The sequence below is a fragment of the Sardina pilchardus genome, chromosome 8 (genome assembly GCF_963854185.1).
Source record: "Sardina pilchardus chromosome 8, fSarPil1.1, whole genome shotgun sequence".
Taxonomy (NCBI): Eukaryota; Metazoa; Chordata; class Actinopteri; order Clupeiformes; family Clupeidae; genus Sardina; species Sardina pilchardus.
In genome coordinates, this window is record NC_085001.1 from 18,123,407 (window position 1) to 18,260,934 (window position 137,528).

The 137,528-nt window shown below is 42.2% G+C and overlaps 8 protein-coding genes across 12 annotated transcripts in view; 4 read left to right on the top strand and 4 right to left on the bottom strand.

The window, feature by feature from the left end:
* LOC134089694 (collagen alpha-1(V) chain-like) overlaps positions 1 to 1,725 on the top strand; it is a 6,033-nt gene extending 4,308 nt beyond the window's left edge. The window contains exons 10-13 of the mRNA XM_062544137.1: positions 65 to 171; positions 535 to 612; positions 816 to 998; positions 1,392 to 1,725. Coding sequence (XP_062400121.1) covers positions 65 to 171; positions 535 to 612; positions 816 to 998; positions 1,392 to 1,547 — 524 coding nt within the window. The 3' untranslated portion in view covers positions 1,548 to 1,725. The remainder of the gene's footprint in view (positions 1 to 64; positions 172 to 534; positions 613 to 815; positions 999 to 1,391) is intronic.
* Positions 1,726 to 4,231: 2,506 nt separating this feature from the next.
* Positions 4,232 to 14,754, top strand: man1b1b (mannosidase, alpha, class 1B, member 1b). Its single transcript, XM_062543042.1, has 14 exons — positions 4,232 to 4,584; positions 5,342 to 5,499; positions 5,802 to 5,910; positions 6,041 to 6,159; positions 6,356 to 6,495; positions 6,792 to 6,904; positions 8,478 to 8,657; positions 8,866 to 9,014; positions 9,254 to 9,442; positions 9,943 to 10,133; positions 11,051 to 11,171; positions 11,545 to 11,739; positions 12,002 to 12,133; positions 12,303 to 14,754. The coding sequence occupies exons 2-14, from the start codon at positions 5,398 to 5,400 to the stop codon at positions 12,519 to 12,521; spliced, it is 1,959 nt and encodes a 652-aa protein (XP_062399026.1). The 5' UTR covers positions 4,232 to 4,584; positions 5,342 to 5,397; the 3' UTR covers positions 12,522 to 14,754.
* Positions 14,755 to 16,322: 1,568 nt separating this feature from the next.
* On the bottom strand, positions 16,323 to 21,503 carry dpp7 (dipeptidyl-peptidase 7). Its single transcript, XM_062543045.1, has 13 exons — positions 21,205 to 21,503; positions 20,775 to 20,895; positions 20,544 to 20,680; positions 19,824 to 19,987; positions 19,268 to 19,403; positions 19,056 to 19,137; positions 18,410 to 18,576; positions 18,235 to 18,295; positions 17,905 to 18,023; positions 17,461 to 17,617; positions 16,889 to 16,953; positions 16,684 to 16,754; positions 16,323 to 16,549 (listed from the first exon to the last, which is right to left on the bottom strand). The coding sequence occupies exons 1-13, from the start codon at positions 21,265 to 21,267 to the stop codon at positions 16,435 to 16,437; spliced, it is 1,458 nt and encodes a 485-aa protein (XP_062399029.1). The 5' UTR covers positions 21,268 to 21,503; the 3' UTR covers positions 16,323 to 16,434.
* Positions 21,504 to 21,941: 438 nt separating this feature from the next.
* LOC134089579 (mitotic spindle assembly checkpoint protein MAD1-like) lies at positions 21,942 to 32,412 on the top strand. 2 transcript variants are annotated; one of them, XM_062544030.1, is made up of 13 exons: positions 21,942 to 22,086; positions 23,791 to 23,970; positions 24,723 to 24,793; positions 25,144 to 25,201; positions 25,339 to 25,492; positions 25,735 to 25,802; positions 26,056 to 26,227; positions 27,198 to 27,315; positions 28,397 to 28,535; positions 29,023 to 29,090; positions 29,728 to 29,822; positions 29,916 to 30,025; positions 30,648 to 31,467. In XM_062544030.1, exons 1-13 carry the CDS (start codon positions 21,994 to 21,996, stop codon positions 30,978 to 30,980), a joined length of 1,659 nt encoding a protein of 552 aa, XP_062400014.1. In that variant the 5' UTR covers positions 21,942 to 21,993; the 3' UTR covers positions 30,981 to 31,467. The 2 variants fall into 2 exon arrangements, with proteins under 2 accessions (XP_062400014.1, XP_062400015.1); XM_062544031.1 differs by lacking the exons at positions 27,198 to 27,315; positions 28,397 to 28,535; positions 29,023 to 29,090; ... (1 more) ...; positions 29,916 to 30,025; positions 30,648 to 31,467 and adding exons at positions 31,490 to 31,602; positions 31,766 to 32,412.
* Positions 32,413 to 33,531: 1,119 nt separating this feature from the next.
* Positions 33,532 to 51,212, bottom strand: slc39a14 (solute carrier family 39 member 14). Of its 2 annotated transcripts, none has more exons than XM_062543046.1 (10): positions 51,057 to 51,212; positions 48,117 to 48,248; positions 47,407 to 47,712; positions 46,476 to 46,653; positions 42,103 to 42,272; positions 41,249 to 41,371; positions 39,770 to 39,955; positions 38,672 to 38,903; positions 37,943 to 38,127; positions 33,532 to 37,560 (listed from the first exon to the last, which is right to left on the bottom strand). In XM_062543046.1, exons 3-10 carry the CDS (start codon positions 47,692 to 47,694, stop codon positions 37,408 to 37,410), a joined length of 1,515 nt encoding a protein of 504 aa, XP_062399030.1. In that variant the 5' UTR covers positions 47,695 to 47,712; positions 48,117 to 48,248; positions 51,057 to 51,212; the 3' UTR covers positions 33,532 to 37,407. The 2 variants fall into 2 exon arrangements, with proteins under 2 accessions (XP_062399030.1, XP_062399031.1); XM_062543047.1 differs by lacking the exon at positions 42,103 to 42,272 and adding an exon at positions 44,210 to 44,379.
* Positions 51,213 to 52,039: 827 nt separating this feature from the next.
* Positions 52,040 to 75,022, bottom strand: piwil2 (piwi-like RNA-mediated gene silencing 2). 3 transcript variants are annotated; one of them, XM_062543049.1, is made up of 24 exons: positions 74,964 to 75,022; positions 74,362 to 74,468; positions 73,164 to 73,634; positions 72,954 to 73,053; positions 72,606 to 72,726; positions 70,672 to 70,890; positions 69,826 to 69,936; positions 68,762 to 68,879; positions 68,467 to 68,591; positions 68,031 to 68,111; positions 67,831 to 67,944; positions 66,605 to 66,793; positions 66,351 to 66,435; positions 65,754 to 65,843; positions 65,431 to 65,571; positions 64,993 to 65,106; positions 63,027 to 63,215; positions 62,790 to 62,891; positions 61,936 to 62,052; positions 61,713 to 61,801; positions 61,505 to 61,610; positions 61,067 to 61,320; positions 52,838 to 52,945; positions 52,040 to 52,595 (listed from the first exon to the last, which is right to left on the bottom strand). In XM_062543049.1, the coding sequence occupies exons 3-24, from the start codon at positions 73,599 to 73,601 to the stop codon at positions 52,439 to 52,441; spliced, it is 3,168 nt and encodes a 1,055-aa protein (XP_062399033.1). In that variant the 5' UTR covers positions 73,602 to 73,634; positions 74,362 to 74,468; positions 74,964 to 75,022; the 3' UTR covers positions 52,040 to 52,438. The 3 variants fall into 3 exon arrangements, with proteins under 3 accessions (XP_062399033.1, XP_062399032.1, XP_062399034.1); XM_062543048.1 differs by lacking the exon at positions 74,964 to 75,022 and having other exon boundaries at positions 74,362 to 74,708; XM_062543050.1 differs by lacking the exons at positions 74,362 to 74,468; positions 74,964 to 75,022 and adding an exon at positions 73,891 to 73,954.
* A 3,054-nt stretch (positions 75,023 to 78,076) lies between these two features.
* On the top strand, positions 78,077 to 90,338 carry htr7c (5-hydroxytryptamine (serotonin) receptor 7c). Its single transcript, XM_062543051.1, has 2 exons — positions 78,077 to 78,730; positions 89,559 to 90,338. The coding sequence occupies exons 1-2, from the start codon at positions 78,264 to 78,266 to the stop codon at positions 90,331 to 90,333; spliced, it is 1,242 nt and encodes a 413-aa protein (XP_062399035.1). The 5' UTR covers positions 78,077 to 78,263; the 3' UTR covers positions 90,334 to 90,338.
* Positions 90,339 to 108,118: 17,780 nt separating this feature from the next.
* atad1a (ATPase family AAA domain containing 1a) lies at positions 108,119 to 115,873 on the bottom strand. The gene is made up of 10 exons (XM_062543052.1): positions 115,793 to 115,873; positions 115,116 to 115,351; positions 114,753 to 114,851; positions 114,536 to 114,656; positions 114,150 to 114,350; positions 113,880 to 113,986; positions 112,389 to 112,478; positions 111,542 to 111,592; positions 109,189 to 109,361; positions 108,119 to 108,986 (listed from the first exon to the last, which is right to left on the bottom strand). Exons 2-10 carry the CDS (start codon positions 115,284 to 115,286, stop codon positions 108,863 to 108,865), a joined length of 1,137 nt encoding a protein of 378 aa, XP_062399036.1. The 5' UTR covers positions 115,287 to 115,351; positions 115,793 to 115,873; the 3' UTR covers positions 108,119 to 108,862.
* Between the last annotated feature and the right edge of the window lie 21,655 nt (positions 115,874 to 137,528).

The following is a 137,528-nucleotide window of genomic DNA, read 5'->3' on the forward strand; positions in this document are numbered from 1 at the left end:
TGTTTGGTGAGTTGGGCCTGTTGTAGTATGGTGAGTCAGACCATTGTCTGTTTTGTTGTTTCAGGGATGTATTACATTGACCCAAATCAGGGGAGCCCTGCTGATGCCCTTCTGGTCTACTGTGACCTCACTTCAGGTGGAAAAACATGCCTGTCTCCATGGAAATCTCAGGTACCATCTGTGATCCCCTGATGTCACCTCAGGCAGTTTTGTATGCAATGAGGATGTAATGCACATTGATAATCCAGCTTTTGTCCTCTTCATCTACATTACAATCTATGTGTATCAAACAAAAGTGAACCAATTGTGATGATCACTTACAGTAATTATCCAATAATTTTGTTGAAATTACATCTCTTACTGTATGTGATTTTCTTATAAGTTATAAATAGCGTTTTGTTTTGCATCCCCATGCTGCTGCATCATACAGTATCTATGGTCACAAGTGTTACAGTATTATTCTGATGACATGCTGGTAATTGTTTTATTGCAATCAGTGTAAAACCTGAGTGAGCATGCCTCTTTCCCCTGCAGTTACCTCTGAGATCCTGGCTAAAGGATTCCGACGCAGACTCTTTTCAGTGGCTCAGTAATAAAGAGGGTGGCTTTCAGGTAGGCCATAAAAAAACACCACACTACTCAGTCCTCAGACAAAGATTACTGATCACAGCACTGCAGTAATGCATTTTATGTCTTCAAGTGCTGGAACTTTGTGGACCAAGAGGGTTATTTTGGCCATGTCTACCTTCCCTGTTTGATTATTCTGAGCTCTTCTCTGATATCTGTAACCCAATCGTCTCTTTGCCCTGTGGTAGTTTGAGTACACAGAGAGCAGTGTGGTGCAGATGAGGTTCCTGAGACTCAACAGCAACCTGGCCACTCAGAACATAACCTTCACCTGCCAACCCGGCAGCAGGCAAGGAACAACAGAGAGGGAGATTAAGTTCCTCGCAGACACGAGGAGGCAAAGTTATATGGGCACGTTACGTGATTGTATGGTATGTTTGTTGAAACTTACTTATCTTTCCCACCATGTTTTTTTTTTAAAAAAAAAGGAAAAAAATGAGCCATGCACATTTTTGTTACAAAAGTAAAATTCACCTGAACTTGAGAAAGTAACGTTAAAGAATCAATGTTTTTTTTTTTTTTTTTTTTTTTTAAGTAGTCTGATAATTTGTTAGTGCCATTTTGATGTATTTGCTGTATTTGATGTGACATGTCTGGGTTCTCTTTCATTTCTGACCTCTGCATAAAAACACAGTAGACAAAGCATCAATATGCAGAGAAGAGACAGGGACAATCTATCATCCTTCAGAAATGTGTAATTACTCTAGATCTAGAGGCACACTGACTGCAGCTTTAATTTCACATTTCCCTCATTCTTCTGGCAGCCCGCTGCGGCGTTCGACCTTGGGTCCCGGGAGTCTGTGTTCCAGTTTGAGACCAACGACCTGGATCTTCTACCAATCAGAGACGTGGCTTTGTTTGGCAACAGTGACCTCACTGAAGAGTTTAGCTTCACTGTTGGGCCTGTTTGCTTCAGTTAGGACCAATTGCATATGCTCAGCCTGGAGGACAGTTGATCTTAGGAGTGCCTTTCATTTGGCACTCCAGCAAAGGAGAGCTGGATTTGGGGGAAAGCCTGAAAATGAAAGGGCAACGACCAGGACAAGGATGCTTTGTACTGTACTCTGTGTTGCCAGGGACCAGGAAATCTAGTGTATCAGCAGGAAATGTGCAGTTGAGCATCATAAACTCTTTGTCCAAATTTTCACATGGCAGTTTTATCACGTTATTTTTGTTTACAAAGGCTTTAGAAACTTGATACTGGTGCTTATTTATATATGTTGGTTATATGTATGATTCTTTTGCCTAGATTGTGTAAAGATTATTTGTACTTTCAAGTGCTGGATTTACTTTTTTTTACATCAGGTATGTTCATGACCAGAAGACTGTGGACAAATCTGTGTCAGATCTCTCTAACAATGTGCTCTAAATTAGAGACACTGCTTACTTTGATAAACAATATGAAACCTCACCACCAACTTCCAACATTTACCAGTTCTTTTGAATTAGTTTGATTTCTCAACAATCATTGTGCACAAACCTTTGACTTGTCAGTGCTCAAGGTGCCACTTACTTCGATATGGGACTGCACATCTCATTGATATTGCCAGGATGCATAATTTACTGTAACAGACCGGTCATTTGTATTTTTCAGGTGTCTGTCTGTGCACATGGCATTGTTAATCATATCATGCACACCTTGTCATCACTTAGGGAAACATATCTTCCTGTCATAATGACATAATCTAAAAGTTGATGTATCAATTTTCCACGACCTACCTACCTAACTTGTGTTATGTGTCTTACTATGACATTTGACCAGACTGATCCTTAATGCTTATGGATCAGACCCAGATTTTGGAAGGACAGAGTATAGAGCCCCTGAAGTTTTGCATGAAGTATACATTGACGTGGTTGCCTTAGCTGGCTGAGACAATACTGTTTCTTCTGTATTTGTTTTGTTCTGTTCATTTTCGTAGATGTATATTGGTTATATTTTTTTAACCTTACTGTAATTTATGGTGTGGTCATTTTGGTCATTGAAATAGATATCATACCATTCCCTAAACTCAATAAATACCAGATTCATCTTTTTGCAATTTTTTGTACAGTAATATTAAAAAAAAGAAAGCAGCTGATGAATAATTTTCACCATCAAGATGTTTACAGGGTGTTACATGTCCAGGCGTTTGGTTAATTATCTTCTCTCTGTTAGCATGCTTAGCACTTTCAAGGTTAAAGAACACTTTAAGACTTGTCAAGAGGTGTCAGTTGTGGGGAGTGGTGCCTTCTGATAACACATTCTCCTTCTCTTTGCATTACATTTTGTGCTTTAATAAGAAACATCTGCAATATTACCTTAAAATGTTCAAAATGATTGGTATGCTTTGTCAAGAGTAAACAAAATGGTGCCAGAACAACAACAACAACAACAACAAAAGCTGTGGTCTCAATTATTCATTTGGATCACACAGAGTGCAGAGTGCTTGTTCCATAGATACAATCAGATCACCACATTTTTGTTTAATAAGAAATGTACTAAATAACAAGAGACCTTTTCAAACTATCATGCACTTACATGCCATTTATTGCCTCTTTGTCAGGATGATGTTTAAAAGCTGCACAATTGTATGTACATATTTCAAATAAACAAACTACTCAATTCTTTAAGTTACAGGCCACTCTATTCATCTCAGTTTTTTTCCACTGTCAAGATGATACTCCTGACCTTACACCTGTTCCTCCTGAACTGTGTGTGTGTGTGTGTGTGTGTGTGTGTGTGTGTGTGTGTGTGTGTGTGTGAGTGCGCGCGCGCGCGCGCGCGCGTGTGTGTGTGTGTGTGTGTGTGTGTGTGTGTGAGTATGTGTGAGAGAGATAATATGTCCCACATAACCCACTGAGTTTACAGAGTGAGCCTGCTCTCCTTGTGAAAATTGGACTTGTTTGTGACTTGTTTGTGACTGGTTTGTTTGGGTGTGCGCTTTATAAATACATGACTTGACAAACAGGCAGTATGTTACACATACACATACACATACCGTTTTGAAAAAAAAGTTGAACACATGGGACATAATCTCACATATGTGGAGAAACAGCATCTACACTATAGGGGGGACCTTCTCAATCAGCCTTCACCTCTCACCTGTCTCTTCCTGAGGCACATCACACCTTCCATTGTTACAACATCTAAGGACATCACTGCATCACAGAGAGCAGCGAGGGAAGCCAGTGGGAAAACGGAAAGAGAGCAGGAAGCCAGAATATGGCATTTAGTAAGTGGTGTCTGGAGTCATAGACACAGTCCAACTGGTTTTATTGGATGATGAGTGATTCTGTGTTGAAAGTTGGAAAAGATTAATATTAAGCAATATTAGCCTATACTTTAATTCCATGCTGATTCTACGTTAACTCCATGAAAACTTCATCATGAGCAAGAAATTAATCTTTTTTTTTGTTTTTCAATTGTCTGACAGCCGTTGATAGGTGAGATACATGAGCTTACATCGTGGTCTGGGGTCTGTCACTCATGACGAATGACCACAAACATTTTCTAAATGTGAGACAGATTGTGAACAGCATTACCTTAATGTGAACAGAGGGGGCGTTGTCTTGAGGCAAGACTGACATTACATGGTACAGAGATGACACAACCTGTAGTGTAGCCTACCATAATGTTAACTTAGCTCAAGTGTCAGAATCTTACAGGGCAATCTTACGGAACATATCAGTGTTTTTCACCCCTAAAGTGTCTTATCTTCATGTTGCAATGACATGCAGAATGGAATTATTTCGAGTTGACGCTAAAGGGATTTGGTCGATTTTCACAAAATATTGTTTTAACGTTAATTTTAGCTAACGAAGTTGTCAGGGAGTTACCGTTAGCTCACGCCAAAAACATTTAGGGATGCATAGGGTTTTTTGTTAACCCACTGTATTCTGCACAAGTCTGACGGGCAGTTGTGGAATTCATTGTGATATAATACGTGTAAGGGTAGGACTCGTACAGCATCGGAAAAGGTAAGGTCATCTGTTGAAATTGCTAGCTGCAGCAAGCTAAGGAATGGAAGGCTATGTTTTTAATGGAGTTTGATTTCAAAGCTAGCTAGCTAGCAGCTAACAAGCTAGGATAACAATTGCTAAGTTGTCAGTGAATTTACAACAGAATTACCAAATTATCTTAGAAATTACTCCACTACTCAAACACCTTTTATGCGTGTCATTGTATGTTATCGTTGGTAGCGTGAAGTTTAAAGTGACGTGTCTATATGAGACAAGTTGGGCTAGCCAGGATGTGATGGCTAACTTGGAAGTTATGGCGTAAGTTTTTGGAAGCTGACAGTCTTCGTAGGCTTGGGTGTAACTTACAGCTCCCGTTTCCTTCAGCTCACATACATTTGGTGTAGCCAGTTTAGTAACTGTTTATTTAGGACTAACTCAATTAACGTTACTTTATGCATGGTTATGTTGACAGTCTTAACAGCAAGTTAGCCACGATAATGTTATCGCTACCTTTGGCATGTCAGCCCATCACAGACCAGATTAACCAGTTTCTCTGTTTAAGTGAGAGTGGACATAGTCATTGTGACATGGCCATGGCCACTCTTTTTGTGCTTGACTGTTGACTTGACATAAGTCGTTAAAAAAAACGAAAAAAAAAAAAAACCTGTAACATTTACGTGGATGACGGCTGATGTCAGACTGTTCTGATAGGTACCACCCTCTGTGGTGGGTGGTTCTCTTCTGAAATATGTTGGTTTTCTCATCTCATTTCCAGCCCGCATGACGTGCTTGGGACCGTGTGTATGATATTTTCTTGGAAAGGGTGGAGAGATGCTCTCGCCATCGAGAAAGGAATTGGTATCCTTAAACCTTCTCGAGCAGGGAAGAGGCTATACCAATGGAAAGCAGTGGCGGCGACAGTCGTGCTGGAGAGTGAGTAACTGCCTTCCTTCCTCACCTGTACATTTACAATGACGGGGGATGAAAACATGCAAAACCTTATCAGATGCTTACTGTCACATTCATTGTTTGTAATCCCTAACTTGAACATCAGTGAAGGTTACTCATCCATAGACTAAAAATTGTTAAAGAAACAAAATAAGGTTTGTCAGGGCATGTTATTTTTCCTTTGTTTGTGTGGGTGTGGGCGGTAGATATTTGTTGCCTCTGTCTGTCAGTGTGTGAGACTTACAGGACATATTCTCATGTGTGACAAACTGATGTGTTCAACCCAGAAATGGAAGCAGCTATCACGTTTACAGCGCAGCTTGATCCTCTTCATAACAGTGTTGCTGTTGATTTGTGGCATTGCCACATACCCGTCCCTAACAGAGCACTGGAAAGGTGCGTATGTGAAGAATTATCATAAAGTCGCTAAGACATAAAGTCAACACATGACAACTCCTGTATTTGCTAAGTTCACGCTCGTCGTGTTGCATAATGTGATTTCCCCTGCATCTCGTCCTGTTGTCAGGGTTCTCAGACAGAGCTTTGAGGGAGGAAGAAGAGCCGAAGAAGGACAGTGACCTGAAGCCTTTTGCCCAGGAGCTTCCGAAACCGCCCGGGCTCATTCTGCCAGAGCCACCGTCTGAGGTCAGTTTGACACGGCTTATGAATGTTGCAGGAGATGGCGGGAGCCTACATTTCAGCCTGGCCTTCTTCTTCTCAGACTACGGGGGCGGAGACGCGTCTCAGTGTTACTAATGTCGGCTCTCCGTCTGCCGCTCTCCCGCCTCACATACCCCCCCTCCCCCCTCCCCCCTCTCTCTGTCACCTGTTTGACTTTCAGAGGAAGGCGTCCCACAAGCGGGGCCCGCCGCTGCTCCAGAACCGCCAGCAGAAGAAGGGGAATGCGTCGTCGGTCCTGCTGGCAGAAGGCAAACCCGAGCCAAAGAACCCAGAGAAGGAGGATGGGAAACCAGTTGTAAGGTGAGACTGTCTGCTCCCGTGAAAATGTATGCGTACTCTTGAGTGCTGTTCCATTCGGGTTCAAGAAACACTGCCTTAGGGGACATGCAGTGTTTCATAAAGTGGAGGCCAGATCTAATGAACTGAAAAAGAAAAAAAAAAAAATCCCTCAGTTCGAAGGATACTTAGTTTCTCAGTAGATTCACAGCAAGTTATTGATTCCTTAGTTCAACATATGAGATGCTTATGAAGAATTCTGATGCTCAGTTCTAATAAAGGTTAAGAGTATAACACGTCGTTTTCATCTCGTCTGGCAGTTGGCGCGGAGCCATGATTGAAGCGGACCAAGCGACCGATCCTGCTGCTAGGGAGAACAAGGACAAGGCTGAGGCTGAGGCTGAAGTGGAGAACACATCCCTCTTGGAACCAGGTCAGTCTTGCTTACAGCTCACACCTTAATGAAAAAGGACATGTTTTGAGAAAAAAAAAAGCAAGTTTCAGGATTAATAAACGGGAAAACACTAAGGGATGGTGACAGGTAGCTGCTCCCAGTAGAGCTTCTACTTCAAGGTTTCGCTGACCAGAACAGTGTCTCATTGGGGCGAAGGAGTCCTAGACTCTCATTGGTTAAGTTTAATTGCACTATGGATCTTTTCACTACCTTGAGGCAGTGTCTCCTGAGACATGCCTCTTCCTGTATCACTGCTTGCAACTGTGCTCTACCATAAAAGATTCAGAGGTATGAAGGCTAAGGTGGCTGTAAAAAGCACTAGTTTGATGAAGAATGTTGATTGTCTTATTGCTAGTCTACTGCTTATGCAGTATTTAACTCCTAGCCGGATCTCACTTTGGGCTTTTTTTTGTGTTACAATGTGTAGTTTGTGTGATGATGGAGATATTAAGCCAAAGGGTTGATTCCTAGATTACAGATAGACTTAAATTAAAGTGTAACTGCACCCTTATATATGTTTTTTGAGCTGTTGATTGATTACTCACAAGTGGTGACCTACACTATTACCAGGGTTAATATTGACAAAAATCGTGTTTCCTGAGAAAAGTAACATTTCGTATGATTTTGTATTGGAGATATAGCTCTCCGCGCCCTCTACAGGTTGAAACATGCCATGGCATTTTGGTCCAAAATGCTATTGAAATGCTGACGTAGTCCTGCACTTTTCTGCCGAGACTACGTCACTGGGTCGTTACAAATTACTGTAGGAATAAAACGCCCCAACACCTGCTGCCCTGATTAGCCTACCTGTGATAAGCCATATCTGCAGCACTCATTCCCAGATTGACACGAAATCACCATGGTTGATTAGCTGCAGCAGTACTGCACTACCTTCCAAATTTCAGAACGTCCTGCCCATTTTGAAAGCCTTTTTCAGAAATGTGAAGTGCGTGGGGTTATGGGGTGAAGTTACACTTTAAATCTACACCCTAGTTCCTTTCACGCCTTTCAGTTTGCATGGAGTCTTTACATGAAAATATATTGTTTGTGATGGATTTATTTTGTGTACTTTTCTTCGATCTTTCCCGGAATATTTTCAGATATTTTCAATGTTTTCAGACAGGTTTTATTAACAGCATAATGAGAGGATTCTGTGTCTTATGACAGAATTCACATATTGTGATGGACCTTGCCCAGTGCAGGGTTCAACTCACACAATACCCGCAGCCTGTGTTTGTCAGGAGATGTCTAGAAGTCAAGTTTACCACAGTTCCAATAGGAGCACAAACAATCCCCATTGTTTCCCATCTCCCTTTTATTTCTACACTGGGCTTTAGTCATAGGCTACAAATTCATTGCACTGTGAACAGTCGGTGAACGGTGACAACCTCAGGGTTTTACCATCAAATTAAATTGTTTTGTTAAAATGTCAAGCTTTACTTTAGTTCAGCCGCTTGTCCTGTGGGTTTGTGGTGTAACTGTGTTATTAATAGAGCTGAATGTGTCCTGCATTTCCACTGGCCCCTCACTGGCTACTCTGTCTGTGTTTCAGAGTCAGTCCGACTGGAGGCAGTGAGGGAGGCCTTTAGGCATGCCTGGAAGGGATACAAAGAGTTTGCCTGGGGCCATGACGAGCTGAAGCCACTCTCCAAGACATACGGAGAGTGGTTTGGCCTTGGCTTGACCCTGATCGACTCACTGGACACTATGTGGATCTTGGACCTAAAAGAAGGTAACAAAACAGCGTGTCCCAAAATTGTTACTTGAATTGCCAGTTAGATTGGCAGGGTAGGATGCCAGTTATCTCAGGCAGGATGTCGATTTTCTTACTCCTGTTTACTGAATGGCTGCGCAAGAAAGGAAATGACGGTTGTTTTTGGTGAGGAAAGTGAAAGTTATTTTTGGCATGAAAGCCTTTTTTTGTCTGCTTCTTCTCGTAGAATTTGAAGAAGCTAAGAAGTGGATTGCTTCGGAGCTTTCCTTCAACAAGAATGTGGACGTTAATCTGTTTGAGAGCACCATCCGCATCCTGGGAGGCCTGCTCAGCACGCACCATCTGACGGGCGACGCGCTGTTCCTTGAAAAAGCTGTGAGTCAGGAGGCAGCCAAGTGCCATCACTGTTCCCTCCACTCCCGTGTCTGTGTCACATGTTGTTAAGAGTGAGACAGGGATTTAGATGGGTCTGCAGCAAACTTTTAGGGCAAGGAACAAGGGTAGGAAAGTTTGTCTTCCTGTGGGAAAAATATACAGATGTAAAGACATAAAAAAAAAAAAAAAATGAAGACGTGTATTATAGAGACCTTGTTTCTGCCATAACCCCTTTACAGATTGACATTGGAACCAGGTTGATGCCAGCATTCAACACACCTTCCAAAATTCCATATTCGGATGTGAACATCGGGGCAGGAACAGCCCACCCTCCCCGCTGGACATCTGATAGCACGGTTGCCGAGGTGACCAGCATCCAGCTGGAGTTCAGGGAATTGAGTCACGTCACCCAGGATCCGCGATACCAGGTAGAGTGTGTAATGGATGTTATTCCTAAACTCGTCTCAGCCTTTTGTCTTCAGTGCCTGCCAGGCAAATGTTGATTTATTGGACAAGGTTACAGTTGAGTGAAAGTCCCATAATGCAATTTGCCATTTGTTGACTAAAGCATCGAATTATTGAAATACTGTAGGAGTGTTAAATGTCAAACAAAAGAAGTGTATCTAATTCTTGAGCAGTTAAAACTATTATTATGAAGAAATGTGATATAACTCCCATGTTGCTGGTTTGTATGCTATGTAAATGTTCCCTCACTCTACAGCTCAAGCTGATGTGTGGTGAGTGCTCTGGTTCATAATGGCAGCCATGCATCACCCAGGTGGTTTTTACACATTGGTGGTAGATTAGTAAGGTTCCTCCATCACTGTGAAGTGCTTTGGGCACCTTGAAAAGCACTGTGTAAATGATACCTGTTGTTGTTTTTGATGCTATTGTTGATGCTGTTGTTGTTGTTGTGTTGCACTGCCAGATGGCTGTGAACGAGGTCATGAAGCGGGTGCACAAGCTGGAGGGCAAGCAGGACGGCCTGGTGCCCATGTTCATCAACACCAACAACGGGCAGTTCACGCACCTGGGTGTGTTCACGCTGGGCGCCCGCGCCGACAGCTACTACGAGTACCTGCTCAAGCAGTGGATCCAGGGCGGCAAGAAGGAGACCGAGTAAGTCCAAACAAAGCCGCTCGCCATTTCATCCAGCACGGCGTTTAGTCTCCCCACCACCCGCCCCCCCCGTCAGCTTACAGCGCGTCTCTTAGCTCGAGGTGACGGCGCCTCGTTTTTGCGAAGCGTCTCCTCGCCTGTGCTCTTGCGAATGCGGCCTCCCCGCCACGCGCTGAGTGATCTGTCTGAAAGCATCGGGCAGAGTGGCAGCCATGGTTACATGGTCGCACACGTCTGCCTGGGTGAGATGCATTGGCTGGGTATATTAGGGCGAGCTGTAGAGGCTCAGACTGGGGTGTGAAATGAATGGCACACAGCAGCGCGCTGGTGAGGGCTCTAATTGTTATTGAGCGTCTGAAATCCTATCACTGTGTTTGATGTCCTTCTGCTTGCTCTCCCTGCAATTTAGTCTCATCAGATTGGATACGGTCTGCAGACTATTTGTCAGGCTTTCATCTTGCCGCAGCTGCCATCATCCTGTCTGCTATTTTCTTTGGCATTTTTCACCATTTGTCCACTTTGTTGCCGCCCGCTTCTCTGTGGCTTTTAACTATGTCTAGCCGTCAGCATGCTGCATTGCTTCATCTCCTTAGACATTAAAAATAGGAATGCCTCTGAAAGGACTGCTGCAGACAGTTGCGTTGCATTCTGGCAGTCATGCTAGGCTTTACAGTACGTTTTCATTTTGAGCAAGTAGGCCTACTTAGATTATTTCCTACGTTTCTTGTATTCTTGTTCATTCATTTTAATATATGCTTATTTTTCATTCTGTTGCCCTACACTTGTAAGGGTAAGTGAAAGGCATACTGCTTTTCGTGTGCCATAATTGCCTGTGCTTGTGCTAATTTAAAAGCACTTTGAATGACCATTGTGTATGATACTGTGCTATACAAATAAATTTGACTTTGTCCCTGTAGGCTGCTGGAGGACTACCTGCAGGCGATGGAGGGGGTGAAGAAGCACCTGCTGGGCCACTCCTCTCCCTCTGGCCTCGCCTTCGTCGGGGAACTCTCCCACGGCCACTTCAGCTCCAAAATGGTTGGTCAGGAGTCCTGCGAAGCTCTCCTTTGACATTCAGAATTTTCACAGCCAGGGATGTTTGTTGCCAATGTTAAATATCATCATTGATTTTTCCGGCTTTTCATTGATTTTTCTGACTCTCTCTCTCTCTCTCTCTCTCTTGTTTGGGGAAAAATTATGCATGAGTGAGGGAGGTAATTGTCTCCATAAATGTCTCTGGATAGCTTGTATTTAATTGATGGTAGAAAGTTAACTGATTGCTGTTCTCTGTTTTCCATCTCTCTCTCTCTCTCTCTCTCTCTCTCTCCATCTCTCTTTGTCTCTCTCTCTCTCTCTCTCCATCTCTCTTTGTCTCCATCTCTCTTTCTCTCTCTCTCTCTCCCTCCATCAGGACCATCTTGTGTGCTTTCTGCCGGGCACACTGGCTCTGGGCCACCACCACGGCCTGCCGGCGGAGCACCTGGAGCTGGCCAAGCAGCTGATGGAGGGCTGCTACCAGATGTACGTCCAGATGGAGACGGGCCTCAGCCCCGAGATCGTCCACTTCAACACTCACCAAGGCAGCACGTCGGACATCGACGTGAAGGTAGAGACTTTCATTTCGTTCATAGCTACATTTGTCGTCCACAACTTTATTTTTCATTCGGTCTAAATACGTTTACAGTATAGTGAGGGTTCTCTAAATAATAAGTTTACAATATAGTGAGGGTTTTCATACTTTTGTTTTTGGGAAACATACTTTTCTTTGACAGTGCTAGAGAAGTGTCAAGTCAGTCTCATGTAGAGTGCAGCATGAGGGTAATGTGTTGCCCTGCTGTAAGGTTGTTCTGTGTGTGCTTCTTCATTAGCTTGCAGACAGACATAACCTCTTGCGGCCTGAGACGGTGGAGAGCCTCTTCTACCTGTACAGGTTCACCAAGGACAGGAAGTACCAGAGATGGGGATGGGAAATCCTCCAGAACTTCAACAAGTACACAAGAGTGAGTTCAACATCGAATTGACTTCACAACTTGAGAAACTTTTCTTTGTGTTCTTGCACCAGACATGTTGAATGTTCAGTTCTAACAGCAAGTGTTTAGGCATTTGTTTAAAAAAACTAGTGACAAATGGCGTTTTAATCAGAAGATTTTCTTTGGCTGTCCCATCAAGGTTCCCACAGGTGGCTACACTTCCATAAACAACGTCCGCGATCCCGAGTACCCAAGTCCGCGGGACAAGATGGAGAGCTTCTTCCTGGGAGAGACGCTCAAGTACCTCTACCTGCTGTTCTCCGACAACCCTGACCTCATCAGCCTGGACAAATACGTCTTCAACACCGAGGCTCACCCACTGCCCATCTGGCCTCAGGAGGCGGGCGAGGCCGTGTGACGCGCGGTGGGGAGGGGTCCTTTAAACTCTCACACACCTCAATCTCAGGGCTCAGACTGCTCCTCTGTTTTGCTTCAGTTTCCTTTTGATACCCTTGTTGTGAAACTGTAGTCTCTGACAAGGTATATTGCCCCCCCCCCCCCCCCCCCCCTCTCTCTCTCTGGGATTAATTCCTCATGTAATAGATGGAGTTTAAAAAAAAAAAAAAAAAGAATACTGAGGAAACGATTGTACTTCAACTGGTTCTAAGTGCTACGTTCACCTGTGGATGCTTGCGTGTTGTGTCACGCTGTGGTCTGTGATTTCTCCTGTTTTTATTGGGCCTGACTGAGAAGCGGTAGCTAAAAGCAACAGATTGCAATTCCTCCTCTTCCCCGTAGAGGTGATCCAAGTGCATCAGGCTAGTGGCAGAGTAGAAGAGTCATGAAGTTCCTTGAGGTGTCGGCCAGATAGAAAGCTGACTCAATCACTATACCTTACAGCTTTTCATCTTCAATACATGGGCTCAGACTTAAAACATAGTAAGCCAAATGTATTCTTTCTTCTTTTTTTTACTGTGAATCTGTCATGTTTTCTACAAAGTCTATATGCACCAGTTAAGCATCAATCATGAGGGATTTGCTGCTATCTTATTTGTGTGAACCTAAATGTGCTCTCTGTTGTTGTCTGTCCGTGTATTTGTTTTTGTCTGTTTATCCATCTAATGGTGTAGCGACCATTTGTGATATTTTGTTTTAGAACACAATATTGATTTTTACATTCCGCAATGCAGTTGATTTGATTGTGACAGACCTATTTATTTCTGTTATGAATTAGTAGTGAATTGAGTAATGTATTTCACCCTCACTGCCATTCCTGTGATTACTTAAACTCAATACAGGTGCCGTTGTGATATGTTTATGTATATCGAATCATAGCTATTATTTCCCCCACAATTACTACTTTTTAGTGACCATATCAACCTAAGAGTTCTATTTCCTTTATGATTGTCTTCTCTGTACAGCGTGCAGGGAGTATCATTTGCTTTCTTTCTGTATTGTGTGATTTAAATGTGGTGTAGTTTTTAAAAAGGGGGGGCCAAAGCGTGTTGCTTTACTGGAATTTAGAATTTCAGCATTGAGGTTCTTACGAGATGAGGACTGGAGAAATAATGTCAGTCACCAAAACCATTCACAGCACATTCTTGAGTTTCTTTTTCAAGGTGGTGAGATTTTCATTTAATAGGGTTGTTTGTTTTTGAATGTTTAATCTTATATGTTAACTATTTGATGGATTTTAAAGATATAAAAATGGGAATCAGGTTTACATACGTATACAACATTATGTGGCTCTTAAGCTGTCCCCGGAGTATGATTTATGATGTTTAATTTATTTCAGCTGGAGCTGTACAAGGCTAAGATACTCAACCATATCCACATCCCCCATGACTGATATAAGAACCTGTTACACTTGTGCCTTTCACACAATTCTAAGCAGCATTGGATGATGATCCATATGGGAACCATTGTTAAAAGTTGTGTGTATATTTTGACTGTGTTAAAAAAAAATGTTGTGACTGCTTGTAGAGTTTATCAAAACAGACAGATTTATGAATTGTTTGGTATAAATATTCAGGGTGGGACACAAAACCTTACGAGTCCAGACAGGCATTGTGAACTGAAGGAGATATCCAGTTTGGAACAACCACAAGTACGGATAGAAGTATTTTTCTAATCCACTGATTGCCACTGATATGATATAATAGATTTGACGCAAACATATGTCAAAACGTCTCCCTTGGGTATACTTTTGAATGTTGGAATCACTGTGCTTTTTTTACTGTTTGATACATCGAGACAAACAATTTAAAACATACATATTTAAGGGCTTCTTGTCTGCCTTCTCTCTGGCTACATTCAAGATGAATTTGTGTACGAGTCTAACGAGTATACTTTTCATCAGTCAGAAACCAGATGTGCCCGGACCTTGTTTGTTTTCAAATGATTGCCAGATAATTCATTTGTTGAAAGAGGACCTAAAGGAAGAAACATTTCTCTCTCTGAGCTGTAATGTCTGCCAGAGAAATAGTTTCCCTCATATCGTAAATAATGTAATTTGGTAACTTTATAATGAGGTTTGTGCCTCTGGGAAAAAGAGTTTGGTGTCTTGTATTTTTATGCCATGAGCTTTGTATGATGAAGTTGTGTACATATCTAATGTTTAATGTCAAGAAGTTAATAAAAATGAACCCTTACACTGGTGTTGTTTCTTAAAATTGGGATCTGCGTTTACAGTAATTTCCAGACTATTAACCAGGGTTTCTACATTGATTTTACACAAATGTCTTCATTTGAGGTAAATATACAGGGGAAAGCTATACATGAGAATGCTTCCTTTTCTTTGTTCCTCTGTGTGCTGTTACTACATGGGCTTGGTTTCTTAATTGAAATAAAACACTGTCCTGTACACAATGCATCTAATGCAGTCATCTGGGTTGCTCTCTTAGTTTTCTGTTAGTCAAATCTGGCCTACAGTATCTGCACACAATACTTTGCTTTAAGGCCTTTTGTGTCAAGAAGAGTAGCAACCCTAAGCTTTTCCTCCTTTTTACCAATTATAATAACTTCAGATTTTTCTTTGTTAATCAGAAGAAAGTGTGATAGTGGATCTGAAGTTTGTATTCACCTTTGGATTGTTTCTGCTCTCTGTTTGTCGGTGGCACTCCTGAATTTCAGTAGAGCAATGTGATCCATTGTATTTGCCATTTTCGATTAAAATTATCCAGTGAATCAGCTATGAACTAAGAATATTAATTAATAGGTTTTTGCTGCTTAAGAACTCCTGAATATGGAGGAGTAGGGGATGGAGGTGACTTTTGCCTCTACGGGTGAAGGTATCAGACTAGAAAGAGACAGCGTCCTCCTTATCATGTTTTTGTGACATTCCAGTGGACATGCTTTGGGCATTGCTAAGCGGGCTGTTTGTTCCTTCAACTTTCTCATTTCAGCAGAGGCAGCTAGCCTAGTACACCTGCTGGGTGCTTATCAGAGGGTCCCCACAGTGGACTGGGTTTCAGCTTGTGCAGGTGAGTGTTTTGGTTTAGCAGAGCTGCTGATGTCATCGACTTGTTGAGTCTATACAGCTACTGAGCACTTACGATATCAGAGGGTCGGCTCAAGGTTGGCAGAAAAAAAGGTTGAGTGAAGAGAGAAGCAATAGATTTTGGCCCCAATCCAACTGAGGTCTGATATTTGGTCTGAAAAGAGTGTTTTGGTGGTCTGGTAAATACAAGACTTCACTCCCTGGGAGTGGACCACTGATGAAAATTGGTATTCCAAGCTCATATACAGTAGGAGAGAAGAAAAAGTTATTTTTAGACATCATTTTTTTGGATCTGGCACCTGGCCTGTGCCTCCACTCTTTACTCATATTTGTTTAATCGGTGCTGCAGTGATATCAGCCTGTCAGGATACATCCTGCATTTCCAGTTGCTCACTTCAGGAGATATCTCTTGTAGTCCACCCGTCTTTGATGGAAGGGCATCGATCTTTGATTCCAAAGTAGAAATTGTTCTGAAGTTTAACTGTTCTGGCTCTAGCTCTTGCCAGTTGACTTAGCTGGCTTCTAAAATTGTCTTATTTTAAATTTAACTACTAAAGTTCCGGGTTGAATGAAAGGTTTCACTATCTTTGTTATCGAAGTTGAAAAAAAAATAACAGAGTGGAAATTGCAAAAATGTACATGATGAGAGTAAAACATTAAAACCTAAGCTCCGAAATTTACCTCAGAAAAAGGTAAAAATAATGTGTGAGAATAATAAGCTAAATTAAAAATATGTTTTATTAGGAAGAAAAAACATTCACAAAAAAGAATCAATCAAAGCTTAAGGACAAGCACTTCATTCACAACCTCTGAAATCCACGTTACTCTTCCATTACAATTTAAGGCCCCGGTATTTTTTCCTCTCCATTTTTACCCACTGGGAGATGATCTCAGATTCCTTTTTACGGGCTTGGATCACACAGTCAGGGTCCGCTGGATTGGATCCTCTGAAAATAAAAAACACAGTGTTTGTTCAGAGCAAAGTCAATAGGACTGACACTCAAACCTCAGATAAAGCAACAACAGCTGGTCTTCTTTAGTGACTTCTCTTCAAATAACAAAACACCAAAATGATACATACCGCAAGTCCAGATGATGAGCTCCTTCAGGTATGTTGATTGCAATCAGGGATGAGCTCAACGATTTTCTAACCTTCAGTGCAAAAGAACATTTTGGTAAGGTTTGTAGTGTTAACAAACCTTACCAAAGATTAACAAACTTAATATTATGAACTTAATGTGCATGCCTTAGAATTCATTATGTTTAAATGTAAGTTAAATGTTTACCCCTCCATTTGCCCAAGGATCCAGATCCCCATTGGAAAAGATGATATTGCTGGCAGTTGACAAGGCTGTCGAGGTAACAGATCAGTGTAACAGGTTATTTGTTATGCTGAGTATTAAGTGCACGCCCCTTCTGATGTGCCTCACAGGAAACCACAGTTAGGGCGTACTCACTCAATGCCATCTGTGCCCGGCCCGCGTATGTTTCGTTTAACCAGTGTGATGGCTCTGTGCCATACGGGTCCGCTTCAGAAGGTGGACTTGGGCACGGTACAGTTGGGCTCATGATCGCGCCTATGCAAAGATTCTAGAGCACAGCAGCTCAACCGTACCTGGGGTACAGTTTGATAGCATGCACTGCAGTGTGAGTGCGGCCCAAGAATGGGAGAGAACCGTACTCTGGCACGGTACAAGCGAACAGTGTGAGTATTTCTTTTCATATTTATTATATAGGAAAGTATTAAAAGTAACAGAGTTACAGTTTAAAACGGGCCCGACTCAGTGAGAAGCTGATTTCCAGCAGGAGTATGCCCTAAGTATGGTTGAAACAGACAGCTGTTGCATCAGATACTCACCATCACCCCAGAACTGAGTCTTCAACCAGCCAGGGCGTGGCACCACAGCCCACTTCTTGGCACAGTACTGCTCTCTCTGCTTTTGGGTGAAGGGCATGGGAGGGAACATGTCGGACACACCGTTACTCTCAAAGCACATCTCAATCTCGGTGCAGGCCTAAACAAAGAGAGAGAGAGGACACAGAGAGACATGACAGACATGAGACATGAGGCGTTTCACTGAATGTGTTTTCCACAGAACACTGAGAATAAATGTGAAGCCAATTGGGAGATGTTCCCCCAGGAAACTTCTGTCAGTACCTATGCAACAGTATATATTTTATTCATAAATTCATTCCAAATCTGTCCAACCATCACACCCAGAGTTATTATCACATACAGTAGATATGCGTGGACAGACGTCTGGAACGGCACACAAACACATGGATGGAATTGGGTTCTCACTTGATAGTCCCAAGCCAAACTGTCAAAACCAAGACCACAGCCCGTGGGATCAGCACATTGGATATAGAGATTGTAGATATCAAGGCAGGGCAGAGTTCCAGTAGAGTTGTACACGATACCTGTGAAAACAAGGGTTCATAAGAGTTAAAATGATGAATCTGAGAGAAATGTATTGGATACATGATGCAAAAAGCTTAAAAAATGACCAGATCCTCTGATTACATCACAAGCGCTGAATTTTAAGCATTATACAAAGCATTCCCCTTGAGTCAGCGAGCAACTTCCTTTTTATGACTTGTATGCTTGCTGACATGTCCTCACTATACCTACCAACAGTTTCTCTAAGTGCAGTCATCAAGTCATCCCCTTTCAACATGGTGTCACAGGCCACCTGCAAAATATAAGATGGCGGCAGATCTGGGTCAATGTGAGAAATGCCTGGGCTGTAATAATGATCATACTGTACATTGTGGTAGCAAGACACTTGAGGAAAAAGATCCCCCACCTTGACAGGAAATGGTGGCATGCTGCTCATGAAGGAAGTCTTGTAGGGGTAGTCAAGCATGGCCATGAGGGTGAATGCGTTGCGGAGGAGGCCGTTCAGTTGATAGATGTCCGCTGCAGACGATGGAGTCTTGCACAAGCTGAACTCAGACTGGATCCGGGCGTAGTCTGTGAATTTTTAGAAACACAAACCGGCATGACTTTATGGATCACGGTGCTTCTACAGATGCCACTTTTGTTCTTACTGCTCCTATACACCCATCGACAATATCCGTCATGTGAAGCCATATTCAGCCTACAGTATGTTACTAATCCAGCTGTTTTAAGCATTTCATTTTGTTGATTGCTTCTTCATGCTTATTAATGGATTCTTGTCCTGGAGGCCAGTACATCTAGAAGAACTACACTGTCTTGTAGGTTGTACATTCACATGTATTAATCTAGTAGATGTGTCTATCTAAAGCGACTTACATATGTCAATTATATTACAAGAGTGATTGTCCCAGGAGCAACCTTAAGTGCCTTGCTGAAGGGCACAGCTTTTCAGGCTACTGCATGCTAGCCCAGCTCCTAAACCACTACACCACCACCCCATAGTACACATCTCCTGAATCACTGAGCTTATTCGAGTGGAGACAGGTGAATACCTTCGTGCTGGGCCAAGGCCTGCAGCTTCTGGAAGGCTCCTTGCACTGCCTCCCGGCAGGCTGGTTTGTAATTCTCAAAATCCTTCACAAAGACAAAAACAAGTTAGCGACAACTGCAGCCTTCCCTCTGACAGACAGCTGGCTTCCACAGCTTTTACGCTCCAAGCATACTGTAGCTCCCTTCTACAGTATGTCACAAGCTCAGAACTTACTGCAGTGACATCCCGGAAGAACTGCGCTGGGTTGCCCATGCCCGCTGTGGACAGAATGGGGGCGCTGGCTGCCAGGGCTCCGTCCACAATGTTCGGGTACCTCAGCCTCATGTACACGCTCAGCATTCCACCATAACTGTGGACAAAAAAAAAAAAAAAAAATCAATGGGGGGTGCTGTGACTCAGCAGGCTACAGCGCTCATACCATGTACAGTAGGGGTCCGAGTGCCCACGGGGACCCAGGTTCGAATCCGGCCTGTGGTCATGCACTGATCCCACCCCACCTCTCTCTCTCCCACTTGTTTCCTGTCTACCTCTTCACTGTCCTATAATAACAAAGGCAAAACATTTCACTCCAAGTGTGTACAGTGTTATTGATACAGGTGAATTACAGTGTTTTGTTGCTGAATGTTGTTAGGAGTGTAATATTTCACATTTAAGGCTTTCAGTTTCAAAGCAGATGGATTTTGCCATTGCGCATGCTTCCTTGTTATACAAGTGCCGCTGCACACCTAGACGACTCATGTTACTCGAAGTGAGATGACGTGGCTCTTACCTCCCACCAAAAACAATGACGGGACATTCCTGGGCATTCAGCTCTTTCTTAAGCTGAGTGATCATCACTGCAAAGTCTGCCAGGGCCTGCTCTACCGTCAGAAGTCCCACCTCAGGGATGTGGAAGGAGTCATTGCCAAAGGGAAGTGATTTACCATAGTACCTCTACAACAAAGACAGAGTTTATTGGTCAAAACCATGCCTCCCTCATCTGGATGAAACAAATTCTACTAACTAACTTCAGTTGACTAACTGGTCAACTGAATTGGTGAGCAAAGTCATGTGAGGTAAAAGGCACCGTCCAAGCCAGTCTGGCTATTACCATACTAAGCTCAGTCTTTTAAGATTGAATATTAGTCTGGGGAGTCTGCATTTTACTTCTACTGCACAAGAAGCGTGATCAATGGGCATAGTTCAAATAACTCTGTACGCTTTTGGATAGTCCTTCAACCAATCAGACCAATGATCCGGGTGTGCCTTTTGGATAAGCTAGTTTGTGATTGGACCCCAGAAGATGTGGACAGGAATATATAGATGTGCAGGTTTCCAGCCTGAGCTGCAGGGCGAAATCCAAATTGCCGGCAGATCAGGCAGGTATTGCCCAACCTACGTCCAAGCATGTCTGCTAATACATCTTTCAGTTCAGTTACTTCCTTCATCTGTGTCACAGTCACAAGTCATGCATGGTACAGGGTGATCACATGTGAGGGCAGATTCTTACATGTTCAGCAAATATCACCAATGCTCCTTCCTTCTCAGCCAACTCTATTATAAAGCCAGAATTTAAGGCAAATGCCCAGATGTTTCCTTCATTGCCAGTGTAGAAAAATATGGGTCCACCTTTCTTCCAGTACTGATCTACAAGAAAATAAGACACAAAGGATGGTTTCAGCAATACTGATTTTTAAATGAACATGTTTGCCAGACTCGACTGAAATAGAAGTTCACTCACCTGTGATGAGGTATCTCTGAAGATAAGTGCCATTTCCAACAGAATTATAATTGAAATGGTCCAAAATTTGAGAAAAGTATTTCTCTTTAAACTCAGGTTTGGGATCAGTGAACTCCACCACCTTGCAAACGAAAAACAGCAACACAACTAAATTCAGTTCAACTGTGACAACTCTGATATTTAGAGACATGTAGAGTCCAGTGTTGTAGGTTAAATGCTAGGAGGCACTGTCGATTGAATTCAAAATGCTTGCAATTAATTGCCTCTCTTTTCCCTTACTGTCTATGCTCTTTTCATTGACCTTTTGTCTGCTAACTAACTGTAGGTCCATCTGAGAGTTAGGCCACATTTACCAAAACTTTTATGATTCTTTTGATCAGACAAATGAATTCAATTGCAATGTTCAAGAAAGTGTATCTGAACGTCTTACCTTAGGGAACCCCTGAGCCTCACACAGAAATAACAAAGTCGCAACAACCCACTTCAGTACCATCTTGGCAGACTGAGCCTGCAAAGGGAACCAGAAGAAGCGACGTTCACTTCTGTACTTCTGTCATGTCATGTGAATGTTGTCACATGATTCACTTATCGTGTCTTCTTGAAAGGGTGAAGATGAATCATTGTACAATGCCAGCACTTCAATTTGTGAGAAGCGGTAGTTTGCCCCCCACAAACAAAAGGAGATATAGCCGAAATTACTATATCTTCAGTGACTTATTATTTTGGTAATTTAAGCAGTTCCGTGTAAATAGTGACGTAGCATGTCAAGATAAAAGTCATTTTTTCAGTTTAGAAATCAGGTTTGGTTTCAACATTTTGCTAATTGCTGTGGCTGTGTTACTGTTACTGCCTATCAAAAATAGATATTGCCGACGCAGGAAATGCATAGAACTCTCAATTTATCACGCAAACATAATTTTTTCCCTTGCACATGACGGATATGTTTTGTTTCTCTCAGAAACACGGAAGGACAAAACTTATGAAATAAACAAGCCAGAAGAATAACAGTGTTAATGAAAGCGTAGTCTGTCCTTGGGAACGCATATATTTGCTGAATTACTGTTTTCCGTTTAAATTTACTTTATTCTACCATTTACAACTTTTACTTTGAAAGAGAGCGGGTGGTTGCCATATTTAAACTTGTGTTATTGTTGCTGACACTTGCAGCTACGTTCACTCACAGATTTGTTGGGGTGTGTTGGTGTGTATAACGTTATAGATGGATGAAACTGGTCAGAATATGGACATTGATCACAGACAGGTCTGTCTCAACCTGGAGAAAGCCACTCAAATCATCACTCAAGCATTACAGGTAACACACATTGTAGAATCCTGTGGAGACGTCCTCTGTTTTACCATCTCTGCAACCCACAGAGCATGCAAACACCAACATCAGCACAGCTATAACTTGCATGTCAAACTTATTAGGCTACCATAATAGGTAACATTTTGGCGGGGTGGTCCACAGATTTTGTGCAGCAACATGCATCCATCAAATGGACATCCACATCCCTCACATGTGAAAATCAGTGTCACAGCCTTTTTAACACTGTTAACTATTCATTTTACCTCATTATTCTACACTCAAATGTTAGATCATGCAAAAGGACAAAATAAAGATGACAGAAATGGCCCTCTTTGCTCAGTAAGTTGAGGCACTGTTGCAGTAGGCTAATAGCAGCCTCGTCTTCTTGGGTCTGACAAGTGTCGCTTACCTGATTGACACGAGGATTGACATTCCTCTTGGTAGATCCTCTCAAGCTTTGTAAGGTTCAATGGGGTGGTTGTGAGGTTCAGTCATGGCATTTTGAGCATGGCATGTTCAAATTAGAGTATACAGTGAGGAGAAAATGTATTTGATACCATGCTAAGTTGCCTAAAAAGAAGAATATAAAATCATCATTTGAAAATTGATCTTAATGTCTTAATTTAAAAAAAATAGTACTTTGTTATTACTTAGTGATTGAAGAATGTATCGTAAATAAATAAATGTTCTTCCTAAATGCTAAGGGGAAGGAAGTAATTGACCCCCAATGTAACGTATGGGAATTTAACCCATAGGGTTAACATAGCAGTTTTTTTTAATTAATTTTTTTTAAGGCCAGCTATTTCATGGATCCAGGATATTATGCATCCTGATAAAGTTCCCTTGGCCGTTGGAATTAAAATAGTCCCACATCATCACATACCTTTCACCATAGCTAGAGATTGGCATGGTGCTTTTTCCAGTAGGCCTATTATTAGCCTGTTTGATGCTCATTGAGCTCAATGCAAATCAAACAGGCTAATAGGTCTCTAATCTCTAGATATGGTGAAGGGTATGTGATGATGTGGGGCTATTTTAATTCAAAGGCCAAGGGAACTTTATCGGGATGCATAATATCCTGGATCCATGAAATAGCTGGCCTTTAAAAATAAAAATCTGCCTGCCCCTATGTTAACCCTATGTGTTAAATTCCCGTAGGGTTACATAGGGGGTCAAATACTTCCTTCCCCAAGCATTTAAGGAAAACATTTATTTATTTACGATACATTCTTCAATCACAAAGACAATTGGTGTCCTTGGCGGTTTGATTTTTACAAATTGTTTTAATTAAGGCATTAAGATCAATTGTCAAATGATGATTTTATATTTCTGTTTTAGCATGGTATCAAATATATGTACATGTGCTCCACACTGTGTGTATATATATATATATATATATATATATATATATATATATATATATATATATATATATATATATATATTGCAGACAAATAAAAAAAAATCCTGATTTCAGTGTGTCATTATTGTGTCCTGGGTATAGAATGATGGGGGAAAGATGCATTCAAACAAATGTAACATAAGGCTGCAACATTAGCCTGGCTAGTGCCTACCACTTAATCAAATCGTGCGCAAGGCAGCATGGGAATACCCAGGCTACTGCAGCATAGTAAAATGTAAAAATAAATGAAGAGGCCTGAATACCCTCTAATGCACTGAATGTGAACATGTCTATGTTTGGTGTGTCAGCATGAAGCAGGTAAGAACCAGGAACTGTGCTTGTTGGTTTTCCGCCTGGAGGAGAGGGAGGCAGAAATTGGGAGGAGCCTGACAGAACAGATGGAGTCAAACCGACAGCTGAAGCTGAAGATCGATGAGCTAAAGAAAGATCTGGAGGAAAAGGACAACTCTTTCACACAAGCAAATCAGGTGTGTGTGTGTGTGTGTGTGTGTGTGTGTGTGTGTGTGTGTGTGTGTTAGGAAAAAGAAAACTCACGCATGGTCTCATACAGGAAAGAGAGTTGGAAAAAGACAACTCACATAGGCCAATTAAGTGTGTGAGTGTAGATGAGGGCACATCCACACACACATAGTAACCCACCGGTGTGCATTTAATGCAATCATGACCTTTCAGTCATGGGTTTTTGTCTGTTACTTAGGAAGGATGCTTCAGTATAACAGATTTTTTGGGGAGTTATTTTCAAGAGAAGACTTGCTCACTGATACACTGTAATGGTCAGTTGAGTGTACTATGTATTACTATGTCATTTGTACTATGAATTGTCCATGCCATGGGAATGATTGATGTTGAGTGCTGAGAGCATGGCTTGGTAGCTGGCCGTGGTCCTGAGATGCCTTTAGAAGAATATTATGTGAGAGCAATGACTGCGGACACAATGTGACCCTATACTAGAGCTTCTTGTGAAATAGAGAAGGAATATTACGATATGTCATGTCGTGTGTGTGTGTGTGTGTGTGTGTGTGTGTGTGTGTGTGTGTGTGTGTGTGTGTGTGTGTGTGTGTGTGTGTGTGTGTGTGTGTGTGTGTGTGTGTGTGTGTGTGTGTGTGTGTGTGTGTGTGTCTGTGTCTGTGTCTGTGTCTGTGTCTGTGTCTGTGTCTGTGTCTGTGTCTGTGTCTGTGTCTGTGTGTGTGTGTGTGTGTGTCTGTGTGTGAGTACACAGACTGTGACTCTCCTGAAGAATAAACTGAGGGACCTGCATCAACAGCTCCAGATCCAACAGAGTAACCATAGGTATTTATTTACACATGCCAGCAGTCACTCTCACACACCTTCTCTCTATGACACTCTCTCTCTATCTCTCTGTCTATCTTTCTCTCTCTCTCTCACACACACACACACACACACACACTATGGAACCAATACTGTGTCATTTATACTAAGAATCACATACATCAAGTTTTTTTTTGCAGCTGGAGCTTTTTTTTTCATCCTGTACTTTTTTGCCACTATCTGCTTTTCGCTCAATAGTGGCCACAGCCTGTATTGCACCACTTAAATCTCATTCATTCATTTGACAACAAATTTCTGCTGTCTTCCTTGGCCATTTAACCTTTGAACTCTGCAACCTCTGACCCCTCAAGGGCATTTCAGGAACTGAACAAGTGGCTGCCGTGTGAGCAGAGCCAGCTCAAGATTGAGGTACAGACACATGTAAACATGCACACAAACGTACAGTAGTCACATAGTCAGAGCCTATTATTTTTCTAATGTTCAAGTTCTGCTGATTATCACATGCGTCTGACTCTCAGAATCATTTGATCTTGTCTGATTCTCAGAACACAATGGACACGTCTGGCCCTGAGAATCTGATGGATGTGTCGGACTCCCAGTGTCCGTTGGTGTCGTCTGACGCTCAGAGGTCACTGGAGGGTCCAGTGTCCAGGATTAAAGAAGAAGTCGATGGTGGATATGGAGAGTACAGTCAGTCTGGTAAGTAGTGTGCGCGCGCCACACACACACACACACACACACACACACACACACACACACCTCCATGACTCCATGATGTTTGATATCCATGGACTACCTAATGTACATACTGTACAGCTATGTACCAGCTGGCTACCGTTACAGATGATTCATACACACCAAAGAATACGTTCATGCTGTGCAGTAAGCCTTTTAAAATATCTGCCATAGCGGTAAATGTCACTCTTTAATTCCTCCACTAGAGAGAACTGACCACAGAACAGAAAGCATCATCTCTTCAGCAGCAGAATTTAGGCTTGAACTGATCCGGGTATAGTATATGAAGTCTCATTTTTGTGATATGAAATGTGGTAGCCTATTAAAAATGGCAACAAAAAATGCTGACTTGAACAGAACAATCTGACTTGTTAATACTACTACCAGATTCACATCCGTCATCAGACAAGAAAATGCGGGAATTCATGATTAAGAAATGGTAGAAGTAGTATTGTTACAAACTTTTGCCTGAACGTAATGTTTGAGTTGCCAGTGTTTTAATTTCTCTCTTGCTCATTGTGTTGAAGGAAGAAGAGAAACCAATCACGGTTCCAGCCCTCATCTCTGAAATGGACCTGTCTCTTACAGACCCCGAGTCTCTGGCCCGGTTGAGCGGCGTGTCACTGATGCCGAAGGACTGCTCAAAGACACAGAGAGGGTGTAATGTGGAGATGAATGACGGAGAACAGCCTGAGAACAGTAAGAGATCGTAGGAGCCATTAAATAAACACTGTCAAAAAATGCTACAGTAGCGTGATTTTAGACACTTTCATGTCATCATTTGCTTTATCCCACACTGAAAAAATGGAGTGGGGGCACTGTTTCTACCTGAACAGCTACTTCCTATGGCTGTTTTACAAGCAATAAGACCTGTTCAGAGTGCGGCAGAAGTGCTGTCCGTCCTGTTAAGAGTTTATGTGCCATCAAAATGATTTTGGAAGCATTATTTCAAAGTAAAAAAAACTCTTTAGGGGCTTAAAAGACAGAAATAAACAGTCAGTCACACTTTGTGTCTGTCCAGTGATACAAAAACATGTAGAGAGTAAAATGTATATTAAGAAATATGAAAAATACCTAAGTAGGCATTTGAATCTTAAATGTGACTGTTTCTTTTAAATCTACCATCAACAAAGAACAGACAAAGAAGTTCTTTGTACATGCCACACCATTTCCATATTACAAATTTGACAAACCGTCACAATCCTCAAGTTGCAGTAATTATTTAACCCATTCATGTTTAATTATACAGATTAGGTTAGATAACAGTTAGGTCCAATCAAGCAATTTATTAATTTTTGATTGGACGAGAGGCATTCTATGAGTCATCACGAGTGGCGTTACCCCAGCACAACGCCACTCAGGATGGCCATGGCCTTTTACCTACAGTACGGCCGAATTACAGCAGTGGCGATATCCTTTCCCAACCCCGATCCCACTCAGGTCATACTGCTTAATTACATCCTGCACTTTATCAATGAATTTACCAATATTGGTATTATTCCCTGTTCTAACGGCATGGTTGCCACCATACTGAAACCTGTCTGGATGACTGGATTTTAGAATATATTACATTATACATTACATTATACATAAAATAAATAAAATGAAGCAAAAGAAATTGGTTACATTTTCCCTGGGCCTGTGTTAATGGCCCCTCCACATTCTTCAGGTAATGTAACTAGCACATGGCGGGCAAGTTTACAGCGGTTTCAAAGTGTTAACACCACCGAAGAGGGGAGTATCACTCCAGATGGACAGGATGTACCGACCTTTGCAGATATTTGGAGGTATGTACGTAGTATTAGTTTTCTAGAGATAAAATTGCAACAGACACAAATTAAATTGCTTTAAAAATGTATATTAACTTCAGATGTTTATAGAGTGGTGGTTTCACACTAAGAGTAAAAGGATTAAACTCAGCAGGCATTGTGAAAGTGATGAGATAATGATATATTAATTATAAAGTAATTAATTGTATGTTAAATTAGAAATGCGATTTTTTTTAAGAAAAAAAGATAATGTTCACTGTTAGATTTGTGGTTCAATTTATTGTTGATATATTTGAAGTCCATAAAAAGCCATTAAAATAACGTTTTGATATTGCTAAATTCTTTTTGCGGTCACTAAATACAGTGCCCTCCAAAAGTATTGGAACACATTCTTAAAGTTGAATATAAAATCATCTTTTGGAAATTAATCTTAATGCATTCAATGAAAAAAAAAAAAGGAAATATTCAACCTTTAAGGACATAAATTTTCTTTGTGAATGAATAATGTATTGTAAATAAATAAATGTTTTCCTTAAAATATAGGGGTCATAAGTATTAGAACGCCCATGTTAAATTCCCATGGAGGATTTTTATTTTTATTTTTAAAAGGCCAGTTATTTCATGGATCCAGGACACTATTCACCCTGATAAAGTCCCCTTGGCCTTTGAAATTAAAATAACCCCACATCAACACTATACCCTTCACCATACCATTTCATTCTCATTGAGCTCAATGCAATTCAAACCAGCTACTAGGCTAACTGAAATAAAACCATGTCAATCTCTTAGTATGGTGAAGAGTATAGTGTTGATTTGGGGTTATTTTAATTCCAAAGGCCAAGGGGACTTTATCAGGGTGCATAGTGAAGATTGATGTCCTTAAAGGTTGAATATTTCCTCATTTTTTCATTTAAGGCATTAAGATCAATTTCCAACAGATGATTTTATAGTTAACTTTAAGCATGTTTTCCAATACTTTTGGAGGGCACTGTATAGTGTAAGTGTATGAGGTTAAGCGTGCACCTGCAGATTGGCTGAGGTCATCTGAGTTTTTAACTTTCAACTCAATGCATACTCTGTTGTGTATATCTTGTTTCAGAGAAATGGACAAAATAAAGGCTTCCATACACGATTTAAGGACAGGAGAAGAAACAGGTGCCCAATTCCATGGGGCATTTAATGAAATGATATATCAACAACCCTCCTGTACCAAGGACAAAATACCACTCGAGTTGGCGGTTAGTATCTCAGTAAATCAGTTATTGAATAAAATAACAATACAAAGAAACATCCATTCTTCAGCATAAAAAACATGGTGTTCTCAACTTTGCTGTCAGTAACACATTTAAGGTACATTTTGATGATAATGATTTATATTTCCCAGACATTTATTTTTTTAGTAGACACTCTTGTCCAAAGTGACTTACATATTTCAACAAGGTTTTACATTGTACCCCAAGCAACTTGGGGTTAAGTGCCTTGCTCAAGGGCACAACGGTGAAAGCAGGGAATTAAACCCACAAATTTTTACTGCATGCTATGTTGGCTCTGGAGCTCAGATCCGAATGATGGCTATTAAAGTCAGATATCAACAACCTTTGGTAGGCTGTACCTTTAAGCAAGGACAGTGCACTATTCCTAAACTCTATTTGTAAATAATACATATATCTATACATCCATGTGTAAATGTGTGTGCAATTCATAATCATGGTTAATCTTAATCAGGCACAAGTGAGGCGCATATACCGCAGTCTGGATGAACACCTACAGTGGAGTGTAGGGCCAGATGACAGGTATGTCATATTTCACCCTGAATTACTTTACACCCTGCTCTACGGTAGCATGGGCGCGGCCGAACTAGCTTGTTTTGGCCAAAGGTAGCCCAACTGGCTCAATTGAACAGTTCTCAAAAATGTGGTTAAAACTGCAGTGATGGGGGCGCTGTGGCGCAACAGGCTACAGCACTCATACCATGTATGGGTCCAGGTGCCCACAGGGACCGGCGGTCATATCCCGATCCTTCCCCATCTCTCTCCCACTCGATGCCTGTCTATCTTCACTGTCCTGTCTGAAAAAAGGCAAAAAGGGCAAAAAACTATACTTAAAATATACTTTTCAGTTTAATAAAATAGATCCAAAGTAATTCAGAAATACAGTTCACCTGCAGCCAGGCTAATTCAGAAAGCAGCATAACTTTTTTTAGAACTCAGACAAACAAAACAATACTTAAAAAATGGTAACCGATAAGTTAACTGAGAACTGAAAACTGAAATGTGATGTCAGTGTTATTATAAGGGTTACGTTTTAACTTAAAGGAAAGAGTACAGTAGGTGCTCATGGAAACCGAGTGCAAGAATTAAACTTCTTGTATGTGCAATAAATGGAAAAGTAATGAAAACTGTAGCGTACATAATTTTTTATTCTGTTCAGGTTTAGAACAAACCATAATGAAGAGGTGACTCTAGCCATCATTCAAGCAATAAAAGACTCTGGGGAGAATTGGGGACCCGACCGAGTTATGAGAAGTAAGTTTTAAGCTTATACACTAAACGCCTCCAAATGGCAATGACACATTGATCTGTCTGTCTTTGTTTAATTGGTTTGCCTTTTTGCCACAGGAGCCTGCGGTAAGTTTTTTGAACACTTAAAGGCTCAAAAGAAGATAGAGCTAGCTGGGACAACAGAGGAGATCAAGAGGAAGAAGATGTTAACAAGCAGACGTGATCGGGTATGTAAGGTCTTCATGCATTTATTACAAATAACAGATTTGTAAAAAAAAAAAAAAAAAAAGGTACACTACTCAAGATTTTCGCCTTAATATAATCATTACAAAGCCAATTTAATGGTAAACAAACTTGTAATAGGTGAATAGTTCAATTTAATTGAAAGTGAAACTCAGCTAGTAAGACATTGCCATGCAACACCTGCAACTGTCAAGTTCTGTGTGGAGAACAATTTATTTTGCTAGCAGAAGCCACAAAATAGTAGCCAAGTCATTGCTAAAGACACATTGTGTTAAGTTTATTTTCTCATTTTGGTAAGTAGCGTATAATAAGCAGGATATTGTATTGTCCGCTAGTAATTATCAGAAAATAAGTCCTTTCAGGATGAAGCATATTTACCAGCGGACAATACATTATCCCTTACTTAATCCTTCACCTCCACAACAAAAGCATTTTCATTGTGTACAGGGGAGAGAAGTCACAAGAAGTTTGCTCTTTACAAAAGCAGAGTAAAACATATCATGTGCAGTATATAAATATGTTGGGACTCTAGAGGGAGCTCTACAGTAGGCAAAATTCCTACCTGCATAGTGTACCTTTAATGCTTCACTTCTTTTTGTCTTGTAGCTTTTCAAAAAGCGTGTGCAGGTAGCTTGTGGCATCTTAAACCACGAAGACTACTGTTTCCTCCAAGGAGCCGACCCCAGCTTTATGTCTGATGAGGAAAGTGGAGCTGAAGACAGGGAGGTGTTAGTTGTGTTACCACCAAGATGGAGGGCCACTCGACTGACAAAGATCGTCCAGTGTTGCCAGCAGGTCCTGGACACCAACAGGCACCATGGGCGAAAGCCTGGGTCAACAAGACGTCGCATAACAGAAATGGGGCGATTCTCCTCCCGGGAGCCTCCCACGGCCTGTGATAAAATGATCTATGTTCAACTGGAGGGACAGGGAATGTAAATTGTACTGTATCTAAACATTTTATATATTTTGTAAATGCTTCTAAACATAACGAAAAGTATGCACCAAAGTGTAGCCTATTGCTCATTGATTTGCACAGTCCAAATTAAAGTACTCTTCTCTTTGATCAGTGTCCTGTTACTTACAGTACGTCAATCATTTCAACCAGTTGATGGCTTGCTCATGCTCCATTTGGGGTCATGGGATGGATTGAATGAGTTGCTCAAGATATAGGCCTCACTATTTCTAGTTTCTGGCCCAAACATATCGACTTTAATTGGAGTATGAGAGGGTACCTTCTCAACAGAACTGTATTTGATACTGTAGGCTCTGAGAAAAGCCGAGTGTATGTTGTTGTCGGTGTTGGCGCTGTTCAGATGTCAGATCAGATCTTTAACATGAATCAATAACACCAAACATCGCTGCATAAAAAGAGTAAAGACTAGTGCAGAAGTTACACCTTTATCTAAAAAGTACTACCTCCATTTTCAAGTCCAAAAAATCTCCAGTCCCCAGCTCTGCATCTCCTCCTCCACTGGCCCAGTCATCATCTCCAATCTCCATTAATCTCCAGACCCTCATCTCTCCATCTCCTCCTCCAGTGGTCCTGCCCTCACAGCTGGTAAGCAAGTTATTACTTCAAAGTGAAATGATCCTACACACTACCAACACACAAACTCGTTACAAAATAACTATGATTTTCTTCCCCCACATAAGGGTCAAACGCCCACTGGTGGCAGGTGGAGTGTGTTTGATTGTTTGCCTCATTGCTCCTTCCTCTGCAGGGCATTACCCTTCCACCATCTTGCCCTGTTGCTGCTGAGCCACATCCCTCGGTCAGCCCTCACCCTGTTGTTGCTCCTCCAGCCTCAGATCTCCAACTTCGGTCCCACCTGTCTCTGAGCACAGAAAAGCAAGCCAGGGAGAAGACACAAGACCCTGTCGGTGCCCCACCTACTGTCCGTGTGTGGCCTGTGCACAGGCAGCTTTCCCCAAAGCCGGCAGCTGCCTCATCCTCCTCCCAACTTGCCCCACCTCCCGCTGTCTTCACCCTCGTGTCCCCACTTGCATCTTTCTCTGGCCCTGTGGTTTTCACGCTCCCTCAGTGCTCGACTGCAGGTACTGTTCTTATTTCCTCTGCTCCTGCGACCCCAGGCCAGCCCTCACCTGCCTCAACAACACCTGTCTCCAAGGTCTGGAATTATAAGCAGAAACGAAGGGTGGTGGCAAATTCATGCCGCAAATGTGGACAGTTCCGTACAGCGGTAACTGGCCACAGTCAATTTAAGGGCACCGTATATTGTCCTAATACAGAGCTCTTGTCAAAAGAGGAATGGCTCAAACAAAAAAAGAAAGAATATTTCTAAATTCACAATTTTATGTTTTTGTGTTCTTAAGTATGTGTTTAATGCAAATAAATTTGTTTTTTTTTATTAGTTGTCTTATTCTTGTTTTATTGCTACACAGATTACATATTTGTTTAAGTAAATAGAGGAAATTATTGTACTATCCTCGAAAACAAACAATGCATTGTTAATCAATGCGCATAGTTTCTGACATGAACCTGTCTCAACTAACCTACAAAAACTCGTTTCGCACCTGGAGTATTTCTAGAAGCATCAGAGACCCAAATGGAAGTACAAAAGCACAGAAAAAGTGAGTTTTGCATAATATGGCGCCTTTAATACCAAGGTCAACCATAACATAATAATGTGTTAAGCACTGTAGCACTAACTGTAAGCAATGACACTACGGTAAACTTACCAAAAAAATACAGATTAAAAATGTATTAAACCACCTGTAAACGTTGCACAGCCATTAAGACTTGACTACCAACCAAAAATGCATTCTGTCCATTTTTAAAGATTATTTTGAAAACACATTTTTAAAAGCCTTATTGGTCCCAGATGACCCAGATACAGGTCTGGTTGTACAGTTTCATTGGTTAAGCGTAACAGGACCCTAAAAGGTTAATCAAATGCTCATAGGCACATCAAAAATACCATAATGCAACTCCCCATAATCATATGATAAGTGAACATTTTCTAAATTTTCTAAATCTCTGATGAACGAATGAGAGCTGAAAGGGAGAGAGAGAAATAAAGAGAGGGAGATCGGAAAGTCTTGAGGTCAGTGGTACTGTAACTGGAAATTATTGCGAGTGATGGCATCTTCACACCACACTGTTGGTTAAATCTTATCATGATTGTGTCAGGTTTCCTCCCTAGATTACACTGGGAGCAATGTGCAGGACAAGATAAAAAAATAAAATAAAAATTTACTTTCATTTGTACAGCTGAACAAGGCCAATCTCTGCCTTTCCAGTCATTTATTTGACTTGACAATGTTTTGAGCTTTATGTGGTATCATGGAAACATGGAAAAAAAAAAAGAGCCTTCCTTAGGGAGTTGATTTCATTTATGTCTGCATATATATATATATATATATATATATATATATATATATATATATATATATTTATCATTTTAGTTGTTTAATTGATTTTTTGAACACTCTTTTGTTCTTAAAGAAAGAAAAGTAGACAAGCAAGTTTGTATTTTACAAATATTTGCATTTTTATTTCACAAATAAGAGTAGATCAGCTTATTTCCTCCTACATCTCCAAAAGGAGACACCATTAAAAGCCCGCCAGTTCAAACAATGGTGTGAAAGCGTCATCATCTCGTACGATAGATATCCTCACACTGCGCAAGAGACACCATTTCGGTTCACTGTACAAAACTTGTTCAAGGGGACTGGAATGAAGTTCACCTGAGACGCTCTCCCCAAAACTGACCCAGAAACACTACATGGAAGCCACGACGACACCACTGGCCATTCTCAATGAGCAAATGTTACACAGTAACCGGCACAGCTTGAAATCAGACCATTTTGTTCTGTTTAAACCATGTGATTGCATAACACTAAAGGATACAATTTCTTTCTTTCTTTTTTTTTTTTTAGACGTATGTAATTTAAATCAGCACCTATAACAGCACACCTTTCAGGGTGAGTTTGGATAATACATTTGTGCTGTCCTGGTTCCATTTTGTCATTACATTGTTTGTGTTTTTACATTTAATCTCACCGTTTGTGTACACTTGTAGACTGAAATATGACAAGTTCATAGTAGGTTAGTCAGGATCTTAGATGAAAAAAAAAAAAAAAATACACATATATATAGATGACACCACAATCCCTAATAGAAAAGCGGTCATCCAAATGCTGGTTAAATTGTTTCCATCATCACACATTTTTGTATGTCACTATTAGCAGATTTGAAAAGAACATGTGATGCAACGAATGAAAAGCACTGAAGAATTAATGTCATTTTGATAAAATTCCAGTTTTGTCCCATAAATGTGTAATATGCTGCTCTGAATAAAACCAGCCAGGGCTACACACAATGGCCTTACGCTTAACCAGTCTACACATGAAACAAATTGGCTTCCAATCATCCGACCAAATAGTCCTTCAAAATAAAGTAAAATGTATGGAGGGGGTCCTCACTGGTATCATTGGTACTGCTTGCTATCATATAATACTCTTTTAAAAAAAAAAAAAAAGCGGAGAAATCATCCATGATTTGAAAAACAATACATCAGTGCATAGCAGTTCGAAGACAGTACAATCAACACAACAGAACAGAACAACCTCAAAAACAGTATGTAACAGTACAATTTGTCAGTCAGTCTGTAGGAATTTAACCCCATTCTTGCACATGGCTTGATTCCCTAGTAGACCAGCTAAGTCTTGGGCATATCCATTCCATATGTACTGAAATTAATATCAAAGGTTCAGTTTTACAGACATGGTAGACTAAAGGAGAATTTCAATGACTATCACTGAAAACAGTTTCTAGTCTAGGACCGATCCTAACTCATGTTTGGGAAACTGGCCCTATTTGTGTTCAAAACAACACAATGGGAATGTTTTTTTTTATTAATTTTAGATTAAAGACAAGATTTAGGTGACAAACACTAACGAATAGCCTTATAGTCAGTCTTCTTTGAGCTTGCCAAAAATTGTTACTGGTTTATTGTCTCAATATGAAGAGTGGTAGCTGTTTTAGAAGAACTTATAATACAACCCTCTGAGTTATGCAGAGCTAACACTACCACAAGTCATACAGGTTAAAGCAATGATCTCACAAGGATTCATCAGCATAAATCATAAATGCCTGTTGGATTTTCTCAAAGTACACCTAAATGCTCCACAATTGATGTTAAGTACTTGGCATACTGCAACATCCAGCTCAGTGTCAATGCAAATGTATGTGTATGTGTCGTGTTTGAAAAAAGCTCTGATGGGACTAAGCTGAACAGAGCTCTACATTGGCCACAAACTCAGACATGTTTCTGCATAAAAGACAAAACACAGTTGAAAGGCACAGCACTCCATTTTAGTGTTAGTGTCCATGAGCCACCACGAGACCAGATTGGGTATTTTGTAAATAGGTCCAGGACATCAACATATTCCGATTTGCATTATTTTGGCAGGTGAGACTAAGGGTACCACTGCCAGACTAACTTAAGATAGCATTTAGGCAGAACCATTACAGCGATCCATGTAAGTATTTTAAAGCAGTAGTCTGATCATTATTCACAATTAGCCAGGGTGAGATTTGTCTTAATCTAATCACATAATGTATCTACGACATCTAGAAACAAGTGTGTTCAGAATGGCTTCCTAAAGTAAAAGTTATGTGGTAACCATAAATGTGAAAAGACAATCTACTCTGCCACACACACAAACACAGCCTGTGATTTACCAAATACAGTACAAAAAATAAGTGAATATTCTGATTGGAATATAAAATTCTCAATTGAGTTTATGCATCAATTTCATTTACAGTAAATATAACTAGGATATTAGTTCAGGGAGGAAGTCTATGGGTATATCTGATATAATGCTACAGTCTATCTGTTCACGTCTTGCTGATACCCACATTATCATTCTTGATAATGGACGAGAAGGCAGTTCCAGGAAAGGAAAAAACGACACACCTACAGTAACGCATGGAGCTGAACATGTTCCAGGGAATGGCTTTCTGTCCCTCTTTAAAATGATTCAACTTTGGAGCTCAAACTTATGAGATGTGAAAAGCCCTACCGAGGAAATACCATGGGTAACAATATACACAATCGCTCATACAAACATGGTGAAAAAAAGCACAGCCTTTTTCCACAACAGACCACACACCACACATACCACACACACACACACACACACACACAGGGAATTTGACTTCACCAGTGCACAAAGGACTCTACATGAGAAATAGTAAAAAGTAAAAATAAAAAAATAAAATGATGTTTGGTAATGTTGACAGCAGCACTTAAAACTCATTGACAGTTTTCTTTTTAAATGAGTAGAAACCTGACCGAGACTTGATCAGGGGCACGCATGGCTGAACTAAACAGAAGTCCTACCACCAACAACCTACATGACAGGTCTGGGTAGACACAGAGGTCAAGAATGGCAAAGACGAAAGCAAAAACTCTCATACAGGCTCATATTTGGTCTCCGTGCCTTGTATAGGATGTATAAGCAGGGGTAGCTACTTGTTTCGAAAAAAAAAAAGAAAAAAAAACACTATTTGCACACGCAAATACCTTCAGGGGAGTGAAAATACACTGTACAGAGAATATGTTCAAATATCCAAATGGTGCTAAAACCATGATAGGCAGCTTCTACAAGCCATAGATATACTTAACCCTGCAAGAGAACCATTCTGGTCCATTGTCTCACACACAGTCAAAAGGCTAACCTTACTCCATGGCCATCCAGGCTCCCACAGAGGTTCCTTTCACTCTGCATTTCATCGAAAGGGAAGAGGAGAGACAGAGAACAAAGAAATTGCACAAATAATATCACCTTGAATCAAGGATTACTGCCTTAACAACAGCGTCCACTCCATTGGGAAGAATCCCAGTTTCAGAACTCCAACTTGGTGGGAACTGAAGCTAGGACACACATCCTTCACTGCTATTGCACCAAAACTACTATGTGATCGCGGTATATACTTGTTTTTTGTTTTTTTTTTGCATCAGAATGACAGAGGCCAGACGTGTCTCCTCAGGTGGCGGAAGGCAGGTTCAATGAGGGCAAATGAGATGAAAAGCAATAGCGTAGGGTAGTCTGCATCAGAGAGGATGTACTTATGTCAGTTAAGTATTTATATGCATATTCTTTAGCGTTTGAAGATGGGTCCCTTCAGACATTGCCATGAATGGGTCCAAAAAGAAAAGGAGGAGGGGAGGTTCTGGCAAGGAGGGGCCTGAGATGGAGAGGGTCTTCCAAGGACTTCCTCTGAGCCCTTTGGAACAGGTCTTAGGTCATTAGAGGGGTGGGGGGTGGGGGGGGCGTGAGGGTGCCCCATGACCCTGGTCCATGTAGGGAGGGGGAGGGGGTGAGGTGCGTGGGGCTACCCTAGCTGGATCTGGCCCGAGTACATGGTCAGGAGCAGCATGATGGCGAAGCCCGTGAGCAGCCCTGCGTTCTGGATGGCGAAGGTGACCAACGAACCGCTGCCTCCCGCCTCCTCCTCTTCACGACTTACCTCGTTCATCTCGGGGAACTAGTTGGGGAAAAAAAAATAGAAAGAAAGAAAGAAAGAAAGAGAAAATGGCATCACTTGAGTAAGCACTCAATTGTAAAGCGGTTTGTATTATGCCCAGAAACACACAGGACATACTAAGAGGGTTTCATTTGATTCCCAGTACAGGGCATAACCAGTAAGCCTATTAATGTCTTTAGCTTTCAAACACATCAAACAAAGAAATTATCTTCTCACAGGAGGCACTGTTTGTTTTTATATGTTTTGTCTGTTTACAGCATACTGCCCTTACAACTTTTAAACCTTTTAAAGCTTATCTACCAAATGCTCTATAGAGTTTGAGCTTGTACTTAGGCGTTTGACCCCCCTGACCTCAGATCAGCTTGTTTAACTGTAAGCTCACCATGTCGGCTAAGGCGATGTAGAGGAACATGCCGCCGGCCAGCGCAAAGATCCAGTTGGGCGAGAAGCGGCTGCCGGCCAGAATGCCAAAGCCCATGCCCAGGTAGCAGCAGCAGGCCGACAGGAAGTTGAAGAACAGTGCCTGCTGGATGCTCATGCCCGCATTGAGGAGAATCACGAAATCACCTGCACACGGCACGGGCAACAACAAGGACACGTCACAATCACACATCATGCAAGTTCAGTCGGTCTTCGAAGGAACTACCTTCAAAGAAAGGTTACTAGTCTGGGTCATTGTAAAGGAATTTGTACTACTCAAAGGTACTGGAAAAGGTACTACTCACACACAGGTTACTTTGGAGGACATTTCTTATTCTAAAAGAGCTTTGTGATTTAGTATCAATCTGCAGCTTATTAGATGAGATTTATTTAGAGATTAGAAAAATGGATTATACTTTGTGGTTTACAGCAAGGCTATGAAACAGCACCTTCTTACTGAAACACTATTTGCACGCACAACATGCACAGGCACACTCACAAACATACACAGGCACACTCACAAACATGCACAGCACACACACACGCACACACAGGCACACTCACAAACATACACATGCACAGGCACACTCGCAAACATGCACACACACACACACAGGCACACTCACACACAGGCACACATGACACACACACACACACACACACACCACAGGTGGTGGAAGTCCCATCTTACCGAGCTCATGGGGAAACTCCTCGCACAGGATGGCCACCGAGGTGCTGACGCCCTGGAAGACGGAGGCGGTGAAGGAGGCGCCGATGGCCAGGCCGTCGATGAAGTTGTGCAGGCCGTCGCTGAGCGTGATCATCCAGGCCAGCGTGCCGATGTCCGAGTAGGCCGTGCCCTTCAGCCAGTAGCAGCCGCCGCGCCCGCGACTGCCACCCCCACCTCCAACACTCTGGGTGTCCTACAGAGCAGAGGGCAGAGCTGGAGTTAGAACCAGGACAAGCTGGAGGTGAAAAAACGCTTCCTATAAATTGTTATTATACTGTACTTATGAATTTAAATAACACAAACACAACCCTATTATGAATTAGCATATACTGCACACACACACACACACACACACACACACACACACACACACACACACACACACACACACACACACACACACACACACACACACACACACACACACACACACACACACACACACACACACACACACACACACACACACACACACACACACACACACACACACACACACACACACACACACACACACACACACACACACACACACACACACACACACACACACACTTCAAGATCCCCTCAATGGTAGACTTAATTACTGTATGCCTTACACCACCTTTAATTACATAACAACTACTGAAGAGGTCTTAAGTTAGCGGTTGAGGAGGTGCACTGCAGCAGATGCTATTGGGATAAATGAGAGAGGATCTCCCTAAGCCCCCCTCTTGTAAAGCCAGCCCACCAATCCCACGCAGTCTGTCCTGTGCCATCCACCCTAGACTCAGGACGTCAGCTTAAGTGTGAACTGACTTCAGACCGTAAATGTGCCAACTCTAGTTAGTCAAGCTATAGTTAGTTAGTCTAACCACATGCCCATTGTTTCTCTTTCTCTGGACACGAATGCAAAAACAAGCTACTAGAAGCCCAAAAATAAAACAAATAAACAAATAAATAAATAAAGCATGTCCCTGTTTAATTGGGGTCAAACTGAAATCAAGCCACACTCATTAGCCTCGGACTCCCTGGCACGGTGCCAAGGTGCCATCTGCGGACTGGCGGCTGGCGCCTCACCTGTAAAGTCTGGCGCGTGCTGAGCATCTTGTCGTCCTCGCCGACCCCTTTGAGCTCGCCGTCCACCCGGGACAGGGAGAGCCCTCCTGCCTCGCCGTTCTGCAGCTTCTCCGTCAGGCTGTCCTCCAGGTCCCCGTTGGAGGTGTAGCTGTCCGCGGGGTAGTGGCTGTGGCCGTGACCGTGGCCCTGACAGAGCGAGAGAGAGAGAGGGGCACACAGGTCACTAAGACTGCAGTGTCAGAATACAGATTTCTGTCCAAAGCCTGTGTTTGACCTCTATAGTCAGATAAGAACCAAAACGAACGGTTTAAAAAAAGGAAATGGAAGCTTTAGTGAAGTTCTACAGGAAAGACAATCACATATTCTGTTCATAACTTGTTAACCTATCATAGCTCAGGAGAAGCAATCCAAGCAAGTGTACTGACCACATCATTCATTAATTTCCTAGCCAATTGAAGTCCATTCAGTCACACTGCCTACGCCTCCCATTCATTCAATAAGCCTACTATGAACCAATAGGAAGCAAATGCGCTTCTTAAACTTTAAAGTTTAACACCCCTCCTTGCTACTTTCAGTAAGCCAACTTCGACGACTCCACCACCACCCCACCGCCACCAGCTGGTCCCCGTTTCAAGCTATGCCGGGGGTTTGCTCCTCGCCTCTGCCACAGTCTATTGGCAGGATCCGACATCTCTGCACTGCTCACCAGTCTACAGACGGGGGCCTACGCCAAAGACTCAGCTTTTATGTTTCTCATGTAGCTTATCTTGTTACTGATGTCCTATTCAGGATTAAATCCCGAGTCTTTCTGGTAGAATTAGGGGATATGTTCAGGGAGAAATGGCAGGGAGCAAAAAGATCAAAGTCCAGAAAACTACGTGGTCAGAATCAGTATCATTCTTACTTCTCTTATTTCAATTTTAAAATACCACACAGACACACAGACACACACACAGACACATACACACACACAGTACAGGACACTACAGGACACTGAACAAATGTTGTCTCTGTAGTTTCTGTAGCAAACACACTTAAGCACGCCCTTTAACCTGGTTACACTGCCACGTGTCGTGCACCAAACCACACACATGGGTGTTACACGCTTCCATCATCTACAGGTGACGAGCCAGATAAGACTGCAAACAATTCACCCTCAGGGCAAACGAACAATACTACGTATGTCACACACACAAAGCCAAGCCCCCAGGCAAACGTACATGTGCTTCTGGGCTGTTACTTTGTTCCCGGGTGTGCCGCCCTGGTAAACAGGCCGAACGGGCCCTGCCTAGCCCACGTCTGCAAACATGATAACTTTACGCTCACATTTTCGTCCAAGTGCCATGAATGACGCCACATAGCATGCAACTGAAACAGATGTGACGTCATCTGAATACCAGGGCAAGTGTCCAGTGGAATACTCAAAAGCCTTCCAGTGCTCACACAGCATGTCTAAAGATCAGGTATGAGAACACTCACTCCACTCTTTGGCTTCAGTATCATTTTGAGAATCTTCTCGGCGAAGAAGAAGAGGTAGAAGCCCCCGAACACCACAGCAGATTTGGAGACGTAGTAATCCACCAGGGGGTCAAAACCAAAGGCCTGCAAATAAAAACATCAGCAAATAAAAACATCAGTCAAAACATCAGTCCAAAGTTATACATTTTTCAACTGTCACATATTGTCTAGAACACATTAGTATGTATCGAATACATTAGCATGTAACTATCAATCTTACCAAGTTACAAAACACAATCAATCTCTAACCTATACAAATCTAAATATTTCCAAACTCCAAACCCTTGATAAATGTGAATTTAAAGTTCTATGTACAAGCCAGTTAAAAGATCAGTTTGTGCTAGAGGGATTCTGTGCCATTTTACTGGATATCTATTTAATATGCACAGATTGATTGATACCTAAGTGAAGTATCTTTAATTACATATAAAATGCAGAGAGAACTGATTGATCACATCAGTAATGAATTATAGGTCGTCCCATGTTAACAACAAAGAAATTGTGCCTCAGAGCTTCCCCAGTCCCCAGCTGCTACAGCCCTCCGTGTCCGCCAATATTCCCAGATCTGTAAAATCGATCGCCAGACTTTTGATTTTGACTTTTGATTGATTGCACTGATTGGCAAACAAAACAAAAAAAGAATCTTGGGAGAGAATTTTTGACTTTGAGAGGATTTTGGATGCAGCTCATTTTTATTAGCTCTTTGGCTGGGCCTTTCAGGGGAGTCGCTGAGGCTTGAGAGACGTGGCTCAACTTGGCCCACGGCCCTCACCCGCACACCCCTCACCCCCACACCCCTCGTCCCCCCTCGCTACCTCTGGGATGAGTTGGAACAGGGCGTTGGAGTAGAGCGTGCCAATGGCCAAGGCTATGAAGTAGAGGAGCAGGCGCTTGTAAAAGGTTTTCCTCATGAAGGGAACCACGCTGGCCCCGACCAGGGAACACAGGGAGATGACTGTCACACACAGGAAGCCATAACCCCACACTGGAGCCAGCACCCACGCCATACACGATAGGGGGGGAGAGAGAGAGAGAGAGAGACAGAAAAAGGAGGAAAAAAGAAGGGGAAAACGCATTTAGGATATTTGGGAATAAAGATCCAATGAAAAAAAGGCATACAAAAGTTGTCAATCCTTCAGAGGAAGAAAAAAAAAAATAACCCAGAAAACCTGTGTTTGATTTTCAAAAAAATGAAATTATAAAAAGGTTTAGATTATTATAGACCATCATTCATTCAAATTCCACCTTATGTCTTGGATGGTGAAGAAGGATTACAGTAGAGGTAGCACCTTGATTGAACCAAACCACAACCAAAGGAGAGAGAGAGGAAATAAGGAGGCTCCTGGTCAAAGCAATCACATGGAAATCACAGAGAAAATCCAAGATGTCCTAGAAACAAAAGGTGAAAAATAAAAAAAATGATCTGGTACGTGATGCTATATTTCTATTGAACCATAAGAAGGATGAGTAACATACTGGTACAGCTCCTTGATAACAACCAGATACTGATGCTTTTCACCACTAATGTGCCTTTAGAACAGAACAGAATCAGACCATGATACCAGGTCTGCATCCTATTTCTGCTTTTAGCATTTAAGACAGCAGCTAGATTGTCAATGAGGACTGCAAGCAATACAGTGGGCAGACCACACGCCACACACATGTCCTCATGTTTAGGAACATCTGCCAAAGTGACTATTTTGGCCAAAGAAGCTGCTCAGTATAAAAGGTAGCATTATGGCAAGAGTTGCCCTGCATGAACACGCACCCAACAATGCTGCCCTATTCAACAACGAAAAGGCTCTCGGGCGATTAGGCATGCTCGACTGAGCATGGCTCCCTAATAGGTCACTGATACCAATCTTCTCACTCACGCCCCCTCGACCCTACTCTACACACACACCGCACCGCTCGACCACAGGAGCGAGATCACAGGGCAGAGCCCAGTAAGCCGATCCCCTCAGATATACACACACACACACACCAAGGAGTCGGAGCGTGTGCCACCTCACTTCCTCTCTAGAGACAGCCACCACCACAGCAACCAGAGAACACAGGAAACAGGAAAGCCTCCACAGCCTAGCCTGTAATTAGCAAGTAAACAACAAAACAACGCCGAGTGCCATAAAAAAACACAGTCTTTTGTCATTGGCCGGTTGGCAAATCGGCCTTTGAAGGACTGGGGCTGAGTACACTGGCCCCATGGGGGATGAGCGGGGCTTTAAAGGGAGAGGACGGGCGAGAGCAAGGCCTGGATTCACTGGAGCGAGAACGAGAGAGAGCGAGAGAGAGGACCTGGCGGGGCAAAACTGCGCCACAGCTGTCCCATTTATCAAGGTGGAGGAGGAGTTGGACACGATCGATGGCCCGTTTACCCAGGAGGAATACAGAGGAGCTGTTAATCACACATGCAGATGAAGACGTCGCCGGCAAGATTCCAGTGAATCAGACAGCGGCACGTCAATCCCTGAAGAGGAAAAAAACCGGGGAGATGTGTGCAGAGGAGGGAGGGAGGGATAGGAGCCATCAAGAGGAGATGTGTTTGGCTTAAGGAGAGTCAAAGATAGAACAATAATTAATACACAAACAATAGGTTTCCCACAGCCTCGCTGCTTGGACCCCTTAATTATGGCCTTGAGCTTATTTTGGTGTATGTGGGAGAAAGAGTGAGAGAGAGAACAAGAGAGAGAGAGACAGAAAGACAGAGAGAGTTTCAGCATGAGATGAAAGAGGGCGAGAAGATTTGTTGGTGAGATTTCCTTTCTGTGGGGAAGTGAAAGAATCAGAGAGTGAGCGATAGTTGAAGTGAAACCGGAGAGTTTTGGAAAGATTTGTGTGGCGAAGGCAACGAGAGCCAGGAGATGTGGCCTTGCGGTCGGTGGCTCTGGAGCGAGGGACGAGAGAGCGAGGTGTATACTGCACCTCTGGGATGAGCTGCATGATGGCGGTGGAGTAGAGCGTCCCGATGGAGAGGGCGATGAAGAACGTCAGCACCCTGTGCATGAAGCGCGTCTTCATCAGGGGGACCACAAACACAGCGGACAGAGAAAAGGCACTGACCACCGTCACGGCAAGCAAAGAGAAGCCCCAAACTGACACACACACACACACACAAAAACACACGCAGAGCAAAAACAAGCCTGTTAATAGCCAGTAGCCAAAAGCGGTTACAAAGACAAAAGCAGCAATATGCTTCAGCTGTTGTTCAGCAACACTAGGGAGCAAAATGCCAAAGGGCAAAACAAACACACAAACAGACAAAAGGCAAAAGCCTCAGCAAAAGTCTCGCCACACCCTGTGGAAAGGGACTTTCTCAGGCTGCCTGTGCAAGTAGGGAGGAAGGAACTGTTAATGTCAGGTGTCCTGCCAACGTGACCTGTGGCTGTGGGCAGATGTAATGACAAACTGAAAACCTGACGGCGCTGTTAACAGAGCCGCACTTTTCCCTCGAAGACAGCGCGAGTCAGCACGCGTTCACCTCTTCCCTCGAGGACAAGGTTCCTCTCCCGCGTCCGGTCTCACATTAACGTGGCCCTTTTACATATTACAGTACATCCACTGTACCTAGAGAAACAGAAGGTCACGCATGGTAGCGCACTCCCAATCCACCATCGCATCCACAAAATCCTAAGGAGAGGAAGGAGAGCACAGGGCACGGAGGTCCCCATGCTTTAAATATTAATGAAGATCAACATCATATAACCAGAGTGACATTGTGTGGATGTAGAAGACAAATCTGTAAAAGAGAAGGGGGGGGGGGGGGGGGGGGGGAGTACATGAGAAGTTCTGCACAAGTCTGCTGATACCTAGAAACTAGAGAAAAGTTTTGAAGGTCTGAAGAGTGAAGACAAAGCTGTGAAGAGATTCAATAACATCTTTCTGGCCAATTGAAAAAAATAAAAAAGCAACCACACAGGGATTGGGTTTGGGTTTCAGGAACACAGAGGGCACAGGAACGGAACGGGCCGGGCCGGGACGGCACGGGACACCCCGTTTCACTCAACCGCACCGGCGCTGCGGAGGCTACCGCTACAGCTACAGCAGCAGCAGCAGCAGCAGCAGCAGCAGCGCTCGCTCGCTCTGGGGTGACATTGCGACAACTCTCCTGCTTTCTTCACTGAGCCTTGGTGGAGAGTGAGAGAGAGTGAGAGTGTGAGTGTGCGGGGGAGCTGGCGGTGCGGTGCCAACGGCGAGCGCGGCGCTCTCATTAGGGCTTAACGGAAAAAAAATAAAAAACACCTGACAATATCAGCATTTGGCTCAGAGAAGCACGGCCAACAAAAAAAAAACACAAACCATTTTCCAAGGACCAATTGAGACGAGTTAGCAAGGTCATCTACAAGGATAAAAGCCTTTGAAATGGAGAACAGTGAGGTTCAGCATAATCATGCGTGCAGGTCTAAGCAACAGCACAAAGTGACACATACACAGACTGAATAGAGAACTCGTGCATTGAAAAATGAACTCTGTTATCCAGCTGCCTCTAGTTCTACATGTGCCACTCCATAAAGCACATCTGCTTCCAACATTTGGCCTTGTTTGTCTAAATACCACCAGAGTCACACTGTCCATTCAGACAGAGAAACACAATGAGATGGGTCAATGACACACCAAAAACCTCTAAATAGATGCAGTGCATTACTTTTACGCTTTTGTCATGTTATTATTACTTTACTGTTAGTATGCTTTAACAACAAACTTTAACTAAGGATATCTAAGGACAGGTTGGAGTTTGGCCAGGTTTTAACAGAACTGAATGCACAACGCACCACCATGGAGAAGCATTGGAGGACAGTTAATATTTCATTTCCATTAAAGAGTCAACCTCTGTATAAATGAATTATTCTGATCCCAAACCTGCCCCCCCCCCCCCCCCCCCCCCCCCCAAAACTCCTCCAACTACAATGAACTCACTGATCTCAACATGAACTGTAAGCCAGCATTTAGACAGTCATTCAATTCCCTCCCACTCAGCCTGAGAGTGTTCTGTACCCAGATAAGAAATGATGAGACCGAGGGCAGCTGTGGTCATTTCCCAATCCATCTCTCTCTCTCTCTCTCCCACTCACTCCATGTCACTCTTCACCATCCCATCCAAATAAAGGCAAAAAGCCCTAACAATAGCAGATGTAGAATGAAATAGACAAAAGAAGAGAGGGTCTGCGTGGTGTTGCCCTGCGCGGGTTACCTTCGGCGTCGGTGGGCCGGAGGCTGGGCTCGGCGTCCGGCTGCTGGTCCTGGCCGGCGGTGCAGGTGCGCAGCTCCAGCTGCTGCAGCATGGTGGGGCAGATCTCCTGCAGGCCCCGCCCGTCCAGCCGCGACTGCTCACTCATGCTGTGCACCGCAAGCGTGTTCGCAGACAAACACTGTCACACAGACACACAGAGAGACAGACAGGCAGACGGATAAACAAAGACAAAGACAGAGAGAGAGAGAGAGAGAGAGAGAGAGAGAGATGGTTTTAAAATGAGAACAAGAGCTTAATTTAACAAAATGTTGACAAAACCAAGAGAAATCAATTCTAATGTCTCATTTTTCACCTCTTTTCATAGTGATACGCAGCAGCTGTTCTATGCTTTGAGAAAATCTGTCTACATACAATAAGGCTTATCACAGTCCAGATAATAAAGTAATTTGCCAATCATTTAATGATAAGGAGTACAGGTATATGTCGATAAGGTGTTGATTTAAGACAGAATCATGTTGTGGAGCGTCATCCAAAAGCCACAGCGTGCAAACGTAGACCACAAAGACTTATCAGAACCAATGGCAAACAACTGTGGCCCTGTGTCAACACCACATCCTTTCCTGTCTCTCTCAGAGACAGGATGCAGACACCTATGCTTCGGATTTCTCTTCATGTCCATGAGCTGGTACCTCTTAAGTCACTAATTATCAGACAGCTTCTCATTTACTTCGTTTTCACTTTTGTCAAGAGTTGTGCTCTTTCAACACTTCTAGTAGTGTTGCAAATTCTCACACGTGGCAAGATAAACAAAAACAGAACGCTTCAACAATAGCAACATCCTGGCGAGCCAAGAACTCCACATCAATTGAAATCGTACAACTCAAAACATGCACAGCTTCATCTGTGCGAGTGTGAGAAAGACATGACTCACTCTGGAGGAGTTTGCTCGAGGAGGAGGTGCCTCGGACGAGGCGTTCTCCCCGTGTCCCGCGCTCAGCCGGGCCAGCAGCGTGCGCAGCTGGGGCACGGAGATGGTTTCGTTGTCGCCGTAGCGCGTCAGCAGGTCCTGCAGGGCCGAGAGTTGGCCGCCGGCACCGGCACCGCCGTCGCCATCGCCCGCCACGGGCCTGCCGCCGGACGCGAGCAGCACAAACACGAGGGCCAGCAGAGCCCGGGTCATCGTCAGCTGGGAGCCGCCATCTCCAGACCTCTGGACCATGACGCCCAACAGCACTGCCTGAGTGGGGAGGGGGAGGAGAAGAGAGGAAGAGGGGGGCGCAGGAAGGGGGGTTCAAACAGGAACGCTGTCAAAGTTAGTCTGCAATTACTCTGCAATTATTCATCAATTACCCTCCTCACTCACTCTCCTCCAGTGAGTAAGCCAGAATACAGAACAAAGCGCTCGCTGACGCGGTCATGACGTTTAGCAGTTCACCACACGGAGGAGCACACACACAAACAAACTCTCTTTCACACAAGCAGAGCAGGGGGAAGAAAATTGGAGTCGAAGGAAAATTACCAGAGTGCATTTATGCATAGGATGAAGGAAGGGTGTGTGTGTGTGTGGGGGGGGGGGTGGGTGGGGGGGAGGAAAAATAAACTAAAAGACTCAAGGATCCCATTCATTCAGGAGGCACTCACCCCAACCAACTTCAGCTGGCCTGTCGCGGAACTCCTCAGGTGGGCCTAAGAGCCGTTGGAGAGGAAGGCGGGACCGGGAGCTTGAACACAAAAGAGGGTTGAAGAACAGCTAACACTTCAGAGCCTGGTCATCTGTGGAGAAAAAAGAGGAGCACGGGTCTTGAAGTAAAGCTGTAAAATTAGCACACAAATCAACAAAGCCATCCATCAACCCTAACACTGCATTGCATTAGATGCTCTTTGTATGTGATTAGTTGACTCTTGTCTTAGATATACTGAAGCCATCATTGAATGTTGAAGCCATGTTGAAGTTTGTTAGGACAGGTTAGCAGACTTACAGCACTGGCTCAAAACCAGGTTCTCCTATCTTAGCCAGCTTCAGGCTGAAGGTAAACTGAACCCTGTCGACATCTATCTTTCATGCGGCATCTTCCGTATATATATATGTGCGTGACTGGAAGAATGACAACCCACCGTGGGATTATGTATAAACTAAGTGATTCCAAACAGTAGCCTTTGTGTTTATGAATACCAGGCTAGGATCACAGCTTCTAATAATGATAAACGCAGGGTCAGTCCAAGGCTGTGTACGTGCATGGTCTCTTACTGTGCATGGCTATATCTGGTCAATGATAAGACTGGGCCAGAATAGCAGCCCTATCCTGTCAAGACCAGGGAGCGACAACTTCTCTGTGCGAGGACCCAAACAAACAAAACATGCAGCATGCGGTTGTGGCATAATTTCTCATTTGCCTGACCTCGGTTGTGATTCACAGAAACCCCAGTAATGTGTTTCATTGTGTATTCAAAACATAAGCTACACAACAAAATACAAAACAGGTTTTAGTCTACGTTTGCAGACAAGAGTGTGATATTGTTGTGTCAGTGATTGTTTTCCACAATATGATACGATTTATTTTACACAATATGATGTGATTTGGTCTAATCTAGCATTGGGTTTAACTAGTTTGATAATGGGAGACCATTTCAACAGACGCACTATGGAATGTGGTGGGTGTTGTGAAATTAAAAAGAAAATGAGTGCCAACATCAGGGAAGAGCTTCCAGCTCCTCCTCACAGTCACATAACAAACCCACAGACATGTGGCATATCCAGTCCCTACTCACTCCTATCTCTGCAAAACACTCAAGAGTCCATCTCATCTTATCATTTACACACACACACACACACACACACACACACACACACACACACACACACACACAGAGAGAAAACAAGAGCCAGTGATTGCATCATGGTGCCATCAACAGCTCTATCACTTGTCTAATCTCTCCTCCTGACAAGGAAAACGCAGGAGCGAAAACTACTTTTAGAAAGTTTCCCTCATCATCACCTTTTATTGCTGATCAAGCAGGTTCAAAAACTGAGTGAAAGTAGTGACAAAAACCAAGTTCATTCTCTCCTTAACTTGATAGCCCTACAACAAGGTTCCACATTGAGCTACCTACAAGACTGTGACCGACCACACAAACCACAAAAAGACCTTGTGTGGGGTGAAAACATTCAGTGAAGAGACTTCATTTCGACAAGGCCGAACACTTCCAAGACTAAGTGATAGGGTCATAATTTGCTGACAACAAGGATGCAGTTGCCAACAGGAAGCACACTTGCTCTCCTAACTATCTGCTGGCACAATCAGCACAATAAGGACGAAACCTATATCCAGGTGCTGGAAAGTAACGACGCAGCATTCTCATCCTCCTTCAAATAACCTTCAAAGTGTTCCACACAGTTTTCATTATGGGATAAAGGTGGAGGGAGAGATAAACTCTGAGACAAGGCTGCTGTGAGAGAATGCAAAGGTACCAGACATGTGCAATATTTCAAAGGGAAAAACTCCACTCGTCTTCAGGGGGTCGTAACATAAGCTTAAAAGCCAACAGGGAGATGGAAAGGATCTCTCAAAATGTCATCAGCAGTACATTGTGGAGTCTGTAGTGTTGAATAAAAGTTACCGATGCAAGACTCAGTTTCAAACCGTATGCAACATGTCCCACCAATTAACTGTAACCGGTGTTGAGCAACTCCAAACACTTTCATCAAAGTGAGTTACAGTATAACCAGAGAGGGTTAAGGATCTTTGGTATAACTACAGAACATAAACATTTCAGATGCGTCAGCATATTGTCCATTGTTTGATACTTTGTATCCTGCATGTTCTTATGAAGCAATAACATGAAATGGTAAAGGGTCATGATTGTTACTGTAGATATTCAAGGCTGGGCTATTAAGAACAGGAATAAAAACATTCGTTTAAGCCACAGTTGAGGGTGCAGAGTACTCCACATGTGTCATACCATAGACAGAGTCCGCTATCAGATGAAACGACGACACAAACGATGGACACTTGACTGTTGATGTTGTCAAAGATCCTTGATTACCAAACTGATGTTTTCCCTTTTTATGAGGCTTTGTAGCTAACAGACTCCCACAGTCAACGTCACAGCATCCATGATCAAGCATGCGAGTGATACTGTTAGCAAAGGATGATTCTTCGATAGATAGCTGATGTAATTTCATGTTGTTGAGCAAAATCAAACAATTGTTTTTGATATATTAACGTTAGTGACCATCACTTCAATGTAATGTCACCTGCTGCTAATCCCCCAACAATACTGACATGCTAACGTGAGTTGCTAATTCAAAGTTATTAAGACCCTCAGCATTTCAAGCTAGCTACTGCTAACCTAACCAAAATGTTCTCTTGAAGAACGGCATCACATTATTTTCAGACTGCCAAACCACTGCTGTTCGCACAGAACGGCCTAGACAAGGACCTTGGTCAGACACATCGTCAAACTATCTATGCCAAAACATCAGACACCGACGACCACCTGAGTGGCGTTGTTAGCTATGTAGCTAGCAGATACGCAAATCTTGTCTGCAACCATAACTAGCCAGCCACGTTCTGTACTTACCCACTGTACACGTCTTGTAGATTCAGATTTAGTTGAAAGCTGAATGAGCAAAAGCAGACAGAAGTGAACGCGTTCTTTCTATCAATGTGCCACGTCTATAGCTACGCAAATTAACTGAGCAGACAGCTCATTGACCAGTCCTTCAAATGAGACCAATTTTGTTGCTCCGTGATCCATCCATTCAGAAGCTACAGACGTGTAACGTGTAGTCGTGTACGGCTCCGCCCCCTTTCAGACGCACTAGTGAATGGCAATTATAACAAGAAATGCGGCCAGATTAGGTGGATTTGTTTTAACCTTCTCTATTCACAGGGTATTTAAAAACATTTGAACTAAATTTGAGGACATATGTTAAAATCCAAATACGAACAACGTTTTTTTTTTCTTCTTCTTCAGAGTTGTTACATTTTGTGGAGTTTCCTTTCTATAACAGATAGGTCTGCGCTTCCGGACAGACTCCCGTGTCCACAGGTGTAGGAGTACTTCAACTCAAAACAGGGTAAGCTTAGTGATCTCAAAATAATGTAACATATATTTTTGTCCTTATTCCACAGGTAACAAGAACGGGAAGAAATGGGAGGGCAACCATTTTTTCAGCAACCAGAGGATTTGGGTTACCCTTTGTAAATTCCTTTACTACACTACATCCCTCCTCAAGTAAAGGCCAGGACAGGCATACACAAACCCATTCTGTGGATGCATTTTGACATTTAAATGATAAAATATGATTTGTAGATATACTACAACAGATTAGAATAAAACTCGACTTGAAACACACATTATTACCAAAAACTATGACATTATTGGTGGGGCCTGGTATTTCAACCTCCCTCCTAAAATGCTACGCTCTGTGATAACCATACATGCCAGAGCCTCCTTGTTGTGTCTGCCATCTAGTGGCACAACCTCAAATTACGCAACTTGTCAGTAAAGTCAAAAATCATAGGCCATATAAAACAGGGAAAAATACATCAAAGACAGGATTTACACAATTTGTTTTATTGGACCTGAACAGCCAACATTGAACAGATAAACCCACCAACTGGGTTAAGTATGTCAACACCAAATCAGCAATAGAATGGATTTGAAATGAGGATGAATTAAAAACTAAGGGTCTAGGAGTTCAGTAAACAAACATTACTGCTTATGATTAGTCTTAACATGAACTTAAAAAAAAATTAAAACTGACTTTTCAGTATGCTTTGGTTATAACCATCATTAGTTCTGGTTTTGACACATGGCCTAATTATTTATGCACAATCTTTTTTCCCCCCTCATAATTTTTTAAAACACGTCACTTTTGTGCTTACGTCATTTTACCTTTCCCGATAACAACTGAACCACACTTCAGTTAGCTTTATAATTGGTACATACATAAGTGCTCACAGGAAATAGAGCTTATCAGCCAGGTTAATGGCAGGCTCAGAGTGGAGGGACTGACCAGTGAGAAATGCCAGTTTGTGGGCATACTTGCATGGTGCCGGCACCCGAATGGTGCCAGGCCAATTCCAGTACAAATGGCACATCTTGAAGGTCAGCCTGTGAAAAAGCCCAATAATAATCAATAATCATACTACTACTACTACTAATAATAATAATAATAATAATAACTCATCAATAACAATAAAACATTAAATCAATAAAACGTACATAAAACTAAGTAATGTAATGGTTTAATTTAACTATTTCAATGACGCTCATGATATGCAGTAGATTCTTTTGTAAGAAAAACAACACAAGTCATCCAACTTCTCCATCTGTACATTCAGGGAATGGAATACCTTTGCAAGTGGTCTGGAGTGAGGTTGGCTGTGTTGTACAGTGAGATGTAGTGGGTAGGAAGACCACAACCTTGACGGATGCTGTGAGCCATCAGGTAGAAATCCATCCTAGAAACAATTTAAGAAAATTAAAACACATTTTTCGTTGTTGAAGTAATGTTGTGACCGGAAAGCAACAAATAATAATAGACTAATGTTAGTACAAGTATATATACTCTTTTGATTCCATGAGGAAAATTCGGTCTCTGCATTTATCCCAATCCGTGAATTAGTGAACAAAGCACTCAGTGAACACAGTGAAAGGAAGCACACACTAACACAGAGCAGTGAGCTGCCTGCTCAACAGCGGTGCTCGGTGAGCAGTGAGATTTAGTTCATTTAGGCAAAGATCCTTAAGGCGTAGCAAGATACGTCGTCGTAGTTCATGTCTATGGGCGCAAAACGGGGATCACTTCCTCTGCATAAAGAGGCGTGTCATTGCGTGTCAGACGTATTCATGGGTTTCATCAGGTCCCTTTCCACAGGTGTACAAAATCAAGCACTCGATTATCAATGCTTGATGATGTTCCAAAATAATCTTGCTGCTCTTTCAAGCCCTCTACATTTATTAGTTCTAATATGGAAGTAACACACACAAAGCATACATTTCAAGGAATTGAATAAAAACATCAATGGAATAATGGAAATATGTCGCTGCTCTCATTAAGTTACCCCAGCGCCATCTGATCGTCGTTAGCACAAATCAGGATTTGGTTCAGCTGGCTAATGTGTTGTCAAGGTAGAGCGTACGTAGCAACCGGCCAACATAAGCAGAATAAACAAGAGGGGCACACCTGATATAAAGTCGATTTTCTCCAGACGGGAATGCTCAAAAATGCTAAAAAGGTACCTGAAGTGGTCAGAAGGGGTTGAGGGTCATGAAACCGTGCCCAAAATGTACATTCCTAACTCAAGAGAATGGAGATTTTAGCATATAGTTGAAATTCTGATCTATGTCCATAGACTTCAATGGAACAGTTGCTGCCTCTGCTCTGCATAAAGGGGGATTTTGACCCCCCCTCTTGCGATTCGGGTTCCAGGAAGTGGCTTCTCATGAAGTATCTTGCTCCGCCCCTTAATGATCTTTGATTTAGGTCTACTGTTGAGTTTAATGACATTTCAGAAATAGGCTATACGCAACCTAGTGGCAAACTTTTCCATCCGAGAGAGCTCCTTGCTAAAGATCCTGCTAGCACTCACATAATTTCTGTCAATCGTGCAGTGCTCACCAAAATCATAATAAAACATTAAAAGGCACTTCTCATATGATCTAAGAAAACATTTATTTTATCCAATGAGATAGAAAACATATAGTGAGACTGAAGGCTAATTACTCTCACATATTTCTTAAAAGGCACTCAATTAGACCTACAATAATTTTTGTATGGTGAGAACACAACAGCAATAGTACAACTTATTTTTGCCATACCTTACTGATACACTGAAGGGAAGTGTTGATATGTTTACTGAAATAATACATTTTACAATTCATAGTCTAAATGGACTCATCCGCCAATTTGACTTATCAGAGTCACTACATGAATACATATGTATCCTATGTAATCTATACAAACGCCACTGCAAATGCATAAAATAACAAAAGCATTTTGGGAAGTCTGCAAAATAGGCTACCGGTTGTGAAAGTGAAGAGCAGCTTCTCTATCTCCGTTTTCCTTTTCATTTCACTGTTCTGCCAATTGTGCACATGAAAGCAACATTTTGTGTACCAAATTTAAATGCATAACAGTGATAAGAGTGAGGGCATTTTCAACAATGTGCAAATTGAAAATAACACCAGTGTTTCCCACACATAGACCAATTTGTGGCGGTGCCACAGATTCAGCACCGGCCGCCACATATTATTGCGTTTCGTTATTCTTTTTTTTTTATTTAGTTATATATGTATTAACGCTATTGAAAAAACACAGCATTCGTTAAGCTGAATTTCCTTTCCCTGCTCTCCCTCTCTGTCAATCATGCATCTGTCTCTCATACACACACACACACACACACACACACACACACAGCCCCTCCCTTCCGTGCACACCGCGTCTGTCTCCATGAAAACCAACGATATCATCCCTGGAAGCGTGGTCGCGCTGATGCACTTGATGCAGCTCGGGTGGAAGCATACATTTCTTCCGCAACCTTTGTAGACTATGCGTGCAACTTTGCCAAACATTAGAAGTAAACTGATTCTCCTTGGCCCGCTCTCGTGCGTGCTCAATGGACACCAGCCATCAGCCATCAATGGACACCAGGTGCACATTTGATCTAAATTAAACATTCACAATTGTGAACGCAATGATGCACAGAAGACTAAATCCGTTTAGCATCATTAGTAGGCTATGCTGCAGACATTTGATTAAAACTCTTGCATTCAAGTTGACTGACCATCTCAATACCAATGTTTTTCAACTCCAAGACTTAGGCTAGCTTTACACGACAACGATCTGAACACAATCCGCAAAAGTGGCGTTGCATTCCCACTTTTTATTTCGCGTTTAGACGAGCGTCTTTGGGTGGAAATCTGCATGCACACGGTGACGCAAAAGTGTGTGAAATGTGATGTAGTATGCATGCCAGGTGGCTAGGTGATACTGTGGAGCACTGCCATACAACAACACCAAGAGCGCGCGCATGCGTTGAAAATTCCTTCTACTTTTCTCCGTAGTAGCGCGAAATAGCCATAGACTTAAAAGAAAATAGCCCACCGTCAAAAACAAAACATGGCGAAGAAGCGAGGCAAGACAGACAACTTTATCTGGACAGACGAGGAGGTCGAGCAATTGTTGCAAACGACGTTGGATCACAAGTAATTAATTCGCCTTCTCTGTTCTGATATATCAGTAATTACTCTGCTTATTTGCTGAAAGGACTCCTGAATAGCTATCAAAGCAGCTAAGGCCACTTGAATGTCTGACTGATGGAAATAATCCGACATGTTTGTTATTTTTTGGCTTTACTGCACATGTATATGACGTCAACGCGTATGCGAGGATAGCCAGCGTGAGCAGCTCAGAGCACACTTTTGCGTTGTCAACCCTTTCGACGGCAACGCAACGGTGGACTCTGGAGGGTGGGTTCATTTTTTTGCGTTTTTAAGCCCCCCAAACGCTGTCGCCGTCTAAACGAAAGGCACATCTGATAAAATATTTTGTCGGTTTCACCCGGGAGCGTTGTCGTGTAAAGCCAGCCTTAAAGGGGCCTGTCCCAAGGAGAAAAAGTATTAGCTTACCTGAACAGAAACTGAACAGTCACTTTGTTTACAATATTTTGAGGCTTCAACCAGACAGCTGAATTTAAGAGGTGGAGTTATAATATGAATAGTAGGCTATAATCTGCCTAAAGATTGCCGTTATGAATCAGTATATAGAATGTAGGCTTACTGTATAATAGAGCAATTATTCATAATTACATAATGTGTGTGTGTTTCAAATAAAGACAAGCTTTACATCTTGTTAAAAAATCATTCACATTATATGACAGGAGAGCGATAAAAAGGCGATGCAATGAAAAATGTGGGTGCACCTACATTTTGTGCCGGTCCTCCTCCCAAGACCAAGACATGGGGCGACCACCACACATTGCCTTCTAATCTGTGGGAAACACTGCTAACACCCAAATTTTCGCCTGATGTTGGTGACCAATCACAGAACATCCGAGAAGTTTCCGTTGCCTTCTTGCATCTACATTCGACGCCAAAGGATTTACACTGATGTCAATGGCAGCCCTTCTCGTTGCATATGAATGCGCGGGGGCACCTTCAGCTTCCGATATTGACGCCAGGGGGCTTGGCATGGGCATGGGCACGGGCAGCGTGCATCGATCCATCTTTTTTGGCCTAAGATATTCCATAATCCATTGCGCAGCGCAGGTCAAGCTCCACGCGTCATGCAAATCGTCAACACACCCCCCTCCCCGAGTCAGGTGACGCCAACTAGTTTGTGCTGTCCAAATGTAGGTGGGCATGCATACTGAGGAGCAAGCTAACTGAGACGCTACTGGAAAGAAGGTACTATCCAGCGTGCACGCTTGACTTTTGGACACAGCCTGTCTCATTTGAGAAGTGGTAGGCGCTAGCCAGGCTACATTTAGATGGCAATCGCATTGGCACAAATCCGATTCATATCTGATTTATTTCCACTTATGAGGCCTGAAACCAATATATATGAATATCAGAATCCATGTGCTTTCTTCCTGTTTATACGTTCATGCTGCACGTCCAAACGGTGCCACATAAGCAAAACATTGGATTTGGGTCATATCCAACTGACGCAAATTCTCCCATTTGCGCTTACATCCTCTCTTATGCACTTCCAAGCACTTTTGAGTTAGATTCTCCCATTCACACTTCTGCCACACCCAAAGCGCACAACTTTGAGAAAGAGGTGTGATTTCTTTGAAATAGTTCCAGACTGATTTACAACCTCATTAACTTTGACTGTTATGAAGACATAGAACATGACCTTCATCATTAACCTTCTGAATGCAATTCTTCATCTACTGAAAACATAAATTGGTCCTAAGACCTAAGCAAGGTGAACTGTACAGCACAGGACCTACGGTAAAGTTATGTTGTATCACATAACCAAACAAAGAAGTGGCTGAACAAAATGTCACTTATGCTCAGAGGTTTATTTAGTCAAGATGTGCTTGAGGTGTTTAAATTCATAATTTAAAACTCTGTTGACAAAGAAAATTTCAATGCCTTAACTTATGATCACTGTATCCTATTACTACATTTTCTATTATCGCAAACACATGTCCATTGCGGACTGAAAATGATGTTAGCTATGAGCATCATTTCTGTTGCAAGGGGAGGCAGACGTCAGATTAAAGAAATAGGAAAGCAACTTCTCAAAATATCAATGCATCTCCTTAGAGATGAACCGATATAGAATTTTATGACATAACGATTACTGATATTTATCGGTTTGTTGTGTGCCAATACCGATAACCAGGGCTCTAAATTAACTTTTTTCATCACCAGCCAACTTGGCTAGTAGATCTTTTTTCTTACTAGCCAATCAGAAGTTCAAAAGTTTTTCTTTTACGTTTCTTATAAAAAAGGAGATATCAGTTATCACAATGACAAGCCAGCTGGTGCTCTCTCTCCCTTTCATGCGCATTCAAACACGTTCCCAATTACGTTATGAGTAACGTTATTAGTAGCCTAACATAACGCAAATTAGATTTGCTGCAGAGATTTCAAAGAGTAGCCCATCATCTCTAGGTAACATCATGTTTAGATATTGACATTGTAAATGTAAACGTTCTCTAAGAAGAATGTAAAGCATTACTTTATGTTAACCACAACATCGTTGCTGGGAAAAAATAGCGAACAGACAATGATAACCTAGTGCGTGGCCGGCCAGATTTATGATAAACTAACGCATGCTCGGCGGCCCGCATTGAAGTGCATAGTTTGGACACCCCTGATGGCAGTCCCGCAGCCCACAGGTGCAAAACTGAAAGTTTATTGCGGCCCTCGGTGGGGTGCCGACGGCACCGTCATACCGTTCTAATCAGGTCAGGACACAATTTTCTTCTATCACTCACCACCAGCCAAAGTGGCTAGTAAGGCTTTTTTTAATAACCGCCAAAGTAAAATTTTACCCGCATTTGGCGGGTTGGCGGGTGTTAATTTAGAGCCCTGCCAATAACTAACAATATATTGCTCTTGAAAAAAAATTGTGAAACAATTGATTGTGGACAACATTTAAACAGCTAGTTGTTTTTAATATGTAGCCTACACGTAGTTAGAACTAGGCCTACTGTCAACATCAAGCAATATGGTGTTTCACCTTGTAGAGGTGCTCGACCTTAAATGTGCGCAAGTCAATGGCAGAATACACACAAGAGTTGCGTCCTTAAGAAACTGCCAGATTTTGGAGTAGCTTCTCCAAAAGTGTGCAACTGCTATCATGTCGCTTAAATTACAGAGAATTTGCTCCCCCCCCAAAGAGAAAGGCAGGGTGCTTGCTGCCTTTTCCCAAATATAAATTCCAGACATTCCCCTGACTTTCCAAATAGATTATTACAAAGCCCTCCACACACTTTTGTAAAGTGTGTATTGTTTTTATTGGGATGTTGACTTTCCCACGTTCATCTTACTATGACCAAAACATTCAGACTCAATAATTCCATACATTTCCAGACCTCTGACAGCACCCTGCTAGGCAGTCACCTCAGTCAACAGCAGTGAATGGAGAGTCAGGGCAGGAAATGTTACTGAAAGTGGCTTCTTGGAACTTGCTTGAAACTGTGAGTCATCATGTGAACCAGTGGTGCTTATTGATGAGGAGGCATTAGCATCGTAGCTGTAGACTCTACAGTCACTAGGCAACAGTGCTTAGGGCCGCAACATCCCCCACCAATATTTAAAAAAAAACATTTTTGACACAGCAATGCATATTTCAATGAGTGTCTTTACAATGTTCATCTGGGTAATCCCACTCCAATCCAACCCCCCTAGTTACATTGCATGTCAATGCAATGTACTGTTATCACTGTTCTTCTTCTTCTTATAATTATTATTATATCTTCCGACCAAAATCAACGATCAAAGGCTCTAGAACCACTGAACCGTTTGACGTCATTCAAGCACTCCTACAAAGGTCTCGAAACGGAGATTTGTTCTATGTATTTTTCACATTTGTGAACTTTATACTTTTTGAGATATTTACGATAAAAAAAGTTTAAAATTCCCATAGAGTTTACATTGAGACCCTTTGGCGGCAAAGACTAATTGTTACGTCAGTGCTCAGCTGTCAGTAATCAAGGATCTCTGAGTCTGATCCAAAGCCATGCCATCACCGCTGCGCTAAACCAGGCTAAACGTGAATGTTACGTTACGTCTACAGCTGTGAAAACATTCTACCTTGCCACTGTAATCCAGGATGTTGTCGTCTTGTCTCCTGTTAGGCTACTCCTTACTTGATTTGTTTATATCGTTACAGTAGCCTAACCGGTTTGCTCTCGGTAACGTTATCAACAGCTAAAGACAATCTAACCTAAAGACAATCTAACCTAACGCCAATGTAAACACTGTATTTAGCTAACGACAACCAAACTTGCTCCAGGCTAACGTTTAACGTCGGGGTAGGCTGCAAGGCGAACAGGGTTTAGCAAGCTAGTCGTTAGACTTGCCAGCCAGGCAATCATTTAAAGCTTTCGGTATCATTCACAAATTAAAAACCTAAGCTTATTGTACATTCCTATTAGGACAATCACGCACCTGAACACACTTCGAAGAACATACTAGCTCATCCTGTAAAATGTGTAGCCTAGGCTACATAAAATTTCCTACTGTAAGCTGACGTTACATTTGCTAGATATCCTACCTGTTGCTGCATCATCGTTGATTGGCGTTGTTTGAGAATGAGATTGTATTCCGTATTCATGCCTACTTTTAACCTGCATTAGTGTAGATATGAAGGCTATAAGCTATCCTACCAGTCGTTTCACTACTAAAGTGTCAGCTCTTGCAACTCGTTTGAAGTTGGCAACTTCATTTCAGTCTTTTCAAATTCTAATAAATGAAGAGTTATTTTCCAAAATAGCCTATATCCACAATTTTGATGCATTTTCATAAATCACTTTTTAAATGTGACTTTCCAAGTAATTTCAGTGGAATTGTAATTGGGTTATTGTTATTTATCTATTCGTCTGTGTAGCCTAGTTGTCTTTTTAACTATAGGCCTAATACAATGATGTCAGTAACCTTTTTGCATTTACATGCAATGGTAATTCCTTCCATGGAATTACATTTTCTAGTTAATTCTTACTCCTTCATTAGCATCCATAACAGACAGAACAGCTAATGGATATTTGAAGTTGGTATAAATCATTTAAGATATATCAACTGGCTTATAAGCCTGTAGAAAAACAAAGTGCTACACACCTTACAGCATGAACTACTTGGCTTTGTGGTAGACAAATATGGCCATTAACAAAAATAACTTTGAAAGAATAATTTGAAAGATCACTACCATTTATCTTTGTGCAAAGACCCATACAGTCAATAAAGTGTTCTAATGGTTGTTGGCTTTATCAGTGATGCAAATATGATTCAAAACCAGCACTCCTGTATATGAAATGGATGGTCTTAAATGTATGTGTTTATCAAAATTAATAGATGTGTTTCTGCAATACAATGTCATCAGGTCAAAAAGATGGTCAACTCACAAGTCTCTGTTGGTGACTGTGTGATCCAGGACTGTACCAGGGGGAGGTGCCCCAATCCGGTCCCCTGAGAACGAGTACAGGGTGGTGCTGACCCGCTTCTGAACCACCATGAAGACCAGCTTGGGCTCATAGTTTTGGTAAGTCTCAAAGCACTTGAGAATCTGTGGGATTTCGTAGTGCTCAACCGTTTTGAGCTGACCCTCAGAAACACCATCGCGATAGATCACAATCTTTTCTGGGAAGCTGCGGTTCAGCTGTTGAGAAGGGGAAAAAAAAAGAAAAAGAAAAAAATAGGACATTACTCTACACACATGAGAAACATCTCTTTCAAGACCCCACCCCCCAACAAGGAGAAAGAAGGCATTTTCAGTGTTAAATGATTACAGGTTACAGATCAAAGGGATTACTGTGGTAAGCCTTGTTGATATAAACACTTGCCTCATGATATTTTTGCAGGGCTCCAAGCAGGCATGCCCTGAACCCAACGATGATCTCCTCATTAGGCATTTGGAAGAACACTCGTGAATACCATCTGGTCAGCGTGCTGGAAAGAGATCGTCGAGAGCCAGATAGAGGAACCAGTCATTTATTTTGCCACGAGACTGACCAACAGGTTCATAAGAATTAGATTTTTTTCCTCCCATACCTGTTCAGACTGGCCACAAATCCCATGACAGAGCGGCACTTCTTGCTGGTGTCATGATGAACATCGACCCCTATAACCATCAGTTGTTTCTGAAGGGAAAAAAGGAAGGTGTGTAATAATAATGGTAGAATCAAAAACATGTTTACTGTATATGTTGAACAAATAGCAGTTGTTTCAATAATTTTTCTGGTGTTGTTGGTCCGTTAAAGGATAACATGCTTACCAATGGGATGTTCACCGACCAAAGCTCTCCTCCTAGTTTACAGTTCATCTGAAGCAGGATTTTTTGAGCAACACTCCTCAGCTTTTGAGGCTGGGAGATAGTCCGTGCATTGATGGCCTATTACAGATACAAGGACAGTATGCAGTTACTTTCACTGTCACTTCAGTAATATTAGATGTCAATAAGTGCATCACATATAAAGTATTTCAAATGGGAGCAAACTGTGTCAAAGTGTGCACTTGCAAGGAATAAATCATTCTGAAAATGTAAGAATACATGGTTTCTTACAGAATACATCACTGTAGATTTTTTTTCGCTTTACTTGTCATATTAATATTAATAACATTAAGTCTTGAGCTTCCTTATCTCAAATTTCTCTTGGATTATACACTGGGGATGAGCTGAGCTGAGCTGAGCTGAGCTACTGAATAAAGAGTCTAGAAATGTTTCCTTGTCTTTTTCATTACTAGAGGACATTTGCTGTGTCAATGTCAATACACATACAGTTTCAAAGGGGTCAGGAAAGATACTGCCTTTCAATCTGTTTCATCAGGGTAACATTGATAACATCCCAGTGTGAAGCACCCTACTGAGTTCAGAAGGTTTAATTCAATATATCAGCATAACTGACTTTGTGTTGCTGTGATCTCAATGCCAGGAACAATAACCATCTATTCATCTACTGAATTTCAATATTATTGTTAACTTCTATCAGCATGGTTAGTGGCTGCATTATAAATCCTCAATTCAATTTAGGTGGATCAATGAAAGACCACCGAGAACAAATTAATATAATTTCAGTGTCCAGTGCAATATCCCCAGAAATAAATAGCGTTTCCATATAACTACCGCACCTGTGAGGGTATTGGGCTCTGGACACAGCACAGTTTCTTGATGGCATTGTAGAGGTCATCCTTGTTGCCCGTTATAATGCAAATCACCAACTGTAAATTAGGCTAAACACAAAACGTGATCATAAAATTAGTGACCATGTAGGGGGAGGGGGGAGAGAAGTTGCACTTTTTTGAGCAAGTTTTGAGTTCTGTGTGAGTTTAAAGCCTACACATGTACAGACAGTGCTCTGGACTCACATCACTGGTGAGCTGGGAGTGGATGCTTTTGATGTAGGTCTCGGTGCGGTCGTCCCTGAGCTCCACGCGCGTGGGTCGGTTCAGCCGGAGGCCCATAGGCGCCGCCACCTTCCCGAAGGTGCTCACCAGCTCCTCCACCTGATCAGCGGCCCGCCGCGGGTAGAAGATGGCCCAGCAATTCAGAGGGACCTGACAAATCGGGGAGATGGAGAGATGGATAAGGAAGCTCAGGTTAAGATGATGAAAGTGCTCCTCTACCCGTCATACAAAACAGAAATATCAAGAAGTTAAGTATACTGTACTGTAGTAAAATGGCTGATGTAGTCAGGTAAATTCGTTTTTACTTTTGCAGCAAAAAGCAGAGTCAAATGTTAAGCCATCTAAATCATTTTGATTAGGCTACCATTATGTTCTATTAGATGTTAGCTGGCAGAAGTGAACACTGACTGAAGTTGAATCAAAAATATGACCATATGGTTATTAACCGTCAAAAAGTAACACCAAGCCCACAACTGGGCAACTGTGTTGCCAATCTTCCACCAGTTTCCCACCAGTTATTCCCTCATGAGTTGAAGTTCGCAATGACGTTTTCACTGGGGAAAATATGTTTTCTCATGCACATGATTGCACCATAGGTTTCCTATATGTCTAGTAGCTATATGCTGATTGCTGTGTGCATGTAAATAGGAATTCAACTGAATTCGCATTAAATGAAGTTGATTTAATTAATATTATGCTGCAAGATGTTTTTCTAACTACATTTAAATTATGCTATAGACTAACTTGCGATATCACATTTTCCATATCATTCCCATAAACTCATTAACTGCCATTGACGTCTTTAAACGTCAATTTAGACACATACGTTGACTGCCATTGACGTCTATAGACGTCAATTGCGTTTTTCAATGGGGAGGGCTCCTGGGTGGGCTTGGGAACGATCTGGCATGGTTTCAGGCTTGTAAACAGACTGTACTAGCGATCCGAGCCGCTAGATGGCAGCAGTGCCATTTGGATGATTAGTATCTGCCTGTAGAGCCAACATGCAGGGATGCAACATGCAAGATGCAAGCTAACAAACTGAAGATCGACCACAGTGGATCTAGTTTGCACGTGGTCCAGCGAATAAATATGCTTACTTCTTACATCAAGGATGGAAAACATGTGAACGGTATGATGCATTTACATTGAATATTGCTATATAGACTAACAACAACTTTGCTAGTGCTAGCTTGCTAAGTCTACCGTCCTGTTCAAAGTCTATAGTGACCATCAGAGTCCCTAGCAACCTTGACGAGACTGACGAGATAACAGTGCAATCGTGGTTGACATACTACTGAAACGCTAACGTTAAAAAGTTGATTTTCACAAAAAGATCGTTTTCTCCATTTTTTGGTCAAAAACAGGTGTTTTTAGCAAAACCAACCCATGTTCTACTGACGATAACTAAAGAACGGAAAACGATAGAAACAAACTGTTTTTTCCTGGTGAAAGAAGAGAGTCTACTCTTTCATTTGGTACCCTTGGTGTTTACATACTCATAAATCTCACCGTTCGGTGGATCTTGGAAAAACGGTCAAAATGTTGTAAAACGTCTGGCAGTATGGAGCGCTCTGAACTGAAAATGGCTGGCAGCCAATGAGTTAATACCTGTTTATTCCCATTAATTCCTGTATATTCCTGTTAAATGCCATGGAAAGTTTCCAACTTTGAAAAACTCACAGAACCCTATTCTTTAGACACAGATTGTGAAAAAAGTTGAAGTAAAGTAAAACTTACCACTAGTAGCATCATTTTTTAAGGGATATTTTTACCCATTTCCAGACATTCCAAAGAAAAAGAATCTTTGAAAAAAAATCTTACATCCATGGGTCAATGGTAGTTTAGCATTTTGTTAAATGAGCAAATATAGCACTCAAAGAACTCAGTCAACAGACAAAGGCCATGTATGTGACCTTATACTTACACAGCTGATGCTGGCTTCTCTGGTCACCTCTCTGGACCAGCTGGCATCAGGGGCTGGCTGGAAGGAGGCCCTTTGAAGGCAGATGGTCTCTTGAGGCAGAGTCCTCGCTTGGGTCTAACAGACACATGGAGGTCATTATAAATTAAGTGTGTTTTGACTTTTCCCCCAAATAACTGCCTTCCAGCTGTTGCATTGCACTGTGGAGCGTTAGTCAATACTTCACCAATGGTCACAATGGTACATTTCTTGAAGACTGACATTTCAGTGAGGAAAATGATAAGCTCTTACACACAACATCACATATTTCTTGGGACTATAATCCTTTTATAGACTATGAATATGTACATCAAGCACTTTAGACCAAACACCTGACAACTACTTCTCCATGACAAAAGAGCCTGAGGTAGGAAACAAGACACTAGATGCATGTTGACTAACCATGAGGATGTCCGTCGTAATCTGCAGCCCCCAGCGACCCAGCTCGGTCTGGGCCTCTGGAATGGTGTTCATCTTGATGAGCAGCTGCTTTAGGGACTGGGTGTGCTGCTCGCCACCCACATTAATGTGCTGTGTCAGGTCCTGTCCGAGAGAGCAATACCACAACATGTGATCAGGTCATCCACGGAAAGAAGTAAGAGTTCCAAGAGAGTGAGCAGCAAAAGAAGAAATTAAGAATTAGAGCGACAAGGGGAGAGACAACGTTTGAACTGATGCTACTCCACTGGTAACATTTAAAAAGGCTGGACAGCAGTACTACTCACCTTCATCACATGAAAATCCTTCCTCATCTTGTCTGGAATCCCGGTCATGAAGGCCAACTCGGGCAGCAGAAGAATCTCTCCTGTTATAACCTAGAGGAAACACATTTACATTCAAATGTTGACAATCTGAGGTAGAACCTGAAAGATAAATGACAACTCTCAGAATGAACAGCATTACTTGGCTAATAAACAGCCTGAAAGTGATACTGAGTGAAGTGATACTGGGGCTTATCCTACAGTACAATTTCCAGCCACAGGGTGGCACTGTATTGACAGACAACAGAATAACCCATCAACTCTTCCCAAGTGGTTTCCAAAAAAGGCAATATGTCCTGCAGGTGTCTGAGCAAACTAAAAAACAGCATTGCATGATTGAACAAATCAGTTAAATCTGTGCAATTCAAAAACTGAGCTAATTACTCAGATGGTGGGTTGGCCCCTGCTGGACACACAAGCCTTCGGGGCAGGGCTGACCATCAGGGCCTCACATGGTCAGAGACAGCCTTTCCATTAACCATTTGTTTACGCTAATGCAATCTTGCATAAACAATGTAAGTGAACTGACTCATGCAGAGTGCAGTTTTGAAGATACGTGACCTTTCCCCGCGGGTTGGCCCTCTCTTTCGGACGATGCATGAGAAGAGGCTGATCTTGCTCTTTGATGGTAATGCCATAGTTTTTGCTACAGGAAAAAAAAAATCAAAGCAACAAATTGGTATTCACTTTTGAGAGTAGAGTAAAAAAAAAAAAAAAGGGTGAAACGGTCACACGCTGGTCACATAGATAGATAGATAGATAGATAGATACTTTATTGATCCCCAAGGGGAAATTCAAGATTACAGCAGGTTCACCTGTAGTAGTCCACAAAAGTGGTCTGGGTTCCATCCTCCAGGGTGAAGGTGTCTCTTGGGGACTTTGACCACTCGATGTCATCAATGCGATAAGTACGGTTGTTGTAGCGAGTGATGACTATACTGCCGACAAGTTCTTTGGTGCACACCTCCTGGAAACTCTCTCGGCTCTGCTGGTGAATGACATGCCTGGAAAAACAAACAAAAAAACAAAACAATGGGAATATTATTCATATTACCATTCATGTCTTAAGCAGATGCTTTTGAGCAAGTTCCAGGAGATGACACTGTATGTAAGCAATGCGATTATCAGAGTACCGGTAACTACACTTCCCCCACCCCCCCCCCCCCCCCCCCCCCCCCCCCCAACTCCTAAAATGCCAAACCCCTTCTAAGATGCCATTCAGTAGCAGCAAGGCATCAAGGCATGTCCGAATCAAATAGCTGCATACAACTCTGCATTTTTGTATTTTGTTTGCCTTTTTCAAGAGGATCCATATATTGTGACAACCCAAGCTATGGATATCTATGCCAGTTATCCTTAAGTGTTTTATCAATGGGTCCTGATTTGTTTTGACATTTGGACAAAATCCATGATGACTGTCGATTTTCTGGAGGCCTCATGGAAAAAGTGCAAAGTGTTAGACTGAAGTTTGTTTACAGATTAATGTGATTACCCACTCTAAGGAAAAATGTCAAATTCCCTGACTTTAACAGACTAAAAAAAATTAATCCCCATGACCTCTGATGACCACGGCAAGCATGTGATTCAGCCATAGATAGAAAAACACTGCATAGAAAATACTGGTTTTGATATCTCATTTTGAACATGCTATGAACATAATTCCCTGATACTTCACGTCTGGAGTAGTCTTTTTAAAATTCCCTGATATTCCAGAAAGTTGATGATCCGTGGGAACCCAGGGCAAAGACCAGGTAGTTTATAACACTTTGATAATGAACTAACATTTCTCCAACCATTCATGTCCCGCCTCCCCCACCAACTTGATGTTAAATCCTGCACTTACTGTGATTCTGTATGCCACAAACTATCTACCGAGCAGTCAGCCTTCCATCCATTTACTGAATAAAGACAATTTCCAACACGACTCACAGTGAAACACTCCTACTATTGAGCCACTCATTCAGTGTTCAGTGTCACTGTCTGGGCAACCAAACCAAAGCCATTCCACCGACCAAAGCAATTTTTGATTGCTTGAACTTACATGACATCCAGAACAGAGTCATTCCGCAGCACTTTGTGGGTCACATCCACGGAAAGATACAGGCCTCCGTCCGTGCGTTTGAAGCAGGTGGCATATCCAGGCCACACCTGAAGCCTGCAACAAAACACAACCCCGGGTCAGCGGCCGCTTACGCTCCACTTGTGCTGAGCTGAAACGTAAGGTCAAAAAATATTACATACCTGTGCTTTCCAAGAATTACAGCACTGGTGGGGTCAAAATGATTTCGCCCGACCAATTTCAATCCCAAGATTTTCATTACCCTTCACACACACACACACACACACACACACACACACAAGGGTATCATGATTTTGCTTCAACTCACCAACTGCACAAAATGTTAAGCCTATACAGCTAATCATATTTGACTTGGATAATTAAACACTTTTATGAAAGGGAGCTTTTTAAGCTTCATAGAAAACAGACATCATCTGAAGTACATCTTGCTTTTGTGTTACAGCTGAGACCACTCAAAAGAAAGCATGCTTTTTTCCTCAAGGCAATGGAGAGTGCACAATGCACTCAACTTCATGTTGAGAACAAAGAAAAGATTAGCCAGCTGCAGACCCAAATGAACGTCTGTCTGTGGATTTTGCGAGACATTCTCTGCCTTACCTTCTCAGCACAACATTGTAGAATGGGAGGCAAAGATCAGAGCTAGGGGGAATGATCTTGGTCATCTGGACCTTAATGTCGATCTCCTGACCATCGGTCTTCCTCTCACTTTTCAGTTGCACTACCTGCAGAGGAAACATTGGATTATTGCTGGACAAAAAGTGGGGGAAATTGTTAGGTGTAGAAAATTGTAAGGTGGGCTAATTTAAAAGATGAACGTTTTGCTTTCTATGACAAACTCATCAAAACCATGGCAGAGTTATGTAATGTAATGCAATACTGAGACAATTCCAACCTCGTTGAGGCGAACAGGGAGATAGAGGATTGAGCCATCAAAAGCGATCACATCCCCGGTAATGGAGCGATGATCTTTCATCATGCCGAATCTCATTCCCATGGATTCGACATTTGGGCTGTAGAATATAGTGCAGAATTTTTAATACAGGTCCAATTTCAACATTCCCTATACAGTAGAGCTGTACTATTTGGGGAAAACATCAAACTGCCAAGCTTCAGTTTAATATAAATGTTGCTTTGCTGGCCCACTTTTGACTGGTGGACACAGGGCTTATAGACAGGAAAGTATATGTGCCTGAAATTATCAAATACATTCAAAGACAATATAGAGAAATTGCTTCAGTAAATGGAATCTTCATCAATTTAATTTGGCCTTTTTACAAAAAAAAAGGCCAAATTACTTTCTGGACTTAAAAAGGGCTGTTCAAACCTGATTCACTTCCAAACTGGCAGAGTTTGAGCAATTTTGCAAAGAAAATTTTGCAAAGTGCAATTGCAGTATCCTGATGTGTAAGCCTAATTGGGACCTATTCATGCAGACTCCATGCTATAATTGCGACCAAAGGTGCATCTACTCAATGCTGACTTGAAGGGGGTGAATATTTATGCAATCACTTATTTTACATTATACATTTTTAATTCATTGACAGTACTTTGCAGAAATCTGCTTTCACTTTGACAATACAGAGGGAGTTGTTGTACAAAAAAAAAAGGCCAAAAATAAATTGATCAAGATTACCATTTATAAAAGGTGGAAATATCCAAGAGGGGTGAATACTTTTTATGGGAACTGTATGTGAGCTTCACTGTCCGTCACACAATGAGGATGAAATTAATATAAAAATCATAGATCTGACAAGACTAATTGCTGGGACGGAATTGTGAGCTGGATGATTAATTGTAGCCTTGGCAATTAGCTAATTGCATTCATTTACATTGTAATTTTGATTAAAAAAATAACAATAAAAAAAAGTGCAGTCTTACTTTACAGTGGAATAACTGACATCTCTTTTTCTGATAAAGTGCAAACACAATCGAAGAGAAAGAAAATGCAAAACTCACGTGAAGGTTACATGATACTGGTACACAGCATCATTCTTACATCCAATAGCAATGTAGTTTGATCCAACCTTAACAGGATTACCCTTAGAACCAGCCTTCTGGAGAGGCTCTCTGTGTAACAATAGAAAACAATTTCACATTTGATTTCATTCGGGAAATCAACTGCAGGGACTCTGAGTGAATTCACTGCAGGGATACTCCCTCTCGAGTCCCTAGCTCAGGGCTCTAATGGTGGCAGGCAGCCTCTGGGATTGAACTCACAACTTTCTGTGGTTCCACGTGGAAGAACCGATCTCTAACCACATTTACTTATTTATTTAGCAGACATTTTAACCAAAGCAACAAAAATTAGCGTTAACATTTAAGCTCCATTGCAGGGGAGACCTTATGTAGTATGGCTGCAACGATAAATTGATTCGTTTTCAACCATTAAATCAATAGTCAACTATTTTGGCAATCGATTTAATGGTTTGTGTCATTCTTAAAAGAAAATACATCAGAATTCTTTGATTGTGGGTTGTTAAACTTTAAGGGATAAAATCTTGAGCTTTGGGAAACAATTATTGTTTTCACTATTTTCTGGCATTTTATCTATCAAACAACGATCAAAAATAATCAGCAGATTAGTCGATCAAGACCATTAGTTGCAGCCATATTAGGCATCAATTAATACTGTCACCAAAGTATGCAAAGAGATTGCAGTGAAGTTGTAAGCCGAAGTGTAGTCGAAGGACACACAGTGCCACTAGACTAGCATCACCATCCAAAAAGACTTGTCCAATAATTAAATCATTGTTAAAAACAGTGTTTCGAGAGACTGTCCTTTCTCCAGTCAAGGGCACCTACCGTGAGGCCTCCATCTGTAAAGGGGCTTTTGGTGGAGAGCCCTCGCGCTGCAACTGCATAGGGGGTTCTTTGGGTGGAGAGCCAGTCAGGGGAGGGCTGAGGCCGGCAGAAATGGCTGCTGGGCCCGGGGAGAGCATGGGCGGTGAGGTAGGCCCTCTGCCAATGCCCATGGCGGGAACAGTGGCTCGGCCTGCTCCGACAAGTCCTCGCCCGAACCAGCTGAAACATTTGTAACATTTTATAGACATCTCAATTTCGCACAAAAACACAGCCACGTAATATTAAGCACTGTGTACGTCCTCGGACTTTTTAAATCAAACGTTGGCTCTCTTTTTATGACCTCCAGACACTTAAAACAACACTAAAGTTTTTAGAACCTTGAAATGATGTTTCCAAAATAATTTCAGTGGTCAACCCGTAACATGGTGAACGGCACTTCTGCATTCGCTTTGCGGCCCCCATATCGGCTATAACCATATTATGTACATTAAGTTTACCAGATCGGGTAGCGGATCTGTAGTTCGATAGAATGACACATAAGAAACTACAAATACATCATGCTTTCATAAACTCATGCAACATACTCTATATTTTCTGTGGACATTGTTATTTACTGGATGAATACATAATGTGCATGTGACAGAGGAAAAGTGCTTTAGTGTTGGTTTAACTCCGGATGTTAGATTCATGGAGAGGTGCTCAAAACGTACACCTTACTCACCACAGCAACAAGCAATTTTGCTGATAAATAATTCTGTGCTGTGAAAGTTAAAACCTCTGACTGGCGCATCGCTGGCCCAAATTACACTGTACTGACAGAAATTATTTCCCGGGGTTTAACAATTATATTTATAAACCTGGTGAAATCATCAGTAGATAAAATATTACTTAACAGAAGACAAGTGACTTAAGACTTAAGAACTTGCATGTCATGAATACAAGAATACGGGAAAAATATCTAGATTTCACTGTTGTGCGCTTTGTATATGTGATGTTTCTAAGCAAAGAAATGCTTTAGCTGAAAAAAAAAACGCATTAAAAAAGCGGCTGATGAGATTATGATGCTTTCTGGAACTCTGATTAGAAGGTAATTATGAAGAGAGATAAGGATTAAATATTAATTTAGGATTAACTATATCTGTTCCAGAGCTAGTGAAGGCTAGATAAACTCTTCAGATGATGAAGACCAATGAAACAATAGTTAAATGGGGCATTTTTATACTGTTGTAATGTAGGTGGGGGAAAAACTCATAATTCTGAATTTTAGGATAGCAGAAGCCCAAATTCTACCAAACATTCTTCAAAATAAAATGTGGCTCTTTTCTAAGCAGGTAGGAAGGATAACTAAAATGTGTGGCAGAATAGCACTTGGGAGCACTTTGACTCGGCACAGTAATATCCTCACTCAAGTGAATCCTCACTTGAAACTGAAAATCCAAGAGTGATGATATTACTGCACCGAGTCAAAGTGCTCTTAGGTGTTATTACACCATACAGTACAGTTATCTTTCTTACTTGCTTAGAAAAGCGCCACATTTTATTTTGTCTCACCATACTTGGTTGTGTAACTATTCCTGAAACTGTATTTTAATAGGAAAAACGTGTTTCGTTGCTTCTACCTTCATCTCTGTTTGGATTCGAATTAATGAACTGAGCTAGCTAATTGCTATCAAATTAGCACTGTGCGCCAGAGCCATTAAATGTACACATTGAAACGTGAGAGGTATGTACAGTATCAACTTGTCTTAGATAAGGGAAAAACGTAGTTGAATATGAAAAAAAAAAAGTGGTGTGTTCCTTTAACTGCTGCAGTATATGGTTCGCGAACGGAAAGCTTCAGTTACGAGCCTGGTGTAGTTCCCCTGTCAGCTTTTTGTAACTGTAGGCTACTTGTTCAGCTTATATGAGCATATATACTGTCTGTAAGTATGTACCTGGTGCCACGGCCCATCTCTTCTTTCAATAGTCCATCTCCCCCGGAACCGATGACTGAGCTTACACCCACTTGAGGTGTCACTGGTTCTGCTCCAAAATCTCCTCCTGCACCTCTGCTCACTACATACATAAGAATTTAGAACTTTATGCAGCCATGGCTACTACATCCAACATCATCACATAAGGTAATTCAAACTGGAGCCTGTATCTGTTATGCGAGTGGACAAACGTTTTTTTTTACGTTATTTTGACAATACTCAAAGTTAAACATCAATACTACCTTAAACTGAGTTACTTTGCACTTTGTTAAAAACAGAACAGAATTTGTCATTAAAACCAAAACTCACCCCCAGGCATAATTCCTCTTCCCCAGGTGGTCCGAGAGGACTCGATGCCCATGCCTCTGAACATGGAGACCAGGGAGGAGCCAGGAGTTGTCACTGCGACCTTCAGTCATATACAATTTGAGATATTAGTCAGAAAGAATCAATTGGATAATTAGCTAAAGAATCATTTGAATTACTTTTCACCATATTGACACAATCTTTGAAGTGTACCTCCTCTTGGCTCTTAGAGGCCACCCCCTCCTCCTCTGCTTGCAGTGATGGCATGCCTTGAGGCGAATCTGGTTTAGCGGGCTGTGCCAGAGGAGTTGGCATCACACTGGGTTCCACGTGAAGGGGTGTCGCTCTGCCAAGTCCCACTGATGGTTGAGCGGCTTGAAGAAACAGCCCTCTGGCACGGCCCATGCCTCCATCATCTGAGGGCAAAGGCAGTCCCCTTGCTAGTCCTGCAGAGGGTTCACTGCCTGGGTAAATCAACCCTCTACCAAACTGACCACCTGGTGCACTGGCCAGGAGCTCAAAGCCCCTGCCTCTCCCAAAGCTTGCATCTCCTGGAGGCAGTAACAGACTGCGACCACGGCCAATGAGAGCTTCCTCTGGCTTGTGGACTGCACCAGGGGTCCCAGGAAATGGTGGTTTATTCGGATCCATGGTTTCAGTGCGATTCAGTTAAGTGCTGGGCATCTGCAAAGATATTAATTTGAAACTCAAACTACTCGTGACTTCTCAAACAAGGTAGAGAATGGCGATTACCGTAGTTCTACTATTCCACATGCAAATATACCATGTAGCACACTGGAGCTAAGTTAGCACTAACTGTTAACTTACCTCCAGACAGTGCGGCATACTGTAAACCAGAAAATACTGACTGATAGTTAACATTAATCGGACGTCTAAAATGTCGGGTTCTTGTTGATGCAAACAGGCCAGCAAATGTTACCCATATAACAGTTTGATGACATGAACAAGTATTTCATAAAATGTACAAAATGTCTTAACTAATTCAAATAATGTTAAGCTAGCTAGCTGCTTCACGTGCACGTTCCTATTAACATGCTAGTTAGCCATCTTCCACATGTTAGCTGTAATGTATCCACAGCTGAGAAAAACGACGCCTCGGTGGTAAATATAATGGTACATTTAAAGGTTTCTCAAATTTGTTTCACTTTAAAAGAATAATGGTGTGTCTAATGCCAACCCAATCTAACTTTTATAAACCATGGGAGAGTTGCACGTGTCACAAGTCGTGACACCGATTTCAGGTCAAGTGCGCTGGCCGCTGGCGTCTTTGCCAAATATGGTAGAATGGTTGTCTGGTAAATTGGTCTTAAAGTTAATTAAAAATGACAACAATATAGACTATAATATTCTATGTGTCAAGTCGCAACACAACTTGGCACATCATTCATACCTGAACACGTATACTTCCTCGTCCTGTTGCCGTCTGCTCCAATGTCTCTGTAATGTTGCTCTGATGATCCCTACTATTTGACGTGCTTGTGCACTTTCAGACCGTTGCTAAAGAATGAGCCCAGAGGAAAACCCCGTGTTCAAGAGATGCACGTGTAGGATGCATGGACAACAACCACAACCCAAGCAGCAGACAAGCGGACAGCAGCAGGAGGTAGCCTACTTCAGTTGATTTTTCTTTAAAAATATCATGATACTACTGCAGTTTTGTAAGTCGTCAATTTAATTGTCTAAATTACGCTTTACAAACAAAAAAAACCTTAGCTTGAGCCTGGTGAAAATTAGCAAATAATTATACAGATTTAGGCTAGTACAACTAACATGACACACAGATGAAAATATAGGCTACACATCTCATGTCTTATGACAAATAGGCCTTTCTCCTTAGAAAATAAATTTCAAGTAGGCCTAGGCCTAACTGGCATCAAACAAAATCGTATGAGCTCAGAAAATCTTCCAAAGCTGTCTAGAACACGTTTGATACTCCAACCACAAATGCTGGTTAAAACTATCATTTAAGTCAAGAAACAAAAATAAACTGACCTCTGGTTAGAGTAGACCTATCAAAATGTGTTTAACCTATCGGCAGCAGCTTGCACATTTGGAAAGACACTAATGAGGTTATGACTAGCAACATATCAGATGGGCAAAGATAGGGAGTTTTTGTTGCAAGCTTCAGAGGTCCACTGAATGCAGACCCCAGGCAGTTGAGCAGCTGAAATATATCTGGCATTTTACAGTGTCCCAACTTTGTTTGGAAACAGGGTCGTATTTAAACAAATGCAGATTTTGTTAGGGGTCATTCATTCCACCTCAATTCAACAAATATGCCTTCTGCTTGACCATCTCAGATTTGCTTCAAAAATTTACCACCAAGTTTAGCCAATATTAGCTTGGTATACCTTCTATGTCTATGCCTAGACATCCAGAGAAAAACTTTTTTGAACATGGTACCCCCCTCCTGATTTTTGGCACATTTGCACCCTCTTCTAAATCTGCAGCAAAGTTCAGATGTCATTATCTCAAAAAGTGTTCAGGCTAAAGACTTTTAGGGGTATGATACCAATGAATTGAATGCATCTCCAGAAAGAGTATGGAATGGGTCTGTCTAGGGTGAATATATATATATATATATATATATATATATAATTTTCATGTTTCATATTTTCATGCCTGATATATATATTATTTACATGATCACATAAGATAGAAAATCAAATGGCCTTGTAAAGAATGCACTACCCTAGTTCAACGTAAAAAGACCACCATCCACTGCTACTAGAGGATGGCCAGAGAGGAAAGGCAGTACCACATCTTATTTGAGAAGTGGTAGGCTAGCCAGGCTAATCTGTACATACACTTTTTTCAATTTGCTATTTTGTAATTCCATATTCTACAGCTTTCACTTAAAAAAAATAACCGATGGCTCAAGAGAGGATTATAGTGCAAGTCCAGTCAGTGTTTTCTGTCATCGAGTTACTTCACTTAATGGAGATCATCTCACCTCTGCATTCCCTTTATCTGTCAGATATTTAGCCATTTAGCGTAGATGGTAGGCTGGGTTAACCCTGCCTTAACTTCCGGCGAATTTGGAATTTGCCCGGCAGCTCAGGCTGGAAACCTGCATATCTATCTCCTCTGTTCCCTACCAGAACCTTTGGCTCCAATCAGAAACTAGCTTATCCAACAGACGCACAGCTTCGTATGGTGATAGCCAGATTACATAGATGGTACTGTAGCCTAACCGTTTTTGTATTAATATTTGCATTTGGTGGGGACATTTTGAGCATTTTCGAAAATGGGGGTCCCTTCAAAGTATATTATTAGTATACAGGGTGGATAAATGAAAGCTGAGGCTGGACATTTCCTTTTTTGATCCAGTCTTGAGAGATCAGCATAAGGTTGTCCATGTACATGTTCACAGTGATATAAAACATAAAGCCTGCATGGCATGTACAGTGTGCATCTTGGCCTGAAATTGCTGTTTATCCTGACTGAGATTGGGAAAGAAAACACACAACCATAACTACAAGCCTTGACGTCAACATAGAGGGGGACCTAATCTGTGGTGGGGTCTGGGGGACCCCCAAACAGAATTTCAATAAATTGTCCACCATGCAAAAGTTATTAGTTATGCCAGTCAATTAGCATTCAAAACTTTCGATGCACATACTGTAGGATCATGGATTATGGACCCCTGGACAGAAATGCAGCATGCTCCCCCCGAAGATATATGTTTTTTTAAAAGAATAACTTCTTATATGATGACATCTGGCGAGTTTTGAGGAAAGAGAAAAGTATAGGGCGGAGAAAAAGTAACTTCACGCAGAGGCTTGGGCTTCAGGGCCCTTGGACCCAGTAGGCCATTCAGTAATCCATCCCTGGACAAAGACTATAGGAGGACTAAAAAAAAATCAGTAACTATACTCTCAATTAAGGATGGTGGTGTGGGCCTAGACTATGAAACACACATTGCATGTACTGTATGCCAGATTCCCCGCCGTGTTTCAACTCATTTAGAAGTAGCGGTATGATTCTGGGAGACGGAGCAGTGTTTCTTCTAGATTTTTGGCAGAGGGGGTCAGGCCATTCTGCAACATCTCATTTGCAAAACTGTACCTATCTAAACACAGAAAGCATGTTCTTTGACTAATTGGGCTATTTACACCTGTGGTTTACACTCAAAAAAAAAAAAAAAGTAATGATTGGACCAATAGCAATAAGACAACATGAGTCCACTAATTAACAAATTAGTGGAACTAAAAGGTTTCACTTTCGCTATCATTGCCAGAAAATGGGGCATCATAGCCTGTTCAACACCTTTCCACCAAGTTTTGTGAAAAGGGTTGGTCATATCTGAATATGGATCAAATGTCTATCTATGGTGACCACGGCCCTGTATCCCTGATCTGCAGTGACAAATCAATACCATTCTGCCCATCAGGTTGGAAAGAGTCTAATACCAGTGAGGGCTGATGTCGCCAGCGCACACACAGCAATGACAGCTGCATCGTTGGGGATGCATGGTCACCAGAACCCCGAAGATCATCAAGCACGGCTGTTCCACAAACGAGGTCCCGTCCTGGTTCTTTTCTGTCGGTCTAACCACATATGTTTCCTTTAGCCTCGATTTATCTCTACTTTCTCACATGTTGACACATTTTCATGGGAGACGGCTGAAGTGGTCAAATCATTTGCCAGAAATCATGGCAGTCTTATTTTTTTTCCCCTCAGCGCAACTATTTACAAAAGCCAAAAAGTAGCCTGATTCAAAAATAGGGGCGGGTAGGGTTACGAACTTGTCCGACTCGACTTTCAATAACCCCTCACTGAATTTTGACTGTGACCTGAGTCGGTGCGTGGACAAATGTCTTCCCTGGCATAACGCATTTTCACCCTCAAGTTTTTTTTTTTTTTTAAATGATCAAGGTGGTATCAGAGTGTTCTGCTGTGCCACGCAAGAAACATGACCAAATGTCACTGAACGTCGTAATGCGCGGCAAGTGCCTATCCTTTCAGTACTTGAGCGGAGTAGCCTATACCGCGTGATTCCCTGCCTTTCCACTTTCGCGTGTGGTGCTCCGGACGTCACCACACCGTAGCGAAGCTCTCAGAAGAATGACGCATTATTCACCTCTTCTTAGGTCTCCAGACATCACATCAGGGAACAGTGTTATCGTATACCTTAGTCTGTTGTTTCCAACTGTTTCAGAAACTCTTCTTATTTGTAGAGGAAGTAGAGAACTCACATTTTCAAAGATGAGAGAGTGAACCATGCGCTCCAGGGGGGGCGCGTAGTTGGCGAGGTGTCCCTTTCGACATCACTGGAGGTTCGATGCCGTAATGTTAAATTTTTCAGTTGTCGATACTTTTAAAAGCGATAAGAATGATTCTGAACTTTCCAGCACCATCGTACGCCCAAGCTTCAACGCTATTACGACGGGAAACCTCTCCATCATGCAGAACAACAAATCGTGCGAGGAGCAATTAACCGACTTTGACACGGTGGAGAAAATATTCATTGGGACTATGCTGACTATCATCACAGCGGTCACAGTGATGGGAAACACTCTGGTGGTGATTGCTGTGTGCGTGGTTAAAAAACTGCGCCAACCATCAAACTATCTGTTGGTATCTCTGGCAGTAGCAGACCTCTCTGTGGCGCTTGTAGTTATGCCCTTTGTTATAGTAACAGACTTGACTGGAGGCAAATGGCGTTTTGGCCCCGTGTTTTGCAACATCTTTATCGGAATGGATGTTATGTGTTGTACGGCCTCTATAATGACTTTGTGTGTTATCAGCGTGGACAGGTGAGTTTGACTTAATCATATTTGCTTTCTGTGATTTCCTTGTGAACTCTCCGGGTGAAAATAATTCCTGCACATATGTGGCTTGCCAGGGGACATGCATTTCAAAGACTTGAGCGACGTTTTGTTGTTTGTTGTTTGTTTTATTAATATGTTTTATGTCAGAAAAACTAACTTTATTGGAGTGTCAATAGACACCATTCAGTTAGCTGCTGTGCAGTTAACATTACTGCTCAATGATATTCAGGTACTCTCAGATAGGCTACCAGTTTCCCAGCGTTTGCATTTGATGATACTTTTACGTTACAAGTAACTGCATGCAGTAAGATGCAGAATGTTACTATTTTCACAATGCAAAATTAAGTTTTAGATTGAAAACTTCAATTGACATCTTTGCTGATAAATTAAGATGGAGTCAATCACCTTAGTTTGAATTAAGAATACAGCACCCAGCTTACATAATAATTCACCAGTATTGACTTAAGTGATCTTCTCTGATAACCTTCCCGATTTCAAGGGTAGACAGACATAGTGTTAAATGTGTTTGCCAATAAAGCTGAATGAAGTAAATGCAAGTCATCAATCAGAGTGTTCTTCCTCAGCCACCTCAATGAAGACAAACCCTGGTAGTGGTTGCCATGATCAGATTATCTTTCCTCCTGTCTTCCTCATAATGCCTCATTAGTGGAATTTATTCTGCACTAAACTGATGGCGGCGCCCGCAAAGTCAGACTGATGTGAGGAGACCTTAAACAATGCGATTTAATACGAAGGCGGAACAATTGGCGGAGTTTGGCTGCGACATTCACAGCATTTAAATGTGGCTGCTCGATACAGCTGTCAGTTCTATCTCTTATCCTGCGCATTAACAGCAAAGCATCTTTTTTTTTTGTATGGTTCCGTCATACCCTACTTGTAACACACTCGTTAACAATGAAATGAAATTAGTTCTTTATTTAACACTATTATCATACACTCACACAGCCCCACAAACTGTGCATGAATATATCTCCAGGGCCTCACGTTTGTACTAACTGTAGTACTAACTGTACTACTGAGTGCAAACAGCTGTGCTATGATACATAAACTTAGTTATTTGAAGTGCCTGGTCAAAGGTTTATGGATGCAGGATAAGCTAATTATGTTTGTTTCTCTTTGGCAAACACACAGCTTCCCCTAATTGCCGGTGATATCAAGGATGTCATATCAGGGATGTTTACAGTAACTGATGGAACATGTAAAGTCAATATCACCATTCCACAAGCATTCCTTTAAAAAGATAGACCTGGAAGAATTGAGGACAGTTTAATGTACAACATTTCCGTAAATTACATTTAAATTGTTCCCCAAACACAGTGAGGAATGACGTCTCTCATTGTGAAAGTCGGGGGCCTTAAGGCCACACAACATATTTGACACTATACACAATTGAACCTCATGCCCAATATCCATACTCTCATGCCCCAGATCAAGGTGGCAGACAAATGGACCACCACGCTGCTCAGTTTTTTTCGAGACCAGCACGAACACAGAACTATCCTGGAGCTAAAAAAGACCTTTGAGAGTGGGCCTCTCCTCTCTGAGACATTAACGGCTGAGGAAGATTAATATTTTACAATGGCTCTCCCAGAATGGCATTGGGAGGCTTTTGAGTGAAATGAAATGAGGGGTTTTGGCCAGGGTGTGGAGTTTAAAGGAAATGCAAATAGTTGTGAAATTCTCTGAGTGTCTTAACCTTTGCTCAATAGCGAGCTCTATAAGGTTAAGCACTCTATAAAGTTAGTGTGGTCCATGTGATGTGACTCATCTTGAGGAAAGCTATTTTGATTTAGACCTGTTATATTCTCAGAATCAAACCTATTTATGACTTTATGTTTATAGAACAGCAACAGAAAAGTACATACAGTACATGTAGATTCCTTTACACCTGCAGCATGTGTAAAATAGTGAAACTGTTTAAAATCCTATCCCTAAGTGAGTGAAGTGGTTCATGTGTGAAAAGCCCAGTAACAATGATGGAATCACTTTAAATGGAAAGGCATAGCCCCTTGCGATTTAGACGGATCACATTAAAATTGCAAATGAGAAAGGAACTCTTGTGTCTGCCTGACTCTGTGGTGGTAGTGGTAGATAACAGATTTCCCATGCAGTGCGGCATGGGCTTCCTCGCTCTGTCAGGCGTGTGTGTGTATCTGTGTGTGTTGACCTCTCCATGTCACTGTGAAAGCGTATGCTGTTACAGTGACACCGTGCCCCCCTTTTCTTATTGTAGCACCAGATGGATGCCTAGAAAGAGCTCGCTTTGCAGCCAGGCACACCTGGGATTGGGGTGACCCAGCGTGTCTGGCGACAGACGACTGTGTCCGTCCGGGATTGCTCTCTCAAAGCCATCAGACAGGTCAAGCTCAAGGCAAACTGTGTCTACATAGATTCTTTTTCGTTGTTTAACCCGGATTAGGATAGCTGTTTTAATGCAAGGGAATTATGCAGCTAACCTGTTTGGCAATGGTCTCAGAGGCAAGGTATTGCCGTGGTAGGAAGGAAAGTCGTAATTGAAATGTCTCGCCGTGGAGCTCATGCAAAATGTGTCACCTGGCTCAGTGGGCGACGGAAACGTGTTACTCAGAGAGTTTAGGTTTTCAAGTGTCTGTGTTATTTAGGTGGCAGAATGTCAAGATTATGACTGAAAATAGTTTTTATGGAAGTGGTTGATATAGAGCGATCAAATAATCAATCAGTGATAATAACAATAAATTCTTATGGCAGTTTCGTAAAGCTGAACATTTAGCTGGTCTGCATATGGATATAGCAACTTCATTTAGAATTGGTCCGTTAGTTGTTTTCATCTGCAACTGCTATAATGTTCAACTCTATCATCCACAAGGAAGAAAAGGTAGCTTGAGTATTTGTCTTCATATTTCATATGGTATTTGCTGTCCTACGTTATTGACTCAATAAGGTCCAAAGATCCACAGGAAGCTGCCTATTTTTGCTTCAATTAGATGTCCCTGTGGACATGTTTACTGTGCTGAGAAAGTGAAAGCTGTAGGCAGGTCAAGGCAGGGTGAGTGTGTGACCTGGCTATGTTGTGCTCATTTATTTGTCCCCATGGTGGATGGAGGAGTATGTTTGGGTGAACATTAATGTTGTCAGACATTGGGACATTTAGAATGTCACTTGCTGGGATAGGATATTTAATATGGTGGAATAATAGCTCCGGGCAAATTTAGATGTTTGAGTGACCTTTGACATTCATTCTGATCTTGCTGGCCCACTGCGCTATACTCTATTCAACACAACTATAATCTAAAGTCTGGTTTGAGTAATATATATTTTTTCCTGAATTTAAAGCTTTAGGTTTTATAAAAGCATACTTTACTCATTTGTTGTACTAAGGCTAAGTTTGCTTTTGCTCTATTTGATTAGATTAGGCCCCATTAATCCATACACAGACAAAAAATCAGAAATGACTGGTGGCTGATGCCTTTTCCTCGTTGCTCTGTCAATGTGGTCTAAATGGTTTGTATTCATTCAAGGAGTACAGAAAGGAAAGCCCAAACCTTTTTTTAAATTAAAAAATGTAACAAGTCTCTTTCTTTGTACTTCCTGTACATACTGGTCAGTCAGTGAGCAATACACAGAGACAGACAGACACAGACACACACACACACACACACACACAGAAATACTGGAAAACATGCACTTGCTGTCTGACATATCATCTTGTCATCCCATTACATTATCCTGGCAGTATTTCCCTCAAGCAAGTATTAACCTACATCAGTGTTAATCCTTCCTCACACATATAAGCATGCACACACACACATGTGCACTAAGACACACACACACACACACACACACAGTTTTTACCCCTTTTTTATTGCTTACACAACCTGCTATTAAGTGTAAGAACAAACAGCTCTTCTATTTTCCTGGGTAAGGATCCCGGTACTAATCCATCTTTTCCCCATCCAGTTGACTGATGCAAACGTGTTAATGATCCTCCTTATCAGATAGATGATCCCTCACTGTAAACGTGGCATTTAGCGGCCCATGGCTTTGTGATTATTAGGTTCCAGCTCATGCTATTTCCTCGATCCCGTCACATTTTTCAAGGATCCTTTTTAACAATGGCCTCCTCATTAATCCATGTGACCTTATTACAAAGAAAGCCAGGTACTCTTTTCAGCAAACACACTTGGAAGAACGTACGGCAAAGAAATAAACCTTGATGCCAGTGTCCATCAGTTCTTCATGCTGTGGAAAAGAGCTCTGGTGGGGGCTAATATGTGTCTCTGGTCATAGCGTGGGGTGTAGTAAATGCAATTTGGCGCGGGGTGATGGATGTGATCGGCGCTACTGTAGTGAACTACCACACTCTTTGTAGAGGCTTGTTTGTCAGTTAGAATTGCATCATATTAACTAGGGGGGCCTGTGGCTAAGGAGAGCTATTCTCGTATCACCTTTGACATAAGCATCAAAGAGCTGCTTCCTGTACTTGGACAAACAGGAAGTAAACAGCATGTGTTAAGATGAATGTACCGGTAGTCCACTGTGGATGTGTAGGGCAGAACATAATGTGCATCAGGTGTAGAACAGGCATTATCTGGTCTCTTGTGATATAGGTCACTTTGAGGTCAGCTTTGCCAAATGGAGGTCACAGCAGATGATGAATTGGCCAGTCGTCAAACCTTTGACACAAGTACACCTGTTTTTATATTCTGCATGTTTCTTGTATCCCAATTCCATTCGAGACTTGATATGTCGAGCCTGAAAAGCTGCTGACCAGAGAAGAGATCATGAGAGAACATGTTCAGAACAGGAAACAATGTGCATGTGAATCCTTAATGATTCTCAGTGGAATTCTTTTACAGACTCTGTTGCCTCTCCGAATCACCCATGCTCAAGTAATTAGATAATCACATCAGCAAATCAAGTTATACATTTGAAAAGATTGAAAGATTTTCTCCATCTCTCTCCATCATTTGTATCTGTAAAAAATGCATTGCAGGCATGTTCAACTAATGGTACTGATCAGCAGTGTAGATAAAATATATTGCCTGAATATCCCCTGATAAATTGTAAGAAATCGGACCAGATTTTAATTGAGTCAGAAAGCAGTTACCTCAGGGAGTGGTTTTAATTTCATAGGCAGTTACACAGAGACATGGCAGACACAGTGCTTGGCAGTGCTCTCCAGGACTTTGGTGGTTTGTGTGTGCATAGATTAAGCTCAAGGATGTTTCAGCATGTGATATTTAATTACTTTCACATTCAGCATTCGTGGTCTGATATAGACTAGTGAGCTTTGTGCAGCTGTCAGCCCTACTCTTGATAGGGGTAGTTTCATGACCAGAGTACATAACATCCATATATGTTTGTGGACCTTAAAATATGTGGTTATGTTGGGTAATCGTATGTTATTATTAATGATTAGACTTAGCAGCACCTAGGAAATTATATTAAAAGTACAATTTGCTGGCCTAAAACTCTTTTTTCAGTCAATAATCATCAAATGGATGTTTTATTATGAACCTACACCACTTCAGCCACATTGTCCTGTGAACCGAAATGGTGCAATGAAATTTGCAATGTAGGCCAAATTTAGAAGTTTAGAAATGCTTCATACAGAAGAGATTAAACAAAAACAACATGAATAATATTTAAAAATAAAAAAGTAGGCCTTGTGAAACAATACGCTTGAATGACCCTGATTGTGAAACTACACATATACTGTAGCCTAGCGGTAGTGATTGGAAACATTGAAAATGTTTTTGACTATTTTCATTTGATCTTTTGTACATACTTACATTATGATATTGAACTGTAGGCAATCTGACTTTTGCAGAGCTTTCTCTTTATGTGTTGACACATGCAAGTCTCAACATGATTTGACACGAACATCAGTTGTTATCACCCGTCTACTGTAATAGAATGGCTGCTTGTAAAGTCCCCCTGTTGGGCAAACACAGCGAGAAGACAGTATGTCTTACTGTATAACCCTGTTATCCAACGGTGGACAGTAGACATCTGGCAACCTAATCTAAGCTGTCAGCTTTGCACAGAATGGAACACCTTTCAGTGAAGGCAGCATGTTGCCTTTGGTAATGTAACACATCGCTTGACCTGCTTTGGTGTGACCACAGCTTCCTGTTAGTGAAGCCGACAGGAAAAGATTGAACTGTGTTAAATGTTAAAGTATGTAGGATAAACTGACGTTTGGCCGCCCAACACTTAATATGTTTGTGTGTGTGAACTCAAATTTAAAACATGATCAGCAGGCAAAAAAGTGTTCTGATTGCTTTTAAAGACTGCATTTGGAACACATTTGTATTGATCCTAATGTCCTGTACTTAAACGGTTTGGTACTGTATGAATACGTGTACCTTCACATCCCTAATAAAGAGCTAGATATTTAAGATGCCAAAAGCTTATCAGGAGTTCAAAATATGTTTAACGGTATAGATGTAATAAAAGTTAAAGCAGTGTTATTTAAATTCAGTGGACATTACTGTATGTACTCTACATTGAGTAAAGATTGCAGTTCCACCCTACTCATGGTCAGCTTTACAATTGATCAGTAACTGGTTTTCATAATCATAGTTAAACACATGTAATTGTGTGTAAATGTAAATTTGTTCAGCATACACCAGAACATACTGTTTATGAAAGAGACCTTTTATGTTGTTTTGTGACAGTACATTTCATTTCTAAGATTTATTTTTAGGTTATTGTGTCATGATCGCGTCATGTTTTCAGTATATTACTGTAGTTATGCAATCTGAGAATAACCTTTATCTATAGACCTCTCTCAAAGACAAATGTAGGGACATCTGCTAACATTGTACCATAAAGGTCACTAGTCAGGAGGCATAGCACACATATAGCAAGTGTACATACGCGGTCCCTTGTTGATACCATATGCTAACCCATAGAGACAATATGAGATATAACCACAAGAGCATAGAAATACCTTGGATACACTATCGGTAAGTTGTTGTTGGGACCAATCATATGTTAGCAGTAGTTATTGCTTTGATTTAACCCTTTTTTCTCACCCCTGCTGCTAGTCGCAAGAGTGATAGAGCTGCTACAGTACATGACATGACATGTGCACTTTGCTCTACCACAGGCACGGAAACCACATGCGTACAGACACACACACGTGTGGACACGCGCACACACACACTCACGCACACACAAACACACTCACGCACACACAAACACACTCACGCACACACACACACTCATGCACACACACACACACACACACACACACACACACACACACACACACACACTCACGCACACACTCACGCACACACAAGCACAGCGCACACACACACACACACACACACACACACACACACACACAGCCACACACTGTGAAGTGAAGTTCAGGGTGCACGTTTGTCCTCTTCTTTTGGTTCTGTTTTTGGCTCTTTATCATTTCTTGTCTATACATGCGTACGAGCAGCTTAAAGGAACACGCCACTATTTTATGACATTGGGTTATTCACCATCTCACCATTGGGTTATTGGGTTATTCACCAGCTCACCATTCACCATCTCTAAAACATTTTTGTCTCCATGCATGCATTGTCTTAATCTGGCAGTGCCCCCCGCGGCCTTTGGTATTATTTGCCCTCAATGGTGCCTTCCAGGCAGCGCTGCCTTCAAGGCGCTACTCCCCTCAGTTTAGGGGTAGGATGAGGGTTGAGGGGGTTAAGGTTAGGAATAGGGTAAAGGTAGTGCCTTTTAGGCTGTGCTGCCTGGAAGGTGCCGTTGGGGTCAAAAACACCATTGAGCTGCCCCCCGCTAGCTTAGCTTAGCGTAGTGAATGGAATCTATCGTTGCCGGATAGCATGTCACGAGTAAAAGTGAGGCAACAACAACCAAAAAATCCCTACTTCCTGTGGCTTCCATATTCACAATGAGTACAAATGGCAATGCATATTAAGACGAGACGATTTCCTAGACAGGTATTGACTTGGGACTATATTGGGGCGGAGTGCAGGCGAAGCACTGCTACTTTGGTGCAGAGATATCACGCAGCGCATGAGTACCTTGTCTCACTCGCCACAGCAGGGACAATCTCAGCGTTCCTTTAAAGGTGTTATCTTGAACCTGAAACGAGCACTCTCCAAGCACAGGGCTGTGAGTGCACAAATCTGTGCTGGACACTTTATCACATATCTTGTATGCAGGAGGTCATTCACAGTCCTCTGAGCACATAGCCGAGTCCATATCTGTAAGACGCCAGGGGAATTCACTATCGAGGAATTTCCAGCGGAGCGTAAATGAAACTCGCTGGTGTCACAGGGCATGCACGCAGGGAGGATCCGCAGGGAACTGTGGGTAGAGGAAAGGGGTGTGTGTATGTGCAGGTTATTCATCAGGCATGTCTCTGATGGAGCAGAGCTGCACATGGATGCATTGGTGGAGAGGGGGGGGAGGGGGGGGGGTGTAGTCAAGGTCACCCCCCCCGATCAAGCCGGGCCACTTAAAGATGACTCACCGCAGAGTTTATGCGACGGAGACACAAGTGCAGAATCAGACGATGGAGATCGGAGTCAATACTACCCTCACCGTTGGCCGCTCTTAACCTCCACCTGTGCCGTGAGCTGGGCAAACAAAGGCAGCTCGACGTGACGCCGTAGATGTTAAGTGCGAGGAGCCCAGAAGTCAGTGTGGAAAAAGTTCCAAAGGGAGATAGAGGAAGAGGGAGCCTGAAAATATACATGTCCATTAGATTACACGGCTGCAGCCTAACAGGTCTGTGCACCCGTTTATAGCTCTGCTCTGCCTCCATGGAGTCACTCTCTGGCTGTTCCAGTGCATAAGGCGTTTAAATATTTCACTGTGTTTTCAATGCAAGGCGTCTCCGGGTGAACGGGGTCCACAAATGGCCCTGGGCAGAGACAGAGTGGTGCTTGCGTAAGAAAACAAAAAGTTCCCATCGCGGGCGATGTCTAGTCGACGTAAAAATGGATTCTCCATTAGAGGCCTGGCAGGAGTCAGTGAGGTAGAGACCATATCATGGCCTTCAGGGACAAGAAGAGAGAGCGGAAGAGACTGACACCTCGGAACGAGTTGAACCCATCTTCTGCATCTTTATCTTGGTCACTTTGTACAATGTGTCTGCATTTAGGTGTCTGCATTCATACTGTATTTCAATGTTTGGAGGCATTAGAGGATGTTTATCGGTTGAAAACATATCTGTAGAGGAGGTAGGGCCGAACAGATGGAGGATCTGGAGCACATATGGAGAAATATTCACAGGTATTGAAGCAAAAACACAAGTGTCTTGTGTGAATATGTACAGTATGTCATATGTTACTGAAACAGAGAATTATGTAACACATACATTATGCATTTATTTGTCATACAGTATGTAGGTGACTCCTTCAGTAATCTTTACATGGACACTTTTAATCCTATTAGAACCGGAAATAACGGCTCAATTGGTATACAAATTCTCCTATAAACACCTCAATCGGAATAAAAATGCCTCATCTGTTTTGAATTTTAATCAGAATGAAAGAGGTGGTGTAATCAATCCCTATTCCGATTGAACAGCCATGTATACAGTCCATCAGATTGCCTGCTTTATCTTCTCAAGGAAAAGTAGGCAACAACAGCTATTTCGAAAGATTCTAAAGCGATTGACAGCACCTGATCGAAATAGAGCACATACAAATGTTTCAATCGGGAACTGTCCATGTTAACATGGCTGATGTATCACTTCCCAATATACAGTATACTTCCCATTTTATGTTGAAACTATTGGTAAGCAATACACAGACAGATCTTTCTGAAAATAATGCTTCCTGATACTGCCATTTCATTTAGCCTTCCTATTTAAAATAGGGCTGACATTCTACCTCCATCTTACTTGAAGAGAAAAAAAAACAGTCAGAGACTGAGAACTGTCAGTTTAAAAATAGCACGTGTGATTGCTAGATTTGAGAATCATGAAGGTTCTCATTTACTGTAAAGCCTTGAGTCGTTTTTGATTGGGTCTGCTTCTTCAAACCCCATCCAGTCTCCCACAGTGAAAGAAATCACATGCCTCATAAGGTCGTTGAGGGTTGTACTAAACCTGACAGCATGCTGACAGGGACGCCCCCTCAGCTAACTCACTGTCACACAAAGCTTTGATGTGAACAACAGGAGATGCCTGAGAAATATATGGCTGGATGCCCCGCATCTTTTGAGGTCAATGGAGAAAGTAGGAGCCTGCAGGGCCCCTTTAAAAACGCAAAAATTCAGATGGTTCTGGAATTGGTTTTTAAGTGCTCGAAGAGAGCCATGTTTTTTGTTGTGGGTTCAGTCAGTTCAGGAAGCTACACGTTTGCTGTTGTAGATACAGGTAAGAGCACTTTGATAGTCTATGCAAGCTACGTGGACTATCGGAAGACACATGAAATACCCAAACATTTCCCAGTGTGCATTCGGTTGCATCAGCGTAGTGGGCATAGACTATGTAATGGCCCTCAGTAATAATCCATATGTGGAGCCAGGAGTTGTTGACTTGTTGAGCAGCTGGCTCAGTGTTTGAATACAGATGCCCTGAACTTGACCTCTTCACCTGGAAGCCTCTCATTTGGTCTTTTATACACCCTCCCTTCCTTCCTCCATCCTTGTCCTCACTGATCTAGATAATGAATGATGGGGTGGCAACCATGGGATAGTCTATCCAGTGTTAGTTATAGATCAGTGGGAACGAGCCTCGAGGACCGAGCATCGAAGATCAAAGTGAGAGTTTGAGAGCCACACAGTACGAAGGCCTTTACTGAGTCCAGTGTTTTTTTTTTTCTTCTTGTCACAGGTATCTGGGCATCACCCGACCCTTGACCTACCCGGCCCGTCAGAACGGCCAGCTGATGGCCAAGATGATCTTCGGCGTGTGGCTGGTGTCGGCGTCCATCACGCTGCCGCCGTTCTGCGGCTGGGCCAAGAACGTGTACGAGGGCGACGTGTGCCTGATCAGCCAGGACCTGGGCTACACCATCTACTCCACAGCCGTGGCCTTCTACATCCCCATGCTGGTCATGCTGGTCATGTACTACAAGATCTTCAGGGCGGCGCGCAAGAGCGGCGCCAAGCACCGCTCCATGCACTTCTCCGAGCGCCACGCCGAGCCGCTGGCCACGGTGGCGGGCGGCGGCGGCGGCGAGGCGCTGAAGATGCAGGGCCTGAAGGGGCCGGTGGCGTCGGGCGTGGCCGAGGAGTGCGCGGCGCTCTCGCGGCTCCTGAGCCGCGAGCGCCACAACATCTCCATCTTCAAGCGCGAGCAGAAGGCGGCCACCACGCTGGGCGTGATCGTGGGCGTCTTCGGCGTCTGCTGGCTGCCCTTCTTCACGCTGACCACCGTGCGGCCGTTCGTCTGCGGCGACGACGGCGGCGGCTGCGGCTGCGTGCCCGTCTGGCTGGAGCGCACGCTCCTGTGGCTGGGCTACGCCAACTCGCTCATGAACCCCTTCATCTACGCCTTCTTCAACCGCGACCTGCGCTCCACCTACCGCGACCTGCTGCGCTGCCGCTACCGCAACATCAACCGCCGCCTGTCAGCGGTGGGGGTGCACGAGGCACTAAAAGTGTAGATGGACCCAGGGACAGAACTGTGTTGTTTTTTTGGGGGAGGGGGGAGGGGGGAGGGGGAAGGGGGAAGGGGGGCAGAGGTCATCTTGCTGTTTTGGTTTTTCCAGTCGAAGAGTCAAGACAGAAGAGCACAGAAGAGCAGTCAATAAGAGCAGGCTCTGGGGATTGTGTAACTGGGGATGAAAAGGTAAAGCGGCGCTGATTGGTATCGGAGGAACGAGAGGCCGGGCAGACTCTTTGGGGGGAGAGAGAGAGAGAGAGAGAAAGAGAGAGAGAGAGGGAGCGACGCGCAGACAGAATGATCACCTCAGTGTCCCTGTGAGTCACCCGCTCTATTTTTGGAGGCCAGCAACCAGAAGTTGTCTTTGATGGGCTATTGGAGATGACAAGGCTTTGTGCCGTATGCTCCAAACACACACAAATGCACAGGCATGCGCGCGCGTGCGCTCACACTCACTCACGCACACACACACACACACACACACACACACACACACACACACACACAAACATGCATGCGAACGCACACATATACAAGCACACACACACACACACATATACAAGCACACACACACACAGATTGCCTTGGACTCTTAAGCATATGAGCAAACAATGTACAAATGAGTTGAAGTGCAGGTCATTTGCCAAACGGAAGGTCTTAGTTCACACCAAAACTTGCTGTGGGCACCTCAGCCAAAATGTGTTTATAAATGTGTCGGTTAAATATATTGTTTTTGTAGTGTGTACATATCCTTTTTTTTCAAAATTAATGTGTACGTTTGTAAATATATTTTCACCATATGCTGTATACAAAACTTGTGCCACTGATGTATGTAGCTTTTCAGTGTAATATCTGAAGCAACACACATCTAGCAGCATTGATATTATATCAGCAACATACTGTTGCATCATTGCTTCATTTTATGTGTAGATAAAACTCACTCTGTTCAAGTAGCCTGTGTCCTCTTTTATCATGTTGTTATCGTCTAAAGACGGGACAAAAATTCCCTTTTCAAATCCTAGTCAGTCAGTCATTCTAGACTTTTCTTTAAGGTCTAAATAAGACAGGATTATCCTGCAGCATGTTTTCAAAGAGGAGATAAAGCTTGTCAATAATACATTCAAGCTCAAAAGTATACAGTACATTCAGTTTTGGGCAACTCAGATTAATACCTGCTCTTTCAGTGTTAATCTGGATTAAAGCCACACAAACCTCCCTTTTTCCTCCCTGCGACAAGGTGAGGGGTTCAAAATAGACATGCCTGGAACTTGTACATGTTCCACAATCCCAACTGACTCAACATTACCGCATAATGTTGACAGGCTGGCAGCAGTGCAGGGTGGGGGTGGGGCGAACTGCGTGCCCACGCTGGTTGTCCGGGCAGCAAAGACATGATGATGTTTTATAGCATGATGATGTGTGTCATGTGGGGCACCACTTTTATTAGTGCAGTCCGTGATGTTTACAGCACATGGTACAAGTATGGCCTATAAACCTGCTCATCTTTATGGCTGTAACAGCTGTTGCTACCCACTGTGTTATGGTATTATGACAGGAAATAACCATATATGATGTTTGTTTTAATCTTAATTGAGCTGTAACGTAATTTTTCTGAATACATGCATTGTGTCAGTGGTTGAACAACTGAGTCTTAAAATGCTGTTCTGTTTCTACCTCAGTTTTTATGAATACATTATAGCAAACAGCACACCAGTGATGCTGGATTTTATTGCATCTTTCTTTGTTTATTCTTTTTTAATGGCCTCTATCCTCTTCTTAGGGTTATTGATTTTAGTGTTGGTACTAATATTAGTCACAATGGCGTGATCAAAAAAACATTACTAGATGGTTCTGAAAAACCATATGGACATCTATTTGTTCGTCACATGTTTACACTGATACGCTAGGTGCGTCATCATAGCATAGTGAATTGTCATCATAAGCGTGAGCCTTGTGTATCATCCATAATGCAGGTTACACAAATAGTGAGGAGTCCAGGTACATATTTAAACACAAAAATAATTAAAACCTAAATCTCATTTAAGGATTTCCTCACGACAATGAGCAGAGGGGATATCAGGCCCCCTCTAGAGCCACAGAGAGCCTGCCTCAGCATCTCTGAAAAGGAACCGTGACCCAAAAAGTCCCTTTTATGCTAGACCTGCTTGCAGCAGAAATATTTTATTCAAAAGTTGTGTGGCAGCTGTCTAGTCCCTCCACGGCAAACCACAAGGGGAGAAGTGGAGATTGTGCACCATGACAAAATGAAGGTCGGCTGTATAATGGTTGTATAATACAGTGCATGAGTGGTGAAGAATGCTGAAACGGGGGGACAGGCACCCCCACCCCTCACAACCACAACATTACCCCCCTTGCCACCTCCTCCAACACCCCCATCTCTTCCGCCACCACCCCCTAAATGAAAATGTAATCACAACAACACAAATATGCTGACGCTTCCAATTCATTTTGAGACAAGCGCTTCCCCCAGGAGTGTTGCCTGTCCTCTCCCAGCATCCTCTCTGTCACTGGCTGTTACGCTGGAGGTACGAGTATTGGGACGGAGGCCTCCCCCCAGCCGTCCCCAACCACCCCGCCCCCGCTCGCATGTCACAGCACAGTTTCCGGTGTGTCGACAGAAATGTGTGTGTCACCGTTCGGGGGGGCGTTACGGGGGCATTGTGGGAGGAGTTTGTGTGTGTGTGTGTGTGTGTGTGTGTGTGTGTAGAGGAAGGGACCCAATGTGAACATGTGAAGGCTGCTCACGAAAGGGAATGTGACAGAAACAGATGAGTCTGCCACACATGCTGCCCAGAGGAACGGCTGCCATCGCTGCGTGCCTCAGAGCGCGCGGCCAAGGGAGTTAATGCCCTATTTAAAACCCTCCCTCCAAGTCCACCGCCGTTTACAGTACAAACAGAGACAGTGCCGCTGAGACGATCAAAGAAACAAACTCGTATTGTGAGCAAATGGATGAAATTTGAAATTGGAATAGTTCTGTGAGTCTCGGGGCCTGGAATGAATTGGCAGTCAGTGAGGAGTATTGGGGGTTTTTTTCATTACACAGAGAGGAGAGGCATTTCAGAGACAGAAACTTCAGAGGTCAGTGAGGACAGAGGAAGTGGGGATGAGAGATGTTTAAAAGGTGCTCTAGGGGATGCGGTAAGGGTGGGGGTGGGGGTGGAAATCTTCTATGACTGACCCTCCTCTCTCTCTCCCTTTAAAGAGGAAAGCACTCTGCTCCCATAGAATTAGCATACTGCAAAAAACATAATGCTGTCATGGGTAATAAATACACTGTTTTTCTACGGAGGATATTTTCTGATTTTCACCCTCCCTCTCCAAAGCTTACAGCTGGTGCTATAAATGTCCCTGTCAATCATTAAGTAATCCAATTAAACCGGCGAGGCCCAGAACAGGAGGGTCTACCCACAGTTACAGCCATTAGTCAATGGCCCAGAGACAACAATTTGTTCAACTTGTAGGGTATGAGCCAACACTAAAAATATAATGTGTTCTAGATGCCAGTAACTGGTGCAGAAAGCAACATGCTATTAATGAAAACAGCAGGGGGTTTATCAGCATGTAGTATTCTCTGTCAAAAAATACAAAACCTCATGCAATGTATGCTTTGTTTTTATAAATCTCCCAGAATGGGATGTAATGTGAAACGCAGGTTTTGCATAATTTCGAAGAATTGTGGTTTTGGCTAACAGACCAAGTCATTTTTAACCTCCGCACAAGCGCTGCCTTTATCAAACGCTATAGCACTTCTAACCTCCGCACAAGCGCTGCCTTTATCAAACGCTATAGCACTTCTAACCTCCGCGCAAGCGCTGCCTTTATCAGGCACAACAGCACTTCTGACAGCTGGTCATTAAGTGTTATCTTAATTCCCTCGTTCACCGTCCAGATGGTAAGTGTTGTGTTTTGAGATGCCCAGGAGGCTCTCAGCCATTCAAACACACACACACACACACACACACACACACACACACACACACACACACACACACACACACACACACACACACACACACACACACACACACACACCTCACACTCACACTCACACACCCACACCCACAATGCTACTTGGCATCAGCTTGAGTGTCAACATCACTTGTGTACAATCATGACTGTATTAGGGAGAGATACATGCAACAGCTCTTTGTGTGAAGACAGGTCAATTATTAGTGAACAGGATAGTATGTGAGTTCATATCCTGTGCATCAACAGACCAAGAGAAGACCATAGACAAGAATTTAGACTTTTTCCCAGGTCTAAACTGGATACTGACAATTTGTGTAAAGGCCTTGACAAGAAAATAAAACCTTTTGCATGTATCTTTAGTGATTCCTTGGAAAGTCTAGCTCTCAACCGAAATCACAATAGGTCTAGTACTGTCACAGAGCACAGAAATAAAATGGCTTTAATTATGCTGGAAAGTGATTTCTCCCACATTAATATGACATGAGTATTGCTCTATCGTGTGTATGTGAGTAAATTCGTCCGTCAGGCCACAGCTCGTGAGAGCTTGTTCAAATTGCAGCTACTTTCTAAGTGCCATTTAGATGAAATATTCAACAGCTCATAGTAAACCCTCAATGGAGGAGTGAAATATGAATGATCCTCTACCCCCCACTTGATCCCCTCAGTTCTCGGGAGCTGGAGATAAATACATACATCAAACGCATGTACAGCACTCAGTCATACTGACTAAGGGGGACTTGTTGGAATGTATTCCCTTTTCCCATTTCCTTAAGTAAATTGCAATGAATAAATATATGACTGAATGTGAAACAGTGTCCTTGCACCTCAGCTGTGAAACCACTGAGGTGTAAAGGCAGAGCTGTGGAAGATATGCTTAGGAATATTCACCAAAAAAAATGTAATAACACAAAACAAACAGCAAGAACAAAGTTAAAAATAAACCTGACATAAGAATTTAAGCAAGCATGTTAGAATCAAACACATGAGGAACCCAATTAGCTTGTGCAGCAGCAGTAACTGGTGTTTGCAGTTTCCCAGGAGAGAATATTCTCCAGGGTGCTGGTCAGTCTCCTTAAAAACTCAGAAGAGAGTAATGCAATTTAAAAATACACTGTCACATATACCCAGTGGTAGGTCACATTTGTGAAGCAAGAGCATCCAATTAGTCAGGTAACCAAAGATTAACTCTGTGGAAAGTTCTAGGATAACAGAGTTATAGTGATAAGCGGAACAAACCTCTTGAGATATAATGTCCAAAACCCTCACCTTCTTAAATTTTCACAGAATAAGAATGTAAATAACTCAATTTTGACAAAAATGTCAGCTAGAACCTTGTAATTCTAAGGGGATGATTGGTCAGTTTTGAGACCACTTAAACCAATCAAGGATCAATCACTATGGGATTGGTATTTGTCCTATGTGTGTCTATGGGTGCCTCTCATGCAGCGTTTATACGTCCTCCCTCGCTCCTCGATGCCTCGATCCTCACTGATCTACATAAAGAATGATGGGGGGGAAACAATGGGATAGTCTATCCAGTGTTAGTTATAGATCAGTGGGAACGCCCCTCGAGGATCGAGCATCGAGGATCGAGGAGGCATAATGAGAGGCACCCCATGTGTGAAGGCTGCTGGCAGTAAGGCAGCTACAGTATGTTTTTACTCTTATTTGTACAGCTTTTTCTAGCTCTTGCATTTCAAACACTTCCTTTCAATGTCATCACCACCCCCAGTCACCCCCCAATGCTCACTGTTCGGCGAGATCTCTGAACAAATAAATTCCAGACTAAAAATCCCCTACAATAATGTTGTGTGGCCGCAGCATGAAAATATCTTCATAAATACGGTATCACTAAGGTACAGTACATTGCCAGTTCAAGAAATAGACATGGCATGAGTGGCAGGCGAGAGTGGCAGTTACAAAATCTGTCATTATGGCATGGCCAAAACATGATGAACACTATTTCTTAACCTGTTATTTACAGAGTGTGGCAATTACAGTCGCAAGAAGCTGTAAGCTTGCTCAATATGCTGGGTTTTGATTGCCATTTGTCTGTCTAGTTATTATATTGTCACACAAAGTTAAGATGTATTACAACATCCCACCTTACAGCTCATTCGTACACATTTTCTCATTTTTACCATAATTTCATGGATAAAAGTTAAAAACAAAGAAATAGTTATTCTTCTTCAGCTTCTCTTACATTAGTTTAGAAGATGCATTTATGCACATGAGGAAGGTGTACAGTACATGTTATCAGCATGTGTGTCACTGTTAGGCAAACTAACCAAAACAACCAACAGTATTTGTCTCTATAGCAGCAATGTGAGAGCTTCACCATCTCTTCCACCATCAGTAGAATGGGTACCCAAAAGCCAATAAATCCCAAATGCAATTGATTCCACTCCTCCAGGAGTTTCAGTAATCTTGTTAGCTGACATATTTAACTAATCATCCATCAAAAGCATTCACCTCAGACTGTGACACGCTGCAACATAATCACAATACTCTTACCGGTGGGTCAGGAAATATGTTCCCCAGAGACAATGTAGGACTTTTAAAAGCTGGAAGGTGACTAATTGACACTGTGGGGGGGATTATTCCAGGGGAGCACCACAGCTGTCACCTCTGCTCACAATGACATGTCACTCTGGACTTTAGTGTTGTCAGGACTCATCGCTTCTGATCCACAGAGATGACACTCTTCGTTGCCAAGACTTTCATTTCCTCTGATACTCACCTTGACACCTTGGTCTCTTTCCATTTTATTTCAAAATTATTTTTTTTGAGAATGTCTAACATGGCTTAATTCCACACCTCCCTCTGTGTTGAGGCTGACTGACCTTCCAAAATGAATGGAAATAAAACGAAAATGTGTCTTTCAGACAATAGCACACACTGGCCTCGAGTCAGTTGAAATGCTCAGTCGACAGCCCTGCGCTGCACATTGTTGTGTAAATTGCTTTGGCTTTAATTGAGAGGAAATATCATTGTCAATGTTCTTTGAAGGAAAATGAGCTTTGTCTTTTAAATGGATCAAGGACGCAATCAAATGTTATAACGGCCTTTAAGGCCAATGGTGCTCATCCGTCTCTGATGGCCAAGACAGAGAGAAACAAGCAAACGTAAGTAAAGCATAAAGCATAAGAAATGGATGATTTTTTTTTTTTTTATCCAGCTGTGATGAGCATTTCCAAAGTTTTATTTTTCTTTATATTCGCAACAACTATATAGCACATAATATGAATCAGTCTACATACTTGCAAATAGAAATGTTCTTCTTGCTGGGGACAAAGTGCGCGTTTGACACATGCATATATTAAGATATGCGTAGGCTCCAGTGTGTGGTGAAGCGACTGATAACAGGAATCCACCTCTGCAATAGTTTCATTATGCTGGCCACCTGTGTCTCACTAATTTGGCTGTGTCCGGTGAACTAAATGAGCATTCTGAGCAGTGAATCACTAAAAACGTTCTCACTTTGCAAAAGAAAAGAACAGATTGGGTTCTTGGACAGCTCAGCCTCCTCTGACACCTTCGTCATCATTCTGGTAAGAGAAATCAACAGTGTGTCACTGGGGAAATGAATTGTTCAGTTCTATTTTGTTTCTGACCCTGGTGAGTATAACACGTGGATGACACACACACACACACACACACACACACACACATACACACACAAACACATAAACACGCACGCACACACACACACACACACACACACACACACACACACACACACACACACACACACACACACACACACACACACACACACACGCACAAACACACAGGGAGAGAGAGAGTTGGCAGAGCACAGTTGCAGAAGATTCACACTCTGTTTATGCATTTATGGTTCACTTCCTCGAAATGAACATGGAAAAAAAAAAAAATAGCCGGCAACATCTATTCTGGACAATAAATCCAGAGTTCGGGCCCAGTTCATTTGCAAGGAAAAATGCTGTTTTGGTCAAGGTTATTTTAGCCTACTGTAAGTCATGAGAACATGCACCGTAGGACATGGGAGAGTGCAATCCAACCAGGGCAGTGCATTTCCCCAGCCTTGAATTGATGCAAGAAAAAGGCTCCTCTTCAATTATGCTCATGTCCGTGGGGAGGAGACAGACGATTTAGTGCTGGAGATCTCATCTGCAGTGTCATAATCACAGTCAGTCAGTCACAACGGGAATCAGAGCTGCCGTAGCCTACTCCTCATCAGGGCAAATGGCTTCTCTCCCGCCAAACTAGATTGATTGTCCAGATCCTTAAGCCATGGATCTGAAGCCATAAACTCCCCTTGAATGACAACATGCAATAATACATATTTGATCTTTTTTCAGCTCAGCAGAGACCTTGCAAAGGACTTCCATCTACTGGAATGGAAGTGCACAGAGAGGCTGCTGACAAGAAGTGCTTAACGATACTGAGAGTGCAGTGCACAGCAACATGAGGGAACGTTGACAGGGAGGAACTGGATTGATAGCGGTTACGGTTTCCCCATAACACCTATTTGTGATGGACTGCATTATTAGCCGTAGTGCCAAACGTCATACAATGTGCCATAGAGAACACTGCGGTTGTTAAAGGAGGCCATGCAGTGCACATACAAAGCATCCGGGATGGATAATGTTTGAAGTTCTAGTCACGACAGCTTTACACAACTGTGAATTGGCCCGTTGATGGGAGAGGCTGTTACATCAGTGGAGTTGATAAACATATGCAGAGACATGCTATAGATTAAAACTTTTTATCCTCCTACAGTAATTTCCCGCATATAAGCAAGTGCATAAGCCGCAGGACAGTGTTTTATGCAAGTGAAAAGAAACAAAACCATATAACACCATATTCAAAATCAATGTATAAGCCGCGGCTAATAGTCGGGAAATTACGGTATGGTCCTCAATCATAAAAACAGACCATCATAATCCAGCAATGAAGTGCTATAAGTGGGGCCTAAACGTTAAAGCATAATCTTCTTAGCAATGAAATATGACTGTTACCCTGGGTTTCAGCCCTGGGTTTAAAAGAAAAAAGTATGGAGGCAGAATGCAACAGTAATTCAATAGCGCTCTCATGTCATTCAGAAGTCACACACATTCCTCTCCAGTCTCCACACACATCAGAGCATGGTTGTGGATGACATCAGAGTGAATAATGCATCATGCTGCCCCAAGGAGCATGTAATGTTCTGTACATTTGTGTGCCAGGGCAGAAATGGTGACACTTACGAGACGGCAAGAGTAAAGTATTTAAAGGCAAAATGGTAAATACTGCATTTCCCTCCTCTTTCCCTTTCTGTTGCTCGGTTTATGGAAAATATTGTACAGTGTTGTCCCTCTGTGTCTGTCCATCCTAAATATATAATATATATTATTATACAGTATTTCTTTTAATATACAATATATATATAAATATATATTCCTGGACAACCACAATTGTTGATCAGTTAGAGAGAGGAGTAGGTGTTAGTTTTCACACTTCAGATGAGTGTGCTTGCAAGTGGCCTGTCCTCCCTACACTCCTTACATAAGGACAGACCCCACTGTGTGCTAACTGCTAACCTCAGCCAGGCACATCGGATTTCTGTGAAAATGTAGTTGGTTTGCTGGCATCAACTCGTGTTGAACTCCGCAAGCAAAGTGTAAAATCTCTATCTCTATCAACTGGTGTGAAGTTGCAACAATGAAGAGCGAGTTGACAGCATTGAGGGATTTTTTATTTATTTATTATAACAAAGGGGCACTGACACACATCAGTTGAAAACACACAGCCTGTAGAGTGACGTTTATGACAGTGGTGTGTCAGACTCTCCTCTGTTAGTCTGAAAATAGACAATACATTTATGTTATTACATTGTTTATTTATCATCAAATTTAATAATGCTTTGTTGTGTAACAATAACATATATTGAATAATAATACAGTACAATCGATTTTGTGAAGATTTTCTAACTTACTGTGAAGTTATGTATCCTAAAAGTTTGATTTATATATCTAGAAAGTAGTAATGTTCGATATGCTATCATGAACCTTTAACTGTATGATTGTGTATCTGTAGTAGGGTATGAATTTTACACTACAACAAAAAGTGGCTAAATAAAAATAAGTAGACCCACAAAATGTGTACAGTGTATGTACTGTATATGTACAGTGTGTGCATTTTCTTTCACTTAGGCCTACCCGGAATGGCAAAGTTATACAGAGGTATGAAAGGGAGAAGAGTGGTCTAAAATAAAATAAAATACAATGACCTTGACAAGAAATGTTGACACATTGAAGTAAACATAACTTTTTTCACAGCTCTGTCAATTGGAAACAAAGTGCACATAACAGGATTAGCACTCTAATCCTGTATTCATGGAGCTTGTTTTTGACGTTTTGCTAACAGTGCTTGTGGCCAGTAGTCTATTCAGATTGTTGAAGGTCAATTAGTATACCTAATGACAAAGCGTGATGTTATACAGCAAAATGTGAAAATGACAGGGTCTGAATACTTTCTAAATGCATGGATATGTTGGAGAATAAACAAAAAACTTGTATTTGAACACAGTTAGGGTGCAAAATACAGAGAGGAAACAAAATACACCATCTATCAGAATCTCTTAAAAAAAGAAAAGAAAAGAAAAGAAAAACATGTCAAGCAATATGTCATTAAGTTGCTTGAGGAAACAAAATGGCAAGCACTTTAAAGTAACTACAATAGACGTTCAAACTGATTGATCTACCATGGCAATTTAGGAAGATTACGGTCATTTTACTAAAAGTGCTGAGGTCACTTCACTTTGTGTGGTCCTAATGTCTAGAGCTCAATAGTTGAGCAATTCCATCTTATATATTGTACGAGAGGAATGACAATGGCATATGATGCATTTGGATGCTGATCATGCTTGGTGGAATACAAGGGTAATGAAACAGTCTGAGCTACAGCCTTTAGCTTTGCCATGATGTTAAACTTCTGACTATATATAGCGACCATATTCAGTATATATATATATATATATATATACTGTATATACACACACACACACGCACACACAGTATATAGAGAGCGAGAGAGATCATTATGTTCATTACAGAACAAGCATATTCATACTGTCTGAGTCTCCTCGGTCTTAAATTCATTTTTAGTCTAAAAAACATCTGTGAAATGGGAAACTGTAACATAAGGGTGATTCCAATTTTATAGAAAATTACAAAGAAACAGTATCCTCTTCATTGCAAAATGGCTTATATCTACATTGTTCAGCTCTCGACACACTAAAGAACAAAATGTGTTCCAAAAATTATTTGGTAAACGTTTTAGCTCTAAATTGCAACCCTACTCTAAACACCCGTCCATGATATTCATGCCTGCCCCCACTCACCCACCCACCCCGCTGCCCTGAGGCCCTCTACCTCAGCGTAATGAGCTGACTCAGGTATATTGTATAAGTGTGCCTTTGGAACTCTGCTGGAGGTTGAATGTCTGGGAGCAGGATTAGACTCCCCTGCTATGGCTTCTCAGGAGGAAGCCACTCTGTCATGGGCGAAATCCTGAGTGAACACGCCCAAGATGAAGCCCACATTTAGAGAATCCGTGGCTGTTTAATTCACAGCCGGTTTCATTTCCACAATCACACTTAGCGAGGAGGTGCAAGTCCAGCCTGGTTCCGGTGGCTTCTTTAGTGCATGCAGTGAATGCAGTTAGTCAAGGCTAATGTCAAAGAGCAGTGGAGGGACATGGGCATCACTTGTGTAACCTTGGTAACGTGCCTGCAGGAGAAAACAGATCTATGTAAGAGCCAATTGCATTTAATATTTTAAGACAGTTTTATCTGAAGCAATTTGATAAACAGCACAATACAACACAAGCAATTTCAACAGAGCGTATATGCCTCCAAAAGAACAGTTTTATATCTAACTGACTTGTTGACATAGCAGAATTCTCTCCATAAAACTGCAATAAAATCTGAAATATTGCACATCTGCACAGTATGTTTCTTCATTTTGAAATGTTATGAGCTGTTGCTGAGACCGCTGAATATCCACTGCAATATCCATTCAGCCAGAGCTACACGCTGGACAACATACACTTTATTTATGCAAATTCTATAGGCTACAGGCGTCATGACTTGTTAATGCATTATGTTTCCTGTTTGTCACACCAATTCAGAGAAACGGTCTCACCAACTGCGCGTATACTGTATGCCTGAATGCTTCCCAACGGTACAAAAGCACAATGTTCTCCCCATCCTCCAGCCTGAGCCCAGGCCCAGCCCCAGCCACCCAGCCAGCCAGCCAGCCGCCCACCCACGCCTGGCAGGCGGCATGGGAGAGTGTGTGGTGAATCAGCACCGTTCTCCGGCCACCACGGCTCCGAGACACCAGCGCTAATTACGGCCACAGGAGACATCAGCGTGAGGAGAAGTTACAGCTCTCTCTCCCCTGTAGCTCTCTCTGGGTCTTAAAACATCGTGGCCACAGAAAGACCTTTGCCTGGTGCCTGCACTTGTCACATGTTCGAGGTTTCCTGTATGTAATGATGATGAAATATAATCATAACATAACCTTAATGTGGAATTAACAACTAGGGACAGTTTCATTTAAAGCATTGAGGTGAGACAACACTATTGTCTTCACTGAAATAATGACTCAAAATATTCAAAATCCAAATCTTGCATCCTTGTCTGGCACCTGCATCACACCAATGGATTTCTGCTGCATGAACTGATTGAATTTACATGCATCCCATTCATTATTTGCCTCACAGGGAATTATGCATAATGACATTTCCATTTCCGGCTGACGTCCCAGATTCTAGCGGGTACTGTGAACACTGGAGACAAAATGCACACTCTCCTGAATCAACAACCACTAGTTTTCCTTCACAATGGTCACCAGACCCATTGAGAGCCAGAAAGCAAAGGTGAAACGGTGGTAATGAGGTTGTGGGATGGACAGGGTTAAACAGATTCCTGACTCCTCACTCAATAGCAGAATGTCAGACACTGCAGCTGCATACTCTGAGTCATGCAGAGTGAATGACTGTCGGACAAATTGAGAGGCCAAAAGAAAGACAAAAAGATCTCTCTATTTCTATCTCTCTCTCTGTGTGTGTAAGTGTTTGTATATGTGTGCGTGTCTTTTCCTCAGCAGGCAGGAAGTTGATGAAGACCACAAAGCCAATGACGTCAACAAATCAGAAACATTTTTCCTTCATGTTCAGCATGCTCTATTTGACTGACATTCAGCTCAAACGAACAGCCAGACTTCACCAACAGCCAGTTCTCCCAGAAAAAGAGCTACATTCTATGGAAGCAAAAAAGGTTTAGGGAGGATTTAATCAGCATGCAGGTGCCTTCTCTGATGTCTCCATTTGACTTCTCAAATGGCCTGGACAAATTTCCATTTGACTCCTTATCCTGAGCCTCTTGGAAGTGTCCAATTGCCCCAAGCCCTCTGATAAGCCAATATCTCTCAGATAAATTGCTGCGCTAGTGAATGCAAGATGACTTTTAACAGGATTGTAAGGAACTTTTCCTGCTCATGCAATAGCCCTTTGAATATGTGGGGTAATGCTGTTGATAGCCATGCTCATGTAGTGGTTACCAATGAGCATCACAGACCTCAAGATGAGTCTCTAATGATTTGGAGGTTTTCTTAAACAGACCGAGATGTTAAAACTTTAATTCATCTCCTGCCATTCACAGCACTTAGAGCAAAACATAGAGACAATACATTCATCACCATATCAGAACATAAGCGTTTGCTTAACACTTACTGCTCATAACATTAACATTTTTCTGATTTTGTGAGGTGTGCGTCTATTCAGCAATTTATGTTCCCAGTAGAGGAACGAACTAAACAAAGCTCAAAATGATAATGTCTCAATCACACTGTAATGATGTGAGTGATAAAGACAATGTCTCAGTTTCTCCGATTGGCCTCAAGTCTGACTGGAGGCCACGTATTTCATGCATTCTGTCCTCTACTGTATAAAGCAGACGCCATTGAGATAAATGCCAAACTGATGGTGAAAGTAAAATTGCTGCAATATTAGGTAGGCTGTGGTGCAACTGGTTACAACGCATACCATACGTGGGTCCACAACATGCTCACAGGGACCTGAGGTAGAGTCCAGCCTGGGTAATTTCCCGATCCCACCCCATCTCTCTCTCCCACTCGCTTCCTGTCATTCTCTCCAATATCCTGTCAGATTAAATATAAGAATATAAGGCATAAAAGCCCCCAACATTCATACAAAAAATTGTGTTTACATATTAGCACACAGGACATACTTTAGGGATGCAGATTAAATATTCTCAGAAAGTGTAAAACACCAATATTGGGACATTTAGTAATACATTTGACAAATGACCCCAAATCACTCAAAATCTTACAGCAAGTGCATCAGCTCACAAACTCACAATATTACAATATCTTAGATTTAAAAAGATTATATATAATCTTTTTGACTCTCTGTGCAAGGTTGGAAAGAAATCCAACAAAAAGATAATTTCAGTCCTATCATTTCAACGTAGGCCTATTGGAATGAAATAAGACCTTTTGGCTCCAAAAGAAATGCCTTCCTGATATTCCTTTTTAAGCCTCTTGACTTGAACAGTAATGGCCATCCCTCTGACGATCTTCCAAATAAAATGTTGGAATCATGTCGATCATCTGTGTTAAGACGTGGATTTACAGACCTACAGTGTACAGGTTCACAGCTGAGGGCAACTGGGAATTATGCTGTAACATGTCATGTAGGATCCAGTCTACACAAAATGATGCTTGTGTTTTCTTTTCATTCACATTGGCAAGACCAACGCGGAGCTACAAGACATTCATTAGAAATGATGGATACGTTCCACAACGCTTATGATAGACGCAGCTGAATACAGAAAACGAGCAGGAGGAAGCACTGCCATGCTGTGTTCATACATCCATGTTAATGATGTCAGGGTCGGTTGTACCAGCTGTACGAAACTGTCTTCCTAGTATTTAGAGTGTCATCACTGGGGCTCCAGGAGAAAACGCTGCAAAGTTAATTAATGATCATTTGTTCATCTCCTGTTTCCTGAGTGGGTGTTGTGCTTTTGTTCCTCTCTTATTAACACTGAGCTATTAGTGCTGCTACAAGTCTAGGGCACCGAGTTGAGTTATTTGGCAAAGGTGCAATTAACAGAGGTTCTGGTCACAGAGGAGTCACTGGAATATATGATACAAGGGAAAATACCAATAACTGAGTCTACTTGTGTGTCTGCTTAACACACACACACACACACACACAAAAAACTCAAAGGGAAACCCAAAAAGCCATAATGAACTTGGCTCCATTGACTTCGATGTGATGGAGGAGGAGGTATTCAGAGCCACATAGGGCCATGGTAATGCCTGCAGTATAGTGAGACGTGTGTGGAAGTGTTGGCTTTCTTTTAACTTCCACCCGTGAACTAAGACCCTGATGCACACTCCGATCACCCTTTATCTGTGGTTCCATCGGCATGGCGCAACACCAATTACCTGGGTCAATAGAGGATCTGCTGCTGTTAGCATTCTGGGCAGGCCAGCGCCTGGACCCGCGAGAAACACTATTAGAGGTAAATAAGTATGTGGGTGCCATTTTCTGCCACTTTCTTTCCTCTGGCTATACTAGGGTGCAAACTTTTATGTGGCTTTATTGAACTTCTGTGGAAATCAGAAAAGGCTGTGATTGGCCATAAGCTTATGTGACGGATCTTGCCAAGTCATTTATACATAACTGTCTGAAACATCACAAATCACACATCCATAAAGAACAGGGAGAGCAGGGGTGTTGTTTGGTTGTTTGGTTTGGTGTGTGTGTGTGGGGGGGGGGGTGTACGGTTGAGGGCAGTGATAATGTGATGGGTTGACGTTTTTATCACACATTTCTCACATCAGTCACAGATATTGGGCAGTCAAATGGATCCTGCTGCAAAGCCCACAGAAAACATGGACCTTCCCAGTGGAGAGGAGCTAATAAATAAAGTGGCTGTAAAAATCAAGGTAGAGGACATTCATCCTGCCTCATCTATTAACCAAGAAGAGACAGGGATGCTAATACCATTAGATTTCATTGAGCTTGAGTGTCCTGATTGACCAATCCTGGAGGCAGAGCAACAGAGCGTGCCTGAAAGTTCGTTTGGGGATGCAGTTTTGCTGGAGGCCTGCTTTGTATCTCATATGAGGCCATGAGTGAGGGTAACAGATAGGACTTTGTGTCTGATGTGTCATGGTTAATGTGATATGTAACACTGAACTACCCCCCCTACTAAAATAGTTTTTCAGATAATAATTTCTAACAATTTCTTGAAGAATTGTTACAATGTCGGATGCAGATCATCTAATTGCCAAATCTTGACAAATCTGTGACAAGGATTGGGACACTGCTGGTAATATTGAAGACACAGTAGGCTTTTGAGATCAAGAGGCAACGAGTGCACCGCAAACAGCTGGGTTCCGACGACCTCATCCCATGCAGTCAGACTGAATGTATTATTAGCACTTACGGAGAGTGGTATGAAACATTTTCTAGTGTAGATGCTTAAAATGGCTAAGAAGCCGAAGATAGAATAGATCAATTAAATCAAAAGTGGCATATCGAAAGAGCACTTTAGAAATTGATGTAAAAGTAGCGACATCTGCCCCCCACCCCAACTGTTCATTTGATCAAATAGCTCGTTTTTTTTTGTTGGTGAGCTGCTCTGGAGAGTGGGAGACAGGTTCACACCTTGGACACCTACGTCACATGAAGAAAGTGTGAACTATTAACTGGATCAAACCCCAGAATCTGCACAGGCTTCTCCAGATCATGTGATGGTCACACTACACAGAAATCACATTAGATGTGAGATATTTTGACCTATAGGGAGACGGTGAAGGTTTCACACCATTTGAAGGGTTACCCTAAGGACAGGGCCATATAGGCAAATACTTCCAAGTTTGCCAGAGCAAATAAATGTATGTGACTATATTTTCATTCATTGCGAAACTCTTCTAAGTATACATTTGCGAAACGGCTGCTCAGTCATCCCCATAGAGTTGTGAGTTAAGTCAGTTCAGCTTCAGCTAATGAAGTTCGGCCGCCAGGATGGGTTCTTATTTGCTTAGCAAACAGAGCAGACTGCATTAGGGCCACAGAAGCCCACAAAAACCTAGCACTGAAACATCACATTCCCCTAACGTTATCATATGACATTATGGCTGAATGCCTAACATCCACAACCTCAATGATTCCTTGAGCACAGGGGGCAAATCACCTGCAATTGCAGGCAATACTTTTTTGCAATCCATCGCAGCCTTGTGTGTTTAGAAGGCGCAACACTGCCCTCATGTGTCCATTTTTTTGTAGTGCATATGATTTGCCAGGCAGGGCACATCATTGATCAAAGGGGTGAGCTGAGGATATGGCCTCTGAGAAAATAAATGACGGTGGGAAAAGGAACAGGCATCGCAGAATAGCATGGTTCTGACAGGGATCAGAGGAACACTTCAGATATTCCCTTAGTATCCTAAACTAATCCAAAATATGCAAGACACAAGTGACAAACTGAACTCCTGCATGCAAGATAAGCCTGAATGTAAAGCTGTGTAATTCTGACAACTGCTGTGAGCTTAGGATCTGCTTAGAACATTTGTTGACACAGAGGAAACCAATGCATTAATATTTATGATGCCCCAAGAAGTAAAAATATCTAGGCTCACTTTTCCGAGATGTTAAGAAACACTATCATGTTCTTACATGCTAACTTCCGTATTGAAGAGCAGGTAATTTAGTAAGAAACCACAAAAGCGTGGTAGTTCACCTTTTAATAAATACACATATACATACTATGACAACAACGTCGAGTTGCCTGAGTGATCTGATGTGAACACAGAGTTGGCTTTTAAAGTTGCTGTAAGTGGCATTGAAATTTCTGGTAATCCCACAAGGTTTAGCCGTCATAGCAGTCAACCAGCTCCTTTAAATATACAACACAAGGGCACAATAACTGGCCCATAGGTAAGAGCCTCTGTAGAAGTCTCCTAATGCATACACAAGAAGACTGTGTATTTTTCCACTGTCGATTACGGAGTCCCGCAAAGTCCTTGAGGCACTTTTGTCCTCTGAGTTCCTATCTCTCTGACGGCTTTCTGAAATATCAAGCCAAAAAGTTTTGGTAATCCAAAACAATATCACTTTGAGACTTACAGCAGCTTTAACACCAAAGCTGCATTACATTTAATACATTGTAAATACATGCAGACATTCAATGACAAACTACTGTTTGGTCTATATACTTTCACAGTTTAAATGTGCCCCCCACTCCCCCCTTAAAAAAACAGTTTTTTTTTTTTTTATCATCTTGCATTTTGTGCATTCAAAACCATTTAAGGGGGCAATGACAAAGACAATGAATAGGGAATGGACTTGACATGTCTATGAAAAACATAACAGGACCGTGTGTGTGAGTGCTAAGTGACTCCAGACCAGAACAAGGAAACATGTGGGCCGGATGTGGGCCTGACGTGGCGATCAGTCGGCGGCTGTCACCAAGGTCAGTCCAAGGGAGACTCTTTCAGACAGCCGGGCCCACCGGTGACCTGCTTGGACTCGTTCATTTTGTCCAGGCCAAAGAGCATGTCCAGCTGAGTCACGGGCCTCAGCCGCGTCCCCAGGGGCCTGGAGAGAGACACAGCCACGTTACGTAACATCACCACGGAGGAAGTGCAGACAACTAGTTCACTCACGCACACTTGACTATCCTCATAAACACTGCCCACACTCAAGTCTCTCTCCACCCACCTCTCTCTCTCACACACACACACACACACACTATCTCCCTCTCTCTCTCTAACACACACACACACACACACACACTTACTCTTCTTCCTCATCCTCCACCTGCATCTGTTTGGCGATCTGCCTCATCTGTTGCTTGCGGACGTAGTCCCGGACGCGGTACATGGCTGCGTCCCTGCACAGCTCCCGCAGGTCACTGCCTGAGTAGCCTCCGGTCTTATCGGCGATCTCCCGCAGATTAATGGCGTTGCTCAACTGAGGAGAAGAGCGTCAGTGTGTCAGAATGGGCCTGGTGTGTATCAGTGGCCTAAACGGTCATCGTTCTCTCAGTATGACATCGGCTGCAGTACATAATCATTTGCTTGTGAGCACACAATGTTAACACAAAAAACATATTGCCACAATCCCACATAAAACACCATTTTCTCAAACCACAAGACACATAAGCATTGGCTGCAATTCTAAAGGCTTCCTAAGAATTTTAGCACACTTTTGACTAAGCGTCTGCATTACACATAAAAAATTCACTTCCTGGTGTGTTTTTGCCTTCAACACATTTCAGACCTCTCTAAGGAGATGACAAACTTTGTAGACAGTGCACACCCACTTCGATGGTCATTTTCAATCTTATTTCATATTACGTATTTATTTCTAAGACAGCCACTTGACCTGACTTGAACCATAGACAGGCTGTGCTGGGTTGATTGTTATGTCATTGGCTATTTGTGGTCGTTACTTTACGCTGGAATGTTGATGTTTTGAAGCTTTAAATGATTTAGTGTTTTAAATGAAAGACCATACTGTTTATGAAAAATTGAGCTTTTCTTTCTAATTGCAATATTCATCCAGCTAGAGCGGAGCAAAACACATAGTCTATTCTAACTTACTACACAAGGCTCATGTTCCTTAGACAAAACACTAAACATTTTGTCATGTCTAGGACCAAACAACCCTTGAATATGACTTTGAAGTTGCATCTTGGCTGTTTGCGTAACACAGCACTTGTAAACAAAGAAATAAAGATGACATAATTCACTCACGATTGGCACCTCGAGGCAAGAAAGAGCTTTGTTACACAAGTGCAACGCTGCCACCTAGTAAGTCATGGTGCACCACCAAAACATGACATGTCTTACAGTCTTTGACACTGCTGTTCGTTTTAGAGAGGAAAACACAGCGTCTAACTTATTTCACGGCGTCCATTAACTATGCATGAGTGTAGACTAAACTTAAATCGTCTTCACTGATGCCATTTGACAAGATGGAACAGAACACCATGGCGCTGGGCTGGGCTGAGGCTTCCCTCTGCCGACTCGAAAGCGCTGATGGACAGGTTTGGTGGGGAGGAAAAGTGCTGAGTGGCTAGCCTCTGGGGAATGGGTCTGATTTGGGACACGTTAACCTTAATGCTGTGGAAACTACAGAGACAAGCCCTTCAGAATTGATGTAATGTCTCAAGGCTGACCGACCCTCACATATACTGTATTGGGCTGAAAAAGAAGCAACTTGAGTGGGTGCTAGAAGGTTGTGATTAAGATAAGTGCTTAGAAAAAGAGCTGCTGCAGCATAGAGTCCAGGGTGCAATAAAAAACAAATGTCTTTCTCTGGAGCTTATTAAGAACTATGGACTATGCTTGTATTTCTTGTGACTAGTAAGAAATATTATCTTAGAAATCTAGACGCCCCTAGCGGCAGCAAATCTATTTTGCTGCCCGGGGTAGTCTAGCAACTCTCCATAGACTCTTGTATAGAGTCGGTGGGCGGGCTTAACATAATGATGACTAACATGCGACCAGAAGTTGCGACCGTTAAGCATCCTGCTACTTGAAAACAAGAAGACGATTTGTTTAGCGCTATCCTATTGCGTGAAGAGGGAATTTGAAAGACCCACCCCTCCAATTGAGCCCTTCCTACGATGAATTCCCAGACCCTACATCTCGATGTGGGTCTGGCTGGTCAGGCTAAAGAAATATATGAATGTTCTCAGACAAGTGTTTTATATCTCTGAATGGAATGGTGCTGAAACCAATGATACCTAAAACCCAACTGTGAAGTGAATTTGAACATGTAGTGTACAACAGTAACTGGCTTAGAGTCCCAGAAATAAAGTACCTTCTGTGTCAACTTCATATTAATTTACGCACAACAACTTAAGAAGCCTTGGGATGGACCACACATGTGGAGATACAATTTCATGGGGAATATGTAGCAAAACACTTGTCAATTTTAGCTTTGCGCTTTCAACCAGAGCATCCCACTGTGAATACAAATAGGAAACAATTTGAGCGTCTGTGTTTACTAAAATTGACCAAATACCTGAACAGTTTTTTATGAGACAACCTGTAGTGCAACAACATCCACACACACACACACACACACACACACTTCTCAGTGGCTAATCCTTCGCATCTGAACAGAGGAGAGGGCCTACTCACGTTCTCCCCCGAGAGGATCAACTTCAGGATGTCATGTCTCTGGATCAGATTCTGCAGACACCAGAGACACAGTGTAAGGCATGATAGACACGGTCATACACCAGTGAGAATCTATCGGAGGAGTTGCCTCTCAACACCACGGAGCTAACAGGTCATCACAAAATCGCGCATTTTGAGGCTTATACACTCGGGATGTGTGTGCTACAATATTTTATTAGACCTACAGAATCAACCAAATAGGTTCCATACAATGACCTGAGTGTATCCACCCACTCTAAATTAAATGTAAAATTCCATGACTTTACCATGACAACCCCCCCCCCCCCCCCCCAGAATTTCCATCACCAACTATAATGAATGGTACATTGAAATTACTTCATCGACCAAAGGTTTTAGAGCAGGTGCGTAACATTCTACATTTTTTTGGTGGAAAATGAGTATGGGCATTGAAAAAACAAAGTAGGGCAAACCCCAACCACTCAAGCAAGCAGTAATGGGAAAGGCTAATTACTGCAATGTTGCATAAAAAAAATATATCTGTATTCATGTATTTTTTAATTTTCAAACTGCTACAAAGGAAATTCCCTGATATACCCTGTCTTGCCATGTCTTGAAATAGACAATTAGACAAAGACCTGTGGGAACCCTGTGTTTGCCTGATTCTTGTATAACCTTATAAGATCTTCTGTTATTTACGGTATTTTAGAATGAGTTTTTGCAATCAATGCCTTTCTTCCTTAACATGTGCATATTTCAATGATGTAGTGCTTATGATTCTAAAACAAGTTTAATGTGTGTGTGTGTGTGTGTGTGTGTGTGTGTGTGTGTGTGTGCATGGGTTGCTTACCGGCAGACCAACGTGAAAGGTTGTGGGCATCCTGCGCAGGATGGCTGGGTCGAGATCCTGTGGTCTATTGGTGGCACCCATCACCATCACCTGAGGAAAAAACACCCCAGGGTTACACAGTTCTGTTTCTGGTCTTCCCAGGATATAAGGTTTGATTTATACCATTTTAATATGTTACGATTAAATGCTTGGCTGTCTCAAAAATGCCCGGTTATCATGCTAGTCCAATCTTAATACCTTCGTTCCTAAAAATATAAGCCAGAGTGCAGTTAGGAGCAACACTGAATGACCGCTTAAAAAAACAATCAAACAATCTTAAATGCAAAATGTAGTTTCATTTTTTGTGTCATGCATGACTCATGTAATAAATGCAGACACACAACAAAGACAAGCCAGTCTGGGCCAATATAATCAATCTAGCACCACAAACTTCTAAATTACTTTTCCTGACTGCATGGCATTCTTCAATCCAAAATTAGCAAAACTGTGTGACTTACAACATGTACTGTAGGTGGCATATAGATAGAAATACATAAACAATGGCCTTTCATAAGAGAAGGATCTTAAGGAATTTATTTAACTAGGACTTTTTAAGACATAAAACCTAGAAGCATACATTTCAGAAATACTAAGAAGTAAAACTAGAACCTGACATACTGTAAGACCTAGCGGTATAGGATTTTCCAGACATAAACCTTAAAGCACCGAAGCATACAAATCCTACTGTATATGCTATTGTAGACCCTATTTCCAAAGCAGTCACACTTTGAGGCTAGGCAATAATCAATGTTTTTAAACATGGGAGTGTCTGAAGCCTGGAAGTTGGGTGTGCTCACCGCATACTGTCAGAAAAATGGAGCAGCTAATAGACCGGCATGTTGCGTTGTCAAGGTACAGTATGCACGGTCATTGTCACCCCAAGGCCATGAACTGTACCTTAAGTAATTAGTCTTAGCTAATGGTGATTGTCTGCCTGATCCTGAGCTAATAACAAAATGGGTAGACGACATTAGCAAGTGGTCCGAGATTAATTGGCCCGCCACATACAGCTATCTGGTTTACAAGCCCAGTGTGTAGACAAGTGAAAACGTAGTAAAAGTAGGCATTTTTCTTGATGTTTCAGTCAATTCACACACTCTCACACACACTCTCTCTCACACACACACACACACACACACACACACACACACACACACACACAATTAATTGGGATGAAAATATTTCTGACCCCGATATCTATCAACAGACCTATCCCAATGTTCCAGTTAATGATCATTTTGTTAGTTGAGAATATTAACCTATACAGACTCATGAACCGAACAGTTAGTCTATCTTACCTCAACCTGTCTAAAACCACATTCAGCCGTAGACAGATCTCATCCACCTGCAGAAACTCCATAGAGCCCTTTAATGACTTCAATGGCACTGACTCAGGAGAGCAGTAATAAGATACTAACAGATAGGCAGTGATAGTGAGTGGTTATGACGTACCTGGATGTTAGCCCCCGTCTCCAGGCCGTCCCAGAGGCTCATGAACTGGGCCTTCATCATGGCGGTGGCCTCGTGATCCAGACTGGACCGGTTTCGCAGAAAAGAATCTGAATAATAACAATCAGATTTGATTCAAGTTACCGCATGTGCTAGCGCCTACTGTAGGCATTCAATATTTTGAGGAAGTGCTGGATGTGATGATAAAGTTTTAAAGTAAATTATTTTTAGATGTGATGATGGTGAAGCCATAAAATATGAACCCAAGCTCACCTATTTCATCAATGAAAATAATACACGGCTGGATTTTTACAGCCAAGGAGAAGACAGCAGCGGTGAGCTTCTGCGATTCACCATACCACTTGTCTGTCAACATGGAAGCCTGCAAGTTGATGAATTGGCACCCTGAGGCTCTAGCAGTTGCCTTGGCGATTAAGGTTTTCCCGCATCCCGGCGGGCCATACAACAACACACCTGCAAAAACAGTAGGAATATGTTATGTACAGTACATATTTCCACCTCTGGGAATTTGCAAAAAAACCATTTTACAAAAAAAGTGTTTGTGTACTCTAGATAACATATCTTCTGATGGCATCCATTTGTCTATCATTTTGTCAGTGTTCAATGTCATCTGCCACCATTGGAGAAAAAACACAAACCTCTAGGTGGCTGAAAAAGTTTGGATCCTGTAAAGAGGTGGCGTTTTTGGAAGGGCAATATCACAGAGTCTTGCAGCTCATTGATGACCTCATCAAGACCGGCTATATCTCTCCACGTCACCTTAAAAGATCACGGGTATTAGCCGAACATCCAGAAACTAATTGAAGTTCATGTGACAGTCCACAAATCCCATGCAAATAGCAAACATAGGCTTACCTTCATGCTGCGTGGATCTACAAGTTGCGTGGCAATGTTCATCTCATATTCATTCAAAGAAACACCCTCTACTCCAAGCCGCTTCAGCAGTAGCTCTGCCTGTGTGATGGAACAGATTTGTCAAATGGTGATGACAGTTAAGAGTCTTGACAGTTTAGATAGCAGCAACTGTATAATGATGTCCAGCCAAAGCATGGCATAAATTAGGCTTTGTGGTTGCTCAGTAAATGACATACAGTAATTGGAAACTGTTTTAATATCTCCTTGCAAAGAAGAGCAATAACAATGTTCATTCACCATTTAAATAGAAATAACAATCAACAATATAAAATCCCTTCACAGAAAGACGCACATGACAGTTACCCTTTTTTTGGCCTGTAATTTTTGTTTGTGTGTGGGGTCCATGGCCTCCACCACCCATTTGATACTGTAGTAAGTTGCAGCGCCAAAAATCGTAAGCCTCAACAACATGCCGACCACTTCATTCCGAGTCAGGGGGCGCAGTAGCGCATCCCGGGGAATGTCCTTCAGCATCCTCAGTCGCTGATGTCAGCTCATGGAGGAGAATGACGATGTAAGGAAAACAACATCGGGTATCTCTGTGGAAATGATCTCATTCAAGGCATGAGCAGGACAATTCAAAGGTAACGTTAATCTCCAGTAAGGTACACTTGTATTAACTGTTATTAGTGCACTACAACCAATGTTACACGTGGTAACTCAAACCCACAAGCTGCACATTTACACATGGTTAACTTAATAACATAGGCTCCATTCTTAGCATAGATGAGCACGAAATGGCTAAAAACATGTTGTTTGGCAGAGTGCAATATTTAGCATCCTAGCTATCAGTGCCAAGCCTCCTCCAGATGGCTAAATCTGTTTACTATCAAAGCCAACTTCAGGATCAAAGGATAGACAGTCTGCGGCATCAATGGCCGTTTCAAGTAATAAACAACATGAGAGAATGCGACTTCGTACATTTTGTATAGTTCAGGGGGTGAAAAGCAAATAGATGGGAAACCTGAACATTTGCTTACCAAATGTATAACCCGCTAAATCCTTGCTACATGTCGCAGCCGTAGCAGAATCTCAGTTTGTGCAACCGTTCTAACTCATCCGACTAGAAACAATGTAGGTTCTACCAACAGTTCCAATCACAAACAAATAGGCTACTCCCTATGCTATGACTTCTGCCATAATTATTTTACATGAGCACATTTTACATGGTCACACATTTAGTTTTAAATTAAAATAATGCGTTCCTCTGTAAATTAAGAATTACAATTTTAGTTTTCTGTTTGCCTTTTGTTAACCAAAGCCCAAGGATAGTTTAAAACTGGAATCAGGTATTGTATTAGGCTGTTACAGCTGAATAACAACAACATCTGCATGTAACTGATAAGCATATGAAAGCTTTACACCTAGCAATAGCCTACAGAAGTGTGTGTCATCTACTTTGATGGCTGTGACTATTAGTGAGAACAGATGGCACAAATGGGAGTGTCTGAGATGCCACCATATTGAAACTTTTTTCACAATATGCACTTGGCTGATATCCAAACTAATTTTCAAATGAAGAAATAAGCAAAGCAAACAGCCGATGAAAGGGGAAAACATTCCGATATAATTCAATTGTAATGAACAGGATGGGTTCCTCTATTTCACCTTAGCACCACATGGTGGCATACTGGATTAAGTAAGAAAATGTCTTCTCTTAACTGAGGAGCACTTGCAACATCAGGCGCTTTCAGACATGTGTTGAATTACAGTATAGGCCTACCTTATCTGGATTTACATCCACAGACCACAAAGATGATTTTCACCAGAAGGACCCATGGCAAACGTAATCTTCAGACAGATCAGCTGTTAGATATCATTTTTTAAATGTGTGACATTTAATTGCAATGTTTATGTCATACAAACAGTGTACATGTAACCCACCATAGTTACAGGTTTCTATACCTTCCTCATGCAAGCATTATAGGCCTAATGCTTGCGAGCATGTATCTTATTCTATGTGGAATGAAATTCTTTCATATTTTCTTGGTGAGAAGCGCCATGTTGGAATCAAATAACATTATAATTTTCAATTGAATTAATATGAAATTGGATGATCACCATCTCCATGGAAGCAATATCACACACTGAGCCATTCCCTGCTCAACGAATTTGCTTTTAGCTCACGCTGCAGTACCTTTTGCTCAGCATATATTTACATTCATCTGATAAGCTCCAGACCGATCAACCCTCAGATGCAGATGAGGGATGGTTTGTAATGGGTGGGAGAAAAAGAAGTCAGACATCGCTGCTATCAGACAGACCAGACCTGGTCCTTGGCGACAATCCTGGGCCAAGATTTGGGATGTTTAATCTGCCATTACGGTAACCGTGGAACATCCTTAAAGGGAGACAAAACAGAGCCTGCATATATTTGATTTGCCTGAAGTGCCAGTCCGTGAGAGATTGGTCAGATGAAAGCCTTGCACAAATAGATGAGGATGTCACAGATAGCCCATATGGTCAGATATTTATCACAGAGGGATGAAAGCGCTCCCAAGTGTGTTTCAGTCTGCAGTGCACCTGCTCAGTTGGATACGTGATGATGTATTATATTCAGGAAAACATTCAATTGACTTATGTCTTCATCCACTTCATTCATTTAATTTTTGATTGGAAAGATGCTGACCATAATTTGTTGACTGTGCAGTATCCCCCATCTCCCACCTTATTTTTTAAAGCCCTTTCTCTAAAAGGAATGCATTAGTTTCTTGGATATTTGTTATTTCCTCCAGAAGTAAGCAACAGTGCTACTTCCTGGAGATTTGTTATGACAGAGGCCATACCACTCTCCTTCCATTCTTTGATGAGGGCTTTTCTACAGATAGGGTTGAAGCTGTATGTCTCAAGGGACACATACCACACTGAAGTCAACTCTACAGCAAAAGAATGTGTGATTCTTAACCAAATAACGATGAATTAACGTCCACAATAAAACTATTTCGTGAAAGAGGTCATATGAATATCATTAGGAAGTTGATGACCCTTTTCTGAAAGCACACTATAAATAGTTTTGATATGAATTATGGTTCTATGCATGCTGTATTGACCTCATAGAGGCCATGCGAGAAAGAGCTTCTGTTAAATGTGTAGTATTTATAGCAAAGGCAGGCATTTTAACACACCAGCACATGCTGACCTAAGCATAACACACAACAACTTAATTATGCTCTAAATCAGTACAGAAAAGGGTCATATACCTGCCAAGATGGGGGTGTGTGAGGGTGGATGACCGATGTGTTTGCGTGTTGAAGCAGCAAATGGTTCGTGCAGGATTTATTCGAGGGAACTCTCACACAGATGCATTGAAACAACAGTTCATAAAACCTGTGTTGAATATGACACATGACAATGGCCTTTCTCTGAAACGCCTCAATTACAGTAGCTGTTTTTTTTTTGTTTCCTCTGCTTTTCTACACCAATTATGTTTCAGGGTTGTGTAAAGGGATTTTATTGCATGATCAGCTTGAAATATCAGGGCAGTTTAGTTTGTCTAAATTACTTGCCCAATGTATATCACATTTCAGTACTAAATATTTCAGCATCAAAGGGCTTGTGATACACTCACCTGTAATGCTCCTCTCTATGAGGGGAGTATATCAGTTATATACAAATACAAACAAATTCCTCTTAAGTAAATTCATATAAGTGTAAAACATAACATTTGATCATTAGGAAACTGTCAACATATACAGTACTCCTTATTCAGAGAACTTTGCTGGGACAGAAAACCCTTCAGCACCAAGGACAGCTCCCAACATTTTTGTCCATCAAAATACAAACCTTATCTTATGGCTCTTCCAAAAATGGATGATGAAAGATCACTTACATGCATACCCCCCCCCCCCCCCCCCCACCAACCTCCCCCCCCACCCACACACACACACACACACACACTTACACACATACACACATACACAGCCAGAGACAGTCTTGCCAGGTACAGCCATGCCTCTCACATTTAAGTTAATGGCCAACATAAAAAGCTCTCACACACTGATAGATCTTTCTACTAAAGAGCAACCTCCTATGATGAAGTATTTTGTGAGGAAGAACTCCTGTTGTTGTGTTGGAGTTCATATCGAAGAATTTTAGGCACAGGTTTTGACATATTATGTCAAGCAAGGACATTACATTATATACTGTACCCTACAAACAATAACATCATGATAATTCCACATAACTGGCTGGTTACAAAAAGATTAATGCTATGTTATGTTATGTTATGTTGTAAATGTTTATTTTCAACATCTTTCTTCAGAGATGCAGAGACGGTTAAAAGAAGGGTCTCACAAAAAAGAAGAATTCAAACATATGGTCAGTCCACAATTCCATTTTCTGTCTGAACTGTTGGAGTCAAGCTTTTAGATTAGCTTCCAATTGGTCTCAATTTCCCAAGCGAAGATCTGAGCCTCTGCTTAGCAATATACCTACTGATGTGAGTCCTACATAAAATAAGGAAACACTACATTTGTGCATACTCACAAGTCTCCATTTTGACAGAGTGAAATTACATTTAAGAATCCACTCTCCATGCAGAAGATAGTATTATTTTAGGAGTGCTATAAATTCAAACTATGGAGGAGGTGACTGCTTCTATTGCACCTTTAAAACGCTAGAACATTTTCCTGAATAAAAAAAAAAACACTTCTGCTGAGAAGGATGGAAATAAAGCGAACGGCTCACTCCCCCAGGTCATAAGGCCCGATGTACTCCTTCAGGTGTTGTGTGGGCTTATACTTGCCACCTGCTCACCAACTCCAGTTTTTGTAGGAAGCCAGATGGTTGTTCAGTTGCAGAAATAGAGAAAAGCAGTGGCCACACACGGATGGCTGGGCCAGAGCCATTGGTCCATCATCACCATCGGTCTCGTGCGATGGTTCTACACAGAACACTTATGTGTCAAAGTCTGCCAGGTTAGTTTGATGGGCAGTGGAGTCTATTAAGCATGTCTCTCCTCCATTACAGTCTCTTGTATCAGATCAGAGGACCGTGACCCTCACAGAGCCATGGCCACATACAATCATGACTCAATTTCTCCATCTCCAGGCCGACAGATAGAGGTTCACTTACTGATGATGGCAAATATCAGAGGTGTCACGAGATGCCCAACGATCCACAGACTGAAAATACTTCAAAGCAGAAAACACAGCCATCCTATTAGTATTGTAAAGGGCATATTCATGTTTACTTAATGCGCAAGTGTTGACAATGCATAGAGTTGTAGATGGTGTGTTATCCTGTAAACAGATTGTAAATTGTTTGGTGATGTGTGTCTGGCAAATGACTAGCCTGGAAAAATCCAAACTCATTGACAAAGTGAATAGAGTTTAGTGACTGGATCGGGAACAGCAACAACACTTGCATTGCGATGGGCACTAACTTTGAAATCATTGGTCCAGCCTTACCAATCATAGATATAATAAAGCTTTATTATATCTATGTTACCAATCACATTGATCAGAGATTCCTAACATTACTTCCTACTTTGCCTAATCCGCATCAACAGTCAGGAAACAATGTATGTGGGTCTGTAAATACATTTCAGCATTTTCCCAACTGCATTTTTTCTACATTTGCAGGTATTGCTGCTTCTGTTTATCACAATTAATTCGGTCTTGTCCTCCTCTCTCATTTCTGATTGGCCTAATATTTTTTTTGTCTGAGGGAAACGGTTATGAACTATGGTGTTCCAGACTAGATCTCCCTGAAAGAAGATCTAGGTGGGCAGGGCCAGCCTAGAAAATCACACCAACACACATACATGGCACATCACACAAAAACAGATACACTGACTAGAAAGTGCTGTGAGATACACACAGTCCGTAACCAATGGAAATGGCATAAATGTACTGGTGACACGGTGCAGTCATCCAGCAAAATCCCATGTTGTGTGTAAACGACCACATCTGCTATGAGAACATTCAAGCTCCGTTTTGTCACGGGCTTCCACAGTGCATACCAATGTAACGATGTTACGTAATAGAATGATATGTATATAGAACACCCTGCTGCACATGTGTCTGGTAGCAGTAGGTGGAAAATGACATTTAGCTAGCATAATAAGAGGTTGATCTAAGATAGCCTCAGTAATGTAATGACTTTGACAAGGCAGAACTTTGTTCGGTGCTGCTGTCCAAAGGTTAGAGCAAGAAGAAGACTCAGGCACAGCTCTGGGCGAATGGGGAGGAGAGGCATGAGAATGTGATCCATTAGTCCATGCCTGGGGAAGTAGAACTGACAGGTGCGATGCACACTCTTGGGGCTTTATTTTTGGCCCAATGTCAATACACCTGACAGAGCTGCCCACATTCGGCCGTGTGTCTCTGCTTGATGGAACTCGGTGGACTCCACTAAGGACAGAAGGACATGATTTAATTCTCATCTCTTATTTTAGGATGCTGCATTTAGACACGGTCCCGAAACAATCTGAATTGTCAGTCTAATAGATTCCGACTAGAAATCTAAACAAGTATACTAATATATCAACATATTAGTAGTATAATATATAAAGACAGTAATAATTGTATAGAGTATATAAAAATGATGTTTGACAGTTAAAAACACTTCTTTAAATTCAACCATGGAAAGAAATATTCAACAAATGCTGTAATTGTTTTCCAGAATTTGTATGCATTCCACTGAAATCTGACCTCTCTTCTCTAATACTGTAGTCCACGGAGGATCGGATGCTTGTGATGCTGAGGCTGTGTGGATGCAGCTCATGTCCCTGCTGCTACTCATGGATGCCCACAGATGACAGACATCTTGATCCATCCTCCCCTACACTGGACGCCCCTCCCTCCCCACAGCAGAGTGCCCGAGGCCAGTAGGAGAGAGGTGGGCAGGACACGACTTTGCCATAACAACTCTTCATATCCTCAGGTGACCTCAGCAAGGCCGTACTGTCAGTTGTGAAATCCGTGCCTAAAAACCACAATGAGCTTTAACGTCCGCGACCTTTACTAAATAAAGAGGTAGCCGTGGCTCTCAAACGTGGGATAAAACGCTCCTCATCAATCAATTAAACTGACATCACACGCGAGGGAAGGTTTATTTTTTCCCACAAAGAGCAGCACAGCATCATGCAATCGAAGAAGAGAGCATAAACATTCATGGTTTGCCCTTCTCTTATTGATAGCAGATGTACAGCTTCAAAGCATGTCAGGCTCTGGGTCTGAGTGAAAACAATTGGCCAGTGCCAGCTCCCATTCTTCAAACTGACAGCCAAACCACATGGGGACAAATGGATAAATAAGGAAATGCTATTAGATTGCTGATGAGGAACAAACAGGCTTTTACCTACCCTTTTTTTGTCAGTGCAAGCACTCCCCCCCCCCCCCCACCCTGAGCTGTGTTCCCCAGGGTAGAAATATTATGCATGCAAATAGGCATCTTTTCAAAGATAAATATTCTCTGCATCTCTTTATCCTGACAAGGTTTGTTTGGAGCATGGAGTGGAAATCTTTCATGTCCTTAATATTGTTTTTATAAATATCCATGAGCACTTTAAAGGTAAGGGCAACGCTCCGGGATGGATGGGCTAAATAAAGACAAATGGAAATATGAGCGCTCCATTTCTGGTGTATTGATATTCTTGAAGGTATTTGAACCCAACTCTTTTCAAAAGTGCCCTGTCACCCCTTTGACGGTCTTTCTCTTGAGCTATGACCCCCCCCCCCCCCCCCCCCCCCCCTCCCAAATGTATTATTGATTATCACACCCATACCCGATCTGAGACTTTGGTTGCCTTGGCAACACATAGAAATAGGGGATCCATGACAACCTTTCCTATCCTTTCCTATTCTCGTCGTTTTACAATTCTCTTTTAACAAAATTAACGTTAGAACTTATTGAAGTGCACACAACAACACTCTGAACTATGAATTCAAAGAGGCATGAATGCATAACATGTTTATATGCCATCATGATTATTAAACAGTAGTCATTAGGGATCTTTTCTAATCTCATGTATATTTGGTTTTTTTGCCATGATTTTTCTCTTTGCAGTAAGTTGCAATCAGAACATTTGGCCAGCTAGCTGATCCTTAAAAAGCATTCGCTTGAAATGTATGTCTTGATATGTAATTATCCCCCTGGGATTGTCATTATATAGAAAGAGGGAGGACTGTGCCTCTTCACTCAGGTTAATCAGCCCTAGAAAAAGGACACACACAACCACACACTGTTGGAATGAAATGGTTCACAGATTTTCAACCATTGGTATATCTATTTTGGTCCATGGCTTATAAACCACTGCTGTGATCATGTGAAGGAGGGTGCTACTTATACAACCTGCAGCTGCCCAGTTGGACTTGCTGAAGATGTAGACTACAAAGGCTACAACCATCCTCAGTTTGAGATTAGAAAGAAAAGGTTGCAATGAGAGCGGTTTCTCCTTCCAGCCAAAATATTATGTCTGTTGCAGTGGCTTGACTCATGCATTAGTTCAAAGGATAAGGATCATCACTGAGGGACCTTTATTTTTGTGATATTCTCTTATGAAATATGAATCACACATTTTAACATTTGTGAACAATCCCTTGTTGTGTGCAAGTTTTGTTAATGACATGGATTCCCACACAGCTATTGAGATATGGCAACGTCTAGAAGGTTCATGGAATATAAAGTCATACATGCCACATACTGTGCGTGGCGGTAGCACTGCAGTCTTCAATGTCATTTCACACAGACCTGGATGTTCAGTGTTGCTTTGCCAAACCTGTCCCCCATGCATCTCATGTGAGATGGCGGTGACGGCCCAACTGGGCTTTGCCATGGAGCGGGTAACTGTATTGATTAACACTCATGTTTCTTCTGAATCAATCTCCATGGGCCAGCGGCTGCTTCTGCCATTTTACTCCCGTTCAAAGTGAGACGGATGATTGCCGGGCCCTTGGGAGGACTGGCACGTGTGTGGCAGGGCAGATTTCATCAAAAATAAAGGCCTCATTCCTCCTCACTCCGTACACAGGCTAATGAAAAGTGACGCATGAATGCCGTGGCTTTGGATCCCTGAAGGGTCTGAAAGGCAACATTTACTAGAATTGATTAGAGGTGGTCACCACATGCCATTGCTCACTTTTAAACATACTCTGATTCGCTATGGCAGAATTTTTGAAAGATGCCTTTGGCTCTGAAGTAGGGATTTTGCGACTGATGAAGTAAAATTTTGTTTTGTGTGTCATAAGTGGAAGGCTTTGGGCTTTATTTATCAACATGTCAGAAAAAACATATTGCACATAAAATCAGCTTGTGGCGCCATATCTTATATTACGTAACAGTTATTTTATTTTCACATTTTCCACAATAAAGTACATAGCTGTTTTGCCGATTTTAGTGAATAGACATATATACAGTATACAGTAGATACAGCTCATTTGAATATGACCGTCAACTCATTTGAATGTCACTGAGCAACCGTAGGATGACATCAGAAAAATGTGGTCTCCAGAGCTGTGTATATATTATGATTACAGACACTATGACTTGTGCCTAATTATAAAGATATTTGCCTTCTTGATATTTCCTGCACGTTCCACACTGGTCCCTTCAGTCCAAAGTGAGCCAATAAAACTCACAAGTGTTTTGCCTCCACATTGCTGTAGTGTAGAATGTTCCATTATTATATATCCAAATTATTGTATAATACTTTACTGTATACTGTATATCCTTATATGGTGGTGCAGATGGAAAAGCTCGTTATAATACTGACAAGCTAAATGGAATGACCACTAATAGGGTGTAGGTTTGACAGGTGTCAGAAAATTCAGCATTAAAAAATTCAAAATAGTGAAATGAACTTACGCTATCAAACTGAATTAAGATGTGATGAATTTAAAAGCACATGGGACCACTCAATTGTTTATGTTATAACTATTTAATTAGTCTTTACACTCAGGACCCATTAATTAACATCAGTCCTTGAATTATTTAGCATGAACAGGCCATAATTGTATGCATTAATGAACTTCAAGTAATATTGATAGCTGTAGTTAATGCTTGATTGATTCCAACTACTGCATTTGCTTAATGTTAATGAAGGGGAACTGCAAAGTAAAGCTATTCCCCCCAAAAAAAAATAGCTGTCTGTACGAAACGCTAGAAATGTAATCTCTCTGCCTCGGTCCGTCAAACGTCAAGTCCTGTTCGATTCACCCCTCTCCACCAACACCAATAACGCCACTTAGAGAGAGAGAAAGCACAGTGAATGGAAAGAGACAGCGTAGCCCTCTGTCCGTGACCTCACTAGAGGCCCTCCAAACCTCTTAGATTGGAAGAAAATGATACAGCAGGAAACGTGCAAGTTCTCCGGAACTTTCCATATAAATGTGACACAGACTCATATATGGGAGGGGAAACGTGCCAGGTGTATTCTATGTGTGGGCAAATGTCTTCTGCTTGAGAGAAAATAGCTGGGGAACATTAAAGGTGTGCAAAGTGCAAGTCATAACACACCTAATGCTCCCTGAAAAGTTTTGTAACAGCCCATGACACCAGTCATGACAACATGTCAACCCGTATGAATTACTGGGAGATGATGGGCACCGTTTGAAAGGAAGTTACCGACTGACAAGACAGCAGTGGCTGCACCCTCTGAATAGTGTATGACAGTGTCAAGTCACTTGTTACAGGCAACTTGCATCAGGACTGCATGGGTTTATTCAAGATTAGACATACAGTGTTGTGTGTGTGTGTGTGTGTGTGTGTGTGTGTGTGTGTGTGTGTGTGTGTGTGTGTGTGTGTGTGTGTGTGTGTGTGTGTGTGTGTGTGTGTGTGTGTGTGTGTGTGTGTGTGTGTGTGTGTGTGTGTGTGTGTGTGTGCGTGCGTGTGTGTATGTGTGTGCGTACACACTGCACCACAGGGTAAAATGTGACTGAATTGTGATTTGTTGCCCGGGGTTGATGCAAATCATTTTGACCTCCATTTTGTTTTAATAGGCTGGCTATTGTCTTATCACTTCCACCCACAATCTATCTATATTTTAAAATGAGAAGAACAGGAAAAGGGTGTGTGTTATCGTGGTTGTGATTGTACATGCTCATAATGTCACTGTTTATGATTGGCTAAGTGGGCTATGTATTTACATAATATCATTTTTTTCGAATATATTATAATTCATTGATCTAGATAATATTGTAACCTATATTGACTCCTTTTGTCTAAGGCTGTTGGAACACTGATTCTGTGTCCTCTCTCCCAGCAACAGTGAAAAGGTTCTAAAAGTGCCTCAGCCTCTCATGAGCTCATAGACATTTTGAAAATAATAATACCACATACCACATTGCATGCAAGTGTTGCATGGTTTTGGAAAAATAACAGCACTTGATAGATAGTCAAAAATGATTAGACAATAATTATATAATTATGTCCACTTCCATGTTTTAGCCTCTACTACAGATATTACAATAAACCCATGACAAATAGGGGAGGATTAAGTTTGGTTGGAATCATTTCCAGTTGAAGAACAGACGTGCAATCAATGTTAATTACCTAACACCTCTCAGTAACACATCTGATCACATGCACAGGAGGAGTGCATGTGATTGGCTGGTCGGGGCCTCGGCATCCTGGAGCAGGCTGTGAAGGCGATTTAACTGCTGCGTTGGGTAGGTTTTGACCTCTTGTGCAAAGCCTTACTCCGAGATGTGCTGTGATGAGGACTGACAAGGATACAGCCCCTGCAGCAGTAGCCTGTCTCCTCCTCTCATCCTCCTCCACCCCCACCCCCACCCCCACACCCACACCCCATCATTTTTTTTGCACTCCTGCACATAGTGAATGCATCCACTGCCCCCTTTTCGAAAAGGTGGAAGGAAATTGAGGGTGAAGTCTGGCAAAGAGATCAGCTCGGCTATTCAACAGAGAAATTAAATGGGGAGAAACTTATATAATCGCATGGAAAAGCTACTGGGCTACTTTGATAAAGGAAAATGTATGCTACAGATTCACCTCAATAAGGAGTCTCATTTTTATAACTTCATTTCATCATTGGCAGTATAAATATGTCTTGAAGACGACCAAGCAGATCCTAAAATGAAGATTCAGCTTCCATACAGATATATTTGTACGAAAAAATACCCACACACACAAATACCATTTATCTCTGTTGAGAGGCCAATCCCTTGCTATGAATATCTAATAATAGTAAACAATAGCTGTGGCAGGCGCCTCTGTCCTTGTCAAACCAAGTTAGGGGGGAGGTGTGTTTTTTTGCAGAAAGTGGACAATAGAAAGAACGAGTTCAAAGCACTCTGTATTTTTGGAGGTCTGGGGATCGATTTTGAATGGGCTGAAAGCATTGTTCAGTTTACTTTTTAAAGGAGCGGGAGCTGCTCTTTCCTCAGACTGCTGTTGCACAGTTCTGTTCATCCCATGGGCTGATCATTAACAGGGAAAAGGCTTCTGATCAAACACCACGCTGCAATGTTGTCAGGACACGCTCTGTATCTGTCGGCGGTGTTGTAGATGCCCTGGTGGAAACAGTGCAAAGCAGACAAAGAATTTATCTTTTCAGAGACTCTACCAGATACAAAATTGGGGGGGGGGGGGGGGGGGGGGGGGGGGGGGGGGGGGGGGGGGGGGGGGGGGGGACACTAAGATGGTGAAATGCTCAAAACCCCCTCAGTATTTTCCTTAATCTTGCAACAGTTTCCCTCTCTCCAAGAATGAACAAAGCCTGCGCATTTGACCTTCACTTTGATGATTTTTTGCTGTTGCCTCCAACTCAAATATTTTGAGCCCTGCAAATTACATCCACTTGAGATCTCTTAAATGCTTTGGAGTGCAGAATAGAGCAGAAGAGAACAGAATAGAGCGACTAGAGTTGAAAACAGATTCTCTTGACCGCAGCGCTCCCCAGAGCTGCTTATGTGAAAAATCACAAAGACAAGGACTGTGAACTTTCCCCACACATGTCATACCAGATTTAATTGACTCGCTTTATTGAAATGGAATATTATGCTCTAACTTCTAATTATTTTTTTTGAAGAGTATAATAACTTGACAGTCAAAGGAAAGATTCATCCATTTCTCTCTTGCGTAGTAGCAGTTTGCGCATGCATTGCGCACAATCACAAATAATGTCTGATTTAAATGCACTTCATTAAATAATACTACATATGTTGTGTGAATTAAACATGTCATTGCTGACTACATTTCCCTCATCCTCTAACTGAAGGTGTGAAATCTAAAAAAAGTGGGAAATGGTTTACCCTATTTTGGTATTGCATGTGTGATAATGGGATAGACCTGATATTGATGCTTTCCCCGTTTACTTAGATCTGAACAGTTTTGCATGTAATGCATCCTTTAGCAGACATACGTGCTTGGTTGTTCTGACCCACCATTTCCAGTGTACTGTACCTCGAGCAGTTCCAAGCATCCCATTTTTTGTGGTAGAGAATAGCAATTAGGCTGCCATGTGTTTTGCCCATACAACACGTAATAAGCATGTAAGCATAACACCATCAAATACAAGTCTGCTGAACAAACGCCGCCAGAGAGGTTAGCTGGAGGCTTAAAGATGGCAGGAAGAAGGACTAGTAATGATTATTTGAGAAAAAAGATTAATGACCCTGCTTTGATGAAACACATTATGGTTAAATGTAGTACAAAACCATTTGACGAAACGTAATTAATTACAAGCAACTAGACAAGGTCTCAGACTAAGGTGTTTATTTCTGTATGCAAATCTTTTTCAAGGTTTTGATTAATTATCTATCCCCGTGCCTTGCTTGGTATGTACTTTGAATACCACCCAGGAATTTAATTGGGTGGTTTCAGAAAGAACCACATATGGAGTCCCATTCAAACACCAATTTTACAACAGAGGCCACATACACAGTAGAATCAAAACAAACCATGCTATGTCAAATTAATAGTGGATAAAACCCTTATATGCATAATCACCTCTGAAAATTCATTGCCACAGTAGTATCTTGTTTATAATAAAAAAATAACAACCCTCTGTTTGCCAGAATATGCTGTATATAAAAAACATTGCCTATAGTTGGTCCATTCCACCCTCCCCACTAACACAGTAGGTGGGCTCCTTCATCTGATCATCAATCAAGCTCAAAAAATAATTTCATTTCTGTCAATAACAGGTGTCAAATGGTATGCGGCGAGGAGGGAGCTGGGAAATGCTACCTGCCAGAGTGGGCGGGCAGACACCCAGCAAATGACCTGCGAAATGGGAATCAGTGAAATGAACAAGGAAACATGCGAGGCAGCGGCATTGCGTTGGGATCACCTTAGCCGTCAAAGCCCTCAAAGTGATCCCCATGCAGCTAAATCCATTGGGGCACCGGGGAGACAGGTGAAACTTTATTTTTCAGTCGTGCCTCTCTTGGTAGAGAGTATAGTGTGCCTTGCCTTTGCCAAATTTGTGAGCACTATTTTTCAGCTCACTTCTCCACATTCAGGGCAGGGCTATTCAATTTATGCACCAAGTGGGCCAGATAGGAAAACCACTGGGTCACACGAAACACTGCGGCTAAAATGAGTCCTATTGAGGCTAGTCGAAACATGTCAGGGCTACCAACTCTTCTCATCAATGGAGAATGACTGCGCTCTCACAAACTTTCAACACAGTTAGTCAGTCACTGATATTTGGTGATTGAAGGTTATTACAACCAATACATCGGAGCATAACGTGGTGCTGCATTCATTTTTTATAATATTTGGTTATTGGTTGAAATATAAAAAAACACTAGCCTACGGCTAGTTTTTTAAGGCAGAGGCATTAGACCTCTGCTGTTGTGAGCTGCTAAGTCTTAAATCCACCTTGCGTCTGTGTTTAGACAGATTTCATCAGCTTCATTTGAAAGTCTCACATTGGGGGAATCAATTCAAACAAAGATGAAAAGTTATAGTGAGAAAATTGTGTGGTGTGACGGAGGGAGTGAAATATGTTTCAGTTGCGTGAGTCGGCAGGCCCGCATGAGTTTATGTGTATCCATGCATAGGTCATTTAGTCTTAAATCATAGCATACAGCTAAACAGCAGCCAGATTTGAAGGCAGGCTGGCTGGTATATAGTTTGTCAATATTGGGAAATAAATTCCGGAGTAGGGCTCCGACGGACAGCGGATTTTGTGCCTCTTCTGATTCACGCCTTTCAAATCATTCCACGAGAAGTGTGGAATGTGGAACTTCCTGACCAGCCTGACGACCTAAAATCTGCTGTGTGTGGCAAACCTGGTCATACGTCTTCTGTTTAGTCAGTTCTACTGTGAAGCCTACAGTACATGAGGTAGAGGAGAGAGAAGAGGCCAGATTAGATAATGATTAATAATGCTGATAGTGTTTCAAAGCCGCACAGCCATCTTTGGTGTTACCCACCGGTTGTGTAGATGTATTGATAGAACGTGAGATGAGAGGAAGATGGATGCGGGGTTGAAGATTTGAAAGGCTGGTGGTGCGGATAAAAGGGGTGATTGATGAATAGACGAAGGGGCAGGCGGCTGAGAGTAGGATGTATGAAAAGATGGGTGGAGTGGTGGAAAGATAAATAGATGGAAGGAGAAGGTGGAGGAGAGGATGACTGGATGATGGGTGAAGGTGGTTACATACAATGCTTGATAGGGAAGATGGATGGAGGTTGTTTTTGGGGATAGCTCATAAGTAAATGTCTCTTGGAATGAGACAACTTCCCTTGGGGCACAGCACAGTATAAAGGGAGAAAATGAAGACGTGGAGCAGACTCAGAGAGAACAGGTGAGGAACACAAAGAGCTCTGACAGTTTGATTTCTCACGAAAATGCAATTAATATGTTTCTCAATGCAAATATGACCATATCAAATATTTGCACTCATTTTTCAAATGATTAAATGGGCCATGTATGATAGTGTGCGTGCGGATGCGATTAAACTTGAGTAATGTCAAACCGTTCGAGCAACGACTTGGTCGGCGCTACATTGTCCCTCCGTAAATGATGGCCTGCCTTTCCCTGATGATAATCGTCTTCTTGGGGAGAAAAGAAATGGTGATTAAATGTTGATTTTCCATCAGCCAAGCAGTGGGTGATACATTTTATCACAATGTCCCTGAAACTACTCAAGGACTGATTATGTGCCTTATCAGAGGCTGGGGGCCCCCCTATTCAAAGGACAGACATAAAAGGCATCAGCCCTCCTGTATTCACTCCAGTGACTTTTACTGTGATACGCAGGAGCCTCACTGTTTTCAAGGTTATGAAAATTACACACGGATGCCCTAAAGTGCAGTGGTTCCCAAAGTGCGGGAGATTGCCACGGCTCTGATTGACACTCCTGTTGTGCACTTAAAAGGTGTAATTACACGCAAGCTCCAAATGAGATTTCGTGACAGTGAAAGAATGGCCTTGTTATAATTGCTGGCTTTAATACAAACATCTGACAAAACAAAGTGTCAATTATACATGGCCCAAATTAGAGTCTGGGCTCTCACCATGACCCTAGATCCATCAACACTGTTATACTCTGCTAATGCAGAATAAAGCTAAATAAATGTTCACTTTCCATTATGCCGATATAGGCACATAATATGCCATGCAGTCCTACTTACTTACTTACTTGCTAAAGAAATAGTGCAAGTTCGCTGGCGCATTAAAAAACAGTCCTGTTTATTTACAGTAGGATTGACAAACACTGCGACCCCTCTGACATCTCTGGTGCTATAGAGAGCTAAAGGGTGCAGGCGGTTTGTGCATTCATCTTAGGTGATGCTGCGTATTTTGAAAAGCTGTTTTTAAATGTGCTACCAGCTACGGCCTCTCCCATATCATCAAGGTGTTCTTGGATTTAAATATGCCTACTACAAAACAGATAAGGACAAGCAGGGCAAACTCACATTACAGTGGGCAGATAAGTGATATTAGTTTCCCCTGCACAAAATCCATTTCTCCTGCATACATATAGCAAAGTGCAAAGCCTTCAGGAGCTATTTGCATCTCACTTTTTCAGCATAATCGGCAAAAGAAAAGGGCAGAAATCCATAACCTGTGTATCAGGTTTTCCTCTCCCTCTCTATCTCCCTGTCCCCTCTTTCTCTGTCTCCACACACACACACACACACACACACACACACACACACACACACACACACACACACACACACACACACACACACACACACACACACACACACACACACACACACACACACACACACACACACACGTGAAAGAGCTATGAGTGCAGCATATCTACCAGGTTTTTATATCAGTTGGTGCATGTCTGGCCATTTCTGCAGATGAGTGTGCACATGTGCATGTGTGTGTATGTACATGTGTGCATATGTGCATGTGTGTGTGTGTGTGTGTGTGTGTGTGTGTGTGTGTGTGTGTGTGTGTGTGTGTCTGCAGAAGTGTGCAGGTGCATGCAAAATCATATATATGTGAGTGAGTGTGTGTCTATGTGTGCTCTATGTATTTCTGTGTGTATGCAAACAATTTCCTCTCCATCTCTCACGTAGCACAGTACGCAAGCGTTAGCGATGAGCTTGAAAGAGGGCAGAGAGAGGGGTGGAGTGACTTTGAATGTGACGGGGGCAATCAGAGCAGACAAGGCAAGAACAAGCCAATTATTACCACTGATGACCGAGGTGCCGTCCAAATTAGGAGCTCGCAGAACTGCCAGGGGTGACCAGACTCAAACTCACAGAGAGTGGGAGGAGGTTGGCGCGGACTCTCCTTCTCCGATGGCTGCAAGGCACGGCTGGCATTAGGACAATCCGCGCTCGCGCTTATCATTGTCAGAACTTTGTGAATGACACAGGATGAAGGCAAAAAAAAGAGAGCAATTGATCACAGTTGATCAGAGAAGGGGAATTGCTGCGCGGATGCTTCGAGGCAACATCGCCCGTGCCTGGACGATGGCTTTCGCTCGGCCTTATTATTGCAGACTTGGAGGGCAGCCAGGGAAGAGATGGTGCCGTGACAATTCAATTAAATTGTTCAGTGTCTGTGCCTTGGCCAACTGACCTGCAGCCTCTCACTGAAGGTCCAACCAACTGATAGCATCATTTGCCTTCATCTCTCAAATTTGGAATCCATTTAAGTCGCAAGTGGAGCTATTAATCAAGTTAGCCGGAAGCCTCCTATTTCCTCCAATGTTATTATCTAAATAATATCTATAGCAAATAGAAATAAATGGCTTTAAGGAAAGGACGGTATTTACAGTGGTAGAGTGAGCTGTAATTGAGCACAGGGAAAAATAGGAAAAACTGAAAGAGGTACTTCAGTGTACCTGTGTTGCATGTAATTTCTGGTGTGACCTTGAGTCAGTGTGGGTCCTTGGCAACAATGTTGTTAGAATCAAAAGAAACACGTCCTTCCTCCCTAAGTCTGGTGACGTGCTGTGCTCTCTGTTCAAGAGACCTCTTTGAAACTTCAAAGATTATTTGAGGTTGAGAACTACCCTGTTTTCTCTAGTAGTGATTTGATAAAGAAGAAGAAAAAAAACTAAGTGGAAAAAGCTAGAACAGCCAAAACAAAACAAAAATCCAGGAAAACAAACTAGAAACTGAACAAGCCAACAAAACGCAAGCGCACCACCAGAGGATATTAATTTTTCTTGGTCTAATACTTTTAGGACTCTACACAACAGCCCTGTGCTCTCTCTGCTTAACTTGCTATCTCTTGGTCAGAAGGAACTGCCTGTAGAGAGCCCCCAGGGCTTGGTGTATACGCCAGTGCTTCAGCTGGCCTCTAACACAGAAGTCCAGACTGTTACGGTACCCAGTTCCTAGTCTGGCAGGAGCTTCCTTTTTATCTGCAGCTCAGTGATTTACAGAAATAACACAGTCGATCCTTTAATTATGTGCTGGCAAGTTCACCAGAGCCACAATGTATCTACACTGGAACTATTCCCAGTTCGCTATTCAACTCCCTGCTCCCTTAAGTTAGTTTACTTCCATAAAGCACTGAAGCAGTAAAAATTGGTTAGATATACTGTAAAAAAACCAACCATTTACAATGCGAAGCGATTTGTATTATATTATCTCAGGGGGGAAAAAAAGATCTTAAAAGCCTCACCAAAATGACAACAGAGGTAGGCTATACAAAATGAATGAAGTGAAGTTTGGAAATCATCCCTTCACGGTGCTAAACGCTGTACTGAACGTAGTCTGATGAATCAAGTGCAAAGAGGGCTCTCCATGGCGAGGCTCCTGTGGGAACAATCTCGCCTAGAACACACCCCATAATATGCCCAGGATCACAGCTGTTTTCTCACCATTAAACCTGTCAGCAGCCATGATGCATGGAGCCAGGGGTCACCTTGGCACAGCTGATTAGTAGTAGCACCCACGGAGAGACGTGAGACTCAGCGCGGTATTTAAACGTGCTGTAGACGGGACGCTATAGAATCCTAATTCAGCTCTGATCGTTAGGGGTGACGGCGGATGACGTCACAAAGAGCACTCCCTGGACTCAGAGCCCCAGAGAGTATCTGTATATAGCTCCGCCTTGATTCGCCCATTGGAATTCCATACAGGTCATTTTCGTGTCACCACTGAGGTGTAGAAGATCATGCCAACCTTAATGACCCATGGAGGTGAATGATGTTCTGGCTATATGCTCTGTTCAGTGTATCTCCTCCTAATTAATACCTTTGTTTACTGCAATGTGAACGCAAGATGACTGATTATTAGTGTGTGCTGAGACTTTCTTTATTAGGTGTTTCGCCAGCTGATTTCAACTGCAATTACTTGACAGTGCTGCTGATAAATTCTCCCTAAAGGGCCCTAAAAATGAACCCTCATCATTGATCATCCTCCTAAGCCAGGGCTACTCAAGAGTCAGCGCACACCACTTGAGCATCATTATATCTGAAGAGGCTTATAGTGTGATGTGGCATCAGGACATTGCACTTCATAATGCAGGGCCTCAGATTTATGGTGGACGCAATTATTATTGATTACATTTGTTGCTCATGAATCAGTCACTTATAGCAGATGTGGGAAGGTGGGAAGCCGTTGATACCACTAATGATGGCCTTTTCCAGTGAAATACGTGGGATTGATAGTGATGATTGGAGGTTAAAAAACCCAATTATGCCTCTCATTTTCCTCTAAAACTGATTTTTATTTAGATATGATGACAGCTAATTAATGATATCAGGTAAATAGGTCCTCCATCTCTCACTGTCCAAATGCACTTTTGTACCTCAACACACCCACATCGTTGCACTTGTTGTGGTCAAATTTGTTTCAGTCAGTGTCTTTGAGAATGAACAGGAAATGTACAATAGTTTTGTACAGCTCATTAATTCACTCCTGGAAACAGGAAATATGACATTCAGAACATCAATGGGCCGAACAGCCATTAATGATGAATCATTAATATAACTAAACATACAGAAGTCACAAATGGCATTTTATGTGTTTTTAATAGGCTTTGCCAGCATGAATGACTTATTTTAAGTGCGGTATTTGCATGGTGCTGCTATAATGGAAGTGGTTATCCGAACTTTCTGTAACACTTCACTTTAATAGCTCACCTACAGAAACCTTATTATTGAACAATTACAGAACAGAAACTTAACCGAACCCTATCCCTTACCATTACCTTAATCATAAATTGTTGTTAAGTGATTGTCAACAGATAGCTTGTCTATCTCTAGATGTTCGAGGAGACTTTGAAGTCCACTACCTGGAATGCTGGGCTAGCCAGAAGAGGGCATTAGTATACTGCAGGATTGTTTTCAGAAAACCTGCACAATTATGTAAATAATAAACACAACACACACACACACACACACACACACACACACACACACACACAAACACACACACACACACACGCGTGCACGCACACACACACACACACACACAGACCATACAGCTGAAAAGAATGTGATAAACAGGTAATCCATCGTCATTTGGGGACAAATGTTTTGACCATACAGCATTTTTCTCAGTGTGAGGGAAGTTTTTCAGCACTCTGTCCTCCAGGACCCCTTCAGCATATACAGCTCTCACCACCAATCTATCACATAGATACGACTCCTTGACCAGACAGAGAAACGGACACTCACTCACACACACGCATGCACGCACGCACGCACGCAGGCACGCACGCACGCACGCACACACACACACACACACACACCCACACACGTGTACGTGCATACCCCCACACACAGCTTCTCGGGTGAATACATATCCTACACTTAATTGTGCTACTGCTCTCTGGAGATCTCATTACAGTGTCCACAAGCTGTTCAGGCAAACACACAAGCACACACACACACACACACACACACATACACATGCACACCCACATACACATACCTACACAACCACATGCACCCCCCCCCCCCCCCCACACACACACACACACACACTTCTATCTTATCACCCCTTCATTAATGATCCACTGAGCTATGACCACAAGAACCTCATCGGCCATGGACACTGAACTCCGTAAATTAGCAAATTAATATTTATGCATGTCACTGTCAGCTGTGCTTGGTTGGACATTTCTGAAATTTCACATTCTTACCAAGAGGATCAAATTGTGGATGTGTCAAAATGCAAAAAGCAAAATTCCATTGATATGCTTGCACACAGAGACTGGTAGTCTAGTTACTGCAGAAGTACTGTGGCCTATAATAATGACAATAACTACAATTTCTAGCAAAAACATGTTTTTGTACACAAATTTAGTTGTTTACATCTTCATATGATGATGGGAATGTAGGAGAATCTCAAAAAGTATGTTTTAGACTAAATAATGCTGGCAAGTTCGATTCAAGTGGAAAATTGGGCTTGTTATCAAAATCCAATAACCGTGTGTGATTTCAGTATTGTAGATAACAAAAGTCTGTCAGACCTTAAAAGGTCTTCACCCAGGGGGCTTATCTCCCCTAATACGACCCTCATTCTAAAGAGCAAGACATTCAACAAATCAGAGAGCTGTTTGCATCTTGATTCATCACAGACAACCACATGTTCACCTCAGGCCCTACTATTTGCATGTACGTGCTGTATGCTATGTTCCAACTAATAGAAATAGACTCTGTCAACCGTTTATGTCCAACTCACTGCAAACTGTAAACCACAAGTGTCAGTCTTCTTCTTTTGCCTCCTAAGGCTGTATACCATCCACCCTGTCACATAACTCTTAGAGGTCTCCAAGAAATACTTTTGGAGTTAATGGTTTGACTGCCTGTGTATCTGATAAAAATGACAGCGAGAACAGTGAGAGCACAAATCACTCGAGATGCTATCTATAATTAATTTTGTTAACGAAGTTTCCTTTGCACTTGGGCCTTGGGCCAAGGAGAATTGTTATGAAGGGTGGTGGTGTGTGGGTGGGGGAGGTGTCGTCAGCAATGCAACCAGGTGTCAGGGCTTTCACTCATACAAGGCCAGTGTCCTTGCACCGGTGTTATTTTAAATGGCACCAGCGCCCCACCCGTCGACCCCGGGCCCACAGATCTCCATCACCCTGTCAGGCCATCCAACCTGGGCGCACCATAATGAAGGGCACCATGAATCATTGTGTAGAGGCTACTGTATAAGGGCTGTGCATTCACTGGAAGTTGAAGTGATTATCAGCACTTTTTTCCCTGAGTGATTGCAGAGAAATCACGGTGTTGCTGTTCCTCTATTCAGCCAGCACAGCTGGTGAGAGAACGTAAACAGGTCACAGGGAGTAAACCCAGGCGCCTCAAGCCTCCCTTTGTGTTTATTGCTGTTTGCCGTCTGACGACCACGCACCTCTCCTCA

Bases quoted from the DNA above. Each gene is read 5' to 3' on its own strand.
- man1b1b (XM_062543042.1), top strand. From the start codon at position 5,398: ATGCTCTCGCCATCGAGAAAGGAATTGGTATCCTTAAACCTTCTCGAG. The intron at 11,172-11,544 runs GTTGGTCAGGAG...TCCCTCCATCAG, and splicing joins GCCACTTCAGCTCCAAAATG to GACCATCTTGTGTGCTTTCT. The intron at 12,134-12,302 runs GTGAGTTCAACA...TGTCCCATCAAG, and splicing joins ACTTCAACAAGTACACAAGA to GTTCCCACAGGTGGCTACAC.
- dpp7 (XM_062543045.1), bottom strand. From the start codon at position 21,267: ATGGTACTGAAGTGGGTTGTTGCGACTTTGTTATTTCTGTGTGAGGCT. The intron at 20,681-20,774 runs GTGAGTGAACTT...ATTTTCTTGTAG, and splicing joins TCAGAGATACCTCATCACAG to ATCAGTACTGGAAGAAAGGT. The intron at 18,577-19,055 runs GTATTCACCTGT...AAAAATTCACAG, and splicing joins GGCCTTGGCCCAGCACGAAG to ACTACGCCCGGATCCAGTCT.
- LOC134089579 (XM_062544030.1), top strand. From the start codon at position 21,994: ATGGATGAAACTGGTCAGAATATGGACATTGATCACAGACAGGTCTGT. The intron at 25,803-26,055 runs GTATAGTATATG...ATTGTGTTGAAG, and splicing joins TTAGGCTTGAACTGATCCGG to GAAGAAGAGAAACCAATCAC. The intron at 27,316-28,396 runs GTATGTACGTAG...ATCTTGTTTCAG, and splicing joins ACCTTTGCAGATATTTGGAG to AGAAATGGACAAAATAAAGG.
- slc39a14 (XM_062543046.1), bottom strand. From the start codon at position 47,694: ATGGTCCAGAGGTCTGGAGATGGCGGCTCCCAGCTGACGATGACCCGG. The intron at 42,273-46,475 runs GTAACCCGCGCA...TGCTGGCTCCAG, and splicing joins CCGGCCCACCGACGCCGAAG to TGTGGGGTTATGGCTTCCTG. The intron at 41,372-42,102 runs GTAGCGAGGGGG...TTTTATTTGCAG, and splicing joins TGTTCCAACTCATCCCAGAG to GCCTTTGGTTTTGACCCCCT.
- piwil2 (XM_062543049.1), bottom strand. From the start codon at position 73,601: ATGGATCCGAATAAACCACCATTTCCTGGGACCCCTGGTGCAGTCCAC. The intron at 65,844-66,350 runs GTCACGTATCTT...TGTTTCCTCTAG, and splicing joins GGGCCAACCCGCGGGGAAAG to GTTATAACAGGAGAGATTCT. The intron at 65,107-65,430 runs GTTAGTCAACAT...TGTGTCTGTTAG, and splicing joins TTACGACGGACATCCTCATG to ACCCAAGCGAGGACTCTGCC.
- htr7c (XM_062543051.1), top strand. From the start codon at position 78,264: ATGTTAAATTTTTCAGTTGTCGATACTTTTAAAAGCGATAAGAATGAT. The intron at 78,731-89,558 runs GTGAGTTTGACT...TTCTTGTCACAG, and splicing joins TGTGTTATCAGCGTGGACAG to GTATCTGGGCATCACCCGAC.
- atad1a (XM_062543052.1), bottom strand. From the start codon at position 115,286: ATGCTGAAGGACATTCCCCGGGATGCGCTACTGCGCCCCCTGACTCGG. The intron at 109,362-111,541 runs GTGAGTAGGCCC...TCTTCTCCTCAG, and splicing joins TGATCCTCTCGGGGGAGAAC to TTGAGCAACGCCATTAATCT. The intron at 108,987-109,188 runs GTAAGTGTGTGT...GTCTCTCTCCAG, and splicing joins GTGGAGGATGAGGAAGAAGA to GCCCCTGGGGACGCGGCTGA.